The 144,179-nt window shown below is 45.2% G+C and overlaps 2 long non-coding RNA genes across 2 annotated transcripts in view; one reads left to right on the top strand and one right to left on the bottom strand.

Moving 5' to 3' along the window:
• Positions 1-35,495, top strand: part of LOC142814181 (uncharacterized) — a 103,424-nt gene extending 67,929 nt beyond the window's left edge. The window contains exon 2 of the long non-coding RNA XR_012894835.1: positions 32,639-35,495. This is a non-coding gene — a long non-coding RNA (uncharacterized LOC142814181). The remainder of the gene's footprint in view (positions 1-32,638) is intronic.
• A 7,192-nt stretch (positions 35,496-42,687) lies between these two features.
• Positions 42,688-113,526, bottom strand: LOC142813863 (uncharacterized). The gene is made up of 3 exons (XR_012894704.1): positions 113,010-113,526; positions 54,408-54,698; positions 42,688-43,973 (listed from the first exon to the last, which is right to left on the bottom strand). It is a non-coding gene; the product is annotated as an uncharacterized LOC142813863 (long non-coding RNA).
• Positions 113,527-144,179: the final 30,653 nt, after the last annotated feature.

The raw sequence follows: 144,179 nt of genomic DNA, 5'->3' as shown, positions 1-144,179 counted from the left end.
AACGCACATCAGCGTCGCTGGGAAACACAGCCTGCGTCTGAGAAGATGCACGTGCACGGACGAGGGGTATAAAAAGCGCGTCGCGTGTGCGGTGGGAGCTCTCTCTCTGGACTTCGCTGGCCCGCTCGTCTCGAGTGCACTCTGGGCCCTTGTGATGGAAAGGCGCGTCTGTACGCTCTCGTTGCAATGTACTTCTCTTGCAAATATATAAATTAAACGCATCTTCTACTTGTCCGTGAGACGCATCGCAAGAGTCGTCCTTCGCCGGATCCTGGGTGGCAGCCTCAACCCCTCCCCGGGCATATCACCACATATACATGAACTGTTTTTCCGAGGAATGCCTATCTTCTGTAGAGTGGGCCTCGATACTGTTCATGAATGCCAACCGTTTGACTCGCCTAATATAAAGTGACCCTGAACCCGCTAACGGGGAGGCAGTCGCAGGGCAGATTGCAAGGGTTCACGTATAGGTTAATGGAAACGTTACGCGAAAGCACGCTCACTTTAAATGTAGGTCCTTTTAGTGCTCTAACACATTGGTTGGGGTCCAAAGGCCGAGCTCAAGCCAACAGTTTATGACACGAACAAAATATATTATTAGTTAGGGCAGTACAAACATCACGCAAACTTGCACACTAGGCAGGTATCAATTGCTACTCACAAAGTCATTAAAATGGTATTCGAAACAACAGGAACAAACTTACCGTGCTACAAATTCAATATTATATCACAAACTGTAAAATAATACTTAGAGGCCTTGAATATTCACCTCATGTGTGTACTCCACAGTTATTCGAACGGTTATTAAATATTTTTTTCAAGAAATTGCTGAAACCAATTACAGCGCTGAGCGTCGTGTCGGCGACACTATTTTAAACAGTACTCCCATGGCGTCATCACTCTATTCTTCAAGATTGCCTGACCGCACTACTCGACTCCAAGTTCGCAACCCCTTCCTACCCTTTGCCAGGAGAAGGTAACCTGCTGCTGGAAAACTACTTTTAAAGAAATACTGCATGTTTGTTTGGCTACGCAGTTTCTTTATCTTTTACATTTAGTTCCGGGGATGTCAAGCCATTATATGCTCTTTCCTGTTCATGAAAACGCATGTTGCCAGTTTGAAACTTAGTGGATCTTCTAATACTGGCACTGAAATACGCTTAATGAACTTGGTGCTTTGAGAAATTGTTTGAGAGGGTTCGTCATTGGAGACAACGTTTTGAGAAGTTGATTTTTCTCGTCAAGGCATTGCTGCTGCCCGGACGAAGACAAATTACTGAAAAATTGGCTCCAGAGGTATTTCTTGTTGAACGATTTCTCATCTCGTCAAACCTTCCTTTTCCCTTGAAGTTTTGTCTTGTTTGGTACTCAAGTTCTGTAAGAAAATTATGCACGTCGTCATAACAGGATTAATTGTGTCAACTACCCCGTGGCCTGCTGAGGATTGTTAATATTTTTCGCATTGATTTGTATATTCTGGGTGCGATGTTCACTCACAATGGCCTTGTTAATTAAAGTGGTGTACAAATTAGCGCTTCCACGTCACGTGCATAATTCTCTTCCTTAGTACCAAAGGCGCGATTAAGAAAAAAAATATTTTTACTTGTGTTGATTGACTTTTGTCTTATCTAGAAATCGGTCAGCTTTAGTTTGTCCACTTCGCTACACACAATCAAAATGCAACAATTGTTAGCTAAATTTATTTACCGGCCGGATTGCCCGAGCGACCAGCGGACCTGCAAGAAAACACGAACGCATTCCATTTGCACGCTAAGAGGGAAAAGGGGGGGCTTCCATGAAAACCCTTCTGCGTTCGTTTTCATACCATTTTCCACTATTTTCTGACGTCTCCAGTGTCGTCACGAAAGAAATTCTTTGTTGGTTAATAATTATTTCTAGTTGTATACCCGGCAGACGCCACTGGTGGAAGCTGCGCGGCCACAATGTGTCGTCATACCAGAACCCGTTCAGCGGGAGTTTCCGCTCCATCGTTTCGGCAGCTAGCGATGGACCATTGACCGTTGTTTAATGGGAGCTCTATCAATTTAAATAGAGATTTTGTTAAGCCGAAATAAATGAACAAAAGACTGTATGAACAGTCTCAAAGTATTTTTTTGATATTAGGATTAAAACTACAGGTAGCAAACCCATATTTGTCGACTTACCTCTCGCGCAGGCAATCACTTGCGCATTGATAGAACTTCCCCTGCTTAAGAGAGTTCACATGAAGATGACGAAGGTAAGACTTGCGATCGAAATGAAAGGCACCTAACACGCCATGTGGGCTGTGTACTAATAGGATCAAGCCAGAGTGAGGCCGAGTTTTATCGGTCTTTTTTTAGGTCCAACATCAGATATCGATCAAACGTGGCCCGTTCGCCGTGGATTATTCTTCTGCATGAGGAATTTCCGCCAACGTTGCGGACGCGGCATCTGGCTCTTCGGGCTGACTTCTCGTGCACTCGAGGCGGAATCGCGTATGATCGGGCAAATCTGTTCTGACAGGCTAAGCGGCTGTCAGCTCACGTGAAAGCCAAACGTCATTTCCTGGCTATCGACCAATATAACAAATTGCAGCAGAGACACGTCGGCGGTAAAGACGTGAGTGAACACGATGTAGAAAGACGGCCCTTCCAACCAGCCCTACTCATCTCTAACGCAGGTGCCAACCCAACCTCCTTACTTCTTGTGTGTTATTTTTAGGTGCAAGTTCAACTTAGTTTTGTTCTTCGAATTGCTCATGTTTTTTTCCGTGTGGCGTATATGCTCAAATGAAAGCTTGCTTTGGTTTTCTTCATTACTACTTGATCTTATTGTGGTCAGAACTATTAGACAGACAGACGGACGGACGGATGGACGGACGGACGGACGTACATTTATTTGAAAACTCAGGTTCGTGAAAAAGCAATACTGCTCTTTCTGTATTTAGAAATGTCGCACTTGATGCCGGGGAAGCAAAAAAGTATGAGAGTGAAAATCAACCGGAAGATTAACCGGAAGAGGTGCTCCTAATTTACTGTTTGTACGTATTAAAATGGTAAGAGGAGAAAAATATAGAATTCCCCGGGATGATATGAATATGAACGCTGGTTAAATAAATAAGTCAAAAGTAAAAATGGAGGGGGCAGAAGCTAGGGTGTAGTGCCAGTGAGTATGTCCACCAATTATTCGAAAGCAAGCATGATTCCTTTCTCGCGAAAGACGTTGGGTAGTAGAGTCCAGTAAGACCCAATGCTTCTTACGTGCAAACTCGCCGCAGCAACTTCGCAAGCATCAAGGTAAATGCATTTACACGTTATTGCGAAATTGTATGGCGTTGGAGTAGTGTCCTGGTTTGGCTGTATGTATCTGACCGCGAGCACGTTGCCTAAAGTGCACTGTTTAGTTCATCTAACGGGCATACTGGCAAACGCTTTTCAGCAAAGCGCTTTCTTGGGCATGGTTGTTTCTAGCTTAGTAATGGAGCTACAGCCCCTACTCGAGTCTGGCGCTTTGTATGTATTCAGAGGTAGTTCCCAATGCCCCCCCCCCCCCCCCCCCCGCGGTGGTCTGGTGGTTAAGATACTCGGCTGCGGACGCGCAGGTCACTGGATCAAATCCCGGCTGAAAAGGCGGGAACGCTGTAGGCCCATGTGGTCAGACTTGCGTGCACGTTGAAAGACCCCAGATTGTCGAAATTTCCGGAGCCCTCAACTACGGCGTCTCTCATAATCATACGGTGGTTTTGCGACGTTAAATCTTGCATATAAAATTATCGGAGGTAGTTACCAAGATGAAGTACCGCTCGAATAGAAGCCGGAATACTAAGCATAGGTGCTGGAAACCCTTGAAGAAAGCTATTGCCTCAAAACACCATCATTGTTTTTGTCTTTCAAATAATCACTTCTGTGGGTAACGAAAATTGCCAGGCGTTACGCTTTTGTAACATAAGAAGGCTAAAACTGGGCTGCATTTCCGTACAAGTGAGCCGCAATGAAAAACTACATTGCTTTGCAAATAAATCTGCATATTTAACGCCTCGTGAGACCAGTTTTGTCTATATAAATTACTTAAGGTTGCGCAAACTTTATTAAACTATCCACTATGCGTCGGTAATAGACAAATTTATGCAACCCGATGGGGGGGGGGGGGCAGAAATGCTGTAGGCCCGTGTGCTCAGATTTGGGTGCACGTTAAAGAACCCCAGGTGGTCGAAATTTCCGAAGCCCTCCACTACTGCGTCTCTCATAATAATATGGTGGTTTTGGGACGTTAAACCCCACATATAAATCAATCATCGAATTTATGCAACTGTAGACTTATGCAACTGTAGAAATCATGATCACTATGGTGATGCCTGAGCCTTTTATAAGAAAGAGGCAAGCTTTACACCACTCACTTTGTTGATTATTTCATGTGATGGGGAGCTTTACGGAATTCTGCGTGTCCTCGTGACAATATTACGTCTGTTAACGAGACTATTTGCCTGATGTTATTCCTTGACTGGATCTTTTACCAAAGCTAAGTTGAGTGCTTCAGGCAGTTAGTCTTTTTTTTATGGTACAAGAACTCGCTAGCGTACACATGTAAAAGAAAACCTTAATCGTTGGCTTGTCACGGGTGTTTTTCAAAGTTACGCCTAAAGGCAATGTTTCGTCTAAATCAAAACGCACACGCTGAAACACAGTCTCTCTCACTCATGCAGACACGCTCATGAAAGTTACCCTACAATGAAGAATTAAATCAGTTTAGATAGACGAATTTTGCTTCGAACTTCTTAATAAAGTTAACTTTCACCATTGTTGAAGGCATGAACAGCTGGGTTGTCTTGCAGCGATCGGCCATTGTACTGGCTGGTACGAATTTCCTGCGTCTTCTGAATTGTCGTAGCCTCTGTTACAAACACTTGAGTTGGTTTGGGTGGCTTCTGCACCAGCCCAGCCATGAGGTCTTACTTTATTCCTCGCATGAGCACACAGACCTTCTTCTCTTCGGTCATGTCAAATTCAGAGTGTCAAAACAGACGAAGCATCTCTTCTTCAAAGATTGCGACGCTTTCGCTCGGAAGCTGCGCTCGTGTTTCCAGCGAAGCAGCGGCTTTTACTTTATGGACGACGCTTGCAAACGCAGCAAGAAAGATGGTCTGAAAGATGCCCCATGTTGTCATGGTATATTCCCTGTTCTCGAAAGTGGTCCTTGCTGCGTCCTTGAAGTATAAATAGACATGACGCTTCTTGTCTTCGGAGCTCCCGTGGCTAAATGACGAGACCCTTCCGAATATCTCCCGCCAGGTCGAGGGATCTTGACTTGGCGGTCCACATAAGATCGGCGACTCTCTGGGGGGCTGAATCACGATCGCGGGCTATGGTGCAGCGCCTGTCATTGCTGCCGCAGTCGAGATCATGACAGTGGTTTTTTTGCTGTTGTCGTGTAGAAGCCCGTACTTCGGCGATAGACTTTCTGCTGGCGGCTTGCTCACTGCGAAGCGTTAGTGTCGATGTCGCTTTGATGGTATAGGCTCGGCTCACGACTGGTTGGCGAATTTTGGTACATGGTTTGGGAAGCACCTCCACCAGATGTCACGGGTTCGTGACGCTGACGAATGGAGCATACTGTAGGTCGAAGATCGAACCGTTTATTCGGTCGAACCAGTGTCTTGTCAACAAAAAGTCAGGATACAGCGATACACACAGCACTGATAGCAGTGAACAGAGTGTCAGACGTCAATCTACTGACAAGCGGTGAAGCACGTCGACATTTATATACGTGCTGTCTAGTATTCTAGCGTTATCACTAGCAACCAGGTATTTCACAGAATAATCTGTAATGTTCGCGAAGTGCGCGTAATTTTTATAAAATATTCTACTACGGTCCTGAAGCTCCTCGAACACTGCAGGCGTGGTTTGCGCAGACAACTACTGAGTGTGTGAGAGGGCGATAACGAAACTTGAATAACGAATGTGGCATTATATTATTTGATAGAAGAGAAAAATCAATGTCAATGTTTCACTTCGAAAATTTGCGCAGAAATCTGCGCACGTGACGTCACAGATTTCCAAGCGCCCTTTTTCGTATTTTGGTGACATTGGCTCAAGTAAGTTTCTGAAAAGTTGGTATGATAAGTCTCTGGCCCCCTCAGGGGACGACAAATTTCGCTTGTATTCATTATGAATTACAAAATCTCTTATAGACACCACCAAATCTATCACGTCAGGGTGATTAGCCCTGCAACTTCAGGGCGGCGTCGCCACCTTGTTTTCTTTTTTTTTTTGCGGATTTTCGTGTTTACAAAAAAAACTCACTTCAGCAATTGTGATTTTAGTATTGTGAAACAGCAATTTAGCAATACAAAAAAACGCTTTTTGATTTAATAACCCTTGAAAGGCTCTTCAGAAAGTTTTTGACGTAAGCTTTGTGTCGCTATACGTAATGTATCAAGAGGGGAGTTTTGAGTCCGCGTTTCTTTTTTTTTGGCACTACTTTAAATAAAAGCTGAGGATAATGAAGCCAAATACGGTATGTAGGGCTTCAATTGTACTGTTAAGTGTGAAGTATTATTGTGATAGAAGTGAATAAAGATGAGTGTACGTGAAAACAATCAGAACCTGCAATCTTAAAATCACGTGCCCCCCGTTGAGTACAACAGCCACGGCGGCTGTTGCACTCAAAATTATTGTAATGCCAATTTCATCAGTGGTTCATTCGTACTGCATAGAACTTTCATATGCGTAGCATAACACGCTGACATTTGTCTGTAAAAAAAGTTCTTATAACCGGATATATATTTTCTAGGAGCATAAAGAACTGTGCAGGTTCCATCGACATTACTTTTAGGCCGGGGAAGAGAATGCCAAAGACGTTCGTGAGTGGATGATCCACAGAAGTTTTCGCCAGGGCTGTACTCTCACACTCAATATTGCATGCGTGTACGACGCACGTTGCTGTGGAACTCCACCGCCAGAACTGAGTACGCAAAGGCATTCCTGCGGCTCTGTACAGTATAGAGCCAGCCTAGAAGATGCAGGCCTCTGTGAATTCCATACAAGTCAGCGTTTCCGTCTTCCAGCGAAAAAGAAAGTGAATGCTGCTTGGCTGGCTGCGTCTGCGTGAGGATTCCTCGCAAGCGGTGGTAGTGTGTCGAGCGTCTTTCAGCCAGGTTATGTACACGCACAGTTGTTGTTCGGGAAGTTGTAGAGTGGCTGGTATACGAGCAGAAAACACTTTCTTGGCAACTATATTCCGGAATTGTTTCTCTATTCTTTTTCATTCATATAATCGAGAATCACTCAGTCAACAAGAAGTTCTCTTTCTAAGCTTAATTAAGGTCCACAACACCAACACAGGCTGTGGTGACCACCTTCTGACAACGGGAAAATGTTTGCGCACTTAGACGTAGCTTCATATTTAAAAAAAAAAACCTGAAGTGCTACTTTTAATAAGTCAGTGTTGTTAGTTAGCGCTTATGTGTGGTCTCCCTGTCCCGCATTCGTCATTTTGGTGCCGCGCGTTACTTCATAAGCAAGAGCACTGGTTGCGCGAAAAGTTCCTCCAGCTATTTTTAAGGAGCACTTTTGCTTTCATCTTTTGTTTGGTTACTCTATTCGATGAGTGGGGAACTCCAACGCATATCGTGAACTTTTGAAATGTACTCCTTGAGCATAATTTTAATGCCCTTTTATGAATTCATACTTAATTATTGACACAACTGCTGGTCTATCAAAACATACCTTGTTTTCAGACCTAAAATCAGAACAATTAATCATTTGCTGTTTACTCTTCGTAACTTTTCTATAACGCGAAGCAAAAAAAAAAAACATTTACAGCTATGCTTAAAGATTTTGTAATGAAAGATGTCTTATATAGCTGTAAATTCACGCCGTAGTGCCGAAAGATCTTCGCCTTCCATATAGGCTGTCGTGTTGCTACTTTTGACCGCACGATGAACTCCGGTATAGAGGTGGCTAGAACAAAAGTTTCCGTTCAAGCTCATTTCTCTTCTTCCTGTGACATTCTAATTTTTTGATTTCGCATTCATTGCTTCACCTCGAGGCAATACTTTTTTTTTCTAGCTGAACTAAATTGCTTCTCGCCTTTTCCTTTGAGAAATTCCGAACCTAGTGCAAGAAAGATTGCATTAACACGAAAAAGGACGATGTTAGTGCAAAAATAACCCGCTTTTCCACGGCCTTTTTGTTTCATTCTTTAAAATTTTTACTGGGCTCTGCCGTTCTAGTGAGCTTGTTTTTTCGACTGTGTGTGTGTGCGTGCAGGGGAGAGGGGGGCGTGCGTGCGTACGTGTCATATGAGAATTACATCAACTGACGTTTTTTTGACTTTTACATTATACTGAAGGATCAATCAGACGAACAACTTTTATTCCTTGAATACTTCAGTTATGAAAGCGCCCAAGAAAAAAATTCTTGTTTTTTTTTCATTTCTCAGCTTTTTATAGCAACTATTACACAATTTCGCAGTTATATTCTTATAAAGAAACTTATATTTGCTGATATTTACGATGTTACACGTGGCGACAATGGCTGGCACACTGGCGGGCTGGGACGAGTCTCTATTCACTCTGTAGTCTTTTCTTCAAGGGAAAGGCCCTCTACCACTTTATGCCCCAATCGCACTACTGCCTTGTGGCAAAATTATCGAAAATGCAAATTTAAAGTACACTTCGCGGTCTGTCGTCAATTCGTGACATTCTACAGTAAACAGTAAAACGTTTTACGTGCTCCTTGGACATTTACTTGCGAGAACCAGTCTCGCAGTTTAACACTCCGGTATGACTATATGTTCACCTGACTTTCAGACAACACCATTTTTCTATTGGCTAGCGCCACCTTTTCTGTGATTGAGTTGCAGAGATCAGTTGACATCTATAATGTTAGCACATTTGTCATTTTGCAAGAATGCGCTTTTTATTGAGTTGCTGAATACTACGTTCAGTTAGATTACAGATTTCCAACACGATATTAAAACCTTTGTTTCACTGCAAGCGGGGTATGGGCACTTCACGTCGTTACACACAGGGACCCCCTTTCTTTCTATTCTCAAGCTAAGAAAACATTCGATGATTTTCAGTGCCAAGAACATGGTATGACCATGAGGTCTCATAGTTCGTTGCTAGGGCATTGAACTGATTATAACCACCTGAGCTTTGTCACGTGCCCCTATATATCAGTACCTGTGAGTCACGTTTCACCCTGAAGACCTGACCACATGCACCTTTTTGCAGCGCGCCAGCGTGTGTAGTTTGACATGGTGCCATGCCCTCACCCTATTCAGAGAGGGTGCATAGGGTCGCGAATCTATGCCTCTGCTCTCCCCGTAGAGAGAGGGCTTGGCGCCGCGTCAAAATTCCACGCGCTCACGCGCTGCAAAAAGGTATGTTTGGTCAGGCCTTAACAGAAATGCGGCTGCAGAGCCGGGTTATAGAAAGCAAGTTCTGGACGTTAGGTAGAACGCTACGAGAAGGGCATTATCTTGCTCTTTTATTTGTATTACAATTGGAAGCGCCTAAAGACGGTGTACTTGTCATCCATTTTCGTTAGGTGCTCCCTTAAAGGTGCTGGGTTGTCACTGATGGATGAGTTCACGTTCGCAAATCACTGTTCCCCTTTCCTGCCCTCTTTTCTATTTTGGGTCAACGCGCGTCATTCAACTTCTCTTCCTTCGTCGTTACTCACCTGCTGTCCATGCAGTGGTCACCCTCGTCTTTTTTTTTCTTTTTTGCGCCATACTAAAGAGTATACTTGTTCATAACCAGCATTCCTATAACCGGCGTACTTACCGACGCTTCAAAGGAGCGTCAAGGTGGAGATGGATGCGAGTTCATATTGCGGATTTGCAAAGTTCTCCTGCCATGACACCAGCAGGGCCGCTTTTTCTGGTATCTTTTATCTAACACTGAACTGCCTGAACATGCTGAAATATACGGTGACAGGTAAACTATCTGACTAAACTACCGGCTACGTGTTTCCTATATGCTTAGAGTAAGATGGCTATACGCTATTTGAAGTGTTTATTTTCGTTGAATTAATTTCGAGCTTGACATTGTTGGCACAATGAATAAAATTTTTGGCGCAGCTTGAGAACATATTACTGTTTAGTGGAATGCCAGATTTTTTATATTATTTTTTATCTCTTTTGGTACGTTGGAGGCTTAAATGTTATGCTGAATTTGTCAAAGCGCAAGTTGAATGTCAGAGATTGTCTCGTGGCAACATGTAGAAACATAAGCCTAATTATAGCTCAGATATTATAAACGCACCAGCTTTCTATATAAAAGTTTCTGTGAGCCTGTGTCGCTTCTGAGGTTTCGTTATGTATTCAGAAAACATAGCTCCAAAATTGTTCCCCGCAATAACCAATAGCTTCCACCGAATGGCGATAACACTTATAAAGTGTCCTTAATAATAGCTTCTATTATATTAGAAATGCAGGCATGCCACTTATATTAGGTACAAATATCAGGTTGCACTACTTCTTGCACATGCGCAGGGCATGACTTTCAAAGGGGGCAGCTTTAAAACACAGTCTTTGCGCAATTCACATGTTCTGACACCTTGTGCAATTATACGACTTTGCCACTCAATATTACGTGCGCTAAGAAGATTTCTCTCACCACTCGGAATGCTTTTAGCGGTTTTCTCTCTTTTCTTCCGGAACATTTTCAAGCACTAAAGTGGCTCCATGTTGAAAAACCTGCTTTCAATTTAAAAAGCTTGGGTTTGGTTCTCACTTGGCCCATCAATTTTCTTTGGGGCGATGCACCATAGGGTGTCCTAAGACAAGTCTAACACCAGCCCAGTTATAGCTCAGATTCTATGAAGGAACCAGCTTTCTACCTATCACTTCGTATTGGCATGTGTCGCTGTAACATGAAAGCTATCTTTTGCTTGTGTCGTCTGCCCCTGGCGTGATGGTTCATTTGCTTGGCGCAAGAGAAGGCGCCCACGCCTCTGCACTCGCCATGCGGCGAGAGAGCGAACGGCACGCATGAACTATAGAAACGCTCAATCTACGATGAGCACGAAACTACCATACCGTGAGAAATAACACCGTCGCCGCCAGCGTTTGCTAGCGAGTTTCGTGAAACAGGGAAGTTCGTTGCATTAGTAACAGGTGATCAAGTAAGTTCAACAACATCAAATAGCAAAATGACTATAGTGGAACGTAAAAACAAGAGAGCATATCCACAATGTAACTTACAGCACTGTGATACCATGACAAAGTGCAGAAGATTGAAGGAAACAAAGTAAAAATGGAACACAAAATGTCACTAAGATTGAACGGAATTGTACATTATTTGGGAAGAAAGCAATAATTTTTCCCCTGCCACTAACTTTTGAAACAACAGTAGAGGAAATTCAATATTCCCATTTCTCCGCCCAAAAAATCAGGTTTGCCAGCTTCTTTTGCAGGGTTCATCACCTTGCGGGTCTATCTGTTCGGTAAGGGACCGAAACATGATCATTCTAATCTCCTGTAACGCTGGGTTTTTATTTGGGGGGAAATTGAGCGTTTACCCGAGTTTATTGCTTTTCCTAAGTTCCAATACTTCAAAATTCAGCGTTTACCCGAGTTTATTGCTTTTGTGTATTTCCAATACTACAAAATTCGGCATTTTATTTTGCATTGCCCTGCCACGGTGGTTTAGTGAATAAGGTGCTCGGTTGTTGACCCGCAGATCACGGGATCGAATCCCGGTTGCGGCAGCTGCATTTTCGCTGAAGGCAAAAATGCTGTAGACCCGTGTGCTCAAATTTGGGCGCACGTTAAAAACCCTAGGTCGTCGAAATGTTTGGAGCCCACCACTACGTCATCTCTCATAATCATATGGAAGTTTTGGGACGTTAAACACAGCATATAAATCAAGAAATTGTTTTATTTTGCATCGCACGTGGTCGCAATGTGATTTTACTGATAATTACTCCCCATGAAATTGCTTTCTATTACTGTTGATAACCCAGATGTTCAATTCTTTCCTTACTTTTTTTCTGATGAGCTGTTTATTTGCCTTGTTTATAAGGCTGTGCTTTACAATTGTCAAAGTCTACTATCGGGTCGCAAGAAGTAGTGAAGATGCCCCTTAGCTTTTCTCTTAACTTCCGTCAACTCCTTGGTCAATAAAAAAATGCAATGTTATTTTAATAATAATAATAATAATAATAATAATAATAATAATAATAATAATAATTGATGGTTGCCGAAAGTCGCACAAAAGTACCACTTTTGTGCGACTTTCCGCAACCATCAACGGGATATGCCGGGATAATTCGTGCCTTATTGTGTGCAAACCCGTGTCGTCAAGTAAAATTTCATCAGAAATGCCTCAATGCCCATTGCTTTACTCTACGTGACGATCACCACCAGAAGCAGCTGTACGCCGACTGCATGAGGGTAGCTAACCTGCATACGGAATTCCCTCTGAAGTGCAAAACTTCTAGATTGTGTGTACCTTCTCATCTTTCTGCAACCTCTTTTCTCCTCTTTATCCCTTCCCCAGTGCAGGGTAGCAAACCGGATGTGCGTCTGGTTAACCTCCCTGCCTTTCCTTGCATCTTTATCTCTCTCTCTCTCTAGAACTTCAATCATGTAAGAGAAATATTTTTTTCCACTGTTTCTCCGCAAAATAAATTGTTAGTCCTTGGTGGAGCTGTCTTAGATGATAGCCACTGCAAAATGCTAGCCTTAGGCCCAAAATACCGTTTTATACGGAACCTCAAAGCAACAAATGCGTTCACGTACTATTACTAGACTAGATCACGAAGAGCACTCGCAGCGTATTTCAAGCGGCATTGCTAGTATCATGGGAACTAATACGCATTTTAAACTCTGACCCTATCCGGCTTTTATTTTGTGCGCGAGAAACTCAGACCAGTGATTTCACCGCAGAAAGGGAATTTCATAAATATGCCAGACATTATTTTCTTGACAAAAACATCAGCACTCATGATAAAGGACATTAGGGCGTTAACACTCAAGCTACCGGTAGTTAGGCAACGTGCTCCTGACCTTATGTCAAAACATAACCTTAAGAGAATAGCTTGCAATGTCAAGATGGTCAAATCACATACCTTAGAATTATTTTTCTCATCGAAAACACATACGAACGACATCCTTTCTGAGCAATTGTTTAAGAAAGAGGCACCTGGCAAGCCGCTGTTTCTAGATATTTGCAGAACTGCTTATCATGTTTTCAGTTTTTCATACCTCTTTCGTATGCGTGTCACGCATAAGTGAAGTTCGTTTCAAAAAAGAATTGTGGTAGCTTTCAATATTTCAGCATTGATATTGAAGAACTTTATTACTTCTTGCCGCATGGGGGCTTGTTAAGGTTTGTTAATGAGTGTATTAATAAACAAGGGCACAAGACTGCTTTCACCGATAAATGTGGCATTTCGAAGGTGGCTTTTTTAGGAATTCTTTCTATGCATTGAAAGTGAATGCTGGAAGGTTGGAAGGAAGGCGTTCATGGGCAGAAATTAGGAATACGTATTGGTTCTAGGGTAGCTCCTGTTCTTCATGATTTATACCTTAGCAAGATTGTCCAACGTTTCGAAGGAACCTTGGGTAGTTCTATGACATAGGTATTTTGTTATGTGCATGATTATAGTGAGCGAAAAATTTTAATTGGATAAAGCAGGGCTGAACGTTACTAAAGAATTGCCTCGGAATAGGGTAAAACAATTTCTAGACAGTTATTTAACGTTCCAGAAGAACCATGTTTGCTGGAAACATTCTGCGAGATAACCAAAATCACTGTTGAATTTATCGTCGAAGCACTATAAGGTTGTAAAAACGAAATGTCCATGTCTTGCCTCAAGCAGACAATAACGAAATCATGTGCGCACAAAATGACAGAGAACTCTTGTGCGCAGATTCCGCGTTTTCTAAAGGGGCCCTGAAACACTTTTTCAAGTAACCGTGGAAATAATTCATTAAAAGACCGTATTGTCTTGCGAGTCTAATGCTGAAAAATTTTAAGAATCCATCCAATACGAGTGGAGATACAATGGATTGCACACGCTGCAATCGCATTTTCACTTCTCTCACCCTGAGAAAAGTGCTGGAAGCTAAGCAGGGAGGAATGACATGGGCAAATAAAATGTTTCACGTATGCCTCGTGACCTTGAGCACTTTGTCTTTTTTATATGCGAATGCATTTCATAGTCGGGCTATGTCAGGCGTCCGTCGGGATCTGTCTCCCACCCTATCCCATAGCTACAGCTGCGGGCGCGCGCGCTTATCCTCGCATTTGGCAACCGGAGCCCACACCTCCTTCACTTGAACGTGACTTGCCACTGCATCAATGCCGTGCGTGCGGAACGTGTTTGGGCTGCCAGCATTTGTGTAGCACTTGTGTTGATCAGACGCTGATATTATGGTTGTCAGGTACAATGACAGTTGCAGTGCCTCACCGCTCCTGATCGCCCGCCATTCGATCTCTCTCCTCCCTGCGCCCCACTTCCTCGTCCACTCGCGCCTCGCTCTAGACCGTTCCCTCGCTGGGTGCCTCTCAAGAACATCCTGAAGTGTGTGCTCAAGACGCCGCTGTGAAGCACCAACGCCGAGCCGAGAGCGCTGTTTATTGTGTTGACTTCATAGTATTTTGTAACCGTGCCCGCTAGCTATAAAGCTGGAAACAGCTGGAAACGCGTACCACGTTTCTCGCGACAGGAAAATGCGACGAATGGTGAACGGCACCATTGGCTGCACGGTGTAAGAAAAATAACATTATTTTCTAACGCTCGCTTCTCACGCGCGAAACGCCGTTGTGAACGCCAAGCAATGAATTCGCATTTCCTCATGATTTCCGACTCTTCACTCTACCGTGGAACTGAACGGACGTGTTTTTCTATCGCTCCTCCCAGTCCTTGGATGCTTCCATTGGTCTTTGTCCACGACACTCTCGTTGAACAGACCTACTTTGGAATTTCCGGTGAGAACTTTCACAGCCAAGCCTGTTCAAAGTGTTTCGAAACGTGGAAGTGCTCTCCTTAACAATTTTCTGGTGACCAAGCATGGCCGATACATCGGCATCTCCGTCACACCGCACTGACACCGCTGCAACTTTCGGTGCTTGGCCACGTTCGTGCGAATGCCGAGCGCGTTGCAGTGACATTCGGTGTGTGCCTGATCTACACTGCATAGGCATGGCTTCTCTGGTTTCTACCATCGAATAACCAGCAATTGATACTGCAGACTCCAACGAATATCCAGTAGATCCGGACGATGGTTCTTGGTTCACTGCTAGGTGCCGACGCAAGCCAGAGACCACAACGAATTCCGCACCCGAGCTCTTGCCTGCAAAAAATCAAGTGACCCTGTAGCCACCACCCCTACCTGTGCATGACTTGAAGATGGTTTCCCTACCACGAGGAGGCCTTCGCCAGGGTGAATAGGCACTTCACGTGGTGGCACGCGCCACCAGTATGGCTGCTGGGCTGCCAGGAGAAACAGTCAACAAGCTCTTTTTTTGCATCCCAGCGGAATGCACCGTAGCCATAACGAGTACACCAGACGAAACTATTGCTACAAGGTTGCAAGCCGTCACTGCAATAAATCTAGGATCGCAGAGATATGAAATGCAAGCTTATGTAGCCACTTCAGACAATTCTTGCGAGGGAGTCATCATCGGCCCCGAGAAGAATACTTCACCCACCGAACTACTCGACAACATCTACGTACCCGACGACAAAGTCTTGCACACCCGAATGATGGGATCTACAAACACGGCGTTGATAACTTTTGGAGGCCTTCAAGTTCCACGTTATGTCTACCACTACCGCGCGGTACACCGATGCAACATTCACCGACCTCGCAAATAAGTTTGCACAATGTGCCTTGCATTTAGACACCGGGCCGACGTATGTCCAACCCGACAAAAGGCCGATGCCAAGAATGTGGGTTGAGACACCAGCGCTGGAGCACAGCTGTACAACTCAATGCTTCCACTGCAAAGGTGACCACCCAGCTACGCACCCCAAATGACCTGAAAGGGAACAGAAATCTCTAAACAAGCGTTACGTCAAGAAGGCACTGGAGGCGAACGCCTTAGAACCACCACCTACATCACCACCCAAGGAACACCAGCTGAGGTCCCGAACGAGGCGCAGCCAATCCAAGAGCAGAGAGAAGTATCACGACAGGGCCTTAGAATCCTTAAACAACACGCCAGCAACCGCATCTAAAACCAGCACAACCACCCTGGGACTGATCCCCTAAAAGAACAGAGCCGCGGGTGTGGAGAGACTAGAATTACCACCAGCCAACAGCCAGTGCCCGCTGGACAGACGCCTTCGGCAAAGATGAGTTGGGCAGCGGCGCCTCCCAGCCTGAAATCTTTACCTAATTCATCTCATCCACCCTCATCACACAACCACCGCAACGTACCTCTCACTTAAAACGCACATGACTACAATAAGCAAGTGCTGCAAGAAGCCCTCACAACACAGAGGGACTCGCTCAAGGTTGAAGTAACCAGCATGATTACACAGGCAAATAATGATTTCTGTGCAGAACTTAGGGATATGTGAAAGGCCCATACCCAAGCACTTGTAACAGAGCTAAAGCAGCACATACAAGAAATCTCCGCATCATTTAGTACAGGGTCCTAAGACTCATTGCCCCTAGCTACAAACTCCAAAAGTCTGACCAAGTGACACCACCCATCACTTTTAACTCGGGACACAGACCAAAGAGAGCAAGATGGGCTCCCCTAGTCCTGCCTTCACCATGTGGCACTGGAACTGCAGGGGGTTTCGACGAAAGAGGAGCTCCTTGCAACAGTGCACTGCCACTTTCGCGCACTCTCCGGATATCGTGGCTCTGCAGGAGACGCACTGCTCACCTACTCTCTCGGGCTTCCATACATACACAGAGCAACAAACACCATCACTTGTCTCTATACTCGTATCCAAACACTTGGCAACTATAGAATACACACTGACGTCATCGATTCTGCGTGTGCTTGTTGAAAGTATTCCTCAGAAACGCAGTCAGCAAAGCAAGTTTATACTTAAAATCTACAGCTCCCCTAAATCTAAGAGGGATGACTTCGGGTACCTTACACGAGAAACCTGCAAGCTAGCGGAACAACTTGCAGTGGTTGGAGATTTCAACACCCCACACAGGTTATGGGGATACCTATCGGCCACACGTAAAGGTGACAAGTTAGAACGCCTCACCTGTCATCACAGATTTACACTGCTCACCGATCCGCAATAGCCAACCAGAATCGGAACCAGCGTAACCAGAGATACGTGCCTTGACCTATTCTTTGTAAGGGGAGTAAGCAATTATAACTGGTCATATCTACATGAAACGTAAGGTAGTGATCATTGCATCATTTTCACTACACTGCACATCTCCAACCCCCGTGCTCCAGAGCGGAAGGTCCGTCTCACTAATTGGGATACATTTAGAAAACAACGTGCTCAGACTGACAACAATGGAAAACCTTTAAGTGAATGGCTACAGTGCCTGCAAGCTGACCTTGATAAAGCAACCAAGAGTAAAGGCACAACAACCGCAATTCGAGATGTAGACAGGCACCTTCTGCACATTTGGGAAGCACGCTGAAGCCTCATAAAACGCTGGCGTAGGCAAAGACACAATCGCAAGCTTAAACTTCGCATTGCTCAGGTCACGTTGTAAGCCAAACAATACGCCACAGAGCGCACGATGAACAATTGGCACAACTTTTGTAAGTCACTTGATGGAACGCTGAGCACTGCGCGCCCGTGGGCCATACTAAGGGCCCTTGTTGACCCAAAAAGTACCACGTCCTACAGGAGCAGTACCATTCAAACACATCTTCGCAAGCAGGATGGGGACGACAACGGCATCTTTCAAAGCTTCAAGAAAAGTACATCGCTGCAGGCCCTCGGCCAAAATATAAAAACTACCCATATACAGAGTCAACCCCGCTCGATGCTGATATCACTGTGCAGGAAGTTCGAGCTGCCCTTCTGAATATCAAGCGCGACACAGCACCAAGGAAAGACAACGTCCAATACTCTCTCATACGAAACCTCAACGATGAAGCTCTAGAACAGCCAACAAATTTTTACAACACTCACTGGGAATCCGGAACCTTACCCCAGGAATGAAGACACGCAAAAATAACACTAATTCTTAAGCCCAGCAAACCCCTAGAGCTTGGAAACCTGCTACAAATCTCGTTGACGTCTTGCCTCGGTGAAATGATGGAGCACGTCGTCCTCCAAAGACTGCAACCATATCTTGAAGCCCACGGGTTTTTTCCGGACACACTGTTTGGGTACCGGGCCCGTCTTTCCACGCAAGACGTACTTCTCCAACTAAAAGAGAAAGTAATGGACACGCTCAGTTCTACGCAAACTAGAGCTCTGCTTGCCTTGGACATCTGCGATGCGTTTGACAACGTCTTGCATGACCTAATACTGGAGAATCTCGCGTCGACACGTTGTGGACGACAAGTTTACGACTATGTGAAATCATTCCTAACAAACGGGACGGAAACCATAAGACTAGGCTCTCTTCGCATTGACATCATCTAGCTCGTGGGTAAAGACACGCCACAAGGATCGGTGTTATCCCCGACGCTTTTCAACATCGTCATGGCTAAATTACCACCTCTACTCGCCACCAGTCCAAGTCTGCGACATGCTTTATACGTGGGCGACGTCACGAAATGGGTGACCAAAGGCTCAGACGGACAAATACAAGATGCCCTCCAAGAAGCAGTAGAGTTCAAGCATACGCACGAGCAGGTGGTCTAACGTGCTCTGCAAATAAGTCGGAACTTCTACTCATTCGTCGTCCCCAGCGAAAGCCCGACAACAGCCCGCAAATCATAGTCACTTTAGAGGACAGACCTTGTAATTCCTTGCGTACAGAAACACTGCATCCTTGGTCTTCATATACAAGCTGATCTCAAGGCAATGCACACCACGAAAATATTAGAACAGCATGCTTCTCAAATCACGCATATGACCCGCCCTTCACCAACCTAAGGCACGGACTTCAGTAGCAAGACATTTTACGTATAGTTAATTCCTGCATAGTAAGCCGCATCACCTACCAGGTCCCTTATCAAACTCGAACGCTTGCACAAGAGAGAAGACTGGACATTCGCCTCCGTAGAGCGGCCCCGCCGTGGTGGTCTAGTGGCTAAGGTACTCGGCTGCTGACCCACAGGTCGCGGGATCAAATCCCGGCTGCGGCGGCTGCATTTCCGATGGAGGCGGAAATGTTGTAGGCCCGTGTGCTCAGATTTGGGTGCACGTTTCCGGAGCCCTCCACTACGGCGCCTCTATAATCACATGCTGGTTTTGGGACGTTAAACCCCACATATCAATCAATCGCCTCCGTAGAGCCGTCAAGGCGGCGCTTGGACTACCTACGTACGCATCCACCAACCGTCTCCTAGCCATGGGAGTACACAACAACCTGAGAGAACTCACCGAAGCACAACGTAATAGTTAGCTACGAAGACTGCGCAGCACCCAAGAGGGAGAGCAGCTACTCGTCAGGCTAGGGTACCCTCCGAATTGATGTGGATACAGCACTTCAGGAAAACAGCTACCCAGTGACTTCCGAGCAAGAAGTACAGTCAAGACGCAGCTGAGCTGCCGACGAGATCAGACGCGTTTCGACAGCTCCGTGAATATCAGCTGATAGCATCGGCTCGCGTGACCATCGCACCACCAGCGTTCCCGCACTGTTTGCGCCCTGGCTCAACGCAACGACGCCATGCTGTCTGGTCCCACCGGCTAAGGACAGATCTGCTGGACGCCCCTTACGAGGCCTTGGGGTCACACCCCCAGGCTCTCTTCTTCCGGACACTATCGACGACCAGGACTAACCACCCTTGGCGCCGTTCACTTCAACGTTGTGCGCGGGACGCTCGCCAGGACAGTTCCGGCGTCTCGCTGGTCGCATCTGGCGGCGGCAATGCTCCCACGTTTTTCATGGGAACCAATATCAACGGCTGCACCGGAGCTTATGATACAGCCATCACATCCAGCCTCCGCTCCGAAACACAGTGCGAAACGCGTGGCTGAATAAAAAATATAAAAAATCCCAAGCATTTCCCCGAGGGTGAACATGGTTAGGTGCGAATGCACGGGGTGATGCTATGAGGGGTATTTATTAATTCGCACTATTATATTTATTAATCACACTATGGTGCCTTTATGGTGTAATGGTTCCTGGGAATTCCTGGGAACGTGATCACACGGGGGAGTTAACGTTAACTCACTGGCGAATGCCAACGGATTTTAACTTTACTCCCCCTCATAGCATCACCCCGTGCATTCGCACTTAACCATGTTCACCCTCGGGGAAATGCTTGGGAGTTTTATTACTGATGATGATGATTAAAGTGTAATTAATGAATTTAAGTGTTGTTTGTCATGAAGCATTTGTACACAGAAACATTATATACGAAGTATTATTTATTTACACTTCACGACGCGTCTGGACGAGCAAAGTCCAGGGCTCGCACCCTCTCACGCGTGGCACGTTCACTGGCTCGAACGGCTTCGGGAACGCCCACTCGCCGTTGACGATTGCGAGCGGCGTCTTGACGCCGGCCTTCATCGCCCTTCTCCGCCTGACGCTTGCATTGTCGTTCCCCTTCTTGGGCCGCGTTCGCGGCTCGATGCTGAGGCCTCATCTCGGCCTCGCGAGCGCGCAGTTCTCCATCCGCTGCACGCTTCGCCCGCTTGTCCTCGGCCTCGCGAGCGCGAAGTTTGGCATCCTCTGCACGCTTCGCCCGCTTGTCCTCGGCCTCGCGAGCGCGCAGTTTGGCATCCGCTGCACGCTTCGCCCGCTTGCTCTTGGCCTCGCGAGCACGCAGTTCGGCATCCGCTGCACGCTTCGCCCGCTTACTTTCGGTCTCACGAGCCCTTCGCAGCGCCGCCTTGTCTTTTCCAACGTCGGCGAAACCACCGCGGTACCGTCACCTCCAACGACGGGTGCAGTGCTGGTATTCGGTTGTACTGCATTCGTTGTTGATGGTAGTGTTGCCTCCAGGACATTCATCGCACGACCCGCTCTCGACGGGAGACTGAGAGAGTAGGCGGGCGTGCGAGAGAGAGGGGTGCGCGCGCAGCTGCAGCGAGCGAGGAGAGCGGAGGAGTGAGCGAAGGGGGAGGGAGTATAAGGCGCGTTACTGACACCGATATCAGCGTCGCGTCCGTGGCTTATTCGGTAGAGCGTCGCGCTGCGGCCCGCCAAGTCCTTTTTCTTTTAAAGATAGAGAGAAGACTGCGGACGCCGCCGACGGCGGTGGATGGTTTGGGGTCGCTTATAAAGTGTATTAACACTTAAAACAGCTGATTTGTCTGCTTCAGTTACACCAGCAAGCAAGCGGGAATGCCTCTCTCCGGCAGCTGTTGCCTCACCCTCCACCGTGTCTAAGTACAAGGTCGTCACAATAGTACGTGAGTGCTTCGACGTATCAAAATTGTCAAATCGCCTCCTTCAGTCAGCCTTCGACGCCTGCCTCAACACCACCGCGTTTCAAGGTTTCTGTATTCACCATCCCACCAACAGCGTATCCGTATGGGTGTGTTCGCTAGCGGATGTTGACCGCCTCACCCAACTGCGAACTCTGCCAGTCACAGCTGATTGTACCGTGCAAGGGGAAGCGTACTTGAGTTCGGGCTCGGACTTGGGTCGGTATGTGGTTTTGAGGTTGAGCCAGGAAAATTGTGGGAGGGCCTTGCTGCTGCTTTGACCTGCTCGACTCACAAGATCGTCACAGCTCGTTATATGGGCCGTGGACGCACGTGCCCTGTCACTCTCTAAGGTCCTCGAACGCCACCAAGCCGCATTACGTATTATGTGTACATCCTGCAATTTTATGTGTACAAGACCGGTGTGGTACACAGCTATCGGCGTTTTCGTACCGGTCACATGCGAGATTTTTGTCCCCAGCTCGCAGACACTTCCATGCAGTCCGCCGAGACGCACACGTACAACTGCGGGCTCTGCCAAGTGGACTATGATGATATAACGTCCGAAGATTGTCCAGTTAAACAGAAGGCTCTCAAAGCCCATCGCCAACGCAAGTGCCTCCAGCGTTCAGTGACACAAGAAGAAAGGGATGCGGACATTCCGACTAGCAATCGGTTTGAACTGTTGTTTCCCTCCGAAGAGGGCACACAAGCATTGGTAAATCTGACAATGCTTGCTATGAAGCCCCCACGTACAGCGACGCTGTCCAGCGGGCAAAAACACGTTCAGCAGGCAGCGTACATGCCTAAATTGAGTGTTACGACGACAGACAATCTGGCGAAGCTTCACCAACAGATAGCGCAGCTCCAAATGGAAGTCAAGCGCCTCTTTCGACGCAGAGCCCATCTTGCTTGACCCGCTGGACCAATTACAATGTGTGGTACAGACGTGCCGTACGCTGCTTCTGTTCCGAAATCATCCTCTGCAAGCGCGTCAGCACCACTCAAGATGACTCCGGCAAAGCTCCTCCACTTTGTTGCCCGGCAACTCCAAGAGCTTTGAAAGGTGTTGCTCACGAACCTTCCACCGCAATGACCGCTCTTTCAAAAGCAACGCACCATCACTGTGTCCTGCAGTGAAACTGCCGGGGACTTGCAAATAAAGTTGGTGAGCTTCGCTATAGCCGTGCACTGGGGAAGCTCCCCGCTTGATGCCTGCTTCTACAGGAAACGAATTCGCTTCCACGCATCCCAGGATTCACTGCGTATGCTTACCCAACTATCCCTGATCGACGCAGCACTAATGCGTTGAGACCTCCAGGCAAGGCTGCAGTGTATGTTGTGACTACATATCCCTAAACGCAAGTTCCCCTGCTGCCATGGTGTAACCAGTGGCAAGAAGTGGTGGCAGTGCTCCTCAGACTTCCGCGTACTGACGTGATTGTGCTTTCAGTTTACGTGCGTCCGTATGGTAGCAGCACTCCTCGATTGCGTTTCGGGTGGCTGGCTCACCTGCGTCAACCTACCCTGGGTGCCCAGTGCTAGTTGGGGGAGACTTCATTGCACCTCATCAGTCGTGGGGCTACCCTTCTTCCTGTGCTAGAGGCAACTTCGTGATTGACATATTTACAGACGTACACTTTGTCCTTCTGAATGCCCCGGCCACTTCTACACGTCAGTGGTATCATCCCTCTGCTCCACCTTATGCGCCCAATCTCTCTTGGTGGTTGGGCATGTGTGACGTTTCGTGGGACCTAGAACCAGACTGCTGGGGGAGTGATCTCCATTCTTTGATAATCAGTTTGGCCACGTTTAACCAGCGTCGCCTCCGACGTCGGTGCCACAGAACCAACTGGGACTTCTTCCTCAAGGAAATGAACGCCTTGATTGCGGAAACAACGTCTGATCTATTGCAGCTGTTAACCAGAGCTGTACAAGCCGCCACTCAGTCAAGATGGGTAGAGGAGAAGCGACCACATCCAAATTTTGCATCTTCTGCGTCTGTGGGCAGTATGCCGTCGTGCAGAGCTAGCCTTAAACCAAGATCCAGCAGCCACTGAGCTTCGTGATAACTTCAACAGACTCACCACTGCAGCGCGTCGCTGCGAGAAGTGTTTTGCCCGGTAACGGTGGGTGGACAGATGTGCGTCACTCGGTCCATCGTCTTCAACCACCTCAATATGACGAACGTTCCGGAGCATGAAATTAGGCACCCGTACGCCGGACCCAGCGGCCAGTGCGTGTCTGTCTTCTGGATGCACGCCAAGCCAGTTCACTCCAGAAATAGTTAAGGCTTTTTCCCTGCCTACAACCTGTCCCCACCACACTGTGGTGGGCACAGGTTCGTGTACACTGTCCGTGTAACCTACCTCCGGAGGTTGGCGCGACCCCTAGTCAGTCAGACATCGAAGGCATTCAAACGCCGTACACGATGGCGGAGCTCCAGGCAGGAATTGACCAGGCAAAAATACGCAAGGCACAAGGACCAGATGGGATTTCCTATGAAGTGTTCAAAAAATGGCAGCATATCCACGGAGTGAATGATGGGGAGTGGGGCGAAGCATTCGTCCGTCCATTCGTTCTTGCTTCCGTCCGTTCCTGCGTACGTCTGTGTAACCGTCCATGCGTCCATCCACCCACCCGTCCGTGCGTGCGTCTGTTCGTGCGTCCGTCCCTGCGTTCGTTCATGCATCCACGCCTGCGTCCGTTCATGCGTCCATCCATGCATCTGTCTGTGTGTCCGTTCGTCCATCTATTCAGCACTCCAAGTACCACCATCTCGCATCTTTTCATCATATATTCTCCATATAGAAGCACCGCCATCCAGCGGACATTTCAAGGACTAAACGGGAGGTGGCACATGCACACTTTCCTACGGCTTGCGCTTCGGGTTTACTTCCCACCTTTAACCACCTCGAGTTCATGGTATATACTTGTTCACTGTATTCATGGCTATGCGGCCCAACGCTCGCTAAACCTTTCTAAAACCAAGGAGGTTACACCCAGCGAGTACAACGTAGCAACCCTTTGTTGTCAGATCGTGCTAAATGTACATGCCAATAGCTGCTAATGGGGATCGCAGCGTGCGCGTTACCTAAAGGCCGAATGCTCCTGTCTCTCATTCCCCCTTAGCAGCCATTAAAATGTGCATTGAGCACTATCTTTTATTGTTCAACAACGCACAGAAGAAATCTCTCACCAGAACCACCTTGGAGGTCAAAATCGTAAGGACCGCTATTTCGAGTATGTGCCACTGGTGGTTACGTACTACGAGGGACGCACAAGCCACGCCATAAGGAGCTTCGTTCCTAAAACATGGATAGCCCAGCTCTGCAGTGGCTGCTGGACACACTTAACGCATCTGGATAACCGGAGAGCTGCCTGAATCGGGAAAGCATGCCGAAGATGTGCCAATACGAAAGCCGCGAAAGCACCTGAGACCTCCTTAATCTTCGGCCGATTGCTCTAACATGTACGTTGTGCAAGCTTCTTGAACGCATGTTGGCGTAGCGCAGCTCCTGGTGGCTGGAAAAGTACACTAGGTACCATCCGGCCCAGATTGCCTTTCGACTGCCTCTGGGCACGGAAGATGGTCTAGATCGTTTGACGTCCATGGTTCTTGTGGGAAGAAGATCACGCAGCATTCGAACCCTTCTCGCCATGGACGTTCATAAGGCCTACGACAACGTCAGCCACTCTGCGATCATTTGCATAATGCAATGGCTTCAACTTCCGCCTCGCATCTGCGAGTTTGTTGTGTCTTTTCTGTAACACCATACCTTCTACATCTGAGTAGGCAAGGAACGAACCGGGCACTTTGTAATGAAGCGGGGTGTTCCACAGGGCTCGGTGCTGGCCACGATGCTTTTAATGTTGCCCTGTTGCCTCTCGCGTGGCAACTAGCACAGATTCCAGATGCTTTTTTCTCCTGTATGCGGATGCTTTGACTGTGTGGACACCATGTCCAGACCTGCAATGATAACAGGAGGCACTCCAGAGGGCTCTGGACAAGGTGTATAACTGGTGCGCGCATAGGAATGACATTATTTTTCACGAAAATTGCACTCATGAGTTTCACCAACAGACAAGGTTGCCGTCGCCTCCTGCAGACGCCGATTTGTTTGAGCCTAAATGGCCACACCTTCACCCCTGTATCCACAATCCGTGTGCTCGGGGTCAAACTGGACACACCTGGCTCTGCGAATGCGTGGGTTCGCTCTTTTCGTCGGAGTGCCAATACGCTCCGACGAATGAGACGGAGTGTCAATACACTCCGTCTCATTCGTCGCATCTCTCAAAAGACAGGAGGTGCCTGTTCTCGAATGGCCCGTATTTTGGTGCCATCAATCTTATTACAACCACGGCTCGTTTAACAAGCTCAGTTTCAATGACTGACATTGAGAGACTGGGACTTGCTTGAAACCGCCAACCAAGATTCCATGAAGGCGATTACGTGCCTTCCTCGTATAACACCTATTGCGATCCTCCAGGCGGAAGCGCAGCTCAACACCATCGACGAAATTGTACACCAGCGTCGAGTCGCGCGCTACCTAAAGCGTCAAGCCGTTCCTGTGGTGGCAGCTCTAGCTCACTACTATTATTCAACGCTGCCACAGCCGAACGCACCATTGGCAGAAGTTCCACCATGGCTCTAGGCACAGGCCAGCGATAACTGACCCCTGATCCGCCTGCGCCAATCCACCCGACAAGTGGTGCAGGAGGGCGTCGTCACTACCACCGACAACTTACTAGTGGTATACGTAGACGCAGGTATCGATAACTGAGTTCTACACACCAGTCTTGTATGCCCCGTGCTAGCTGAAACTGAACATATCTGTTTTTACGTAACAGAAGCACCGTTCCCATCCATATTAGTGGAGCTCACTGCGATACGGGACGGGTTAACAGTTATGATATCCTAAATAGATTCTTTCTCACACGATAAATTGCTTGTATTTACGTACTCCACGCAGGCTGTTCGATAGCTGCAAAAAGTGACCAGCTCCCTCTATATAGCCTCTGATATACAACGACTAATTCACTCGTGTACCTGTCCTGTCCACGTATTGTGTACCCGCCGGTCAGCACCGTCTCAATTGGAAGGAGATGCCGCTTGCCATCCAGCAGCTGTTCAACACCCACCGCCTCTACTTCGTTTGTCCCCAAAGGACAGCTGACTCGTGCACAAAAAAATCCCCCGGCGCTCCACGCGTGCACTCATTCCTCGGCATGAATTATACCTTCCTGGTGGCTTGACTCGCCGAGAGGAGGTTGCGCTTAGGAGGATTCGTGTGGGCGCCGCCTTGACTCCTGCAATCCAGGCTACATGGAAATCCGGTGCACAGCCTCCCCCAACGACATGCACATTCTGCGTTGCCCCAGTCACAGAGGCAACGCTTGATCTCCTATTGGGAACCTGCCCGGGTCTTCACCAGGCTCGCACTCGCCACCTACGCGGCCTTCACCACCACCCTGCAGCCGACCACCTGACTTGGCACTTCTGGCCTTTATACAGGAAACATAACTTTTCCTTTTTATTTAACTGATGCTGTATAGGCATACTACGGCCCACAAAAATTATTACATTTGCGTCACTTCCACGCAATATGCACGCTGAGCGCAACGCTCAGCGCCGGCGGGGAAAGGTGAAAAATCAATCTCCTCCAAACACTCTCTTATACTGCAACGCCGCTAGACACCACTCCCGCAGTTTTACAGTTGGAGCAGTGGTGAACAATGCTCACGACGTAGTAGGCTAAATCAGCATACCTACAAAGAACATATTCGAGGGCGAAGAGTTTGCCGTCACTCTGGCGATTTCCCAAGCTGTCATAAACCTTCCTCACACAGATGTTATTCTAATCTTTACAGACTCAATGGATGCCTGCCGTGCCTTCACACGGGGTATTGTCTCGCAGCATACACACCGAATTTCAAACACTGCAGTCCGCACACCACACAAGTTCCTGCTTGTCTGGACCCCTGGGCACGCCTTTCTCCCCGGTCATGACTGCGCTCGTGCAGCTACCCAAGCACTGACTAACCGGGATCCGAAGGAAGAGCTCTTCAACCCCGATGAGGAAAACACAAACATTGAACTTCTAGAATATTGAGACACTCTCGATTACTACAGACTAGAACGCATTTGGTACCCTCCACCACACCACACGCTAACATTAGAAAATGCGACTGCGGTGCGTCAACTGCAGGCGAACACATTTCCGAACCTCTATTTTCTCCACATGCTCCATCCCACTTCTTATCCTGACAAATGCCCTGGCTGTGGAGCGGTACCGACGTTATTGCACGTAACGCTGGAATATCAGCGTTCGCCAGCCAGGCGCCCTGCCAACTCCTCTCCTAGAAATACGTTTGGACGCGCAATGAAAAAATTTTTGCCAGGAAAACGGAATCATCAGAGGTGCTGAGAATTGCTGAACGCGATGATTTGGACAAGATGTGCCGCTAGGTATCGAATTGGCACTCTGAATTGGTACAGCCTGCTGCGAAATGGCGTTATTTGACAGTTGTCAATACCATGATGCAGACAGTTTTAACAGAGTGGTCACGCATATTGGAAGACACTTCAGTGCTTTACATTTGAACGTGCGCAGTATTCAAAATAAGGTTTCTGATCTCAGAATGTTCCTTGATTCCTTAGCTATAAAATTCGATGTACTTTTGCTTTCCGAAACATGGCTCGCTCCTAATGACAGTCCTCCACGACTACAGTCTTACAAATAAAATGGTGTTACCAGGACTAATAGTCGTGGCGGAAGTGTTGCTTTGTACGTGAAGGACTGTATTGCTCATGATATTATTAATGAGATAACCTTTGTGACCACTACCATTGAATGTATTACAATCCGGTTACCAAATGTTCTAGTTACTGTAGTGTATCTGCCACCCACAAGCAGCAAGTCCGATTTTCTCGCTACTTTTGAAACCATTATATCTGAGCTTCACTTGTTCCGCGTGCCATTTTCTCTGATGGGTGACGTAAATATCAATATGCTAAGCGAAGACGTTGCCACTATGAAATTCGAAACTATTCTGTCCAGCTATCGTTGTCTGAACCCTATCGGTCTACCAAGCTGAATCACAGACCATAGCGCCAGTCTTCTGAACGTCTGTATCACAAACGTGCGGACGAATAAGACTTTTACAGGCTTACTTTCACTTGACCTTAGTGACCACTTAGCCGTTTTTGCTCTTTTTTCCACTGCAACGAATGAGCCTAGGTACAATGAAAAAACAACGTACCGCGTCATAAACCAGCTCACCCAGGAAAAATTTTACTCAGAAATAGCCCTTACGGACTGGTCTTTTCTGAACGCAGGGCAAGATTCAGATCGCGCATATAGCGCTTTCTCGCGCTATCTCAAAGCATGTTATGATAACAGTTTTCCCATGGTGAAGCACACAGTAAAGAAAAAGAAAATTCATAAGCCATGGATCAACACTAATCTTCACAAAAGAATCAAAACAAAAAACAAAATGTATCACAAGTTTGTTCAAACACGTGACCTAGAGGTGCTGAAAAAATTCAAAACGTATCGCAATAAGCTACATGCCGACATTCGCAAAGCTAAGAAGATTTATTATGAATGCTTTTTCGTGAAGATTTATAATGATCCTCGTAAACTGTGGAACGAAGTGAATAATCTGGGCCAATTTACCGAAAGTAAAATGCGTATTAATGTAAAAGCCTTCTCCAAGATATGAGCGACGATGCAGCTATTACGGCTATGAACGAATATTTTGCCCATTCTGGTGATTATGTGCCTCCTTCAGGACATTGTACGCAAGAAAGGATTACCCGTAGAACGAGAGAGCCTAACACAATCAGTCTAAGTCCAGTAACACCTTCTGAGGTTCACAGCTTGGTAATTAGACTACAAAACAATGTAGCAACAGGCGCTGATGAATTAAGCGCAGCGCCCTTGAAGCACGTTGCGGACCTTATATCGGAGCCCTAGGCTCATATTATTATTTGCATGTTAGTTTCTGGTATTTTCCCCTCTGAACTCAAGCTGGCGCGCGTATGTCCTGTGCACAAAGGCGGTGCTTTGAATGACATTTCAAATTGTAGGCCAATTTCTGTTTTACCAGTGCTATCGAAGGTATTTGAGAGTGCCATAAATTGTTGACTAAGGAACTTTCTTTCAAAGTATCAAATAATAAACACTGCTCAGTATGGTTTCCAGAAAGGAAAGTCCACTGAATTAGCCCTAATAAACGTAAAAGAGGTGATACTAAACAATTTTGAAAAAAGACTATATACAGTTGGACTGTTCCTTGACCTGAGGAAGGCTTTCGATAGCATAAAACACGACATTCTAGAAGGAAAATTATTTGACTACGGATTGCGTGGCGCTGCTCTTAAACTAATTATGAATTACTTATCTGATAGAAAACAATATGTTAAACTCGGTAGCTTAGCGTCAGCAGCAACAGAACTTAAGCAAGGCGTTCCACAAGGTTCTATCCTAGGACCCTTGTTATTTATACTTTATGTAGATGATATATGTAATATTCCTTACACAGAAAAACTACTCATGTACGCAGATGACACGAATGCCTTTTGTCAGTGCTGATACAATGGCCGATCTTCAAGTTACTGTATCTAATTATTTAAGACACCTGGAACTGTGGCTCCATGAAAACAAGCTTGACTTAAACGCAAGTAAAACAAAATATGTTATATTTAGGCCTCCTAATAAGCCATGCATTAATCTGAAGTTCTCCTTTCAGGGCACCGCGCTGGAATGTGTTAAAACGCAAAAATTTCTAGGAGTATGGTTTGAGGAAAACATGTCGTGGAATACGCATGTGTCAAAACTGGTCTCTGAATTAGGCAAAACTGTAGGTTGCATGTATAAGCTATCATACCTTGTACCATTATGGCTTAAAAAGGCTATATACTACGCCCATTTCTATTCTCGGTTATCTTACTGTGCCCTAGTATGGGCAAAAACGTCTGCTCAGAACCTCAACAAACTAGAGATGTTACAGAAAAAAGTTCTTAGAATATTCGAAAATTTTTATGGGCTTTCTAGCGAACTACGAACTCATCAGCTCTTCATAAATCATGATCTTATTAGAGCACGTGACCTTTACGCATATAAACTAATACTTTGTACTCAGAAAAACAAACTTCATCGGCATTCAATTGACAGCACATGCCGATACACTCTCCGAAATCAACTAAGACCAGTTCCCTTTTCTCGCACACGTTACGGAGAATGCCTTCTACACCACCAGATACCAACAGTATTGAACAAACTTTTAACTGGTATTGACTTCGAACTGCCTGAACGTAAATTCAAGAAACATGTGCGAAGTATGTTGCTACAGATATAGAAACTGCTCAAATAGCACTAGCTATCTTATGTTATCATGTTTTTTCACGTGTTCTTCTTTTGTATAAAAATTGTTGTTTTTGCGCATGTGCGTACAAGATTTGTGACCCACGTGAAATGGTGTGTTTATTTTGTTCACTAAAAGGAAAAAGAACTAAGCTTTTATATTGCCTATGCATGTACAGTGAATTACGCAATATTTTTGTAAAATGCCTGCTGCTCTTGAAGGGTTCATGGGCTCTCTCAAGATGTCTCCGACATCTTTTCGCCTAAGGACCTCCGACTTGATGTTGTTGGAAATAAACTTGACTTGACTTGACTATTCCTACCTTACAAGACTTGGAGGCCGTACTGTGTGATGAAAGCCCGAGTGGCCAGCGGGCGCTGGTTCATCGGGCGCGGGACGCAGCAGTGGCCGTTGGAGCTCTGGACTGAGAGCCCCACCCGACATTTCTCTATGATTGAAATAAAAATTTTCTATCTTTCTCTCTCTATCTATCTCTCTCGATTGCCTTCGGGGATGTGGGGGCGTTTTTTTTTTCTTTGAATACGCGGCTTTTTCAGGGTGATCGCGCGCACACGCGTGGACAAGTCACGGCCTCCCGCGGCGATCCCTGTAATGACAGCGCACCGTGTTAAAATCAGCCAATAGCGTATAGATGACTTTCTACGAGTGATTTTTGAGTTTCCTCTGTCATTAGCCGAGAGAAGAGAAACCAATTTTCAGAAGGCTTTGATCATTTATTGGGATTTCCACGCCGCGTGCGGCGCTTTATATGACTCACTTGTTCTCGGGAGCATTGACTGCCGATCTCCAGCGCACAGCACGTAGCCATTTGTGTATAGTGTTGACGTAGATAAAGTGGCACCAAACTCTTCTTTGACATCACGTGATTAAGGAAACATTACACGATAAATACGGCTCAGACGCACCACTGTAGCTTTTTTTATTGGGATAGAAATTACGTGAACATTTCAGGTGCAATTTACCGAATGTGTGACGTCCTGTATGAAGTTCAAAGGTGATGACGTCGCCTTGCGCATCATGTGTTATAGGTACAAGTGAGAGCATGCGAGGACAGTCAACGATGCCACATGAAGGGAACAGCAATTTCAGCGGCGGACTTCAGCCACGCGAAAGACTGTATGGATGTCCTGAAGCGGAGCGCCGTAGGGCTCCGGCAAAAACTGCGTACTCTTTGAGCGCTAGAACAAAGTCGCACACTCGCTGTCTTGATGGCGATCAGTACACGGCTGACACCTGTGTAGATGTTGTGTTCTCACGGCTTAGCTTGCATTTCAAACGATAGAGAACACCAAGGTTCTTTTGATCACTACAAGTGCAGTGTTTTCTCAGGGCAGCGTTTTCTTCAACTACGACATCGTCTGCTAAAGGAGCTAGCTGCTAGCCTTACTTCATAGAACATTCAGTAATGCTGCTATCGCATTCGTTGCTTCCTCTTTCGCGGAAGTTCTTGTTCTTGTTTGCATCTTAAATGCCAGGTGCTGTGTCCAAGGTGCTATACTGTTGCTCTGATAAGCTCGAATAAGCGGATTTCAATTTTGGCCATGCTGGTCGCATACCGACAATCGTACATCTAAAACACCACCACAGATTAATGTGCTCGTTAAGAACTTCAAATCAATGAATCGATGAATGGATGAACTTTATTAGTACCTTCGGAACACGCTCTACCACGTTGTGGGCCGCTCTAGCGCGATATTATAAAAATAATTAAGCCAAATTTGCAATGGTATGCCTCATAAACATTGTGTGCCCTTCGCACGTAAGACAACCGAACCTAATCTTGAATAGTAATATTGTTCTCAAATTTCTCTGTGCAGATGGACTTTCCCCTCTGGAGCGTCAGACGTCACTGAGACCTAGAGGCACTCACTACACTCTTCACCGGAACCCCCTGTGAGCGGATCCAGTCAACATCTACGAAAAAGAGGGGCCACTAGGCCAACCACATTTCGAAGCGGGAGACGTCCGGCACTGTGAAATGGATCGAAAACGCGCCCCGCATCTCAAATCTTGACCAGCTCACACACCTCGTATGGTGTGTGCGTAGCACAGTTAAGAACTGTCCTGAGTAATTCTGTCGGTGGTCATTTTGAATGAATTTCACACGGGGAAACAGCCAGCCAAGATGTGAATGCCCTGCCGTGTCAGCCCCAGCTCGCACGTGTCTTGATGCAACCACCTTGGTTTCTATAACAGCGCTCATGTGCTGTTCATAATGTGTGCAAGAATGGACTGCTTCGCCTCCCGTGGTGTTGTGAGTGAGGGAGATCGGTGTGGAGTGATTCGGTCGCCAGTGACTCAAGTTGACCCAGCCGTGTTGATTTAACTGCCGAACGTGTGGAGAAGACGCATGCCACAGACTATGCCCTACCTAGTGCCCAACTCAGCGTTGTTTCCAGTGCCAACTATGCTGTGTCGCCATAATTTCGCATTGTTCGCTTACCAATTTGAGCAAAGAGACACTATATGGGCTTTGTAATAATGTAATTCAATGTTGCTTTAAAAGGCAGAATTTTCGTAACTTCCACGACTAAGTTCCGCAAATAAGTATAGAAAGTCAATAAGTTTGTTCTGACAAGGTTCCAGTGCTTATTCTTCGGAAACGCAAAAAAAAACCAAATGAATTGAGGTAAGTAGGAAAGATCATTGTATTCTTAGAGATGTTTAACATATCTCAGCAAACGATGTGTAACCTAAGAATACTCTTGTGATGAGATGCAAAGAAAAGTGTGAAAAGCTTACGGCACCATATTGACCTAACTCCATGAACTACTGCTTTGTTGTTGTGTTGGAGCTGCTTCAAACTTATACCACAAGGAACTACAATCATGGATATGTGTTTGTGCTTACGTTCTCGTGATATGGACCTTGTAGTTTTTTTTTAGCCATGATATGAAAGGGGCTTCAGTTGGCTTCTAAAATTTTGCTTGATGGTCTTTTGCAACACAGTAACGTTGTGCGTACTGTGTAATACCAACACCTAGCCGGACGTGTCTTCTTGAAACGCTCACTCATTGTACTGTGATGTCCTAGTACAGTCACGATCACTATGGTAGATAACACACGATCTGCTAATTTATCACTGATAATTTCAGTCCTATGTAACGTTTTACGGTTGTGTTTCACATAACGCGTTTCCACTTGCTGTGCATACTTTGTGTGTTGACTTGGACAGAAGGTCATCAAGATTTTTTTCTTTCTTGAGAGGAACTTCTGAACTTCATGGAACTTCTGAATTAGTATGTCTCGATATATCTTACATCCTCAAGTTGAAGGTGAGAAAGAAGCAGATTGGCGGGCTGGTGCTTGGAGTAGGATAAGTCGCTCATCACAGGCGTCGAGGACCAAAGTTGGCACTTCGTGGCATGCCATGACTCAACGACTATTTGTTCAGTTGACGTCAAGTTGACAGCCACATTCTGAATGAATATTAAGTATACATTTATTTACCGACAAACAAAAGTTCGCTCTACAAAAAAATTTGCAGACATTGTTAAGTAAGGCCGTTTCACTAACAAAAGCTGCTGACGGTGCTTCGTGAATTTACAGAATAACTTGAGCACTCTGTTTCTAGCAGTAGAGGTTTCGCTGCTGTTTGTATGAACATTGTTGTTCGTAATAGATGCAATCAAGCAAGCAACGCACAGCGACTGACACTATCTAGCACGATTCAGGGCCAATTAGTGTCATTGTGCCGGGTAAGACGCATGGACGGGCTGTACCGCGAGCGATGGCTGATATTCTTATGAATTAGCGGGAGACATTCATTTGTCGGCCTGTCAGCTATTCGAACTGTACCCGATGTATAGAGCGTGTAAGAAGGACTGAGCCGAAAACAGATAACACAGACAGAGCGTATACATTGAATACGGCGATAACCACCTAGCCCATCGTGCAACCTTAACCGACCCACACGTCTAAGCGAAATAATGAAGAAAAAAGGGTAGGGATAATCGCTGATAGCATGGGATGCTGGCGGTGTCATAGTAGTTATTAAACAAATTTAACAAGACAGATATCGTAGCGGGAATAGTTACCGTATTTATTCACCGCATACCTGTGCAATGTTTTATCGGGTGTTATCCGCAGATCCTATAACGTATGAGGACTATCTAGAATAGACTTCGGCACGTGTAGAGCAAATGAGGTGAACTCTCAGGCTGCTGTTTCCAAATTTCAAAAGCTGAAGTAATCGGCGCCTTACTTGGGCATAGCACATGGCCCATACTACTTCAATAGAAAGACCTCGCAGGAAAGCTTCGGATTTCCTTCTAAGTTGCGCGCAGTGAACACAAGGGAAACGAAAAAAGATACTAATTCGCGAGACTCTATGTTGTGGATTTCGCATTTTTTGCAGAATCTATTTTTTGTTAGCTTCCATGGTGATCACCGCTGTATAAACCAACAGCTGGTTTCACGTTATTGTATTTAGTATAGCAAGCCGCTGGTGTGCTCAAAGGCAACGTTTGTCCAAGGTGACGAGTCAACGAAATATAGATCATGTGGTTGTAGCTTTCATGTGCTGCTGTCCTGGTAATCAACAGAACCAATACATTTCATACATTTCAGTCCGACTTAATCATTTCGTGTTATGCACACGTCCCGTCCTTAGCGCTGCTGCATACAGGCGGCGAGCGGTAAGCTAAGGTAAATAAATGCAGCGATATTTAGAAATGTCTTTGCATTCACTTATATGTGTTCTAAAGAGGTCGTCTGTGCACCAACCACGACGCACTGGGATAGTGCCAACCAAAGGTCAACGTGAGAGGATAATGCAGGACAGGTGTATGTCTTTTTGAGCACTGCATGGAACTGCCTCAAATTTCATGGGTAGTGATCCCCCGAAAAAAGATTCTCGGGTGGGTCGGTATGACAGGGCACATACAAAAACAGCGTGGAAGATGGAGCACAAGGTAAAGGAGGACTCAAAAACCTCGCTGTTTGTTCGTGTCCTCTTATTTCTTAGACTTTAACCACTTGTTTATATATCTTACTGCGAGTATGTGTGAATGAATGAATCCATAAGCTTCCCACCAACCCTGTTTGAATGCGACGAGACTGAAGAAATAACAAAAATATAGGATTTTGAAAGCCTGTCGGTCATGAGCTCTAGCACTTGAGACACTGGCACCGATGTGCTAAATATCGAATCATGTGGTCTTCATTTCATCCCACGTAGGTAAGTGAATGGCCAGAATCACTGGGAACCACGGAGCTCTCACTGGCGTGCTCAAGTGCTGTTGACATTTGTCACAAGCGATGCGAAAAAAGTGGGACGCGGGGATCGTCCCCCTTCTGCTCCGGCCCTATCATCACAGTATGCGCACCGGATGGGGGACAGAGTGTAGATTAAAAAAACTCATGAGCCTTAATGCCGACAAGATAATATCAAGAGCTCAAAGAACAACACGAAGAAGACTTCTTCTTAAGTGCGCGCGTCCTCATTATGGTACATGTGCAGCGTTACGCCAAATGACGATGACACCATACGATAGACCGGTCCCTGGAGTGATCCTGACAAGTGAAATAAAGTCTATCGACCAGCGGTGTCTTGCAAGTCAAATTGGCGCTACCCTCTCCCTGTCTCTCTCTCTTTTTTCCTCTTTGACAAGCATCTCTTCAGAGTTTCATCCCACGAATGCCGCAGGTCGCGAGATCAAATTCCGGGTGCGGCGGCTGCGTTTTCGATGGAGACGAATATGCTGTAGGCTTGTGTGTCCGGATTTCAGTGCACTTTAAAGGACCCCATGTGGTCTAAATTACTGGAGCCCACCACTACGGCGTTTCTGAGAATGATAGGGTGGTTTTGAGACGTTAAACCCCACACATCAATCAATCAAGTGTTTGACGACGTACGCGACAGCATTCTGACATCATTGATGCCATGACCAGCGCTTCGTATTCGTCAAACCAACTAACCCTCCCATATTATTTTGGTTCTCGCCAAGTTAGGAGGCAATCATGAGCTCACCCAGACAAGTAGATAGATAGATAGATAGATAGATAGATAGATAGATAGATAGATAGATAGATAGATAGATAGATAGATAGATAGATAGATAGATAGATAGATAGATAGATAGATAGATAGATAGATAGATAGATAGATAGATAGATAGATAGATAGATAGATAGATAGATAGACGACCATAGTGCTTGCAGTACACAAAGAAATGCTTCACAATTAAAAGTTGAGGCCCTTGTCACCACTGAGTAGGATCAAGCATTACCTGACGTCGCACTTAAAACACGAATAGCGACTGACTTACAACTCGAATAAGAACTACGGTCACTTTCGCCCCTGAAGACGAGGTTTAATAGCGGGAGCTGATGCGATTGGTGGCCCAACTTGGCGAGATCACGTGAGCTGCAAGTTCACCTAGATTTGAAATTCAGAATGCCTCAGTGCTAATAAGCACCGAGACTCCGGAGTGGCTTTGTGGTGAAATACTGGGTAGCCATGGTGAGGAGCGAGGTTCGATTCACTGTCTACCCTGAGATTTTATCCTTATTTTGTTGGGTTTTTTTTCACTACGGTGCCTAAGACAGCCCCAAACTGGCGGAAAACTATGACGCCGAAACGGCCGTTGTTGCGAACGCGTAACAGCTTTCGCTGTAAAAGCTCTAAGAGCATGCTTGAGCTTTGCTAGAACAAGATGGCGTAATCAGATCTTGTCTTCCCAATGGCAAGCCTTTTCTCGGTACAACAGCTAAACGTTCTGTGAGGAAAGCCATAACGTGGACGCATGCCGGAACATCTGTGAACGCTTGCGGCAGGACAGAACAGATATAGGATAAAGAATAATCTTTATCCCTTAGAAATAAGAGTGGAAAATGGAAATGCGCACCCATTTTCCCCATTTAGGAGCATTTCTGTCAAGTAACTGAAGAACATCCGAGATGAACGCTCTACCAACGGTAAATTGTGTATATAAATGGAGTGCATTTAGCGAGACAGGAACTGTGTGCCGAATGGCCGAGTGGTTAAACGCACCGTGCCGCAGAGTAGGAGGTGAAAGGTTCGAAACGACACTCTAACCTTGAGTTTTTTTATGTCTTTCTAGCGATAAGGTATCATCGCGCGCAATTAAATGTACCAGAAAAATTGTGACACCACGTGATCTCCCTAAAAGGCACGTGACGTGACACTATTTAAAATACGATTGATACATCTGTATAAATCTGGCGCCAAGGTCATGCGTATTGCTCCCACCAATCAGGTCTATTCGCGCGTATTTCAAATCAAGAGTTGATTTGCGACATCACGTGATCTCCTTAGAAGTCAGGTGACGTGATTCGTTGACTAAAATGGCACTAAAGCTCACGTGATATTGCTCTAACTAATCAAAACTTTTGACGCGTAATTTAAATCTAGGAGGGTTTGCAACACTACGTGCTCTCGCCATACAATCGAAGCAACTCGCGCTCTTGCACCTTCCTCATCAGATGGTTTCCAGGGAAGGAACTGGGGTCGCTGCGAGGTATGACGTCAGACAAAAGTTGAGCCTTATCAGCGGTGATAAGGGCCTAACTTTTTGACCACTTTGCCACATACATTGGGGCGAAGCGAACCTCCCAGGGGAAACTGGCGCACGGCATCGCCCTTGTTATGAGCGTAATTGTTGGTCACTGCAAGGTGTGACGTCATACAAACATTGAGCCTTATCAGTGATGATAAGGGCCTAAGCGTTTTTGACCACTTTTCGACCTACTATGAGGTGAAGCGAACCTCCCAGGAGAAGCTGGCACACGGCATCGCCCTTGTTATGAGCGTAGTTGGTCGGTCGCTGCAAGGTATGACGTCGCACAAAAGTTGAGCCTTATCAGCGGTGATAATGACCTAAACTTTTTTTAACAACTTTTCAACCTACGCTGAAGTTAAGCGAACCTCCCAGGGGAAGCTGCAGCTAAGAATCGCCCTCGTTATAAGCATAGTTGGTCGGTCTCTGCGAGGTGTGACGTCAGACAAAAGTTTGGCCTTATCAGCGCTGATAAGGGCCTAAACTTTTTTGACCACTTTTCGACTGACGCTGAGGTGAAGCAAACCTCCCAGGGGAAGATGCAGCTAACAATTGTCCTTGTTATGGGCGTAGTTGGTCGGTCTCTGCGAGGTGTGACGTCAGACAAAAGTTGTTCCTTATCAGCAATGATAAAGGCCTAAACTTTTTTGACCACTTTTTGACCTACAATGAGGTGAAGCCAACCTCCCAGGGGCACCTGCCGGATGGAATTGTTCTTTTTATGAGCGTAGTTGGTCGGTCACTGCAAGGTATGACGTCAGACAAAAGTTGAACCTTATCAGCGGTGATAAGGGCTAAACTTTTTTGACCACTTTTCGACCTAAAATGAGGTTAAGCCAACCTCCCACGGGAAGCTGCGGCTCCGAATCGTCCTTGTTAAGAGCGTAGTTGGTCTGTACTGCAAGGTGCGACGTCAGACAAAAGTTGGGCCTTATCAGTGGTGATAAGGGCCCAAGCTTTTTTGACCACTTTTCAATCTACGCAGAGGTGAAGCGAACCTCCCAGGGGAAGCTGCCGCTAAGAATCGTCCTTGCTATGGGCGTAGCTGGTCAGTACTGCAAGGTGTGACGTCAGACAAAAGTTTGGCCTTATCAGGGGTGATAAGAGCCTCAACTTTTTTGACCACTTTTCAGCCTATGTAGAGGTGAAGCGACCTCCCAGTGGAAGCTGCCGCTCTGAATCGTCCTTGTTATGAAGGAGGTTGGTTGTTGGCTGCAATGTGTGACGTCAGACAATAGTTGAGCTTTATCAGCAGTGATAAGGGCCTCAAACTTTTTTGCCACTTTTTGACACACATTGAGGTGAAGCGAAGCTCTCAAGGAAGCTGCAACACTGCATCGCCCTTGTTAAGAGCGTGGTTAGATGTTCACTGCAAGGTGTGACGTCACACAAAATGTGCAGCCTTATCAGCGCTGATAACAGCCTCAACTTTTTTGACCACTTTTAGACATACAGTGAGGTGAAGAGAACCTCTCGGGGAAAGCTGCCAAACGGCATAATGAGAAGCTGCGACGCAGAGCATTATCACGTGAACTTGGCTTCGTCAATGACATTTTAGTGAACGAATCACGTCTCCTGGCTTCTAGGGAGATCATGTGGTGTCGGAAATCTACATTTGATTTAAAATATGCGCGAATACACTTTATTGATCAGTGTAATAAGCGTGACATTGGCTCCAGGTGTATATAGCTTCACCAATCGTATTTTAGTTAATGTGTCACGTCACATGACTTCTAGGGAGATCACGTGGCGTAGCTAATCCTCCCTTGAGTTGAAATACGCGCAAATAAACGTGATTTGTGAGCGCAATATGCGTGCCCTTGCTGCCAGATTTATACAGATGCATCAATAGTATTTTAAATAGTGTCACGTCACGCGCCTTTTAGGGAGATCACGTGGTGTCACAATTTTTCTGGTACATTTCATTGCGCGCGATGATACCTTATCGCGAGAAAGACATAAAAAAACATAAGGTTAGAGTGGCGTTTCGAACCTTTCACCTCCTACTCCGCGGCGCGGTGCGTTTAACCACTCGGCCATTAGGCACACAGCTTCTGTCTCGCTAACCGCACTCCATTTATATACACAATTTACCGTTGGTAGTGCGTTCATCTCGGATGTTCTTCAGTTACTTGACAGAAATGCTCCTAAATGGGGAAAATGGTGCGCAATCCCCATTTCCACTCTCATTTCTGAAGGACAAAGATTATTCCTCCTCCTATATGTGTTCTGTCGGGCCGCAAGCGTTCACAGAAGTTCTGGCATGCATACACTTTGTGTCTTTTGTCACAGAACGTTTAGCTGTTGACCGAGAAAAGGCTTGTGATTGGGAAGGCGATACCAACAAGGTCTGATTACGCCATTTTGTTCTACGCTTGAAAGCGAAGCTCGAGCGTGCACTTAGAACTTTTACAGCGAAAGCTGTTATGCGTTCACAACAAGGGCCGTTTTGGCGTCGTAGTTTTCCGCCAGCTTGGGGCCGTCTTGGGGGCCATAGTGAAAAACAAAACAAAATAAGGATATTGCCTCAAGGTGGACAGTAAATCAAACCTTAGTTCTCTCCATGGCATCCCAGTATTTTACCACAAAGCCACTCCGAATTCTCGTTTCTTATAAGCACTGAGCCATTCCGAATTTTATATTTTGGTGGCCTTGCGACCCCACGTGATCTCGTCCACCAATCGCATCAACTCCCGCTCTTAAACCTCGTCTTCAAGGCTGAAAGTGGCCGTAGTTCTTATTCGAGTTTTAATCCAGTTGCTGCGAAGTGTGACGTCAGATAATGCTTGATCCTAATCAGTCGTGATAAGGGCCTCAACGTTTAAATACGAAGCATTCATTTGTGCAATGCAAGCACATTGGTATTCTATCTATCTATCTATCTATCTATCTATCTATCTATCTATCTATCTATCTATCCATCTATCCATCTATCTATCTATCTATCTATCTATCTATCTATCTATCTAATCTATCTATCTATCTATATATCTATCTATCTGTCTGACTACTTGTCTGGGTGTGCTCGTGATTGCTTCCTAACTTGCGAGAACCAAAATTTGTATGGGAGGGTTAGATAAGTTTGACGAATACGAGGCGATAGTCATGACATGGATAATGCCAGAATGCTGTCGCGTACGTTGTCAATTGCTTGATTGGTTGATGTGTGGGGTTTAGCGTCTCAAAACCACCCTACGATTATGAGAAACGCCATAGTGGAGGGCTCCGGTAATTTACGCCACAAGGGGTTCTCTAAAGTACACCGAAATCTGGGCACCCAAGCCTACAGCATATTCGTCTCTATCGAAAACGCAGCCACCGCACCCGAAATTTGATCTCGCGACCTGCGGCGTTTGTGGGATGAAACTCTGTAGTGATGTTTGTCAAAGAGAAAAAAAAAAAGAGACGGACAGGGAGAGGGTAGCACCAATATCACTTCCAAGGCACAGCTGGCTTGATAGACTGTTTAATTCACTTATCAGGCCCCGCCGCGGTGGTCTAGTGGCTAAGGTACTCAGCTGCTGACCCACAGGGCGCGGGTTCGAATCCCGGCTGCGGCGGCTGCATTTCCGATAGAGGCGGAAATGTTGTAGGCCCGTGTGCTCAGATTTGGGTGCACGTTAAAGAACCCCAGGTGGTCTAAATTTCCGGAGCCCTCCACTACGGCGTCTCTCATAATCATATAGTGGTTTCGGGACGTTAAACCCCACATATCAATCAATAAATTCACTTATCAGGATCACTTTAGGGACCGGTCTGTCGTATGCTGTCTTCATTTGGCTTAACGCTGCACATGTACCATAACGAGCACGCGCTCACAGTGATTCTGGCCGTTCACTTACCTACGTGGGATGAAAGGGAGACCACATGATCGGATATTTAGAACATCAGTGCCAGTGTCTCCAGTGCTAGAGCACATGACCGACAGGCTTTCGAAATCCTATATTTTTGTTTTTTACAAGTCTCGTCACATTCAAACAGGGTTGGTGGCAAGCTTATGGATTCATTCATTCACACAAACGTGCAGTAAGATATATAAACAAGTGGTGAAAGCCTAAGAAAAAAAGAGGACACGAACAAACAGCGAGGTTTTTGATTCCTCCTTTACCTTGTGATCGATCTTTCACGCTGTTTTTGTACGTGACCTGTCACAACGACCCACCTGAGGATCTTTTTCAGAGGATCACTACCCATGGAATTTGAGGCAGTTTCATGCAGTGCTCAAAAGGACATACACTTGTCCTGCATTATCCTCTCACGTTGACCTTTGGTTGGCACTATCCCAGTGCGTCGTGGTTGGTGCACAGACGACCTCTTTAGAACACATATAAGTGAATGCAAAGACATTTCTAAATATCGCTGCATTTATTTACATTAGCGTATCACTCACCACGTGTATGCAGCACTGCTAAGGACGGGACGTGCGCATAACACGAAATAATTAAGTCGGACTGAAGAGTCTGAAACGTATTGATTTTGTTGATTACCAGGACAGCAGCACATGGAAGCTACAATCACATGATCTATATTTTATTGACTCGCCACCTTGGACAAATGTTGGCTTTGAGCACACCAGTGGCTTGCTATACTAAATGCAATAACGTGAAACCAGCAGCTGTTTCATACAGTGGTGACCACCATGGAAGCTAACCAAAAAAACATTTTCAAAAAACAGAATGTAGTGCCGTGAACTTTTCACACTTTTCTTTGCGTGTCAACACAAGAGAGTTCTTAGGCTACACACAGTTAGCTGAAATATGTTCAACTTCTCTGAGAAAACAGCGAGCTCTTTCCTATTTACCTCGATTCAAAAAGTTTCTTGATTTTTCTGAAGAATCTTTACTGGGATCTAGTTAAACCACACTGATTGACCTTCTATAATAATTTGCACTTCTCAGTCGCGCAACTGAAGCCTAAGTTACTAACAGTCTGCCCTATAAAGTGAGATTCAGTTTTATTATTACGAAGCTTATACAGTGTCTCTTTGCTCAATGTGGTAAGGCAACAATGCGAAATCATGACGACACAGTGTAGCTGGTACTAGAAACAGAGCCGTGTTGGGCACTTGGTGGGACATAGCCCTGTGGCACGCGTCTTCTCTACACGTTCGGACGTTGAAGCAACACGGCCGGGTCAGCTCGAATCACTGGTGAACGAATGAATCACTCCACACCGATGTTCCCCACTCCAAACATCACAGGAGGCGAAGCAGTCCAGTCTTGCGCAAACTATGAGCAACACCTGAACGCTGTTACAGGGACCAGGGTGCTTGCATCAGAACGAGTACGAGCAGGGCCTGACATGGCAGGGTATTCGCATCTTGGCCAGCTGTGTCCCCGTGTGACATTCATTCAAAATGACCACCGACATAAATACACAGAACAGTTCCCACATTTGCTACGCACACACCGTACGAGGTGTGTGTGCTGACCAAGATTTGAGAAGCGGGGTGCGTTTTCGATCCATTTCGCAGTGCCGGACATCTCCAGCTTCGAAATGTGGTTGGCCTAGTGGCCCCTCTTCTTGTTCGTAGATGTTGATTGGATCCGCTCACAGGGGGCCAAGGTAAAGTAGTGTGGTGGAGCTCCCCTGGGTCCGAGTGACGTCTGACGCTCCAGAAGGGAAAGCCCATCTGCGCAGGAAATTTTGAGAACAATATTACTATGAAAATTAGGTAAATTACTTTCAATTGCCAATAGCACACAATATTTATGAGGCATACCATTGCAAAACACGCTAAATATTTTTTGATCATCTCGCGTTTGAGTGGCCCGCATCATGCTAGAGCATGTTCTCAAGAGCCTAATAAAGTTCATCCATTCATTCATTCATCTGAGGCCCTTAACGAGCATCTTGATCTATGGTGATGTTTTAGATGTTCGGTTGTCAGTATGCGACCAGCATGGCCAAGATTTAAATCTGTCTATTCGAGCATAGCAAAGTAATAGCATAGCGCCTTGACCACAGCGGCTGGCACTTCCGATCTAAACAATAACAGTGTCACAATGTCAACACAAAAGGGAAGGAACGAATGCGATAGCAGCAGAACGGACTGTTGTATGAAGTAAGCCTAACAGTCAGATCCTTTAGCAGATGATGTTGCGTAGTTGAAGAGAACACTTGCCTGAAAAATACTGCCCCTGTAGTGATCGAAAGGACCTTGGTGTTTTCTCTCGTTCTGAGTCATGAGAACACATCTACAAAGGTGGGAGCCACCTTCTGATCCCCGTCAAGATAGCGAGCGCGCGACTATGTTCAGGTGCTCAAGGAGTACGCAGTTTTTGCTGGAGCCCCACGGCGCTCCTTTCTATCCCACCAGTCCTTCGCGCGGCTGAAGTCAGCCGCTGAGTTTGCCCTTCACTTCATCTGGCATCTTTGACTGCCCTCGCATTCTATCACTCGTACCTAGAACACATGATGCGCAAGGAGACGTCATCACCCTTAAACTTCATACGGGGCGTCACACATTCGGTAAATTGCACTTGAAGTGTTCACATAATTTCTATCCAAGTAAAAAGAGAAACTACAGAGTAGTGCAGCCAAGCCGTATTGTTTTCCTAATCAAGTGATCTCAAAGAAGATTTATCATGTGGGTGCATGCCTGCATTAGGCTGCGTATAGTTAAGCTAATCTATATATTGGAAGTATATATCTCCCCCGAATGCTTCTTACCCTATGTTTATAGCAGGTTTTCAGAGCCCTAAATGTGAAAAGTTAGAGATACTAGTCAACGGAGAGCACTTTAGTAGCCTGCGCTTTGCAGAGTACAATGCATTGCTATTGTAATTCATGATTTCTAAACTTGACAAGGGGATCACAATGGTAGGTCTCAATAATAATCTGCAGATTCGGGATAGGTAGCAGTGCACTTAAAGTTGTAAAAGTATGTCTACTTAGTACAGGCAGTCACCGTGGAGCCGAACCACGAGATTGAAGTAACTTGAAGAATGCGAATGAGGTTGAGAACATTCGGCAAGCATTCTCAAATCATGAATGGTACGTTGCCACTATCCTTTAGAAAGAAGGTTTATAACAGCTGCATCTTACTGGTACTTACCTACGGAAGAGAAACCTGGAGGATTACAAAAGCTGTTCAACTTAAGTTGAAGACGACGCAGTGAGCAATGGAAAGAAACCATGATAGGTGTAACCCTCAGGGACAAGAAGAGAGCAGAGTGTATAAAGGGGACAAACGAGTACTCATGGAAATCATAGTAGAAATCAAGAGGAAGAAATTATCATGGCCAGGGCACCGAGCGTGAAGGCAAGGTGACCGCTGGTCATGAAGGGTAACTGATTGGATCCTCAGATGATTCAAGCCGGATAGGGGGAGGCAGAAAGCTATTTTCACTGATGAGATCGGGAAGTTTGCGGGTATAAAGTCACAGCAGCATGCACAGGACTGAAGTGACTGGTGGAACATGGGAGAGGCTTTTGCCCTGCAGCAAGCGTAGTCAAGCTGCTCATGCTGATAAAGAAACGTTAAACAAGTATTGTGGGGCCTGGGTGTGAACCGAATATATTTTTGTTACCTCTACCTTAAAAAACACCTTTTCTTCCGAAGTCAAGGGGGCGGCTTCTCACTCACGTGTTATTGCAGTGTGACGTCACAGGAAGGCTGCAAGTGGTGACGTGCAAATCTGTCATCTGCTCATGGCTCACGTGTACAGCAACCAATGAGCTGTGTCCAATGACGCTGCCAGTGGTAGAAGCATTTCGACTGCTTGCAGGACGCAGGAGCTTACGACTGCGGAACTGCCTTGACTCGTCGAGATAACGCCCATTGCAGGAGAGATGGCTTGTAGCGACCATAACTTCATTATCAAAACAAAATAATTTATACGTTTTGTCGTACCCCTACGTGGACAGAGGCTTGACAGTGCATACCAAAGAAACCAAAAATATCCCTTTTGCGATGTCTTCAATTCGTGTCAGAATTCTTTCATATGTCGCGTGAGGGCCCACCCAGACGACCGAAGTCGATCGCTTGCACGACCGAGGAAATAGTGCCGTTCATGCACCTAACAATCTTATCCGAAGTTTCCGAACATCCACCTCATGATGTCAGTCTGGAGTGCCCGCCCATTGGTGCGGCCTTGTGTGTATGCGCGTTTGAGAAGAAAATGCTTAGATTTTCTAAAGATGTACCTGAGAAACCAATACAAGCACGCTTGCAGAGCAACCAACACGTCAAATTATATTTGTCTAAGTAGGAAAGCCTTCACTATGCTACTATTTGTCATTCTGCAGACAATCGTGGGGCCCACTACACATCAATATTGCATTATCGGCACTTTTTTTTGTGACTGATTATGATGAACTATGGCTGAAGCCTTTGTATTGGGTTGAAAGCAATTAACGACGCCGTTGATACACAACTTGCATTGTAATACGCCGTTGTTATTTTACTTTACGGCCACGCGATTCCTTTCAAGTCGTGACGGATGTACAGGGTCTTCTTGCAAATATGTTTTAAGCACCGGCGTGGCTATGCCGCACAGTATTCGGTTGTCGCGTAGTGGGCTGCGTTGGAATTTCATCCAGTCCACGAAATTTCCTTTCTTATTAGCACTTACAAACGCTGATGGCGGCGGCGGCGGATAACTTTGGAAACGATTTCAGCTCTTGGAATCCCTCAAGAGCTTTGACTAAGAAAATAAGATACACTTTCAATGTGGCGTTCGGGTTGACAGGCATTTTAATAATCTATGTAGGTGAGTGTCTCAGTAACTTGGTACCGGAGCCGTGCTTGAGAAGCATTATCACATATAATCTACGTGTATCCGTCATCGTGCTGTTACGATATCGATGCGTCTGTGCAGTTCACAAATGAAAAATCAAAGGCATCCTGAAAAGTATTATTTGCGTAATTTCAAACTCCCGATGCATGACGATCCGTGAATAACAAGAAATCACCGCAAAACATTCCTCTTTGCAAAGATAATGGTTGTGTCCGTTTACTGAAACTGAATGATACCATGGCATAGCTTAATTACGAATTCAGAATCTCCTTGGAGGAGACCACAGACCTAGGTCAATGACGTCAATGAATCCTCGCATGCGCGCATAGCTCCACTCATTGAAGGGGCAGTGGGATTGGGCGTGTTGGTATAACACCATAAAGGTTGCTTACCAGCGCAAACGACAGGGCAGGAGGGGACAGGAGAAGAGACGAGACAGAGCGCTCTGTCTCGTCTCTTCTTCTGTCTCCTCCTGCCCTGTCGTTTGCGCTGGTGAGCAACCTTTATCATTGAAGGGGCCTATATGCCGCAAAATCTGACTTTCATAAGTTCCGTTCATCTTTTACACTATCTGATTCACCTCGGCCTATGCAATATGACGATGTAAGTGATGTGATACGGCAGCCAATTCCAAACACAGGCTTACGCAGGCAAGCTACTGCTCGAATATGCTGGTGTTACATTGAAGAAATAACATCAATATTATTCTGTAAGTTCAGTTGCTATGATAAAACTGTTGCTTCTAGGAGTTGATTCATGTTTAAGATAGATTTACGAGTGCAAAAAACAACAGGACATTCAGAATGGAAACACACACACAGTGCCGAACTCACAACTGATTTATTATTTCGAACACTGAGACTTTTTGTAGGCCCACGTCGTAACAACAGAAAGAAAACAAGAGAAAAAAGAAGCGATGAGCACAACATGACAACTTCTCGCCAAAAGAGCGAAGAAGCCAAGGTAACCACGGCGTCATAATATCTTACGCCACAGTGTACACCTCCGATTTGAAAGAAGTGAAAAATTGTATACTTGGTCCTAAAAGCTGTCTTTAAAGTGTTTTCTCCGGTCGGTTTTATAATCAAGTACATAATTTCTCACTTCTATCATTACGGGGGCGTACATCGTAGCGTAAAGCTTTTTTATATGGCGCGGTTACCTTCGGTTGTTTGTCCTTTTGGCGAGCAGTTATTACAAGGTGTTTATCGCTGCTTTTTCCTCGTGTTTTCTTTTGCTGTTTTGGCACGTACCTTCCAAAATAAATCAGTTGTCAGTTCAACGTTGTTTGTGTGAGCTTTCTTTATGAAATGTTTTTTTGCGCTAGTAAATCTATCTTAATGCTATGCTAACACTAATTTCATGACAATTGTTACGAAGGCTCATTAAGCAAGTGTGCCCGAAAGTGGTGTTCCAGGAAAGGAAGCAAACAAAAGGCGACGAAAGGACCCCGACCACGCCAACAAAGAACTTGGTTCTGTAAGTGTATACGTTAACAGAATAAGGCTGAAGCACGACAAGAAAAAGGAACCGCCATAGTACGACAGCGTTTGTCCTGTCGTGACTGCCCACACGCTACAGACAGGCCAAGCGCCACAGTGCTAAGAAGAATGAATAATCTAGTGGGTGAAACGATTCCGACCAACCAACCTACGAGATGATGACACAGCGAGGCAATACATACGTACTTTATGTTTTACTGCCAATATCAGATGCCGTGTTCTGATGTGCGCGCCGAATCAAAGGTAGGAGCAGACGTGGGGCAGAACTCCTGAGTGATCTAAGGAAAGGATAGAGCGGTACGCCACTTGGCGCCATCTGCTTGCGGCGTGCAGTATGGAAGATTAGTTGCCCGGGCAATAAAGTATCTGAAATGTTTTCGCTGGGTTCAAGGACAGAGCTCTGAAAGTAATAAATTAAGGAGGCTTACTCAATAGATGTGGGTTGATCGAATACTTTTTCAATGGTGATATATATTATTCCGAGATACGTATTTATGCTCACGTTAAGCAGCTTTCATTTTCATGAAACTCCATTGTGGTTCTCCTACATTTTTTCTACCTAGTAGAGCCCGTATTTATATTGCTAAACATGACTAAATTGTTTACTTTCGCTTAGCAGCTGGGCATGTGGTATCTGTGTATTTGCAGATACCGCGTTCGCATCAACACTACCAATACATTAAGCAACGAAGCTTTGAAGACAAAATAAAAGCACTCTTTTTAAACACAAAAGTGAAAATACTGTGTGGAGGGATGCAAATAGAGCACGACCTTCTTGAGAAACATGCAGAAAGTTATCGCACTATACCAAACAACCTTCAGGTTTCTCACGCCCCACAAGCGCTAGTGGCTGGAATGAGAGAGGGACATTTAGGGTAAGAGAGATTGCTCTGACGCAGAATGCACTTCCCTTTACATGCAGCATTCATACAGAATCAAGCAATCTGTATTGTTTCCTCTTGGTTCTTCCTGTTTTTTGCCCTTTGTTCCCAGCTTGTGTTAGCGGTGAACAATGTATCTCAACTAGATAACCAGCTAAACCAGAAAAAGTTAGCCGTCAATTGCATATACATGCAACGGTATTTTTCTGGCATATTCGCAGTTCAGAAGAGCAGCATGAAGTGAACTACGTTCAAATCATGGTAATGCGTGTTATCGACGGTTATGCACCATCGCGACAGACTAAGTAACTGTGAAGAAAAAAATAACGAGACAACTGGGTGCCAGTTTTCAAAGATTGCATGGGCCCACTGTCGATTCAGCAAATAGGCTTCATTCTCAGAATTGTTTCCTTCCGTGTGAACCAGAGTGCAAGTGCGGTTGAATTCATCAAGTGATGCCGCGACGTACTACACAGATCTTATTTAGGCTGAAACGTAATGTAGTCATTTGGAGGAAAGGCCTCTGGCAGAAAGAGGTGTTTTACTTTTCCATTATAATTTTGAGTGATTATCTGCCATGATGTTACCGTTTGGCTTAGTAGCCACCATTGGTTTCTTTCTGGTGTTTCATGGCTGCTGCGAACGATAATAATGATATCCTAGGTTTTACGACTCAAAAATATAGTGTGATAAGGAGGCATGTTGAAGTGGAGGGCTCTGGAAATGAACATCTGGTGCTATTTAACGTGCACTGATAAAAGCATATTGTCTTCATCGACATGCGACCGCTGGTGCCGCCATCAAACGCACGACAAGTGATCAGAAGTCGAGAACTCTACGCCACCATGACGGACGTGCTGCAGTGAATGAGTCTTGCCGCCCCTCTTTACCCTTCACACGTGCACATTTTAGGGCTACGGTGAAGGCCCCGCTTACATCAAATCATGCGTGTAAGCAGTTGTAGCAATGTCGCAGTTGTGAGCAGTTGTTAGCAATGTAACAATGTGCAAGTCGTCGTAGTAATGTAACATTTCTTACATCTTGCCACAGAAACTGTCAGCGCTCAAGTGCTACGTGTATTACTCTCTGCATGCATTGTAGGCGTCATGAACAAACTGAAACGATGACGGATCCGTCCCGACGAGCGAAGCCAGTCGCAGTGCGCGTCCTAGCCCGAAATGCGTGCGAGCTCTGTCTGAGGTTTCAACAATCAGAGAAAAAACAGAGAAGGGACAATAAAAAGAACAAAGACGAGCACTGTCCGTCTCTACACTTGTCTCTGTTTTTTTTTCATGGTCCTTTATTTCTGCGCCGATTGTTGATCGATTTTCTACTAGCCCAATCTCAAACTTTGCATTGGATAGATGGCCTAGCGCGTGTGACGGGCGAGGAAAGTGACATTAGATGACAGTAGTTCGGGATATTGACAGGCTGCGCTTTCGCTATCTTTTCATTCGCATTGGCTCTTTTTCGTCCTCGTTCGCTCCCACTCATCCTCGATCACTCTCTTTCATACTCGTTTGCTCCCTTTCGTGCTCGCTTGTTGTATCGATTAAGCCGACGGCAGCGCCAATGGTTATGCCGTTCGGGGCAGGGACGGGTACTAAAAACTCCACTCAAAAAAGAAGACACTGCAGTGTTCTAAAAAAGTCATGAATGTAATTACGGACGCATTTAACAAAGCTTGGGAGTATAAATGTGGCGTCACATTTTTCACCTGGCAATTTGAATTTAGAGTTGCATCCAGAGAACTTAAATATCTTATTCATTCGAAAAAAGAAAAAAAAACGCGCTGGTTAAGGACCTTTTCAAAAGCGTCACCCTAGGCTTCAAGGGAATCCCCGACCACTGCAGCCAAACAAAAAGCTGATTGACACAACTTTATTGGTTCAAGCTCTGTGACCCCTTCCACCTTTCTGTGAAATTCATCAAATCTCAAACTCAAATGCATGTCGTCGCCGATCTAAAATCTAGTGCACCCCTTTTCACGCAAAAATATTGAATCGCACTTTTTTTTGTCTTCTAAGTGAGTGTTTCATTCGGATTTTCTTCCAGAACTTCTTAGGCATTTATTTTTTTACAGTATTCGTGTTAATCTCAGTCTGTAGCTTTAAAGAATACCCTCATGGTCCTGAAGACAAGAAAGCCTGCGAAGTCTCTCGCACCTTTCTTGTCATGAAATATGCTATACTTCCTTACCGAAAAGAAGAAGAAAACTAGACAACCCACTGTACCATTGCTGAGCACGCCCCTCAGTTCGAGTGAGTCCACCATGCGAACTTCGTGCAATACCAAGGTATTAACCATCCTCTTCATGCCAGTTTTCGTCAGTGACTACATGAGACGGCTCAACCGGAAAATAATGTCTTTACACCCTGAGGCACTGGTGCTGAACGAAGTGAAAGAAGTCGGAGTGAATAGCCACAAGAACATCATAGCGACTGACGTCAATCATATGACTGCGCTCGACAGATCGCGATAAGTTTCGAAACTTAATGTGATGGAAGTACGCTCTCATATACCGCCGGGCAAAGAAGTGAGCACTGGGGTAACATATGATGTTGACGAACCCATCACCAACACAGATCTACAAGTCTTGGTCAAACTGGCTTCAGAAGATACCATAATTGCAAGTATATGTCGTATCGGAACATCACGATGCGTAAGGATTATATTTAAGGGCGAATCATTCCCTTCAAACATGAAAGTAGGTCACTTCCGACACGCAGTTCGTCCTTTTGTACAGAAACCACTTCAGTGCAGAAAGTGCGAGAAGTTGGGTAACGTAAGTGGAGGGTGTACGAACTCTGCCGTCTGTTCCCGATGCACTGGGAATCACAACACGGACACATGCCAGGCCATGATGCTGAAGCTCTCAAATTGCAGTGGTTAACATGATGCCTCTTTGAAGGGTTGTCTTCTTTTTCGAAGGGAGCTAAATTACTGAAGAAAGGGGCTTGAAACGACATCTCACATCGAGAAGAAGCTGCACCAAAGCCTCCGAAACCTTCTCGTCTCGTGAAGCACATCTAAAACCACGTCCACTTCATCCACTCGGGACAAGTGCAGTCGGCTCTAAGAACAAAGCCGCTTCTGCTAGCAGGAAAACTTACGTTTCTCTCCTACTACCCATCCGAACACAGCCCTGTCAAAGGGCAGTGATGTCAACGCAGTTGACGCTTGGCCCGAACTTCTAAAAATACATGCGCTTGGTGAGCGGCATCAGACCTATCAGAGCTGCATCACATACCCCATAACGTAACGGACAAAGACTGATAAGTTATCGTCATGGTCAGCACCCTGGTCAGTGACATACGCGTGTGCTGAGCAAGATGCAGACACCGACAGCTAGAAGTGTGTTGCAACTGTTTGACACAATCACTTCAGTTCTCGCAAGCCTTCCGAATTATGCTGCTTGATAACGCAAACGACACCATTATGGCATCACCATCGGCAAGTATTTGGGTGCATGGGACTCTGCTTACAAGTTACGTAATGCAATGAATGCGCTGATTTGATTAGGACATTTGTGTGACTCCCCGTCGGTGATATTAAGCACAGAGCTGCCGTTACGTCGACAGCATTAGTGACTTTTCTCTTCTTCTCTCTCTATAACTTTTATTGCCCTTAGCCCTTTCCCCAGCACAATGTAGCCTACCGGGCTCATCCAGTTAACCTGCCTGCCTTTCTTTCATCCTTGCTTTTTCTCTCTCTCTTTTTCCTACTCATATACAGGGTGTCCCAGCTATCTTTGGCCAGAGTTTTCAAATCTGCCGACACAAGGAATTACGACGCGACTAAATGCATGTTTCTGACTGTTGCCTGGAGTTAGGCACGCTATTTTTTGTGTTTTAAAATATTGGTTCAATTCATCTGTTTAATTAACTAGCTTTTCAAGGAACGAACGCGGATAAAAAATGTCAGTGTGAAAATTGGACATCGGTTTGCAAAACGTCCGATTAAACAGTTTCGAGCTTTGTATCTGCTGATTGTTAGTGTTTTTCTGGTAACTGCGAATTCCCGCGAAATACAAAGAGATAAGTAAAACGAACTGAAAATTCTCAAATCGGAATGATTTAACCTATATAGCGTAGAATGTTATTTATCTAGAACAGCATATATTTGAAGACTCTTGCACTCACGTCCTGTTACGAAGCATGACGACCACGACAATTTCCGAACATTAATTGCCACATTTGCGTGCTCACGCTCGCGTGCGCTTGCGTGGTTGATATGGTTGATATTGAAGGAAAACCGTTTTCATTGAATATCGACTATTTGTGCCAGTGGCGGATTGGACTGGTTGTTACGCCATGACTGCAGGCGGGAGCTCAAAGCAAAGACGATGTACAATCTTACAAAGAGCTGTGATTTCCAGCTATCATTCATTGAACCGCTCAGACACAAATAGTTAACTACTTCACTATGTCCTTTGTGCATAGACATTGACGCATGCGAGACTACCCTTTCCCCTAATTCAATAAAGTGCGGAGGAGACTGTTCTCCCCACACTTTTTTTTTTCGGTTGAACCTGGCCCAACATTGTTTAAAGTGCAGAGTCGGGGTCATGCTGATTTTCGGCCACAATTGTAGCCGAGGCTGCTGTTGTTGGTTTACAAGAACTGTTTAGTTTCAACTTTCTTCCGCGGAACTTCGAGAACCAGAGGCAGGCCTTTCCTGTCCTAGAGATTACAATTTATGAGTATAAGGACAGATTGCTGTGTGATGCATGTCATTTCTTCGTTTCCATTTTGTACCCGCGTTGCAAAGCTTGTGTTCTTTTGCTGGTGACCGGTTTTGGGAGAGGAGGAGGGGACACTTCTGAAGAATTCTACCCCCTTCAAAATTCTACGCCTGCCTATGTATTCGTGCTCAGTCTAGCGTGGTTACTCTCGAATGAGAAGCATAACAATATTTTCTTTCTATAGATGATCACACTCACAGTGGACCAGGAGCAGGATACGGTAACTCTCCCCTTTTCCTTCGACGTTTGTGGTGACGCACTGGTAGTGGCCGCAATTCCCACGCCGTGATTTCTGTAGCACGAGCGACTGGTAGCTAATGATGATGCCCTGCTCCACATCGCTGTAGAGCAGCTTCCCTTCTAACTTCCAGCCCACCTACCCGACCATAGGGTTCGCCTGGATGTTGCATTACAGGCACACGTCCGAGTTTTCACGGATCGCCTTGTTTCTGATGTTGGCGCCTAGTGAAACGCTCAGCAACGGTCCATCTGCAATCATTGTTCGAAATAAAACACACTCATTCACCTGCGCAGAAGCAGTGAAAAAATAGAAGATGGAAGCAAAACAAGAGGGTGCAAAGGCGTGAGTTCGCATACTGAGCAAAGGACACCGTTTAATTTGACAGAATGCCTTAAATAGCACTCGTATAGAACACGTTCCGAACATATTTCGGAAGGCAGCAGGATACCAGACAGGCACGTACACACTATTTTTTGCAAAAGTCAAGCCGAAATCTAAGCGCACTAAATGAGTTCCAGTAGGTTGCCGGTCAACGCCTAGAAAGTACGCCAGGCATAAGAGGTCATAATAAATGCATGGCCCATAGAGCGGGCGTGAGTGAGGCCGCGCATATGCCGGTTAATGCAACGCCGGAAATGCCTCGGAAATGCACTCCATGTCGTTGCTACTTCAGCCACAACGAGGTGCTTCCCTGCGTACTTTCCCAACTCACCCTCGCCGCTCGCACGCCGGTTGATGGCACTTATACAAAACGTGCACGGGCCAGACATACAACGCAACAAAATTAAGGCTGCGTGCAACGGCTTATGCGGCTTGCCACTCCCTCGTCTGCGTGCGCGTTTTCGCTAATTGCCCCGACAAGCACCCAGACGACTCGGTGAGCCTCCCGCCGCAGATAGGCCGAAAACTAAGAACTCACCACGTGAGCGGTGAAACAGAGTGGAGGCCGCTGACACGGACTAACCAGTACACGTCATAAAGGGACAGCGTATACAAATGTGGCTGGTACAAGACAACGGGGAAGGTGACAAAGAGTTGCGGATATCACGCCAACGTGAGTGGTCTTACTTCCAACGTATACACTGTCGAACGTTTCGTAGGACTGATTCTCTATCATCATCATCATCATCATCATCATCATCATCATCATCATCATCATCATCATCATCATCATCATCATCATTATTATTATTATTATTATTATTATTATTATTATTATTATTATTATTATTATTATTATTATTATTATTATTATTATTATTATTATTACCATCATCATCATCTTTACTACCAGTGATCCCCTCAGGATGATTTTCTCGCTATAGTTTTTAGTCAAGTAATATATTTGTTTCAATTAACCGAAAATATTCCATCAGCGACGCACCTTCCGGCTTATAATTACTTTAATTTCCTCATTTTGAATCATTAGTACGGGTCGTCCAACGAGTGCACATCGTGGAGGAGAAAAACAATGCAATGGCTTTTCTGTCTCGGGCCATAAAAACCGAAGCCTGTTTTCGAAGCTAGTGCAGCTGAGATGTGAAATAAGCTGGTCATTATTATCACCCTCGAAGAAGTGCTTCCCCGCATGCACAAAGTGCACTGTTGAGGATGTGCAGCAGCGGCTACAATTGCAGCGAAAGCGTTTTTCCTAACGGCTTCGAAGCCGAGATAGTTCACGGTGATTTCATGTTTATGGTCCGCAATACAGTTGTCAATGACGAAAAGATATCTCTGTCATCCTCCCCGTCGTCCTGACCAGTGATCCTTTGGGATGTGAGCCAGTCGTTCTTTCATCATGAAGTGCCTTTATGGAAAGCATAGATCTGCGATGGGCACGCCGACCATATGACGCAGTACCGTCACCCAATGCGACAAGCTTTCCTCGTCGTAAAGCATTTACATGGAATGTATGGAGGCTTAGGCCTAGTTATTAGCCGAAGTGCGTGGGGTTATTGTGATCAGTTAAATATATATTGCACAGAAAAGGGCGCGCCGTACTTAGTTTGAAAGATGCCTCCGGGCAAGAAGCGCGACAGTGAAACTGTGAGGGCAGGGTGGCGATTACGAAGCTCAGAGCCACAGGACAGCACACGTAGTCGGGCAAAAAAAAACGTAAAGCATGAGCATAGGTCAAGTGGTGCTGGTTAGGAGTGTGGCTCCAGGGGCTTAGTCGGAAACAATTAGTCATTGTGTCAGTGGAAGGAACACTGCCTTGATTCTGCTGGCAATAGAAACGGACGTCCTTCCTTCATTGAAACAATGAAAACGTTTATGAGTTTAAATGAGTGAGTGAGGGTAAACCGCAGGGAAGCTGGTCTGGCGAAAACATTCTGGCGTAATTGAGGTTATTTGCAGAAATGGAGTGACCTGGAGAAGGAAGGAAATTATGAACGCTCAGAGGTGGAAAAAAGTGAAGAACATAAAGGATATGCGAACGGGCATTGAGTGAATTAATATAAATTGGATGTAAAACCCTAAGATAGTTAGTGGTGAAGGCTCTTGAAGCATTGGCATTTCGGATGTTGGTACTTATTGCCAGTCATTGTTAGTTAAATTATGTTGCTTGTGCTATACATTGTTGTTTTATGTCATAAATTCGCTCTGTTTTCACATGATGTTTATTATCAGGCTTGGTGTTTCATAAAGATGTCATAACGACACAGCCAAAAGCTAGTGGTGCCAACGTTTAGCCTCCTCCAAAGCGCGCGAATTGCGTTTCTGTACTTAAGACACAGGTGTCAACTACGAGGAAAAAAAACGCTATTCTTCTTCTTCTGAAGGCAGCGACTTTTCCCTTGAAAGCCTGAAGCGCCATCATAAAAGATTGGGAAGACGAGGAATAGAAGGAACGGTTAAGGGAGGTTAGCCATTGTAAACACCAGCTGTTATTTTACGCATGGCAAGATTAGTATACGGGAAACAAAAACGTGGTCGATTCATCTTTTTAGAATTCGGTATAAGACGAAAGTTAAAAGTGTTAACGCAAAGGTAGTTGAGCATTCATTGCGCATTGTTTCGCCACAAGGGCGAAGGAATGCATACTGCAGTAACAACTTGCAGTGTCACGCGAAGAGCGGCAAGTAGCTCGAAACTTGCAGCGCACACCTCAACCATAAAGCACGTACTAAATTAGCATACAAAGTATGAACGGCTGCGACCATGGAGTACATAGAAGATAAAGCACTTGGTTTCTTATCACCGCGACCCAAGCTTTTTCTCCGTTATATGGACGATTGCTTTTGCGTCGTGAAGACGTCGGAAGTTGAACTTCAGACAGCACCTGAATTCCGTGCACCCAGCCATATAATTCACGACCGAGTGTGAAAGCGACCACTACCTGCCCTTTCCCGACGTCCAGGTGGCAAGAAAGCGCAGCGGCCTGGAGTTCTCCGTTCACAGGAAGCCAACGCACACTGGCCGCTACCTTCAATTTGATTCTTTTCACACCGCCTGCCACAAGGCTACGGTTGTGACCACGCTACTCCAGAAAGCTAAGACCTTATGCTCCAGTGACATGGAGCGAAAAAAAAAAGAAGACGCCAGCGTAATTGCGGACCTCAGAAAAAACGGATGCCTAAAAAACTTCACTCGAGACGCCACCCACTGCGCAGAGCAACAGAGGATACGAAAACCCCACTCAACTTTAATTGGCAGCCCCCCAAACGCATACCGGTCTCACACGTTCAGGTAACCAGCGACATGTTGGTGCGGATCTGCTAGAAGGAAGGGGTTCGCCTCGTGCACGTGCCTTCGTGTACGAAGGGCCGCCTCCTCTCCCGCCCGAAAGACCGGCCAACAATGGACAGGACCCCCGGTGTCGTTTACAACATTCCGTGCGCCGAGTGCCCTTCTTCGTATATCAGTGAGACGAAAAACCTACCGAAACGACTGAAACAACACGCCAACGATGTGCGAAAGCTCTAGAAAGAGCGCAGCGCAGTCGCCGAACAGGCTGAGAGTTGGATCACCGGATAAATTTCGAAGCAAAGGCCATCCTTGAAAGCGAGCCGAACTGGAGGAGAAGGTTACTACTCGAGCCGTGGCATATACGGAGGGCAGCCCATAACATCAACCGCTCTCTTGGAGCCCTTTCCCCAGTGTATACACATGGACTGCGCTCCATGGCAAAACGAGAGAGAGAGAGAGGGGGTCATTATCCGCCCAGCGAGTGCTTTGAGTACGCCACTGCTACGTAGTCCTGCAGTCACCCCTGAGGAAGGAACAAGTCGGTTTCGAAACGTCGGGTTTCTTCAAAAACTTTTGGTTGGAGTCTAATTAACCTCCCAGTTTCATACCCAACCAGACAGACTTCTGTCGAATGTTTAAATTGAAGATATGAAGTAATCATTAAATTTCCTGTCAATTACAGTAGCATCAAAGGTAGAAGCATTTTCTACAAGGAAGTTATCACAATGAGATATCACGGGCTTTACAATTCTTCAAAAAAAAAAGGCAGCAGGCTTTTTTATCATTTTACTAAGCTTAAAATTACATAAAGTGTGCTTCTCTTCTCACATTTTAATTTTCGATTCTTCAGATACATTTAAGATTATGAATGTTTGTGTTATGGGGGTGGTTTTTCTTAGCTTTGTTCAAACGCTTCACTTTCCTTTTTAAATGTATATTCTCCCGTGTAATCCATAGATTGGATTACACGGAAGGTTATGTTTTTTTATTCTAAGTGATACAAAAGGTTGTAGAAGTCATGGACCATGTTTTTTTAGTTTTCCCCACAAAGCGTTGCATGCGCCAACACTGTGAAAGAAACCGTCATAATATGATTGCAAAATTTCCTAAACAGATAAATTGTCAGCTCTTGTATGGTCATGAAAACTTGTAACCTTAATATCATTTGTCATTTTTAAAGAAGGAGGCTGCACATGCACCGCACGATGGTCGGAGATGCCATCAGCTGAATCGATAACATCGAATGGGTTGATTACACTAGAGATTGGTCGAAGCAACACAGGGAGACGCCATTTTGTTTGTTCCTTCAGCCTTTCCCTGGGTGATGAAGGCACCGAAATCATTCAGTGGTGGGTAGTTAGCACCCTGGTTTACATGGCACTTACGTTCGGCACTAGCATTCCATTGCGAGTGGCTTGGATTTTGCGCTATGGGAGGCTCGTCATCTCCGTGCTTGTTGCAGAACGTGTGGGCGCTTTACTACGCCGATCATGAGTCGGGAATCACAAGAGCTGCCTTTCTTTCTGATTGCTCTTTTGTTGCAGCTCCGTACACACACTGATGGTTCTACGGTTGTTCACTGTTCGCGCGAAGACTGCGTATCAGCGTGTGTGGTTGGTAATTCATGAGCCACAGAAGCGCAGCTGCGAAGTGATGTACATCCAAAAAGCAGGAAGTACGCCCAGATGTACTTCCACTTCGTCTTACCGCGTATGTTTGCTCTGCACTGGGTTTCTGCAATTCAATAAGTAAGCGTACACACAAACAAACAATGAACGTACATGAAACGGTCGTCATGATTTTTTCGTGTTTTCTCGGTAATGCTACGACCGATGTGGCACCCGAGAGACATGCCTGGCGGGAAGATTATCAGCAAGGGTTACAAATGGCTGAATGCACAAGCATTGCCAATAAGCTTTTACGACGGAAACTGCTGGACTTCTCTGGCCGTGTTCTACAATCAACATGTTCTTGTGACGAAATCTACTGTAGATACAAAGCTACCAATGAAAAAATAAAAATCACAACCTTGTCTAGCAGCCCCGCAGAAATGCTGTCCCGGAAGGAAATAGTCGAACATGTCCTACCTCGGTCATGTAACATTCTGCTTGTTGTCTAGAGTGTACAGCAGTTAAGTGCATTTCAGGCGCAGTAATCAGCGCTTACTTTTCATTTTTGTTACTCTCACCTTCAACAGAGAGGGTCGGGGCAACAATAGCGTCACACTTGTAGCATATATCCCATTTAAAATAGTGTTATGAGATGACAATGTGCACACAAAAAAAATGTTGCCTTGAAAAAAATATTAACAAAATATCTCGCTTCTCTAGTGCACGTGTTTTTTTTTTGTCGTCATACATACTCAATACACATGAACTTGCCACCTATTCTTCCTAAAAAATGATAACAGACTGATTATGCATATTGTCACTCAGAGTGCGCTTCGCGATTACTTTGTTTTAGAGAAAACCTCGAGCCGTTCTCTCAGTTGCGCCGTCTTCCACAAGCGTAGATTATGTTCTGAAGTATAAATATACACAAACGCATTTCAATCACTCTTAAAGTAGCGAAGTTGGCTTGGGGGAAAAATTGAAAACAGTTTGTTTAAAGGTTTCTATATATACCCTGCGAGAAAAATGATAATCAGAGGCTGAAAACGTTTCGCCCACAAATGACTGCTAACTCCGCCCCAAGACGTTCATCAATCAGAACCGCACCAATACTCACAGGCGCTTGCGCAAATAGACAGAAATGAAATTTTTATGGAAGCGTGGACCATTTGTTTGCACGGTGCTCACAGAACGCATGATTACCAGCGCTGATAGGACAACTGATTAGTTGAGTGCGAGACTTGTACACCTTCAACTTTTCTTGAAATGTAAAACTCAGATAAATTAAGGTAGTTTATGCATCCCTAGTCTTGGTCAGTGGTGGGAAAGTAGCATAACATGTTGCCTTGTACTTATTAAAAATATCGTTGTTGGCTGATTATTTTTCTAACTATACTTGCCATACAACCATAAAGGCTATGAAAGGCTACGAACACTCATTTCGTTTCATAACCCTCGGAAGTATCAACAAATAGTCCCGTCTAATTTGAGTTGCGTAGGGTCGCATCTTCATCCTGCGCCTACTTGATCCACAAAGACTTTACTGCTGATTTCTGTCAAATAAACTGACGTTATTAAGTGTGAATTATATGGTACAAAAACCATTGTTCAGTCTTATTATTTTTTTTTTGCTCACCCCTAAGTAACGTAAGCCGCCTTCCAGCCAAGTCGTAGGCAGCGCTCAAATGCTTGTAGTTTTTATTAAGTGAATCAATGATCTGGTCTCAAATCTCACTGCACTCTTCCTATGTTTATGTGTGTTTTTGTATGTGGAGTATACGTTCCAGATGGTAATTCAGTGGTCGAATGCTTTTCCGATTTAGCTGCGATATTTTTTTAGGTTGATGTCCACAGCACGCAATATACCAAAGTTTTTATGATTACGTCTGGATATCTAATGCAATCCGTCTCGGAAGAACAGTGTTTATGGTCCTCGGCTGCTGATCTGAAGGTCGCCAGCTTGATCCCGGCCTGGGCAGTCGCATGTCAGTGGAGGGGAAAATATATAGGTCCTTGTATTGTGTAATGTTAGTGGACGTTGAAGAATAACAAATGGTCAAAACTTTCTGAAGCCTTTCACTACAGCGTCTCTTATAATCATACCGCAATTTTATAGACGTAAAACCCCCGTTATTATATTACATGTAACGATGACTCACTGCGAACTTCTTAGCCAATTTAGTACATCACATTTAAAAACAATGAACATTGATCCCGTCTCGTAAATTCGTATTACCTTTATTTTTTTACTACCTATATACTGACAATTTTCCAACTTAACAAGCATTCTTTCTCCTAACTTTCCCATTTACTATGACATCGCAGAGCCTGTGAACACTCTTCTTTTTTTTCATGGTGGGCCGATAAACTTAACAAAATTTCAGACATTTTAATCTTCCGATCTAATGTCTCGCATAGGAAAAAAAAGCACGCCCAGAAATGAAATGCTATGTTGTATTTAGTTTTTATTTTTTTAACTGACGTAACTTTCCAACCTTGTAGCTTGAAGGGAGAAAAGGAAAAAGGCTAACAGAACAGGCATATTGGGTATGTTGCTGTATTGCTGGCCATATTTTTTTTTATATTTCGCTTGGTTGGCTGCATATTTTTTTGAGAAGCTCGCACTATGAGGCAGCATGGTATCACGTTAACTGCGAACGCGCAAGAAAGGGTAACCAAAGTGAAAGAGCAAACCAAAATAAAATAAAGTTTGCCGACAGTGTAGCAGATAAAGACTAGACGAGGGCCTCCATCGTCAGGGCTGATCACTCTGTGCAAAGGCTTGCCCTACTCGTCCCATATAATGACATCTTTCGAGGGAACTGTGCCAACGAAAAGAAATCGGGATAGGAAGAGAAATCAGATTTGGGCCATGAAAAAAATATATATATGGCCTGTTAAGCGCACCATGACAACCGTACTCCGATTAGCAAACTGCGTGTTGTCCCATGGCGGTGCAAATCAACGTTTTTAGCAAGGTTGAACACCCTCAGCTAAAAGAATTCACGTTCAGCCGTGAATGTGTGTGTGTGTGTGTGCAAGAGCCACTTTGCAGAAAGCGAGGTCTTCTCGCGTTACTGGGTACATCTTCTATCGTAGATATTTAATGAATGAAGATGAAGAGGCTTGTAACGTCACTGCGTAGAGACTAATCACCGGTAGGAAGATACTATGATCTGGCTGTACAAAATGCCCAGGTGGTATGGGTATAGGAGGCGTAAACAAGTGCCCTTCGTAGCAACGGCTATGCGATGTCTATTCACCGTCATACGCTGGTACCCATTCTTAAGCGACGTTCAGTGGGACAGCGGAAGTAGTGTTTAACGTAGGCTTGCAAATGTATCCTGCTTCTAACTTCAAATTTACCTACACTGCACATTAGCTTTCACAAGATCTTGTTTCCGACCACGCCAGAGGCCCCGCCATAAATTTTGTTCAAAGGGGGCTAATTAGGCGGAGAGGAGGGGAGAGGGGTAACATTCTTTAATGCTTGACAAGAATGATTAACGGCCCCTATAATATATCTGTGGACGAAGGGGGGGGGGGATTTTAGCTTTTGAAACGGCCCCACCTTACTCCCTTTCTTACGCAAATGAGTCACGTATTATTAAAAACAAAGCTGTGTTGATTCTCAGGTGAATGGTTGCAGTAAATATTCAATCAGCATTTAGCAATGCCTTACAATGGAGTCGACATCTGCAGCGGGTCCAACAGGCCCCCGTATACAAGAGGATATGGCTGGGAAAAAATGCAACGGTAAGAAGTGATCAGACAAGGAAGCAAACCAAGTCACAGTTCAAGAGCAAGAATGTGCCAGCGTTTCTAAGCCTAGTGTTTCTGTCACTTCGTAATTTATTCCAACCATCGATAAATCCTCTAACGGCACCGAGATCTCATGCAAGTCGACAGCCACTTAGCCTGCCACAACCAACACAGGCTGCACCGCACATTTTTCCTTTAAAGGCGAATCGAAGGGCGCATCGGCACAGTTCGTTAAGCAGCGAAGCAACGCGTAGAAAGCCTTTCAATAGAGGACTTCCACTAAGATTCCGTGAACTAAAAGGAAAGAAGAATGTAACGAGTAACTGAGAGGGCTGCTCACGCGCAGTGATGGAAGACCTAGACAACAAAATGGCCGCAGAGTTTGTTTAACTTTTACACCCCTTCTACTCCCCCTTCTTCAGATCTTTTTCTACACCCACTGGCCCTATGCGTGGCGTTTCAGCCATTACAGCGCCGTCTTGACGGAATGATCGCGTCAAGAAAAGAATATGCCTTGGCTGGTTAATATTTCGAATGCCGCGATGACTTGGACTTCCAAGAAGAATGAGAAGCACACTGCTTATATTTTGATTTCCAACTGATTGATATGTGGGATTTAACGCCCTAAAGTCACCATACGATTACGAGAGACGCCGAAGTTGAAGGCTCCGAAAATTTCGAGTGCCTGGGGTTTTTTAACATGCACCCAATACTGAGCACACAAGCCTACAGCATTTTTGCCCCCATCGAAAATGCAGCCGCTGCAGCAGGGATTCAATCCCATCACCTGCGGGTCAGCAGCCGAGTACCTTAGCCACTAAACCACCATGGTGGGAATGTTTTGATTTCAGTTACGCAGTTTTTTTTTTCGAATAGAGCGTGCGTTTGTATGATTGTGAGCCGCACTTGCATTGCTACCAAATGAAGCATCGCGGCCGTCGGTTTGATCGTCAATGGGATCGAAACATTTATTATTTGTTTCATGTGCTTCTTTTTCGATGTTTCGCTCATGGAAGATTTTTCTCTCACAACCAACGGTGCAGACGCCGATGGCGGAATCTCTGCGACACGAGCTCTCTGACGTCATCGCGTTAGAATGACCGGTCTACCTTGCTTCGCACTAGTCCATGAATTTAGACAGTGGGAATTTAGAAACCAAGTCATCTTTCGTAGCTGCTAAAGATGTACCTTCTAGATCCCAATAGATCTTACGCAGGCATAAGCTGCGTCATTTGTTATCGGGCTTTCACAAAGGGGCTCGCGTAACTACTCGTGGTCACCCCAAAGTGACCCAGTCATTGTCACAGACATGCTACTACAACATCCACAATGTACGAAAGTCCGACAAGCTTTAGGGAATATTGCTGTGACTGCACCCAGAGTTTCAATTACTGGGTACCTTGTTTTTAGTACTAGCATAACGTTGAGGCACTTTGTAAAAAAAAACATTATATTCAGGAAATATCTCACTATCCAAAAACATTTAAGGTTAATTTGATGGTTCTCATATGAAGCATTTACGCAGTTAATAATCACACGTATGACCCTTTACTTCACCGCATAGTAATGTCACGCTGATGCTTACGGCATGTGTATCCTCCTTTCGATGCTGGCCCACGCGTACGTGTACATCGTCGACGTGCTGGAAAAATCGAAAGAAAATGTTGCTAGAGGCTGAAGCACCGCTAAAGCAAGCTGCCACGAACGGCTGTTCAGCAACACGTTTTGTTTATGACACGCCATCATTCTTAAGGCTCTAGAACCATTCAAGAGAATCCAAGAGTTCGTACCAGAGCTTCGTTAATCTGCCGCAAGCTTGACGACAGCTACAGTGCAAGCAGGAGCGCGAGAAAGTTGCCTTTCTGCTTGTTGGGCAGCGTTCAGTGTAAAAAATGGAGCATCATTACCAGTGGTAGCCACACATGCCTTCTTTCGCCGAGTCCACAGCCGACCTCCCAAACGCTAGCAGCCCAACTGGAAACAAGAGGCAATCGGTTGGTACACGTACCATAGAGTCGCAAAAAAGTACGCAAACGTGGTATGTATATGCGTTGACTTGCTGGTCGCATAGATGCTCGGGCGCCATTGCAGTTGTCCATTGCAGTTGTCCATTGCAGTTGTCCATTGCAGTTGTCCGAAGACATTCCGTTTCGCTACTGTATCGAGTCAGAATCATGTCGAAAAGTCATTTAGTGGGCCAGATAACATTGAACAGCACATCAGACACTAGATAGACGGCGTAAACTTACGTTGAACAGTAAGTGTGTTGAACAGAAATATGTGGACGTTCCCAAAATGCTGCTTATGGCATACTAACGAGGGCTCCGTGACATGCCAGTCTGATGTTGTTACCGGGCAGATGCTTAGCTTTTTGCTTAACTAAAATCAGCTTATTGCACTCTTTTCTCTCTTTAATTCGCAGTTTAAACGCTTTTAAGGCAAATAGTTACCATCACCTATGGTAGCTATTTTGATATTTATATTTCGGCGAGTCTCAGTACAAGTGAGTCAGGCTGAAAGGAATTTTCGCGAGTTTGAGTGAGTGAGTACGGCACAGAAAACTTTTGGTGAGTCTGAGTCCGAGTGAATCCAAGCGTAAGATGTATTTCTTGAACGAGTCTGATTCAGCTTCACTTTATTTTGCCTACCTCTGATCCTGTCTCCATACTCATCTTCAGCATTACCATCATCCTTAGCTGGACTCGCGTCTATATACTCACACGTGTTCCAAAGCAGTGTCATTCGTACATACACCATTTCAATATTTCTTTATCACAGGCGCAAATCAAATGGCAAGAAGTGCCTTGATATCCTCATCGCAATCTTTTCAGGCTACTTTTTCGATAATTACATCTTATGTTGTCAGCTCTTCCACGAAAAATACCCTTACTGATTTGCCAGCAATCAAACTTCGTATTCGAAAGTACCATATCAAATGACACTAAGAAGAGCACCGATTACGTGAGATATTGGTGTTAGAGGTCATCGACATCATGTTTGAGAAATAGTTCCGGGCTAATGGACTCATGAGTGGACTCACTCGAACTCACTCACACTCAGACCAAGTCGTGAGTTTGAGTCCGAGTGAGTCTGGTCGAAGAACATTTTCGTGAGTGCGATTGCAAGAGAGTCCGTCTCGGGAAACATTTTTGTCAGTCTAAGTCCGAGTGAGTCCTAAGCTCCAATTGAATTCTATGAGTGAGTGTGAGTGAGCTCTACAATTTCTACCAACCTATGCATACTGCTGCCTCGTAAGTTCCGGTGAAATAGACGAGGAGGATGCAGTAGCTATCCCCCTTGTCTGCATGGACCACCGGTGGCGGACGCGACCACGCGTCGCCACAGCTCGTTCACGATTTTACAAAGGTCCTAGCGTTGTCCATGGCAACCGCGCACTCTGCATTCACTTTCGTGTCGGCTGTTAACATGGTATCCCGCCTCACTACCACAGTATGTGGTTGCACTCTCTGCCTTGTTGTTGACCTTTGGTTCCTCCTTGATATCAGCGTTATCATACCCGAAATCTGCGAAGTCTTGCTTGTATCTCCGTCATTGTTCACCTCGCCCTTTTCTTCTTTCTTGTTCTTCCTGTCATCTGGCCCACCCTCGTTTGCAGTTCCCATCGAAGCCTCGTCATGAAAGACTGCCGTTTTCTTTTTCTCTTTGCTCTCGTCTTCCTTAAGGCACTTGGGAACAATTGTCTTGGCACCTCGCGCCAGCTCTAGCCTGCTCACATGCCGTTTGCCCACAGATTTGATTTCGCGCTAGGGACGCAACCTGCCCACTTCAGCATAGGCATTATTGGCTCCTCGCTCATAGCGATCCTCCGTCTTACTGCCCACGTGGCTTTCGGATCAGTTTTTAGGAATGTCTGCGATTGCGCACACAGTCCTCTTTGGTTACCCCACACAAATTACTTCAATTTCCTATAAAATCTCTGCCGGCAGCTTTGCAAGCTTGTCGTCATCTCGTTTTTTTTTATTCTTTCTTTTCTCTGTCTTCACCATTTTCTTCTCTTTCCCCTCAACATCAGCATCTGCATGGTCAGCAGCTCTCTATCACTCAACAATGTCATTGCGTATCGCATATCTTTGTACCCCGGGTCTGCCACCAAGGGCACCAAGCTAAACGCATATATCTCTTCAAGCCTCGGCCGTGACTGACTGTCAGCGGCCCCTGAGCGTGAGCCGTGAGCGTTCTTGGTCGATCGTCCTATTTTACCACCGTTGCGTCCTATAATGCTTACTTCCTGGCACCATTTGCAATCCGATTCTATCTGCTCTATGTATATTTTTTTCAACTCATGGGTCTTGGGAAAAGATCACGTGAGAAGTTTTCTCAAGACGGATTACCAGTGCCTGGTCAACCGCTTGGGCGGGGGAGCCTCCACTCTAGTTTATAATAATTTGTGATGTGAAAGGGCACCAGTCCATCTCTCACTAACCTCAAGAATTGATGGCTCACCTCTTCGAGTGATTAAAGCTCGAGCATTCATGTCAGCCGCCTCGTCCCTGGGTTTTCCAGAATGTGCTCGTATTCTCACAATTTCTAGATCCCGATTCTCTCGCCCCGTGGTTTGATCCAGCAATCGTGCGGCCGTAATTGGGTGGGTGCAAAACTTTGTCGATGTCGGATAATGCACACTTTAGCGCACAGCAGGTGACTCAAACGCCGGGAGTACGCCCTCAGTAAATTTCGTATGGCGCCGTTGTGCAAAACTTCTTAATGTGCTACAGGAATTGGTCAAGACCCGATACCAAGTGCAGCAGGTGACAGCATTAAAAGAAAACTCTGCTTTTTGAAGTGGAGTGCGTGAAAATTGTGAAAGAGGAATAGAAAGATAGAACGAGCGAGAAGGAGAATATCGAGGTAGGAATAAAGCAATGGGACAGTAATAAAATGGTGACGCTCTCCCTACGTCGCTCGAGGCTAGAAACAGAAGATTAACACTTCTGAAGTGTAACAAAACAGCCAATCACGCGGGAACAAATTGACAAAATCTAGCCAATACCCAACAACGACATATATCAACCGAACAAAAATATACCTAAGAGCCTTACAAGCAACGTACCTTCATCCAGCGAAAACCCTTCCAAATACCTAGAAGCAACCTTTCATCACCTACCTACAGCCTTTGAATGACCTGCAAACAATCTATAGGCAACCTAGCATCACCTAGATAAAGCCTAGTAATAACCTAGTATTAACCAGAAAAATATCTCACAGAAAAGAAGCACAGGTACACAGCGCTAACTCATGAATCACCCAGCTTTGCTTTTTCAAGCCTTCCACCACTAAATACAACTTCCGCTTTTTTTGCATTTCATTTTTTATGTAAAAATAAATGTATGAGGCTCTGTGGATGGCCGAGTCCAGAGACTCCAAGCCATCCCCTGAAGCCACCGAGACCAAACTGCCGGTTCATTCTGTAAAACAACATGTTCTCCCTGTCTCTCGCTTTCTCTGTGGACGGCGTCCCCTATCATCTTGTCGAGGGAGATGCTCAAAGACATTCGATTCTCTTTGATGCTCTGGAAAACAAGCAAGCTGCCCCGCTGGATAATCCAAAAAAGACTGCTTTTGGGCAGGTTGGTCTTTATATAGCTCCCGCATGCTTGACTGTGGTACAAAATATATTTCATGAAGAAGCGGGTGAGGGGAATAAAAGAAAGTGAAGCGCCCCCTTTTTCACGAAATGGAGGTTGTGCTACAGTCAAGGATCGCTTTTGAATCTGAACATTTTGCGGTTTACACACACACACAAACTACACACACACACATATATATATATATATATATATATATATATACGCACACACGAAACGCAAAGGGACATTGTTACCGCAACCACAAGGCTGCGTTGCGTTTTCTAGCAAAACCCCTTTTTTTATTCTGTTGTCACACAGGTCCCGTAAATTAGGGAGGCTATCGCCGGGCTCATTCCAAGGGCCGAAGTATCGGCCCCCCGAACCGCACCATGAAAGCGTGGACAATTTAGAAGTGGTCCTTTTTGGCGCGCCAGCGGACACCGGCTGTGGCCCAAAGAACAAGTCAGAGCCGAGAGTTAATAAACCAACAAAATTATATTTTCAATAATGGCAGATCAGAAAAACAACACACAAATATGCTTACTCCACAATAGCTGAGTACAATATGTAACCAATCAAACAACGTACTACACAGTACAATTAGCCACACTCGAACAACGGACACAGACAACAGTACACACTACAATGCAGTCGCATGCATTGAACAACCAAGACACTTAAAGACTAAAGAGATAGAAAACCTATTCAGTCCAAAGTCCTTCGAACAAAAGTCTGAATGATACTCTTCCGAGAATCACTCCCTCAAAGTCCAGCGTTGTTGCCGTTCCGCTGCCCCGAAGTTTCTCTTCCAGGAAACCTCGCGTCTTCAATTGGCCACTCTCCAAGCTTCAAACCTCTTCGCCGGAAACACGTCGGCTTCACACACGCAGCTGATGCCACGCGTCTTCGCTCGATAGCGGTAAACTCACGCTCTTGCCTGTAGCTCGAGCCTTCACCCCTCCGGTGGAAATCCTCTTCTTCTCCTGCTTTGTCGCTACGGACAAAACCTTCGCCGACTACACGGCGGAATCCCTACGCGCTCTGGCGCTAACTTCCGTCTCCTCCTGCTTTCTCATCTCGGCTGCTCGATTAAATACCTTCCGCGCGAGATTCCAGAAGGTTCTCGTCATTTCGTCGGCGCGATACGCCGCGAAGGCTGGGGAGAGGGCGAGACGGTTGGAATGCCCTCCGCGATGGATGACTCAACCCGGCGTGACCACGCCTCTTTCGTTCTAGAAATTTCGCGGGCTTGCTCGGCCGCCGATGTGGGGTGAGGAGGTTCGTCGGCGAAGCCACGCTTTCGAGGGGAGAGCGCGCGCCCGGGGAGCCTTGGATGTTTGTTTTCTCTTTTTTTGTGACCTCCCGGCGTCTCTCCCGCGCGTTATCGCAAGAATTTGGCAGCGCGCCCATTTTTAGCGCTCGTTCTGTGACACTGCCCCCCACTTTCAGAATATTATCTCATAATATTCAAGACCACACAAACGAGCGCGAACAGTCACCACACACTCTGAAAGACTGTAACACAAACCGTCGCTCATGACACTTAACATTCGGAATAGATCTTCAATACAACTGTACATTGTAATTCAATTCCACGACACATGAAATATAGCCACAGGTACATGACTACATCACTTCATCACACATTCCAAACAATCCAAATGTACAAAGTTCTGTCTTTACAACAATTATACAACACTATACATCACATCATCGCACAGAACACTTTGACTCGCTCGACATACACTTGTGACACAGGATAACAAGAACATTAACACAACATATGTCACTCAGCCCTGCCAAACACATTCCGATTCCACCTCAGCACCTATCCTGTGCATTTCGAGCGGCGCTTGCGTCCTTTCTTGCGGTGCTCGCTCGATCTCTTCTTGTTTTTCCTTGTTCTTTTTCGGCGAGCCTTTTCCAATGACGATATCTGAGGCGTCGTCTCAGCCATCATTGTCACTTCCGACACTGCTAACGGGTCATGACGTTCAACGGGTCCTGTCTGTTTATATACCAGCTCGTTCATGTCACGGCATTGGGCTTGGCTGGCCAACTCCGTCACCATTACACTGTCGGTCAGTTGGGGTCGAGCCGACGTACGTCCAGCTGCCCAGCACGTGAACTCATTCAACACGATCGTCTTCTCATTCGCTGTCTCTTGCGCCGCGGCTTCCCCTTGGGCTTTAGTGAGATCCGTCACGGGATGCTCCTCCACTGTATCTCGCGGTCGCTAGGTTGGCGAGGGCTCTATCTTAGGGTCTTCTCCCAAACATTCCGGATCATTCGGTCCTCGCGCCCTGTCGATGTTTCCGGTGACAAGGTCATACAGGGGGGTCGTCATGCATAAAGCAGTAACCTTCCCGCTGAAGTACGGGGTTTCAACCTCAATTTCTGCTTCGGGAAGCATCCGAACCGTACGGTCAATTAGGCAAACCGGTTTCGTTTTGGCTGTCAACTCACTTTCCCGTACCAAATTTCTCCGCACGATAACAGTGGAGCTGCCGGTATCTCTTAACACCGTGATCTTTTTGTCCGCAACTTTTCCAGGCAGCGTTGGCATTCCCTTGGTAACACCGGTCGGCTGTTTTGCCATTACAGCACCCACAATAGGAATTTTCTCCCCATTTTTCAACTCTACGAATCCATCTGTGACGGCATTATTACCGGATTTCGGTGCCGCTTGCACGCAGGATACCTGGTGAGTTTGACTCGCCCCGTTTCGGCATGCGTCTGCTTTGTGCCCTGTCTGACCACACTTGAAACATTTTAATACCGTAGGGCTCGTAAAGTTAGTACGACAGTGGCTCGCGCGATGACCCGCTCGGTTACACAGGAAACATCACGGAACACTCTCCGGTGCACGCTTCTTTGGTTCGGGTGCCAAATTTTTCGAGCCTTCGGGACACTCCTTCTTGACCTTGGCCAAATTAGTTCCACCTTGCGCTTCCAAGAATTGATCAGCCAATTGAAGCATTCCTTCAAGTGACTCAGCCTTCCTCTCTTTCAAGTACAGCGACAGACTTGGGTGGCAACTACTAAGAAATTGTTCTCCAATTAGGAGCTCTCTAAGCTCATCGTACTCCTGCGCTGTCCCTGAAAGTTCAATCCATCTGTCGAAATAATGGCAAAGTCGGGCGGCATACTGCGTAGCCGTCTCGCCACGAGCTGGCCTTCCTGTCCGAAATCTGTCCCGGAAACCTTCTACAGTAAATCTAAATCGCTTCATGAAAGCAGCTTTCACCTTTGCGTAGTTGGCTGCATCTGTCGGCGTCAGCCTGCCGTACACACTGAGCGCTTCACCACTGAAGCAAGTACTCAAAGCAGTTGCCCATTGGTGTTCCGGCCAATTCTGACTCCTCGCAATCGTCTCAAATCGGTGAAGGTACGCATCAAGGTCGTCCTTCCTTTCATCAAACGCTACGAGCAGCTTGCTTAGGTTCAAGCGGAAGCCGTGGCCCTCCCGTTCGCTGCTTTCAACTCTAGCTTGGACGGGAGTTTCACTTCGCTGTTGCAAACGGAGCCGCTAGAGTTCCATCTCGTGCTGTCGCTGCCGTTCCCTTTCCTCTCTTTCTTTTTTCGCCCTCTCAGCTGCCAGTCTTTCTTTCTCCAGCTCCAACTTCAATTGCAGCTCTTTTTCTTCTTTCAGCTGTCGCTCCCTTGCCTCTCTTTCTTCTTTCAGCTGTCGCTCCTTTGCCTCTCTTTCTTCTTTCAGCTGTCGCTCCTTTGCCTCTCTTTCTTCTCTTGCCCTTTCAGCTGCCAACTTTTCTCTCTCCAATTCCAACTTCAATTGTTGCTCTCTTTCTTCCTTCAGCTGTCGCTCCTTTGCCTCTCTTTCTTCCTTCTCTCTCGAAGCTGCCAACCTCTCTCTCTCCAACTCAGCTTCTTTTTCCGCTTTGGCTCTTTCGACCGCCAACCTTCTTTTTTCCAGCTCAGCTGCCTTTTCTTCTTTGGCCCTCTCTTTTTCTTCTTTTTCCTTCTGGGTGACCCACTTCCGTAGTTCGGCGCCAGAAAGACCCATCTTCTCACCAAGAGCTACTAACTTTTCGAGATCCATGGTGTCTCGCAGTTCGCAAATAAAACCTTGCCGCGTGCAAAAAGTACCTGCCTAAATCAGTCTATCGGAACACTCTCCTGCACTCGTTAACGAGAACACTGAACAACACACCAAATCGTTCCGATAGCACTATCAACAACTCGAGGCTCTTTCTTACTACTTTGGACACACTGTGCACCAAAAGGTCCTGTCACGGACGCCAGATTAATTGTCACACCGGTCCCGTTAATTGGGGAGGCTATCGCCGGGCTAATTTTAAGGGCCCAAGTATCGGCCCCCCGAACCGCACCACGAAAGCGGGGACAATTTAGAAGTGGTCCTTTTTGGCGCGCCAGCGGACGCCGGCTGTGGCCCAAAGAACAAGTCAGAGCCGAGAGTTGATAAACCAACAAAATTATATTCTCAATAATGGCAGATCAGAAAAACAACACACAAATATGCTCACTCCACATTAGCTGAGTACAATATGTCACCGATCAAACAACGTACTACACAGTACAATTAACCACACTCGAACAACGGACACAGACAACAGTACACACTACAATGCAGTCGCATGCATTGAACAACCAAGACACTTAACGACTAAAGAGATAGAAAACCTATTCAGTCCAAAGTCCTTGGAACAAAAGTCTGAATGATACTTTTCCGAGAATCACTCACTCGTTGTTGCCAGCGTTGTTGCCGTTCCGCTGCCCCGAAGTTTCTCTTCCGGGAAACCTCGCGTCTTCAATTGGCCACTCTCCAAGCTTCAAACTTCTTCGCCGGAAACACGTCGGCTTCACACACGCAGCTGATGCCACGCGTCTTCGCTCGATAGGGGTAAACTCATGCTCTTGCCTGTAGCTCGAGCCTTCGCGCCTCCGGTGAAAATCCTCTTCTCCTGCTTTGTCGCTACGGACAAAACCTTCGCCGACTACACGGCGGAATCCCTACGCGCTCTGGCGCTAACTTCCGTCTTCTCCTGCTTTCTCGTCTCGGCTGCTCGATTAAATACCTTCCGCGCGAGATTCCAGAAGGTTCTCGTCATTTCGTCGGCGCGATACGCGGCGAAGGCTGGGGAGAGGGCGAGACGGTTGGAATGCCCTCCGCGATGGATGACTCAACCCAGCGTGACCACGCCTCTTTCGTTCTAGAAATTTCGCGGGCTTGCTCGGCCGCCGATGTGGGGTGAGGAGGTTCGTCGGCGAAGCCACGCTTCCGAGGGGAGAGCGCGCGCCCGGGGAGCCTTGGATGTTTGTTTTCTTTTTTTTACTTTTGACCTCCCGGTGTCTCTCCCGCGCGTTATCGCAAGAATTTGGCGGCGTGCCCATTTTTAGCGCTCGTTCTGTGACAGCTGTTATTACGCTGACTCAAGGTGTTTTACTGCTGGGAGAGAAAAAAAAATGTCTGAAAGTATAAGTTCAGAGGATATATTGTTTTAATTGCGAAGCATTTTTTAGCGAACTTATGAGACTTTGAGCGTATCTATCTATCTATCTATCTATCTATCTATCTATCTATCTATCTATCTATCTATCTATCTATCTGGATATATAATCATCTGCAACTCTTCAACATATATCTCTTCGGGCAACATGTGTACATATATTTAGCGTCATTTCATGACGAATTGCCCAATAAAAAAATGCAACATGGTCACCTTCCCTCCGCATGCTTCGCATAACGTCGATTCCCAGGTACGTGGGGTCTGTTGAATTTTTCATTATTCTTTGTTCCTCGTAACCTCGATAAAGAACTTTCGGTAAAGATGAGAGGGCCGTTAGACCTTATCGTTGCTTGCTCATCAATGCTGTAATAAGTATGAGACGCGGCAGGTGTCGCCATAGTCTTCGTTGCCTGGTCTGTCTGTCTTTTTTATTTATTTAATTTGTTTATTTATCTATTTATTTATTCAATTCTACGTGTCTGTATTTCTGTCCGTCTTCCATTCTTTCTGTCTTTTTTCTTCCTTCTGTATGTCTGTCTGTCTGTCTTTTACTTTATTTTTGCCGCACATCTGCCCTTCCCCCTATTTCTTTGTGCACAGTACCCGGGCAAATAAATATTTTATTCTCATCGCATGTAGCACCCAATAGTAGCGTACTCCTTCGAATGAAAAACAGAAAAAAATATGCATGCTTAAGAATACAAAGCCAAGCCACGCGATCAGTTCGCAGGATCACCATTAGTACCTATATATGTGAAAGAAATCTATGAAGGTTTGTCGCCATAAAGAACTGGAGACCATAGGAATGAGACAACAAAACGCTACAAAAGTTTTCCGTATCATCTCGTCATGACGCCTTGAATAAGCAATAAGAAATCCTGCATCTCAGTGCATACAAGTTCACACTTGCAGTTTAGTGTTCAGTACACGAAAGCCTCTCGGCAATCTTGCATTGTACGCCCCCCCCCCCCCTTAACATATCTTGCTTGTCGTATTGCTAAGTATAGCATAAATGATAAATTCAAGAACACAGTAAGTGGCAGGGGATACGCATTGAATGCACTTCAAGGTAAAAATAAGGCGCACGTAAAGCGTGAGAAAAAGCACAATGCATTAAAGCAACGTTATATTACGATATGTTGAGTATTCATATTGGTTTCAGCTGTCTGGCAGATAATCATGCAAGTGTAAGTCATTCTATAGTGTTTGATTACCACAGTAATGAGTTGCTGCACAAGCATATTTTGGATAGATGACGCATGCCGAAAAGAGGACTCTCACTCTTTTACTTCCATAGACAATAGCGCAGTTTGCTTCGCGTTTGCTTCCATGATGTCAGAATTATCTCTCCTCGTAACCGCACGCCACATGGCAACAGCAACGTGGTTTCGCGTTTCGAACTAATACCTCACGTTACGCCCGCTGACAAAAACAGGCAGCAACATAGCAAACACCGCACACAATGCATTAATCACTCTGCTAACATGAATGTTTTTGCCGGAATGAAGTCCGATTGCGGCGTGTTTTCTGTTTCGCTTCTTTATTTGTACTGCACGAGATAAAGCTGTAGTAAGTCGTCAGTCAAACTTACTATTGGGAAAGTTGAGGGGATATGCTTGTATTTCGCTCAGGCTGTCTTGTCACAGCTTATGGGCAGAAACATCCTGTACGCACGAACACACACAGACAACCGCTAGATTTCATGCTTCTACGGAATAAGCCGCAGACATGTAGGCACGCACCAACAAAGAGTGCACAGCAAGCACATCAAAAGAGCTACATTATTAAGCGAGAGCTGTATACGTGCAAATGCTTTGCCAAAGTTTCAGCAAGCTGAGAGTGCGCATATTATGACGCCGCCTCAGCGAAATAAAAACAAAAGAGACAAGAAAAGCCGGACGATGCACTATCTCGTCTCTGAGACATAATTTCACTGGTGCACTAGGAGACGCCTTTACTGTGTTCATTTATCTATCACTTTTCGTGTTAGTCGTTATTTAACATAACAGTGCCGCAGTGGCTATAGAAGTTGGACGATGCAAATGTGTTTTTTTTTTGGTGGTTATTGCATTCAGCCAAATTGTAAGTAGTAATTATTTTGGCAAAACATTTGCAGTGTGTGAATTGGTGTGATCTATCTATCTATCTATCTATCTATCTATCTATCTATCTATCTATCTATCTATCTATCTATCTATCTATCTATCTATCTATCGATCTATCTATCGATCTATCTATCGATCTATCGACAGCTGTGTTTAAATATCGGCAGTGGTAATTGCTATTTATAAGTCTCCAAACAAGATAATTTGCTTTGGCTTTTAAAAAGCGTCTCTGTTTACGTTAAGTACCAGGCTTGATTATTTCGTTATCCTGGAGGGTGCCTTTCATTGTATACATTTCTCGCCGAATAACTTTGTCAAAGCTCGGCCAGGCGGAACATTAAAGTGTGGAAGGTAATTTGGCCACTGTAGTGTGTCTTTTTACAATATAGGCACTGCTCACGCTGTGCTTTATTTGTATGCACATGTAAGTAATATTTTTACTTTAATGAAATGACTTAGAAAGTATGCAACAAAATGTACCGTTGGTTTTCTAATTGCTCGAGTGGCGAAAAGTAGCGCTACCACTTTCACCCCTTTTTCTTGAGGCGTGCTAGTGACAGACCTTGATTTTTTTCTCTCTCAGCAATTAATCTCAAGTTAGATCACGTGCATTAAACCGTTAGCGAAAAATGACAGTTTGATAGGTCATTTATCGTTGCCGAAAAGTTTTTAACACCCGGTAATTACAAAAGTTGACAGAGCTAGTGTGGCCTTAAAACGACAGTAAAGAAGGCTATTTTTTTTTATCTGCAATGTATATTTGAGTGATCGATATCACGCGGACTGCCGCAATGCTATGAGAATATAGGCCTGCTGTCGGTGAGGGTATTATTTGTTTCTTGCTTTGCACTTGTAGCAGGTTAAGGATTTTAGAGATCTTCTTAGGCATAGTGGAATAATCAATAATTAAATAATTATTCAAGCATATTTAACACACGTAGAATAGACAGAGCAGAAATAGTGTGACAGGAAGTTGACAACTGCCAACTATATAGAGATGCTAAGTATTTTCCTAACCCTTTCGGAAGCACCGAACTGTAGTTATGCAGGGAACATCAATGTAATGTAGTAGTAGTGAACAACTTTGTTATCGATGTAATGTAGCAAAAAATTTAGCAGACATCGTCAATTATATCTGTTATTTAGAAATTACAGTATTGTGGCTCAGAAATAATACATGGCGTCATTGAACGAGTTATATGTGTTGGGGTGCTAGCTGGTGAGATATTAAAACCGAAGTAAAACAGCACAGGTGACGTAACACATGTAGAAGAAGCTGCATGGGCGGGCGCAGACTAAGAATTACACAGTTAAATTCAGTTATTTGCCAACGCCCCTCCTGTCAACTTCTTCCCTTTTGTTTCTTTTTTTCCTTTATTTACTTACTTTTTCAAAGCAAAATTGTTACAATTTGCCTCGAGGGACACTACTAAAGGCTGAGTAAACGTTTGACTAGGTCATGCCCCCTGGCAGCAAAACAAACACACCAACAAGCATTTATAGTACAGAATGCATTGGTACCTATTGATCTCCAGTGGTTCCAAGATTAAACAGAATTATGAGTTGTGTGCACAAAAATATGGACATACCAGTCTTTAGAGTGGTATTTATACGACGAACGCATATTTATAATTATAACCTCAAACAAAACATAGCAAAAAGCTTCTCACCACTACACGGCTTTGCCTGTGTTATGTCGCTCACACAGCTTCATTTGTTTCATTGAACAATATTTTATGTGGCGTAAATTAAAAAACACAACTAGATTTTATTTTTAAATTGGCACTCATAAGAGCTAGAGCCAGCATTTACACGGTAAAAAAAGGAAAGTCAGCGTGGTGGCCATTTCAGTGGTGCGGTATATCCATTTGTTATCACAGGAAATATTACAGCTTTCTTGTGTGAAAATAATTGGCAAGAAAATTGAACACACCATTTTGTGCCCAGCTTATACGAGCCAGTTCTGTAACGTTCATTGCATCTCACGTAGAAAAATAATTGTTTTCCCGTACATTTTCTGGCACAGTATAAGAATATGCAGTCAGCACACCTACAAGGCTGAAGCAGTTTATGCCATGCGAGTGAGAATGCGCCACTACAGCGTTACAGCTAAATCATGCAAATAAAAAAGGTGTTAGAAGGGATTAATGACATGTCATACCATGGTGTAAGCATTGTGCTCTCACCTGTAGAAGTGATTGGAGGAAGTTTCTGCTTTTGCTAAACTTAACATCAGCAAAACAGAATTATTATTATCTTTTTTTTGCAATAGCTAATTCCGACTACTTCTGCAACACAGAACACTTTTTTTCTCTCATAGTATACTCATACTCGCAACGCTGCCAGAAAATGCCATTTTTTTATATTGCTAGAAGTCATTTCTATTTAACAAGGAGCCTCTCAGGTTGTAACAACAGAGCCAAAATAAACCAGTCCTCTATTTGATAACTATTGTCACTATAACCTTCTCGTAAAATTAAAAATTTGACACAGCAAAGTAAGCTCCTGCAAGCCACACATTCTCTCCTTTATCGCCATTTCTTTCTTTCTCAAGTAGATAGTGGTTAATTCAGAACGAAAAGACATCCATATTTGCAGAACGAGCTGTCAGCCCAGCATAATTATATTCGACGCATGAACACGTGCGTACACCGATTCAAACCATCACTAATACTATGCTTATTCGAAAATGGCTTACATATTCTGCTCACCCCAGTCATGAACTATTCCTTTCATTGGTCAGCTCCTAAGCATCTGACCAATTTAGAACCACAACTTGTATAACAAATTATTTGTTATTTTGCCGCTGGGTGTCAGCCCGCTCGGAAACGAACTTGCTCATGAAAACGTGTCTGCAAGCGCGTAATCAATTAAACACAGTCGATGAACTTTCATTTGACTGCCAGTTCTCTCTAGTTGCCCTAGCTTAACTGTAGCAGCTGTCTATGATAAATTTACTGCAATTATCGTAAAATAACAAACAAGAAGGCAATGCAAGGAATCATTTGAAAACATTCTTTAACGCGTATTTAGTCCTAAAGTTACGTTAGCTCTCATTTATGACTCGTTCATCATGAGCGCAATGTAGGTACTCGCCTACCATACGAACTTCCTTCATTCATTCGTTCGTGCCAAATATCATATCAGTATGGAGTCCCCTACTCGCCTTTAACGCCACTACAAAGGATTACAAAAAATCAACACACAAAAAGTATAACGTAATTGTACCACTGCTCTTTATGATGACACTATAGCTATGAGACAATTTCAAATAAATAAGTAAATAAACCGCATTCATAAGATATGACACATCTTCCCAAAATAAACGAGAATAGAAAGCGAAGTACGGACACACCCGTGTAAGCATGTGGTATATTAAACTACTAACCCGACAAATATTAACCTTATTATTAAGCAAAAGGGAAACGCATTACACTTCTAGGCCTGCACTCATACGTTCAAAACTATGTTTCTGACAACTAAAATAAACATGATGAACAATTTAAAAAGAAAAAAAACACTTATGACACTGTACACGGCTAAGGACATAAACACAGAGGCACACCGACAAATTACCAGCCCGCATTTTTTATTCTACCAATAAAATCACGGTCTTCGCATTTTTATAGATACCCTTCAACGTCTTCTAATCAGCCGTCCTGCAATTTAGTGTCAGTTTCATTTTTTTTTTGACGTTTGGCTGCCTGAAGTTGTGCAGATTCATCCCATTTTACTATCCCGTGTACTACTATATCTGTGGCAAGCTCTACGGGGCTCCCCCATGCTTCAAAGAGAAAAATTTGACCTTGTTGCTAAGACCAACATGACCAACCAGTAGAAGCCACCAATATCGTAAGGTTGGCTAACGATTGTGTAACCACGCTATTCCTGCCTCTGGCGCACATGGCGTAGCCAGGAGGTGGCACGCCGTGCCCGTGCTTCCTCCCCCCCCCCCCCCGCCCCCGCTGAAAATGTATTGTTGCCATAGCAACGACTCTCCAGAATTTTCGATGATATCTACGTGCTGCAAAAGCTCCCCTGCTTGTTTATGTGGGGCACCCATTATTTCTCATTTGCGAGGATAAGTGCGCAAGGACTCCCACGTGACTGCACTCAAGAGAGCTTGTCTCGGTGGAAACACGAGCGCCTCCCAAAAAAGCAACACCTAGCTTTGGTGCTGCACCCCCTGACATCAATGAATGAAGCGTACGTTTTAAAGCGGTAAGCTATGCAGACTTTGGAAGCTCGGTGAGCTTTCTTTTTTTTTTGTGCTTTAGCATTATAAGCTTGGCATCTGCTAAACAAGGACAGCAGCACGTATTGTTTATTAACCCGATACCTCTGCACGTTGCTGTAGATACGTACACTCGCAATAAATACACGAGACGTGACTAACAACACCGAACCATTTGCGAAGGCTGTGCTGCGTCAGGCGTACACCTGTTTTACTCGTGTTACTGCAGGCGTACTGGTTACACACACAAATCTTCGCCCAAACTTCTCAAGCCTTTACTTGTGGAGATGTTTAGGCTAGAAGTTATTCTCTGTGTTAAAATAATTAGGGTGGGTGTGCGCCACAGCAATTTGGAGAGCCCCACTATCGAGTTCGGCAGGTGCGAGAGAAAGCGAAGATAGTGAAGAGAGAAGATGAAGCTAAGGAGAGAGAGTGGAAGAGCGGTGGGGAAGAGAGGCTATAGGCTGAAGTGGGAGGGAGCCAAAATAATGAAACAAAGAGAGCTGAGGCAGGGAGCTGAGGAAGAGGCGAACATTCAGTGAAAAAGTGTGCTCGGCTGAGTGAAGAGGAGCAAGGAAACGAGGGGAGAGGTGGAGGCCAAAATAATAAAACGAAAGGAGTAAGCAGGTGGCATTCGAAACCAGATAACTACGGTCTGAAGGTGAGCGCCGTAGTGACACCGCTATGCAGGCAGGGTGTAAGAACAAGCTTTTATGAAAACCATATAATTGCGTTGATTTGAGCGCGAAAGCGGGAGCAACACGCAGAGAGAGCGAAAAATTGATAAACTGAATGAGACATATAAAAAAAAAGAGTAAGAAAGAAATAGAGAGAAAGAGGGCATATTCTAGCCATGTAAAGCAAATTATAAGAATGGGTTAGGAAACAAAAGTGAAAGCCAGGAGGACAGAATATGGTAAAACATAGCATAACCATGCATATCACATAATAGCGAGGCGGTGTGTAAAGGAAGTAAAGGTGACAATGAGGAAGAGGCCAGCAGCGTTTCTCTTCCCAGTCTTGACCCCACATGTACGCAGCTGCCGCCAACTGCCTTTTTTTGCTTTTTCTTTTTTTCTTTTTTGACACATCGTTGTGGCCTGAAAAAAACAAACGCCAGGCCTGCTCGGAACGTGCAGCATAGTCACAGAAAAAGATAAAAGAGCGACCTTTCAGAGCATTTTCTAAACACGTTTTGTGTAACTGCCATACAAGCACGCTTGCTGGGTACCCACTACGTCATAAATAATCATTATTTTTTTGTAGTAGGCCAGCATTCACTATGCTGTCCTTCGTGATTCTTCGGAGAAGCGTAGTATCCACCACACATTTTCTACGAATTTTGTGCAATTTTTAAGCAGTGGCTGACGACGACGAAGAATCATCCCTCAAGCGGGTATGCGCCAGAGTTTATAGGTGATCAAAAACAAGTTTTCTAATGGGTTGGAGCATTGAATGGCTCACTCGTTAAAACAATTCGCGTTGTGTGACACCTGGTTGTTTCTTCGATCTTCTAAAACGCTTTATTACGCACAATAACAAGATTCCTTTCCCGACATCAAGCGTGCCTAAGGCCAATTTAGAGACAATTTCCACGCACCAGCATTGCTCAGTGGTAGATTAATGGGCTGGTACGCAGCTGACCCAGGTTCGAATGCCATTGTGTCCATAGTTTTTTTATTTATTCAGTTCTTTTTTCCTATTTTATTCCGATACTGGTTAGGGACGCCGGCAGCAGTGGACAACTACGGCGCCGCGCGTGACCCGTGTTCTGATCGCACAACAGCTTTCGCTAAAAACATCAGCAGCCAAGCCAGTAAAGGTACTACACTTCGCTACATGCCACGATGGAGTAAAGATTGTGGGATGCGACTGCTGACCCGAGGTCCACGGAATCCAATCCCAGCGTGGCAGCCACATTTCAATGGAAAACCGATGTCAGAGACCCATGTACTTACAATTGGGTGTACGGCGACAAGCCCAAGTGGTGGAAATGTCTGGAGCCATCCACTACTGCGTTCCTCCCGACGGTATCGTGGTCTTTACATCATACTCATAGCATGCGTGTCATGTCGAACATGACTACATGCTCCGCTCATAGCGTGCTCGCGACCGTATTCCTAGCTAGTAGCTAAATGACACGTCCAAACATGGAAATCATGATATGCGTATCATGCAAAACATGACCACTTGCTACGCTTAAAGCGCACTCGCGGCCGTCTCGCTAGCTCAGCATATGCCAAATTTGGTATAACGTCACGTGAATACGCGACAAAAAAGCAGGTAAATGACACGTCCAAACATGATAATCATGACATGGAAGTCATTTACCGCATAATTTACGTCCACCTCGTAAGATTGTGCCGATTTTAAAATGACGTATCAACGTTCTTCACTCGTGCTTCGCAAAGCATCGAATCCCACTGTACGTGGGATCTGCCGGTTTTGTGTTTTTTTTTTTCACAGTAAAACTTTACAAGTTCTGAAACATTCGTGAGCATGGTGTCTCACTGGCGTTTCAACAAGCGGGCATGTCTTATTGAAGGCTGCAACTATTGTGGAACCCTTGGCTCAATGTGCAATACTGCCCTGGACGAAGTTGCGCGCGGACAATTGAAACACTCAAAGTATCACGGTAGTAGCATTCACGGTTGCCAAAATCTGATACACGGTGAAGCACGTTGGTTTCTGTACATGAGTCATCGTAGCATTCAGTGCAGTCACACGTGTCCGCTTCACTTCTAGAGTGCGAACGAATATTTTCTAAGCGCATGCAGTCTGATCAGACGCTTCGATAGTATTATTACGGCGTGTATGTGCCGGACTCAAACGAGAGATTAGAAATGTTAACAGAACAGACAATGTTGCTATGTCTGATTGCTCAAAGAGTGGCTTTGCTGTTTGCGCCAAGAACGTCAACTGAATATTGTGTGTCGAGGAAGTACGACAATCTGATAGGCTTCTCTCGCAGCCTTTTTGTATGTGGTGTGGTGAATTGAGTTTAATGCTCACGTATGACTTTTTTTTTTTCATTGGTTATCACACCCCGCTCCCTTAAATAAACACACAGAGATTGTTTGTTGAGTTTAGCAGTGAATCTGTTTCTCTCACGATCTTTTTTAGTGCCAGAAGGATGTCTCGTTTCAATAACTCAACCTGGTATGTTGCCTGCTATTGCTTCTCCTTCCTAAGTCAAGCTATGACTCTTTTACCACACACTGCTTGCAATCGGCTAGATGCCCATTCTTGCTGCCCATTTTTCTTTTGCCATTGCCTGTAGCGTTAGTCGCTAAAGAGCTGCGTGCTTCAGCTGCGTGCTCTAGCGAAGGCGAAGACGGAGAAAGAAGCGTTATCCCTGTGGACTCCGTCATAATTCGGTTACTTCCGGGGCAAGGGAAAATAAAACTAGAAAGCTCACCATGCAACCCCACTTCCATCTTCTTGGCCTCTGGTGCTTCTTGCGGAAACAAAGACCCCGCAGGTGTCGTTTAATGAGGTCCCCGTCTCCTCCGTATGGTGCGTGCCTCTTTAAGCACACGACACGTGACTCAACCCGCCATTTCCCTTTATGAGGCGACGAACAGTGCCAGGCTTTCACTTCATACTGATGATCATTTCACAGACGATGCCCTCGAGAGATTCGGGTGCCTCTCAGGCTTTTTTTCGATTCGTTTCGCTCCGCATTAACATCCAGATGTTTTTCGCATACGCACTTGCACCTTATCGCAAACAATCTGGTAAAAACGATACGGGTGCACGTTCTTGTTCAGAATGCTTTTCAAAATGTAAGCATTGTGGGAGCTTGTACATACAGGAAGAACACAAGTTCAGATTCCAATTCTGGGTGTTTACGTCGCGTATGATTATTAGGCATCCCATGACAGGGGTATCCGGAAAAATTTTAATTGGCTCGAGAGTTTTTTACTGGCAATCGAAACATAGGTACGACAATATTCTGACATTTGCAAATGATGAAAGAATCAAAAGCTAATAACAGTGAATACAATGTTTACTGGTACTAAAGGTGAAACAAATATTGTAATCGCTCTATGACTAAGCCATGGCATAACAGTAATGCGAGTTATCGCATTTAAACTGAAACACACGTTGTGATTCGATTCCAGACTGCCAAGCCAGTGGACGTGAAATGAACAAAATGTGCAGAAACGAAATTCACGCTTATAAAACGGCTTTACGCATAGTGCTGGCAACGCGTCTGTATACAACCAGTTGAAATATATTGCATGGGTCACTCGCAAATTAGATCTTGCCTCTTGGGCCCCTCGTGGGAACGATCCTTCCCATGACCCTCGCTGATGAACGTGAGCACGAGGCGGAAAGAACCGCGAGAAAGGACTTGTTATCGACCCGTTATGTTGGCCCGGCATATTTCGCGTGTCTGGCGAGGATGGGACACCCGGAGAAATAATTGTTTCTTGGGATTTAACGTGCCAAAACAACCATGTGATTATGAGGGACGCCGTTGTGAAGGTCTCCGGAAACTCCGACTACCTGGCGTTCTTTAACCTGCACCCGAACTTCTGTACATGGGCTTCAAGCATTTTAGCCTCCATTGAGATTGCGGCCGCAGCCGGAGAAGCCAGAGTGAGCGTGTCGGTTTACGGAAGTGACGAACAAGCGGAGCATAATTAAGCCTTTTGTACCACAAAACAGTGCGCATGGCGGCTGTTTTCATGCCCTTGTGGCTTGGATTCATCTCAACATGAAATTGTCTTGTGTTTTTTATTTTTTTTGCAAGCAAGCGTGAGCTGGCATTTTTAGTCGTCATAACAAACAAAGAAGACAGCACCCATCTGCCCGGTGTATTAGACATTTGGCGGTACAAGATGAAGGTGTTTAATAATAATAATAATAATAATAATAATAATAATAATAATAATAATAATAATAATAATAATAATAATAGGTTGGTGGTGCGAAATAACCAATAAAAGCATAGCCCTTATTCATTACCAGCTGGTTAGAGTTGTATTTAGTGCGTTATTTTCTTTTTATTTAGGTGAATATAAAGTAGGTTTGCAGTTTCAAAAAAAAAGGGCATTGTTTATTTTTGTAATTTAGGCGCTGAAGGCTTGCGGGCCCTGTTTAAATGACTAAGGCAGCGCCGCTGAGAAAGCGAGAAGGTATTGTTCTCGTTCTCATAGTCACTGTGAATGACGAAGTGAAGAGCTGCGTAAATTGACCTGTCTTTTTTTCGTTTCTTCTGCAGTGTCTTTCATGGGGCAAACTGACAGCGTGGTCTATATCGTACTGAACACTGTGTAAAAAGTCATCTTTATTCATATTTCTTGGGAATATCACGAGCGTTGGCAAGAGGATAGTGAAGGAGTGGGGTGATTACGCCATCATCTAGACGAATCATGGTCTCGAAACACGTCATTGAAATCGCAGAGCTGTTGCACATATTTTTTATGTACTACGCGCAGCTGTCAAGTCATAAATTTCTGTATGCACGAATTCCGAGATTCACATAGTGGTATGAAGGCGTGTATAGTCGAAATAACCATGTTCATGCACAGTGATCAATTCTGGCTAGTTCCTTCTAATGTGCATACATTCATGCGTGTTCCGTGTGGACCAAGGCAGTCGAAACGAAAAAGTTTACGTCGGCTTCTGTGAAGAGACACTAATGGTATACCGCAATAACGTGCTCGGCCCGACCCAGCTGTGGCCTCGTTATGCAGTATGAGTATGATCGTTTTCTCACCTTTCGACGAGTCAAAGATGCTGTTGATAACACACGCCTGCATTCACTCACTTCAGAAAGAACAGTGACCTCGTAATGTGAACAGAGCGAAAGGAGATAGTGCAGAAGGCAGAACAATAATGAATGAATAAAGAGTCGAGGTGTAGAACTATACTACCTCCAAGACGAGAGCTTTGATATGAGTGAGTCTATTCACTACACAACCTGCAGTAGGGCGCTCTGTATCACCGGCATGAGCCGTCGATTTGTTCGCTGCATTCACTGAGTTCTTTCGCGTAAGTGCATGGACGCGTGACAATAGGCCGAAGAGTTGTCAGCAAAAGCGCTGCTGGAGTTCTAGTTCTGCTGCGCATTACTAGAAATGCCCGTGTGTGGAGTTGCCCTCCTGAATATTTCTATTGTAGCGACGCCCAATATTTTGCCATACAACTGTGTTCTGCTGCGTACTCCTAGCAAATACGTATCCACCAGCACTGACTGGATGTAGCTATCGCCAACAGTTATGGGCTTCGCATAGACTGTGCCGCCCGTTCCTTGCCTAACAGGGAACACAAACTTGAGTGCCACCCCTACGATATTTTGCGCATTCGTTCAATTAATTTTCTATTTCTCCTAGTGCACTGACTGTGACCGCTTAGAGAGAGAGAGAGAGAAACATAAGTGCCGTGAATACCCCACGCACGTATCTCGAGTGTTTAATAATTCATTGCATACTACCAACCTTATAAGGCATCATGGGTCCCGTAGGTAATTATATCTTTTTCAAGTTTACCGCATCTCTCAAAACAAAGAATAATGACAGCCGTCACACGTTAGCTGAAGAAAAAGCCCGTCAGTAAATTTTTTTCGGGCGGGACACTAGAAAAACATTTAAAAAATGCGATCGATTGGTATGTAATTCAGAAGCAATAAAAATAATATGAAAAGGCTTTCAGAGTGCTTATATCCCAATCACATAAGCATTTTTGTGTTTATTCATAACAGTCATTGTAATAAGATAGTTACATCACATGGTTTTCTACAGAACAAGTCTCACCTTCATTTGGTCGCTATTGTGGGCGTTAGTGTGTGGATGCACTGAAAAGAGAACAGTTGCACGCAGCTTACAAACAGTAAACTAGAAAGTATTCTAAAATGTTTTTTTTCTAACTCGTATTTATAACCACTTCACCGTTTGTCTGTTGCATTACCTACTCATCACGTATCTAAGTGCACTTTTTGAGAAATACATATCCGTATGCACTTTTACCGGCCACAAATGAAAGCCATGTTTCTTAGGATTATGGGAGTTCCTCGCAAATGTCTTGTTATTTTTCCTTTGCAGCCCCGTAAATTTTGTCGCCCGACCAGATACCCTCGAGACTGGTTTGGATATTGACGGCGCAGTAGCCGTAAGTCATCCATGGTAGTACACTGGCAAAACGTGGCTCGAGCAATGTGGTGTCTGGGCTCGTATGCATCAAGTAATAGATAATAAATTCCTGACCAGGCTAGTGTTTTAGCCCGTAAGTCACTTGCGACCCCCCCCCCCCCCCAAAAAAAAAAAGCAAAAGAGCACTAAAATGCGGAGAAGGCAACCTCAGCGACGTTTGTACGGGTACTTGTTCATACGAAAAATGCAAGCACGCTCTTTTGGGGCTGCCGGCTGGTGTGAAGATAACAGCGTACTTCCTGTGTTTTCGCGAGAGTGAATATGAGAAGTTGCGACCAGCGAAAAGCGCGTCAGGCAGTTGCGTTTATCGAGCTTACGAGAGGTCCGCGTGGTGTCGCCCGGCTTAACTCCGGTAATGTCAAACTTATCCTTTGTTCTACTCAATCTTAATAAGCCAGGAGTTCTGGGGAACCTGTAAGCTTGAACAGCTGAAAAACACTTGAACACAGGGTGTACCTGGGGCCAAAGTTTTGGCAATCAGTCTTGTTTTCGTCAAGCCAGCCGCTGCTGCCTTCATTAAAACATTCTCTAGTGAAAAATGGCACACCTTTGTAAATTGAGAGAGAAATGGGGAGGAAAGGTTCGGAGGTTAACCAAACTTTGGCTTGGTTGGCTACCCTACTTTTAGCGTGGAGGAAAGGGGGAATGATAGCAAGGAAAGATATAGAGAAAAAAGAAGAGCAAAAAAAATGGCAGCATATCCACGGAGTGAATGATGGAGAGTGGGGCGAAGCATTCGTCCGTCCATGCGTCCGTCTGTGTGACCGTCCATGCGTCTGTTTGTGCGCCCATCCCTGCGTTCTTTCATGCATCCGCCCCTGCGTCCGTTCATGCGTCCATCCATGCATCTGTTTGTGTGTCCGTTCTTTCATCTATTCAACACTCCAAGTCCAACCATCTCGCATCTTTTTATCATATATTCCCCATACAGAAGCACCGCCATCCAGCGGACATTCCAAGGACTAAACGAGAGGTGGCACACGCACACTTCCTTACGGCCTGCGCTTTGGGTCCACTTCCCACCTTTAACCACCTCGAGTTCATGGTATATTCTAGTTCACTGTATTCATGGCACTGCGACCAAACGCTCGCTAAACCTTTCGAAAACCAAGGAGGTTACGCCCAGCGAGTATAACGTAGCAACTTTTCTCTGTCGGATAGGGCTCAATTTACATGCCAATGGCTGCTAATGAGAAATGAGAGACAGGAGAATTCGGCTTTTACTTTCTTACGGCTTGCGCTTCGTATCTACTTCTCATTTTTAACCACCTTGAGTTCATTCATGGTATATACAAGTTCATTGTATTCATGGCACTGCGGCTCAACGCTCGCTAAACCTTTCTAAAGCTAAGGAGGTTACACCCAGCGAGTATAATGTAGCATCCATTTTTTGTCCGATAGTGCTCAATGTACATGCCAATGGCTGCTAATGGGGATCGCAGCGTGCGCGTTGACTAAATGCCGAATGCTCATGTCTCTTATTCCCCATTAGCAGCCATTGGCATGTACATTGAGCACTATTTTTTATTGTTAAACAACGCACAGAAGAAATCTCTCACTGGCACCACCTTGGAGGTCAAGTGTTATACCTATTTCGGGTATGTGCCACTGGTGGTTATATACGAGGGACGCCCAAGCCACGCCATAAGGAGCTTCGCCCCTAAAAATGATTGATATGTGGGGTTTAACGTCCCAGAATCACCATATGATTATGAGAGACGCCGTAGTGGAGGGCTCCAGAAATTTCGACCACCTGGAGTTCTTTAACGTGCACACAAATCTGAGCACACGGGCCTACAACATTTCCGCCTCCATCGGAAATGCAGCTGACGCAGCCGGGATACGAACCCGTGACCTGCGGGTTAGCAGCCGAGTACCTTAGCCACTAGACCACCGCCGCGGGGCGAAGAGCAAAAAAAGGGGGATGAATAAATAGTCGGCTCAAGAATACACAACATGGTCTCACGATAATGTTTCACAAGTGCCCGTGAAGTCCGATGGCCCTTGATAGACACAAGAAAGTTTTCGTAACTTTGTAAAGGAAAGAAATGTAAACTTATGGGCTCGTTTTTTTTTTGTTAAACACAATAATATTGAAAACGAACAGGCAATAATGTCAAGAAAATTATAAGGAATGTAATTGGAACTAAAGGTAATGTAAATGTGAAGAAAGAAAAGTGGACGAAGAGGTAACTTGCCACTCACAGGGACCAAACATGGGGCCTTCGAATAACGTGTTCGATGCTCTACCATGGAGCAACGGCACTAGTCACCCCCCCCCTCCCCGTCCACTTTATAGGCTATATATGTGCGTTTAAACGGGAGAGTGTCAGTGAGAGCAGCATGTAGTCATTGCGGAGAGTGTAAAACACTTCTTTTTTTTTTGTTTTTGCCTGTTGGCATCACGAAGCATGTGACTTTATTACGAGCTGGCAGTTACCTAATAATTTCTCGCATACTCCTTGAAGCATCAATTCTGCCAAAACGAGAACTTCGCTATGAGGGAAGGAAAGTAGTGTAAATTTAAGAGCTTAATTGTTTGTCATGTGACTTTACCTATCGCGCGAAACATGGTACCGTATACTTGTAGCTGCCCTTGCATTCGATTTAAAGGTTTGCATGAGGAGATGCTGCATGGACCGAGAAGAAACAGCGCCAGAGGAAGGGGGGGTGGGTGTGGGGGGTCTGGTGAACTGACCACAAGATGGAGTGAAAAGAGTGGGTCTGTGGATTTTTGGCAGTGGGCCCGATTGCATTCATGCATTCGCAAAATTCAACATCATGGTTACCTAAGTAAGCCAATCATTGGCTCGCCACATCTCGACGTCAGGTGCTAACACAGAACTACGTAAACGCACAATCTGCTTCCTCTTTAGTGATTTTCAATCGTGAAACAGTGTGGTGAAAACAAAGAGGAGGCAAGGAACGAGCAACCCACCTCAAGCACAGTACTTTATACGTAGTATGTTGCTCTTTCTTTCCTTGTCTTCACTTTTGCCTCGTTGTTTCCTTGTTGAAGATGTTCGAACAACCAGCTGACAAGTTCCCCATATCAGCTGTCTTTAGGATCACTATTCATTTCTTTATTCTGACATCACAGAGAGCTCTGTCCGAATTATAGTTACGTTTGCTGTTCATTCAGTTCCTCCTCATTTTCAAGTCTTAACATTTGCCTCATCATCGCTTGATTGAGGACATACCTCTTGTACCAGTGGTGTAGTATACTGAACTCGGAATAAGCCACTGCCTTTGAGCTACAAGCCATGTTCCTTTACTCTTCCAGGTTTTCTGGCATAAGTGCGTGTGTGTCTTCAATGTTTATGAAACGTTATTTGTTGTATGAATCTGGGTCGTTCGCGAACCATGTCTTTGCGCTGCTGTTTTCTGTCAGTGAATACAACGGTATTATGCATCTACGAATGTCCTGGAGGTCAACAACACTGATTAGTCTATCAGACTGGCAAACTTGCTGTCATATTACACGTGAGATAGGGTAACCAAGTTGGTTATGTTTTCGGCAGGTTAATTGTCAATACCTAACTAGAACTCATTGCCTAAGTTATCCACGAAAATGTTTGATCTCCCGTTATTTAATGATTAGCATTTTTAAATTTTCCTTCACGACTACAAACGAAGACAATTCTGTTTAGAAAAGCACTTCTTAATGTTCTTGAAAAGAGACACGCTATACAATACTTTATTAGTTCCCGCTAGGCAATACTGCCTACGAATTGGTGTCAAGAAATACACCTTCAAATGTAAAAGTACCATAACTCAGAGCTCCTTCCCAAGTTTAGACGATGAAGCTGTCTAAACAATCGGTGACTTGTGCTACATCCAGGTAGCTACACTAATCGACAACTTGTGTGACCAGGTGCACGTTCCCTTTGCTCAGAGGTGGGTTACTTCTTTATCCCGCATAGTCACCACTTGTAGAGGATTTCCGAGTCCTGTCTACGAGCTGAAGCTGGTCTGCAGGATTTAGTGACGTCCGCAAAGCCTCCAACTGGTCTTCCGGATTTGCTTGGATGCGCTGTTAGTCTATGGGTGGGATACTTGGGCTTTTTTAACAACCTCATGGCATGTGGCACAAGGTGCTTGTGGAGTTAGGTCAGTATTTACAATTCCTACTAGACTTGCTGGGGTACATTTCGTGTAGGAGCATACTACGCGGATAGGTGCCTATAGTGGCGTCGTTGATTTTGGTTGCGCGAGAGTATTTCGGAGTATGTTCTTGGTATTGGCTGCTCTACGCTTGTGAAGTCGAAGTTTCACTGTGGAGTAGCCGTTTGTGTATTCACTCGGGCTGCGGCATACATTGCTTCGTTCCCCACTGATGATTCATGCTCCAGTGTCTAGAAATTACTTGCGTGATTAAATTCAAACTTTAGGAGAGCTTGAAGCGCTAACCTGCAAATCAGTCCTCTTGGGAATCCTGGAAATGCTTCTTGTGAATACGTCACGATAGTTGCTATAGACGAAGTCTTGATTGCTAGCGCAACGCTCAACATCTCTGCGGTGGTTGCATCATTTGCATGTATCGAAGCAGCAATAAGTTACCTGCCTGCTTCATCCTCCACGTCAGCTACATATTTGTTTACCCTTCGGTATTTAGCAGCATCCCTGCATCGTACGCATTCATCGTTGCCATGGGTCACTAGCCTCTGTTGTAACAATTATTCTCGTGTTTCTCTTCTTACCTTGTAATGTTCCGGGTGTATGTATATTCCTATATTCCTTGGATTTTACACATGTATTTTATCCTAGACTTCGTAGAAATAAACTGGCACAGGTGTGCTTTGTTTTCGGCTTTAAAGCCAAGGTTATAAACGTGCTAGTACCATTTTCGTAAGCGTTAATCTTTGCACCTTCTTCAAAGTATAAAAAGAAAAAAAAAGAGTGAAATAAAGAGAAATAGATATCAGAAAAAATCAGAAAAATAGTGGCGTTTGGAAGAAATTCATTATGCCGTAATAATTACTGTTGGCAATTTTTTTAATGAACACGCTGCGATGCATTCTTTGCACAAATAACGTCAATTCTACCATTTCACTTATCCGCCTAATGTTGATTTGTGGTGTTTAACGTCCCAAAACCACCATATGATTATGAGAGACGCCGTAGTGAAGGGCTCCGGAAATTTCGACCACCTAGGGTTCTTTAACGTGCACCCGAATTTGAGCACACGGGCCTACAACAGTTCCGCCTCCATCGGAAATTCAGCCGCCGCCGCCGGGATTCGATCCCGCGACCTGCGGGTCAGCAGCCGAGTACCTTAGCCACTAGACCACCACAGCGGGGCTATCCGCCTAATTTAATTAGGAGTATAGCGCGTGCAGGTACCTCAGCAGAGTACGCAGTGTTTAATTTTGAATATTATTATTCTCATTACTCCACCATTGTAAAACGAAACGAGCAGTTTCTGACAACAGCTGCATGTTGAGTTTCACCTCATCTCTAGAATAAAGTGAAAGTTGAAGAAATAAAATAATTACCTGCCTTCAGACTGCGATGAGCTCATTTTAGAAAGCTCTTATTCTAACAAAGCCCGCAAATATCTGGGGCATATAGATACAACGCCCAGACACAATGTAGTCTAGTGTCTTGCTCTACATGAGCAGATTTATATTATTGAAAAATAGACGCATCAGATGTCACCTTAACGGTACTTTGAATCGATAAAGTATACTGAAAATCAAATACATCAAATATGCAACCGAATACATCAATCATGCACATATATGATAAACCACATGTTTGAAAGACAACACCCCTATAGCAACCGCTTATCTGTAAGAAGAAAAAAATATTTCAAGTGGGGCAAGGACGAAGCTGTTCAAGAAAAAAAAAGATCCCCTTAGCTCGGAGAAAAAACTAAGTGCCTCAAGCGAGAACCATGGCAGAAAGTGGGTTTTATCGCACTTCTTCCCCGCTCCCTTCACTGCTCCCATTCGACGAACAGGAATAGCCAGTGCCGGGTTTCTGCTTAAGAATCTGCCTAGCGTTAGCGGCCTGCTACATTCTTCAGGCCAAACAGGCCGGCAATTTCGTTAAGTCGCATTCAGCCGTAATACAGTTAAGTCGGCCTGGTGCACCTTGGATTTCTTTCCTGGCTTGCGAAGAAGGGCACTGGTCACTTAGCAATAACTTAGCGGCAGAACACACATAGTATTTGCTGCGAGCTTTTTTTTTTTGTTTTTTCAGCTTCCGCAAAAGAGCTGAAGGTGTAGCGTTAGAAGAGAAGGGAGAAAAATAGGCAATGCTCAAAATAATCACGATGCTTATTCCTAAGCTTTAGATTGTCTTAAATAAATTCATCATTTGAGGGACTAGAAAAGGGATGTTTATTATAATAGCAAATTACTGTTTTCACAATTCCGAAATCACGCTGGTTGCTGCCAAAAGAGGTTACAGGTAAGCGTAAAGCACGCGAAAAAAAAAAAGGTGGTGACGACACTACCTTGAAAATACTGCACAAAACGAAATGGTTCCACACATTTGACGGCATCCAATGTAACGCCTAATTACTAATTGTGAATTGCAGGGTCCTCTAAGGTGGTCATAGGCTCAAGGTATCACAAGAAGTTTTGTTAATCCAGTTTCACCAAGACACGAAAAGTGTATTCATTGATATGTGTTATGTCACGCGCGTAGATTTTGGCGCCAAATTCAATGATGATACTTTGACCTCAAATTTATTCTTTATTATTAACCTATGATCGTAAAAGTAGCAACATTAGTTTTCTCATGGTGCAATTCATCAATTTAAACAAATTTATTCTTTCACTTCAGTGTCTTTAAAGCCCTTTTGTTCCGTAAATTGCTCAATAAAGATATGAAAAATGACAACGTAAGCACAAACGACTAGCACGTGTCTATTTCCTGAAGTTCTAGTAGAGATTTCTGCACTAAAGAACCCGGAATTTATTATTACACGACGCCCGAGCTTTGCAGAGATAAGCCTACGAGATGTGAGAAATAACTGGCTTTTACGCAGTGCTTTATCGAGTGAAATGCAAGCGCAGCAGACAGGTTACTCTTAGCTTAACTGTCTTTTACCATTTTGTTTTAACCCCTATAAGAGCATCCTCCTGTACTGTTTTACCAGGTACGTAAAAATTGCAAAGATTTCTCATTATTGTTGTTAACAGTAGTGCTCTGATTAAGCTTTACGTTACGCCTGGTAGTGCAAACAGGAATCATCATAAACTGATGCGTGCTCGCTTCGTTTTCTTCAACTTCTGCCTCGCTATTTCAACATAGTTGTGTTCCACGCAAGTTCGTATCATGACAACTTGATAGTACTAGACGCAAGATCTTTCGCGTACCGCGTTTCATTAGAAATATCCATTGTTCGCACAGCGTACGCAAAGCTTCGCGTTCGCGTTGCGCATGCGCCATACGCTCACCTCTTGCTGGGCCCGATAGAGTGACGAACATTAACGCTACACCGTCAACGCCCGCAAGCTTTACGTATGCTAGTCAAAAACTCCATAATGTGACACATGTTTGGCTTCGTTAGGGAGTTTTCCAATAGGATCCCCAATAGCGCCGAGACCACTGCGCATGCGCGAGACCCAAACAGCGTTTGGTTTTTGCGTTGAAGACGCCGTTCCTCGAATTTATCGGGAGCCCTAAAGCCTGCCCAAAAGGCTCTGTGTCAGAAAAACATGACGGCGCCCACTGAAGTGACGGCTCTCGGCCAAGGCTAGGGTGAACCAAAGGCTAGGGTGGCCAAGGCTAGGGTGATCCAAAGCGTCACAGACTATTCCAAGACTCTTCTCTTCTGGTTGACCCAAAGCGGGCATACGTAAAGGGCTTTGGGGCCCCGAATTTTTGGAGCGCCTATTAGAAACTTCTCATTACCTATTAACTATAGTCCATGCGCAGAAGGCTTGCAAGCACTGAACATGGAACTGTTGAGAAACGGCGGACCGATCCCGCCGAAGCCACCACTGTTGCGTAAGACGGCGACGCCAACACGGCCCCGGAGGCGCCACTGCTTTCGACCCCGCCGGGAAGGTCACCAGCCGTTTGGTAGCGTATGTTTCTCAGCTCGCGACTGCTTCTGCGCAGAGCTGAGGAGACGAGCGGACGAGACGACGGTGAGTTAAACAAGGTTTATGTACAGCATATATACAGAGGCGTTACAATTTCGGCACTGGGGCCGGCAGAGACTCGAAGAGCCGAGCTCCTCTCTCTAATACATAGGTCAGCCTTTCGCCTAAAACCGCTGATCGCGACACGCCGCAGGGCTTCTTTTATTTACACCGGGCCCAACTAAAATGTCCAATCAGAAGCGCCGCTGGTCTTCAGAGCAGGCTCCTCCAATGGGGTTCGCCGCGCGATGCGTCAGGCCACCAGACATGAGGACGCCGGCTCGCCGTCACGTGCGACGCTGACTCAATGCACGTGGGCCACAGATGCGCCGCGCGTGTTCACGCCGTGGAGTTGTTCGCGCCCGGCGGGCTGCGGGCTGGCCTTGACCCAGATTGCCTGTTTCAGAGGCACGGACGTTTGACGAGGACTCGCTGGCATAACAGCACCCCCGCCGCCAGACAATGCACCGGAAAGACGAGCTGCTTCCACGGGGCTCGGATGTCAGGTGCGCTCGTTCGCCAGGTCCCTCCAGGTTCGCCTCCAGGGCCATGGGGAGAATACAGCTCCAGACTGTTCCGGGAACACATCCCATCATTGACGACGGATCCCCGCTCCACTGGCTTGTCGCCACAACTTGCTGGCCAACTTCGCTCGTCTCTTCTGACCATTTTCGGTTTCAGCACTTGTCGATGGTTCTGCAACTTGCTAAGAACGGTTCGACAACAGACAACACACGACACAAGCAAGTGCCCTCGGTCACCCGACAGAACACCAGACAAAGTATAGTACAACATATACCTATCTACGTGTTTATCGGAATTTTGTTCCCTCTACATCAAGAGGCACATGTGGGACAAAAGACCCCTAAAATGACAACTCAATTTTTTTTTTTCACGTACAACAACGTAACGGATTAGAATACCACATAAAGTTGGCCCCTTGAGATCACTCTGAACGAGAGCGCTCAGCCCAGGTCGTGATGAGGTCAAAATTTTGCCCCGAATCGCCAGCCAGAAACCGAAAGGTTGAGAAGGTACTAACTAAACGCACTGCTCAATGCACCTGCATTAACGTTTACCTTTCCTTTTTTTTTTCTTTAGCGAACGTCAAAGTTGCGCTGTGGAGCAACATGCTCCACCTCAGTAACCGGCCACTTTTAGGCGACGATACCTATGCGGCACCAAGAGCGGCTCACACTTGCGACGTTGCACAGGGGAACAACGATACGGCTTGCTACTGATTGACTCCTCACCGCTTAGCTCGATATCGTGTTCGATCACCCTCATGTTTCCGGGGCGGTCCGAAAACACGTCTTCAAACTCGGAACCCATCTTTCTCAGGTCCTCTTTCTCAGGTCCTCCTTCACCTAAGCTAGGCTCTAGGTTTATCTGCTCCCAAATTACTTTCGATCTCCCTTCGATCACCTCACTAGAACTCAAATTTTCTGCTTCCTCTTCCACTGAAGCCTTCAACAGCTGATTTACGACCACTTGATGTTGAACATTGGGTTTCATCAAGTTGTAAATTTTGTGCTGCCGCCTTCCTACTTGCACCTCATAATTTGTATCGCAAGGCTTCGATAATACTTTGGCGGGCCCTTCCCAATCAACCTCAAGCTTGTTCCTTTTGGATGGCTGCAGCCGCATTACCTGATTATCAACTTCAAAAGCGCGCTTCTTCCCCGATTTCTCGTAGTGCTCCTTCGACAGCACTTTTGCCGCGTTTTTCTGGCTTTCCACTCGCGCTTCAATTTGGCTTTCCACTAGCGCTTCAATCGAGAGATCCTCACGCTGCCCTCGAATGAGCGTCTCTCGATCAACTCTCGGCAGCTCGCTCCAACTTTCCGCTACAGGCGAGAGCGTTGCAACCCTCTCGCTCTGACTCAATGGCGCCACGTCGTCTCCCCCAGCGCATACCGCGCCGGCCGCTCCCGCGACGGGCCGCTCGCGTGACTGCTCACATGACTCATGCGGAAAATTTCCTTTCTGGGGTGCCGTCGACCCGCCGACAAGGTCACTTGAGAGTTCACCGCATGGAACCAAGTCAAGCTTCCGCGAAAGCTTTCGCGCTTGCGATCGCGTGGGAGCCATGCACGCTAAGTTGGGGAAGAACGATTTGCCCTGCTCTTTGAGAAGCTGCTCCGAGTTGTTGGAGAAAAGATAAGAAAAACGACCATTCAGCGCGGCAGACACAGCCGCTTCGGTGCAAAGCTTACCGAACGGGCCTTCAATGACAACGGTGGCGATTGGTAAGCGAACACTCTGCACCTCGGCGACTTGCCTGATCCACGCGCATTCTCCTGTGAAGTCATCCGGAGACACCAATGAAGGATGGACAACGTCCATGGTTGCCGCTGAGTCTCTAAGTGCTCGGCACGTTTTCTCATTGACCCTAATTTCTTGGAGATACGGCTCCAACAACCGCATGTTTTTTTCTGATTCTCGGATCGTTGCGAAGGCAAACTTTTCCTGACAGTTTCTCGCGATGTGCCCTTCCTTTTTACAGTTGTAGCAGATTAGCGGCTTCCGTTTGTTTTCCGGTTCTAATGCCTGTGTGGTAGAAACCTCACTCGATTTCTCCGCTTCTGTTTGCCCTTCCCCTACACTGTCCTTCGTAAGAGACGGGTCCTTCTTGAAATTACGGTGCGGAGCGGGTTTCCGTTGATCAGGTTTCTTTGAAAAGCCCTCTTTTCTTTCATCCTTTTCAACGCGCACTGCCCTGCTATGCAACTTTCGGCGAGTATAATACTCCTCAGCTAACTCTGCTGCCTTGTTTAGCTGTACTTCACCAAGTTTGTCCTGCAGCCAAAGTTTGACATCCTCCTCGATGCAGCGGTAGAATTGCTCCAATGCAACGCATTCCACCACTTTATCGCGGTCGTCATAAACACCTTCGCCCTTGAGCCATTCAATTAAATCGGCTTTAAGACGAAACGCGAAGTCAACGTGTGACTCATTCCCCTTTTCAGCATACCGGAACCTTTGCCTGAAAGCCTCGGGTGACAACTTATAACGTCTCAAGAGCACTTCCTTAACCTCGTCATAGCTCTCAAACGCTTCCCTAGACAAGCAAGTTATCGCGTCGGACACTTCGCCGGGAAGAAGAGCTAGCAGGTTCCGCGCCCAAAGAGACTGCTCCAAAGCATTTCGCTCACAGACGTGTTCAAACTTGACGAGATACTTCGCCATGTCCTCGCCTACTACGAACGGTGGCAGTTGATCCCGAATTCTAATACCGCTGACCTGCATCGTCGGAGAAGCTGCGCTAGGCGCCTGCGAACACTGTAGGATTGCCAATTCTAGTCGTTTCAACTCTAGGCGCTCTTGTCTCTCGGCCTCCTCGCGCTCGCGACGTTCGCGCCTTTCAGCCTCTTCACGTTCGCGAGCTTCTCGCCTTTCTTCACGTTCGCGAGCTTCGCGCCTTTCTTCACGTTCGCGAGCTTCGCGCCTTTCAGCCTCTTCACGAGCTTCTCGCCTTTCAGCCTCCTCACGTTCGCGAGCTTCTACTTCTCGCCTTTCAGCCTCCTCACGGCGTGCTTTAATATCCACCCAGGCCTCATCGACTTCCTCAGCCGACACACCCTCATCCTTCATGATCTCAAGGATCGCTTGCTTTCGTTTCGCACGGCCCAAAGTAATGCCGAGTTCCTCACAAATTTCGATGAGTTCCTTCACTTTAAGGTTCTCCATCGTTCACACTAGCCTCTTGCTGTTTGCCCCTGTTAACAATTTACTTGCCGTACCCACTATAAGTCAACTAGCAAGACGCGCAAGCAACTTTTCACTCTCCCGTGTTTACCCCCTCCGCATTAACTTTGGTTTCAAAGCACTTCGACTTTGCTTGAAACGATCAAAGCTCACTCTAATGCTTCACACAGCCCTTCTCTAAACTACTACAACCTGAGCTAGAGTAGTCTGGTGAACTGAGGGGAAAACATCAGGCACTCACCGCATCGATGTCGCTGACGCCGGCCGATCCCACCGCTGCCACCACTGTTGAGAAACGGCGGACCGATCCCGCCGAAGCCACCACTGTTGCGTAAGACGGCGACGCCAACACGGCCCCGGAGGCGCCACTGCTTTCGACCCCGCCGGGAAGGTCACCAGCCGTTTGGTAGCGTATGTTTCTCAGCTCGCGACTGCTTCTGCGCAGAGCTGAGGAGACGAGCGGACGAGACGACGGTGAGTTAAACAAGGTTTATGTACAGCATATATACAGAGGCGTTACAATTTCGGCACTGGGGCCGGCAGAGACTCGAAGAGCCGAGCTCCTCTCTCTAATACATAGGTCAGCCTTTCGCCTAAAACCGCTGATCGCGACACGCCGCAGGGCTTCTTTTATTTACACCGGGCCCAACTAAAATGTCCAATCAGAAGCGCCGCTGGTCTTCAGAGCAGGCTCCTCCAATGGGGTTCGCCGCGCGATGCGTCAGGCCACCAGACATGAGGACGCCGGCTCGCCGTCACGTGCGACGCTGACTCAATGCACGTGGGCCACAGATGCGCCGCGCGTGTTCACGCCGTGGAGTTGTTCGCGCCCGGCGGGCTGCGGGCTGGCCTTGACCCAGATTGCCTGTTTCAGAGGCACGGACGTTTGACGAGGACTCGCTGGCATAACAGCACATCCAGTGTCTTTCGCACGGGCTTAAGGCGAACACGTGATGGATAGATTTATTTATTTATTTATTTATTTATTGACTTACGACTGATTGACGAATCACTGACCTATGACTGGCGTATGACTGGCGTCTGACTGTGCCAGAGCGGGCTGTGCCAGAGGTATCACCGAAGCACGAAAGTGTCCAGCCATTTAGAGAAGCCCGAGGGCCCATCGTCATTCTGCTTCCATTCCGCCCGCCCCCTTCAACTGATTCTTTCATGAATCCATAAGTTGTTAAGCTATCTACTTATGTTGCAACTCCATCCTTGAGAAACGCCGTACCGGACTGCTCCGGATGAGTTCAAGCAGTTGAGATTTGTTAACGTGCGCTGACAAACTACATACACACACGGACCGCTAAAATGTCATCTCTTTCAAAATATGACAGCTGCGCCCAGTATGAAACCCGTGTCTTCCGGGTCAGCTGCTAAGCATTGTGACTGCGGCCACTGATTCCCCGCGGTGGCAGTTTGGTAGCCGTGATTCCAGAACCTCTTGCCGAGTATCTGAGCTGCACTATTTCGTTAGTCGCACAGGCGATGGGCTGCCAGGCTTCGGTAAAAAAAAAACGATCACCATATTTTTTAGGTATGGCAGTCCCATGTCAATTTCCCACGGGTTGGCAGCCCTCTCAAGCGACTATGCTGTTCGTTCTGTTGATTACCGGGCAGGAAGTGCGCTTGGACCTATTCAATGAGTAGATGCCTGGTGGCAGCACTTCTGTGCTTACCACAGCAGCATTGGATAATCAACTGTTTCATCAATGTGGGGATGAATTAAGGTACGCCCAAGGGTTTCGCAGGGCATTGTGGGGCTAGATTTTGAGGTGAGTATACCCACTAACAGCCAAACACCAAGTCGGTGTACTACACGATCCATTGGAAAAACAACCTTCAGGCTTACGCGAAAACGCAGCACAGTCACAGCGAAAGCTAGAAGAGTGGCCTTTCGGAGCCTTTTCTAAGCACTCTATGAATGATTGCTACAGACACACTTGCTGGGTACCCTTTTTTCTCACTAAAATTCTTTCCTTTAGCTTTTGAAAAAAAATTCTATAGTAGAAGCCTAAAAAAAAAAACACTAACTGGAGACTGGTAATTAGGGCGACAGTTCTTTTATACTACCGCTAAAAAAAATCAGAACACATTATTGAATAAGTTTTCCCCAAAACTCCAAAACTTCGTTCGCAAAAAAAAAAAAAACGCAAGACATGCAGTGCATATTTCATGCATAGTGGTGGTGGCCCACAGCCTCTCTTGCGTGACGAGGAAGAAAATATTGCTGTTATAACATTGCGCACGGGGAAATGGGAGTAGTCAGTTGAATGAAAGCACCTTTTTTTTTCATGTAGTAATGGAAGAAGCTTCGGAACGACAGGCATGGGGGGGGGGGGGGGGGGCGTGACAGCTTATGCGAAGGAATAAATGCAGTCCGAGCAGAATGAACCTGGCAGCGTAGACGTAGCACCACAAAAGCTACGGCAATAAAACTCGATGCTTGGAAAGGCAAATGTAGGAGGGTGTTTGTTCTCGCCTGTATAGCAAAAGGCGCCTTTCCGTTCTGCTCGATTGCCTTTCAACAATGACGCGAAGACACAATGCACGTAGATGCGCTGCGACTTTTGCGGACTTGTCTAAGACGAAAAAAAAATGCGATACAATTGTATACTTTACGCGTTTTTTTTTTTGTACGAGTCCTTGTTTTTTTTTCTCTATTTACAAATACACTCCTGGACGTTCTGAATATTTGTTAATGCTATCGCTTACGCACGTCCGCTCACAGGTAAAAAACTGACGCGGCTATAAGTAGACCATGTTAGCCGTATAGGTGTGCGCGCGAGAACGTAGGAGGGAAGGGTGGAGGTGGAGAAGGGGTGGCACAACCAACACGTGCCGCTCCCCTTCCCTCACCCCCGAAAGTTTTTTTCGCCATGGCGTAGAAAGCGAAAAGTGCTCCTCCCGAAATCAAATGGTGCCCCCCCCCCCCCCCCCCAAAAAAAAAAGATTCTGGCTACGTGCCTGGAGGTGGCCGCTTTTGCAATTGTCAAAGGGGTGCGCGAAGTCCACCCAGGCTAGTGACTCGGTCCCTTTCTTTTACGCCACCGCCTAAAGCGCAAGCTTACGGCGATGCGTGTTTTTCATGAACATCACAGCCGATGGATTCCACTATTTACGCCTTCCTCTGAAAGTCGGGGATTCAAGGCAGGTAGTGATCCGTAAGATGCTTCGCCTTCATTTTTGCGTGCATTGCGGAGTTAGCTTCCGTACGTACTCGGCCACTGGGGGTGGTTGTAACACGCGGTATAGTCGAGTTACATGCATGCAATGGTCAGGTACACAGGACGACAGTAGGGTAATCATATTTGTGGCCATTATGCTAATCGACCTCTTTTTTTCATTGGCTTCTTGCTTGTAATTTCGTAAGTACATCTTTCTCTTCTTACGATTATAAAGCTAAATTCCCGTGTGTTTTCTCCTAGCATTTCTGAAGTACTACAGCAAAATTTCGAGCGTTGTTAAGCGCTGGTATAATACTCTTATATGTGAGTACTTCCACGGCAATGATTTTGAATTGTGATGTTGCGTGCACGTTTCCAAAATGCTTGTGAATATGTTTACCGCGGAGAACATAAGTCGTGTGTCTCAAAAACAGACTTATCAAGTTTCTCTGTTTATATTACTGCTGCACAAAAAGTGTCTCCTATGCAACGCGTAAAAGTTGCTGATGAGTCGTTTTCGTTCACTGTCACATTGAGTAAATTTTCTTTAAAAATAGTCATCTGGCAACGCTGAAAAACAAAAGGTGACCTACGTTTTCGTGGAGAAATGGAGAGTTATACTCATACCCGTGTGGTCGGGATGAAACATGATGAAGTAAATCAAGAACACCGACCACACAAAAGCTTAACAGAAAACAACATTTTTATTGTTTTCGTTTTCTGTTTTGTTACGAGTTTTTGCTGGGCTACCGAGGCTGAAAAACGTATGGGTATTCAAGATAAACAGAACAACCATAAAATGAAGTCAGAGGATGCATTTAAAGTTTTTTCAAAGTACCTTAGCGCGCTTCCCTTCTTTTGACCTGATGCCAACAGGCAAAAAGCGGCAGCGACAATATTGCATTTGGCGTTCACAGCTAGTGTGCTCACGTGTGAAAACCAAAGAGCCAGGAAAAGTTTTGCGCAGTTGTTGGGGATAAATCACCAGGTTCAGGACAGCGCGACTGTCTTCACCATAGTCCGGCGAAGTAGGGCGAGACACAGGGGACGATTATGCCCGCCGTTGCTTGTATGGTTGTGCACTTGTACGTGTGTGCCCTGACTGTAGCGCAAGCGTGCACAAGGTCATATGGACTGGCAATGTAGTAAAAGCCAAATGCGTCCCTGGGCACCGAAGTACAGCCGCGAGCTCTAAGCGCAAGCAGTCTCGTTTTTCTGTCCACTCTACTTGGCGCCTCTCAACACCCATTGGAGCCAGAAGAGTTTAGGGAAGTGTATAGCCTATGAGTTATGCATGGGCTATAACGGGGTTGTTGCGCCACGAAATGAAGTGGTGTGGAGTATGGACACGATATTACGGTTTGACAGAGAACGAACAATGTTATGACGAGAAGAAGATGGTAGCAGACAGACAGCAAGGTTCACCAGAGAAAATCTCCGGTTGTCTACCGTGTAGTGAAGTCGTAAAAAGTGGGTGATCAAGAATGAGAGAATATGTAACAGCACTACAATAATACAATACATATGATTGAATCCTGAGCCCTGCTTTCTCCACATTTGTTTCTTAACAACTGCAAACATGCTTGTTGCGAGCACCGTCCTTTCTTCACCTTTTATTAGGAAGAACACGCTCCATCATGACAGTGTGTCGACTGCGCACACACATACGGTATGCGTGCAATGTCATCGTGAAGCGACTATTTGCCTCATTCGACTGTTGTTAACGTCATAGGGTTAAAAACCTCGTTTTGCTGAAATTCCGGCGGTAGTGGCCTTGGTTGTGAGGGAAAAAGTATCATCGTGTCCTGGTCTGAAAATTCACAAAGTTGCAAATGGAATAAATATTCAAGGTTTTTGGGCCTGAGTGAGGATTGAATACTGCGGGTTGTCGGCGTGGCAAGCAGGTCTTCGATCACACAGCCACAATAATTGTTCATTCAGCCACAGAGTCACAATAGTTGTTACAACTTGTTTAAACGCTCTATGAATGTTATTCCTGTCTTAGTATATGATACTGCTACTACTACAAACAATAATATTGTCCGTTTTTTAAGACCCAAAGTTATGGTATGGGCCACACCTTACTGAATAACTCCGAAAATTTTGAGCATCTGGTGTTCCTTAACCTGCTCTTGTTATAAGAATCAGTATTTAATAATATTAAAGTAGTGTTTGAAGAAAACATTGTAGAATAAGTTATATATATATATATATATATATATATATATATATATATATATATATATATATATATATATTGAATTCGGTGGTATCCGCAGCACCTGAAGTATGAATTTATAAAAAAAAATGTCTTAATTTATATACTTATATGTGAATTTTGTTACACGGTCTACCCTTGCTATTCAAATATTGAAATATACGGCGTTACCACTATGTGTGTTTTTGAAATATTTCTTTTTGGGCAGGGACCCTTTATTGATGGAATCTTCCGTTGCCTACTCAATATGCAGCTCCATGCAGCAACACTATGCATGCTCCGAGGCTTTCACAATCACCTTTTTAGGCGAGATGCGAAGCCTGTAATATTTCGAATAAATAAACGATCCTCAAGCGGTTACTTTGTTGAAAGCTGTACAGTCAATAGTTTCATGTTTCAATAAAGTATATACTCCGTCTAAGGGCCATCGGCGTTGAAATTCGCTTATATTATCTCCTATTGGCCACACCTGCGGTATCAATTATTAGTCTGCAATTTTCCCCTCGCTAAATATAAAATTAATGGGTATAGGTCTACTTCAATAAATATAATAATTTCTTATAACACCAGATTAGTCAATACTTATTAGTAAAACTGGTTTCATCTATTAAGCGAGCCAGGATACCTGCGCACCAAGTGCTAAATGTAGAAATAAAATATCTTAATGCACGATTTCCCCAGGGCCTCTTGCGGATGAGCCTCGTTTTGTGCGAAACTATTCTATATTTTATCGTTGAATACTACGGCACCAACCGAAGCGCCAGATAAAAAAAAAGAAGCTTTTTCGTGTTCTTTGCCACGCGGATTTTTTAAACAACGCATCCATCCCAAATTGCCAGCATGTCCACCCTACCTCATTTAAAATGCCAATATAAAGCACTTCAGTCAAATTGCGCGAATAATATGGATCATTGTGTACACAATTTAAGGCAAATCTTTATTTTTCCTGGGACTGTGAGGAAGAAGATGGACACATGCGGAAGCGCATTGCCATCACCTGGCTCGCTCGGCTGTTTGCTCCCTGGCTACGCTTTGCCTGCTGCTCCTGCTATCTTTCCGGTCACTGCGTACCTCAATAAACCCCCGTAACAAGTGGTGAAGGTGCTGGGTAGTTTTATTATATTTTTTTCAACGACAACTAGGCACGGCAATTATACAAACAATTCTAATGGAGCTGTGGCACTGCTACACGTACAGAAGTAAAATATATGTTGAGAGCTCAAGGTATATATCAAAATAAGAAAATGTATGATTTAACGATGTATTTTCCACTAGAACAGAATTCCGCCATGCTTTTAACTCCTGAGTTAGGAGGTTGCCTAAGACCGTGAAACACAACACCTATAGTTATGCTATGAAATATTTTGCCGAGTGCGGTAAACGGACGTCTTCCTTTTCTAACAGCGCCTTCCAGTCATTACTCACGTATCCTTCACTGAAACCCGGCTTGCATTGTTTGCTTTAAAGCTCATAAACACACTATGTTGGAATAATCTGCACTTTTTAGCTCTAGTGTGGAAAATTTGACGTGAATGCAAAGAAATATATAAAAATCAATTTGCCCCGTATAACCTCTAGAACAATGCATCCGACACTTTCCGAAAGTTAACCAACCGAAGACTGCAAGTTCGACCTTTAAAGTGGCAAGTGTGTTTTTCATTCAACTATATTTCTTTCCATATATGCCACATTTACAAATCTACAACAAAATTTAAAGGACAATATGTAAATTTTCGGGGAACGCCTGTGCAAATTCGAGTGATTATGGCGTGTCTTAATGGCTTCCTTGACCTTCTACCGCTTGGTATCGGGGGAATGGTATCTAGGTGCACTTCCCCGAATCAATCCATATCGGCGGGTTTGGTATCTTGGGAGCTTCACCGAACCGTTTGCAGTAGACTCATCACCAGGCTGCTTGCGAGCCAACTAACTCGACTGCTGCAACGAGACGTCTGACGAAGGAGCGTTGCCACGCGTATACCCGCATGCGCCACTGTGCCATCACGTGATTGATGAGAGTGAGAGTGTAAGACGAATAGGCCACTGCTGTGGTGGCGCCGTTGCTGCCATGCACCTTTACACTACCACGTGATTGCAGAGAAAGTGTGCGGGGGAGATGCCAAAGCTGACACCGTTCCAGGGCATGGACGGACGGATGGGTCGGACGCTGCGAGTGATTGCAATTAAAGGCTTTCGCCTTAACAAACTGCAAATAACGTCCCTTTTGCCACCTTTGACATCACTGACTGTTGGTTTAATTAGCTTGTGTCATAAAGAGAAACGAGCCCTTGCTTCATACGTTGCTTCGATTGCTGCTAGTCGCATACTTATTTCTCCTGTATAATTTGTCCAAAACATGGGGGGAAGAAATAACACCATCGGATATGTTTCTACCGGTCATGGCGTGTAAAAAAAGGAGCATATCTCTTTTCTCCCAAGAAGCCCTGCGTAACGGGGTCACCAGGACAAAAACACGTCTTCGAGGAAGCTCAGCATCCGTGACGTCAACAGCGGCTGCTGAAACCTACGTCAGCCAACAGATGGACGGCTCCTAAATCGTGTTCGGGGCAGGCGTCATGTCTGAGCTCGTGCTCCGCGTAACATTCCCGTCACGCTCCTAGTTCGCCATAAACACGATCCGTTCGCGCTTCCCTCGAGCGAATAGAGGAATGAAGAAGGAAAGCTCCCACCAAGTTTTCCTGAAGGGATCACGCTACGATGGCGTTCTTGTTTCCTATTTATTCGCTGCTGTGTTGTAGTCGGCAAAACATGTCCTTTCCAAGGTACACTTTTCGGCTTCTTACGTCTGACCGAGAAACTTATTGCCCTATTCCCACCACCATTATGTATATATTGCATCACCGAGGTAATTTTGATAAAGAAACTCAATCAATAAAAACTATAGAGATGTAAAATTATTTATAGGTGGCGCGTTGCCCTATTCCTCGTGTAATGAGAGGATGTGTGGTTAAAATTGTCCACGTCCTCTCAACTAGCACACAACATTGCTGCAACATATCATAGGCTGAAATTGTTTTTCGCGCATAGCCCCTCTAATGTATCGACAAATGCATTTGTGCGAAAGGGCTTTTGATCAAATTAGGCGACTTGGTGGTTTCTTAGCAGTCACGTTGCCCTAATGTCGTTAGCCGAACAATCTAGAAGGCTATGTAGGCAAACGTTGTCTATTTATTTATTTATTTATTTATTTATTTACGCAACGATATAAAAACTGTAATGAAAGTACTCCTAAAGATGACGTGAGCCTGAGAACCAAAGCACAGGAAAATGAACAGGACTTTTAGAAAAGGTATGAAAGGTACCTTTTAAGATATAGCATTACAAACGAACGCGCTCTTTTCCCCCGTTTTGTGTCTCTTAATTTATTTGACTTAAATCAATCGACAGAAACGTAGGACGCGTGTAGCCGATATGCGCAGCCCACATTGAGGGAATCACATTGCTGCTGAAATTGCACGTAATCGCTCCAGTGGCTGGTTTCCGTTACCTTAACTAACCCACCCTAGATTGACAGGCGAGCTTGCGTCTGGAAGGCTTCGCACGATTGCCCCAAAGGAAAAGAGTTTCAGAATGGCAGTGTAAAAGTAGCTCTATCAAAAAATGAATGCCCACTGCTACTTTCAGTCCTGGAAGTGCATCATTACTCTGCCTTCAGAGCTTACGAACAAAGCAAAAAAAAAATTATTCTCTTGTCGACTTTCACCACTTCTTCCTTCATTACGAACTGGAAGCGGCACACTGCGCGCTTTGTTTCGTTAAGTTCCTCTCCCGCGGCGGCTATATTTCTGCCACACCCCCGCGAGCTTCAACCACACTGTTTGATCTCTCGTTCATTTGTTTGAACTATGCTTCGCAGCTGTTTCGCCGTCACTCGTGCAGCTCGATTTCACATTGGCTTTTGATCAGAGTCTCCACCGGCTGTTATTCGCCCCCCCCCCCCCCCCCGTTGGCTTGAAGGCGAGATCCTTTCCTTCTACCGAGTGAGCCTCGGCGCTCACGAGTAGCCATCGAGAATGTGAACACGAACAAAATCGACATCCAATGTCCAACATTTTGTCTTCACTTTGACCTTGCCAACGTCATATCTTTTTATTTTGCCCTAAGCTATACGACGGAAATACGGTGGGAACGAAAGGTGGTATCACATTTCGGCTTAGCTCTCAAGAGCCATAGACGAACGAAAGATTGTGTAACTGACGATGCTGCCTGAACGATTGCTCCTCGCCATGTCTTCCACATTCTGGATCTCTACACAGCATTGGTTTTTCCCAGCACAAACCATTTTACATCAATAAATCACAATTTTGTCCTGAAATCTTTTACGTTTGCTTTAACAAGATTCAAATTACCGGAGGTCATGTCGAAGAGCATCGAATCTGCGTTAACGCTCCGTTGACAGGCATCAACTTTCGGAATGTGCACATGAGACGTTATTCCTCGAATAAAAGTTACTCGCGAATGCCAGGTATGCAATTGTCTTACCCTACAGGTGTTTTGCAAGCTAAAGTGACGAGCATATAATCATCTGACATCCGCTACGCAGCGCCAGACTAATTATGCCTACCTGAAGTTCTCTCATGCTTGCCTAAAATCAAATGCCCGGGCGTTTTTCTCTATTTACCTTTTGCGTAAGAGCCGCCGTCGGGTTCAGGAATTCAACCAGACTCGATCGAGCTTAGCAGCCTCATATCTTCTCACCAAAAGTTCGCGATTGTGTCTTGAATGGAATCAAGAAGATGGGCTCATATATATATTTCTAATTGTGCAGCTGGACTAGTTGTCGATTTCTCTATTCTTGTTAGCCTTTTTCTTCCATACTTTTTCATTTGCTGGCATTTCTGTAGAGTTATTTGTAGTGTATGAATTTTCATGAACCAATTTTACTTTTTGATTATTTCCTAGATAAGTTAAAATATTTATTTAGATGAACGTATAAAAGCTCTTGCAGTTTATTATGCATTCGCCCATGACACCTCGATGGCGAATTCCTTTTTTTTTTCTTCGTAGAGTTTATCGATCCCCTCCTCTTCTTTTGATGTTTTCTGCACCTTTCATGACATAGCACTGCCTTCGAGATATGTCCGGATATATTCAAGTGACAATTCTCAGCAACCCGTAACATCACAGTAACGCCACGTCTTGACATTATGATATCACTCATCTTACAATGTTCTATGACGTCTTGCACGACTATGTCTTTTGTCCATTAACGTCGTCGTGCCTGACCCTTCGAAATCGGCTCAAGCAACACGTCCAGTCGGTCATTGTTAGTTGTATGACACCATACAACTTTTTTACCATTAATGTTGAAACCGATACCGCCAACTACTGTCATTTTCGCATTTCATGAGGTGTCTTAAGTATACGTAATTATTTTATTGTTACCGTCAGCTACCTTTTATTACTCATCTCTACTTCCTCAATTTGTAGAGCTTTTACAGACGTTACGTGTCTTTTATGACGTTATCGACTTTTTGTAGTATTCGTACTTACGTCGACGCCGGTCACATTGTGAATTTCATTGAAAACTTATGACTTTCGAATTAACAAACATTCTGCAGTCTTATATGGTATGTAACAAAGTAGTGGTTGCTTAGATGCAGGTTGGCACAGCGCAATATATTTAAAACGCAAATAAAACGACGTAGAGCCATTGACTCATTGGTTTTCGTTACTGGCTAAATGAATTTTTGAAAACATTTTTTAGAGTTGTCCAAGTGTGACAAATAAATGCCACGCACACCAGTGCGGCCGCTACCCTCTCTATTGTGTGTCAGCGGGTGGTGTCATTCTGACAACATACACCCTTTCAATCGCTGCACAAATGAACACGAGAAAGGTTTTATGGGCGCCTACTTTCACTAGGCATCGAAAACTAAAGTGATCGTTTGTACGTGGCAGACAATCTCACCTAAACACAAGCGTCACACTATCTCGTCCAAGCAGTGAATACGCTGCCTGGTGGCTGAACACTGAGGTGTGAATAGATTGCGATGCCCTCTTACACATGTGTTACACGTTGCTTTGCTAATCGGTATGAATCCTGATCGGAATAAGAAGTGACACGATTATTATACTCACAGCACATTGCTTTTTAGAACGCCTCACTTCCTGCCTAACCTCCCCCACCCCCTACGAAAGACCCTAATTCACTGCTACTTTTACATCATCCAAGCTAGTTGTGCCATTCAGTAGTGCTTCCCGAGCCTAAATTGGTCTTGTCCTTAATTTGATCAAACTGGCGAGACAGAATTCGGAACCGGGCCGACGTGGTCGGCACGCTCTGGTTTTTAGCATAAAAGCAAAGTCCATAGCATCACCCATAAAAAGGTGGTAAAAACACGGCGTCATCTGTAAAGGAAGCTTTGGCTATCATTGAACTGATATAGCGCCGTGACCCCTGCATGTGCCGTATGACAGCTCCGAATACGTGGGCAAGCTCCAACATAAACGAGGTACCAACAATAAGACGCTATGTAAGTCCATCCATGCGGGTTGTGCTACGCGAGACACTTTCTACGGGACTGGTGGATCAACTCTGTATTGCAATTTTTAACCTTATAAACAGATCAGCACAAAGTGACACTATCTATCACGAGTAAATACCGCGAAAGCGTCACCGTCGACCACCCAGCACGGAGGCATGAAAAACATGGTTGGTCCATACGTCGGAGGGGCGTAGGCAGAATTTTTTTTTTCGGGGACAAAATGGGGCATTTGTTTCGAAATGGTAGTTTTTCTAGATATGTGTGCGTTGCCAAATCAGTTCATCAACGCTTTCTGTTTTGTATTATGCGGCTTTCTTCCAGGTACGTTGCGTAATATCATGTAACATGCCTACGCGGTGATGCAGGTGATGATAGGCGATGTGCTGTGTAACAAGCCTACGCAGTAGCCCAGCAAAGCCACAGCCAAAGCACTAAGCAGCCTTTGTAGACCGGTTGTGGGCGGGGAGGGGGTATGGGCTTGGCGTGTCCCACTGTGTCTGCGCCGCTGCTCCGCAAAACTAAAACGCCTCCTTTTCGAAGTAGTTGAACGCTTACTGTCACTTATGTAAGAGAGCTTATGCAATGTCTCTTTGTGCTTGACAGTTAACACGCCGCTTAATATAAATGTATCCTCGTTGGCCCGTCCCGGGGAATAAGGTCCATCAATAATGACTGATTAATGATTGATTGATATGTGAAGTTTGACGTCCCAAAACCACCATATGATTATGAGAGACGCCGTAGTGGAGGGCTCCGGAAATTTCGACCACCTGGGGTTCTTTGACGTGCACCCAAATCTGAGCACACGGGCCTACAACATTTCCGCTTCTATCAGAAATGCAGCCGCCGCAGCCAGGATTCGATCCCGCGACCTGCGGGTCAACAGCCGAGTACCTTAGCCACTAGACCACCGCGGTGGGGCGACTGATTAATCACTAAACACGCCCTTGTGGCCAAGGATGCCTGTAGTAGCCATGGTAGATAACGGCTATAGCGGAACCAAGAGAATCGGTGGGACAGCCAGTGAAGCTATCTGAATGTACGCCAAACTTGGCGCCCTACACCCACCTTCGAGCGTAACCTTCTGGGCTAAAGCGGCCACTCATTGCGAGGTGCACCTGAGCAACGCGCACTGACGCACTCCTGCCTGCGTTTAGATACGGACGTGTGTTTCGGCCGTAATGTCTAGAGTATAAACATGAGTCTTTGTTTCTTACCTGAATGTCGAAAATGCACTGGAAGAACTGCAGGGTCGTTGCATGGTGCTGTACGGTGAACGAAGAGTGTATGCAATGGCGCGGCCAAGCAATACGAGCTGTACAGCACCCTGCAAACAACAGCGCCCGTGAGGGGCTTCTTCTTGTCCCACAAGAACTGTCCACGTATATTATGTGTGCCTTGCACCTGAAAACTTAAGACCACGAACAGTTCGGGCTATAAACTTAACGTACCGTTGCATTCACTCCGAGCACAACGACAGTAAAATTGTATTTTCCTGGCCTCGCTACACTTCCTACAGGCGCTACATTCTCCTCGCCACTTATTCTTTCATAAAACACGGGAACAGCGCAGCACTAAGCGTACGGCATATCAAGATTTTGCGCTTTTCGGCTACACGCATCTCTACTTGCGCACCCCAAAGTGCTCAAAACGAAAAGAAATCAGTTGACAACGCCCGACAGTCATGCGATCTAAGGGCACAATGTGCGTACGATTGCATGGCAAAGCAGGGCAGTCAACAACTCTCAACTTATATTTGTCTTAGTCAGGCGATCGTCTTTCTCTCCTTCCGTACGTGTGACGTCAATCCTTCTTTTCTACAATCAACACCCTCTAGTGTCGTACCATTTGCATTTTTCAGCGTATAGTAAAAGTGCCGCCCTCTATTTCAAGAATTAACGACGGGCGGTTACGTCAGGCTTATGATGATGATGATGGTGATGATGATAATGGTGGTGGTGGTGGTGGTGGTGGTGGTGGTGGTGGAAGTTTCTTATGGAATGGCACAAGCCATTCCATAAGAAACTTCGCCCCTTAAAAAAAACTTGGTGCTACAACGTCTACCGCAATGAAACGTTGATTGACAACTGCTGTTCTGGAAGAGCTGGCTTGCTGTTTCGGCAGCAACGCTCCTTCCAAGCTCTATTGATGACGATGTTAGCGCCGCAGCCCGGGCGAAGAAACACAAATTACCGACGTTTGCGGAACCACCCCACCGCACCACATAGCCTCCACCGGAGGGTAAGCCCACTGCCCTCTTCTAGTACACTGTAACGATGGTGCCAAAAACGGCCGTTTTTGTGATCTTATAACTGTTTTTATTGCTTATGAGCACTGCTACGACAGTGGTTGCCATATTATTACGGCTGCTACGACCAAATTAGGCTTCTGTCGCTGCCAGGGCCAGAAATGAGACACGGTTGCTCGAAACACCGCCTTTGGATAAAGCTTCACTCTAGAGTAGCGCTTATCAAGGGGCGGTGCACGGACCTCAGGAAGCTCATGAAGCCATTTTTAGGTGTCCGTGCAGGCTATCCTCAAATAATAATAATAAACCACCGATGATTACGATAGCGCCTTATGCGAATTCTGAGAGCAGCGTCGTGTTGCGGCAAAGCCAACTGTTTTTTGAAGGTTTGGGTTTCTGCTAGGCATCGACTGTGCCATAAATAATAAATTAGTGAATTATGACAGCGCCCACTACGCCATTGTTCGTCCTCCTGCGGATAAGAGAGGTACCCGCTACAAATCTGTAAGGCATTATGTGCACTTTGCTGACGACTATAAATAATTATGGCCCATAGCTCTTTGTAGTTTGTGGGAAGCATACAACAACACACTAGTTTCGCAGTTAGCTTTGTGTGATGGCTGGTTGTTATTTTTTTCTGCCGCGTTATATCCCAAATGTGAACGCGATTCTTCGCCCGACATGACGCCTGTACAGGGTATTTCGCTGATGAGCTTCAAGCGCCAGCGTTACTGTGGTAGAATACTCAATTGCCCGGCAGAGTGCCCTGCAGTGTTTAAATCGCATTCAACACTGTTTTTTTTTTCTCTCTCGTTTAACTTTTCAAGAATCTTGGTTACGCCTCCTATGGTGGTGGCATCGGCGACACCGCTTAACGCTGGAGTGGGCGCCTAGGAACTGCGCTCTGAAAACTTATTTTCGGAGGCACACGATGTTCCTTGACTACCCCCCGAATTAAGTCGAAAGGCCATAACACCAGCCCATGCGTCGTGTGTTCTATTTTCGAGGTAAAGCTTGCTGCGACAGCCTATCATTGTAGTTCAAATAGAGCTCAAACACGCCGGCTTTTTCCAGTCGTGTGAAAGACCCATGTGGTTGAGCGGGGGACAACAGGCGGGGCGCATAGCTCAAGCCTCAGCTGCGTGCCATTTCCAGGCAGGTGTGGTTGCGCGCGCCCTTTCTTGACAGATGCCAGCATATGGCTGATAACGATTGTATATGCTGAAGCGATAGGCAAAAGTCACTGCGCTTGCTGCAGTGGCCGCTTTACCTTATGCCGTCATTTGGTTGAGTTACTCCAGGTAGTTGGCTAATGTAGTAAGCTACCAGTCTAACTTTGTGTAACATTCAATCTGGAGACTGTCAGATTTAATGGTTCGCCGTTGCGCTGACACTGCTACATTTTTTTTTTCAATGCGCGCTGTATGAATTTCCGTCCTTCTGTTTCGGGGGGTGTAAAAAACTTCGTATTCTTTTTGATTGATTGATATGTGGCGTTTAACGTCCCAAAACCACCATATGATTATGAGAGACGGCGTAGTGGGGGGCTCCGGAAATTTTGACCACCTGGGGTTTTTTAACGTGCACCCAAACCTGAGCACACGGGCCTACAACATTTCCGCCTTCATCGGAAATGCAGCCGCCGCAGCCGGAATTCGATCCCGCGACCTGCGGGTCAGCAGCCGAGTACCTTAGCCACTAGACCACCACGGCTTCGTATTCTTCTTACACAGAAACGTTTCCCTTCCGAGTTATGAGCAATTTCTACAAACGGAAACCAGCCGTAATCATTTAGTAAGGAAGGCACGTACGCCTCACCAAATACACGAGTTAGGTATGGCGAAAATGTATTCGATAGTCCCACTGTGTCTTTATTACCACTATGTCCTCCATAGCAAGCTTCGCCTGTTTACCTTCGACGCTGCCGGCACCGGCACACCTAGGAGGCGTGAAGAATGGTATGGGCAGCAAAGGCAGAGAAGAAAACAGCACCGGCCAAATCAGAATGTTGAATGAAGACCTTTTAGTACGCAATACGCAGTACAATTCCCCCACCCCAACCGTGAAAAAGAAAGAAACAAAGAGTATGAGTGGAAAGCGAGAGATGCAGAACAACGGTGAAGTGAAACGGAACTATAGAGTAAAAGGTAGAGCGCGGACTTCGAAGTGCTCCCGCAATAGAAAAAAAAAAGGCCCTAAACGTGATAGTAGCGCACAATTAATTTCGAAACGTGGCAGCCGCAGCTCTTTGGGAGCAGGTTTCAAATACAGACAGACAGGGCGGATACGGCGGTAAGTGTGGAATGAAACGGAATAAGTTAAAGGTTGGTAAAAGGCCTCCGTAAGTGCGAAGGGGAAACGGTTATTGTCGGAAGGCAGTATTTGAAATCCCTCTTAGAAGAAAAAATTTATTTATTTTTCTTTCGTGAACCCGAGGTAACTCGCGAGTTGTACATAGCCGAAAAAAAAAAGAATTAAGCAAAAAGAATAGACAGCAGACGTAAGAGTGCGAACCCGAAGTAATGGAGAATTCGGAATGAAACACCCCCGGAAAGGAGGGGAGAATTCCCGGGCATATTGGGTCTTCTTGTGCGCACATCGGTTTTCACTAAATGTATCTTTCCACCGTGCACCCACACAGTTTGACACCTCGTTCTTCTGGCTCATGTTTCAAGCAATTCAAAAGAAAAAAAAACACATGAGGGTGGTATTGGCGGAACAACCTTTCCGGCCCAAATCAATTAATCTTTCTGTAATAATGGTGTTCGCCGAGCAAAATGCATAAAGCGTTTTTGTATGTATTTTCTTACTATATAGCGGCCGCATGTCTCAGACTACAATCAGGCAGTCGAGGCTAGTTTCGCCTCCACCTAACTTCTATAGTTACTTCCTGGAAGCTGTCTGATGCGCAAATAGTCTTGCTACCACAGGACTGTACTCGGCCACTTTTCGTGATTGACTTCATAGATGCTCAACTGCATTGCATCATGGTGAACTTAGAAACGTGATGTTTTACCAAGCTAATGCAGATTCTAGTAAGAGTACTGATACTGTGACATGTACATGGGTGGCAGTGTCAACAAGGAGAAGCGGATGGCTGATGCGTTGTTTCGGATTATCTAGTGAACGTAGCTCTTTCTTCTGTCTATCTATATATTTGTGTGTGATTGCGTCATCATAGCGGACGAAGCGCAAGGTAACATGAAGACTGGCGTTAGAGTAGCTTGCTTCTTCTCGTTACGTCGTGCTAAGTACTCCATTCCCCATGCCTTGCAAAACACGCTGATATGTAGAAGAATTCGGGGCTGCTAAGGCAACATCCTTTAATAATGCATGCTAAGCTCGTTCGTTAATCCGTCCCTCCGTCTTTACCGGCATAACTCTGCCCCCGTCATGATACAGACCCACAATAGTGTCACTGATTTCATTCCGTAAACTGAAAAGAACTAATAACTTTTATTTGGCAATTTGACACTGCTGTTAAGCCACGCATAATAACACTAACGATGAGCCTTTTATTAATAATACACACAGTGCTTATATTCGCCGACAAACACTACCACAGCTTTGAGTGAAAACCTGCTAGCAGAACTGCCAGTCACAGGAGAAGGGAAGGCGTGGCGGCAATCGATTCCACGGCAAACAGTTCGGAGAAACGCCCCAAGAATTTGTACTTTCTTCAGACCAAACGCTGCATCGAATGCTACACATGCACAGAGAAAAAACCACGCACACAAAAGAAGACGTGGCACAGTCAATCGAATGGCCATAGGCTTTCGCCTAAGACACTTTGGAATCAACAATAGTTTGTTTTATTTTTTTGCTGAAACAATCGCATTTTCGTTGTCACCGGCATGCTGACTTCAACAAGTGGATTCAAGATAATGAATGGTCTTTATACGTCAGCACTGAATTTGTTACACTATTACATAATCACTGTGTTATTTCTTCGTGAGAAACTTTAGGACGGCCCTCCGAGAAACGACAAAAAGAAAGTGCAGCTTAGGCGCCACAATTCTAAAACCTAGGTGACCAAAGTGGTTTCCGAGTCAGGTGCAAGTTTCGAACGCTGTAAGGGATAAAAACTAATGTTACGTCATGTTGATGTTGTCACCTTAGTGCTGCTGAAACATCACAAGCGATTGCCCAATCCGTGGATTAAAAATAAACTGCATTTCTTTTACTGAGGGGTTTCCATGCGGCTTAAGGTCTCGGTGAAATTGAATACACCATAATCGGCACACATCTGGTTAAAGAAAGTTTCACGTGTGGTGTTAATTTGAATAGCGTTTACCTACCCACTTCGTTGCTGATTCACTCGACATATGGTGCATATCTTACGTTTAATTGAGCCCTTTCTTTTTTGTATCATGCAAGCTTGTTTGCTTAACTATAATGAAACTCATTATTTATTACAAACAAGGCAAAAGCTTCCATTCGACGGGCTCCGGTTATTCGTAAAGTTAGCTGAGGGACACATCGCAAGCTCCTTTTCCTTATTGTAAACCAAAAGCATAACCCAAAGAGTAGCTGAGAGTACAAAGTGAAGTAAGAAGAAAAAGGAAATCAAGAGGGGGGAGGGCTTGGAAGAAACGAAGAGTGGGGAGTGTAATTTCCCTCGGGTAGCTTTCATCGTTCGCAGAATATAAGGACGGCCACATTCACTCTCCTGACTTCATACCAAAGTTGTTCTCTTTCTTTTTTTTTTTCACAAGCCCTCGAAAAAAACAAACAAATAGTGCGCAATGACAACGTATAGAATTCGGTGAGAGTCCCCTGGGTGATTAAGGAGACACTCCAGAGAAAGTCATCCAGAAAAAAGCAGTGCAAATAGACTTTGCTGACATCAATACAGTATATCTAGAGCTTTCAAGTTACATAAAACAGATTTAAGAAAAACGACCGCAAAACGAGCTTCCCTTTTTGCTTCAAAGAAGATACATTATAAAAAACGAAAGCAGCCCGTCCTAATGAAAAGCAGCCGGAGAACTACAGATGCAGATTCATGTGGAAGAAGATTTGGACGGCCGAAATATACGTGAGACCAGAGAATTCTACTCACTTACACACAGCAGAAGCAAGTCATCCAAGAAAGAGCAGAGGAAGCATTCAGGACATTTTCAACGGAAACGCAATAAGCAGGTCTTCAAAGTGCACGCAGAAGTCTTAGGTAAAAAAAAGAGTCTAGCCACTACTCTGCATGCACCAGGTATGCGTGTTTGTCAAAGAAACTAGGTACTTCCTTGTTACTCTTACATGTATCAACCAACCTAGTATAATGTAGTGTTTCTCAAGGCGTTCAAAGCATCATATCATGAAGAGCCTCGATTCAATGCCAGCAGAACACCGTAAAAGTACAAGCGCACTTTCTGCACGCTGTTATGCACACTTGATGTACTCTGGTAAACATTTTCGAAGACGACAAAAAAAAAGAGAGAAAAAGTTGAGTGATATTTCAAACAGAGCGTTATTCCGTTGAGAGCGAGATTTCTTTTCGGAGAAGGCAAAGCGTGTCTGCAGAACAGCAGTTGTTTGTACACAGTCCATGCCGCGGGGTACGGCCGCTCGAGAAACTGATTAGTGCTTGTTTAGCAGATGCTCTTTTACAAATCAACTTCTACTTTACAAACAAAATAAAATAAAATAAGTGAACAGAAGGAAAGTATAGCAATAGCTGGTGATCAAACAAGTAAAATCGCTCATGCAAAAGTGCCCACGTGATATGTATAAAGAAAACACACACACGAATGACGGGGCGCAGCAGCAGCGTCAAACAATGCTTTGACTGCCAATGCCAATAGACGCTGTACAAACTCCCGTAATCACAACAGAATAACCACTACTTATGTGAAGATTGTCTTAACTTTCGTGTCATACCGATTCGTGTGACAAAGGTATCAGTAATGTTTGTTCATTTTTTTCACAGATTTCCTCGTTCACTATTTCCGACTACACAGTGTTCTGCGCGACATCAATAAAAAACCGGCTGATACCACGCATTGCTGGAATACATGTAATGCGAAGCAGACAGCCACGATCTAATAATGCCGTGCAAATTATGCACGTCATGATTGACTCATCAGGACCTGTCATTTATGTTCGTCATGCACTCACGTCAAGTACCTATTTACGTGTATATATCAAGATATTGAACCGGCTGCATGCACACCATGAGCGTGGCATGTAAACCAAGATGTACAGTCGACCACAAAAGTTTCGGACTATGCTAGCGCCTTGCCAGAAGTCTCTTCGCGACACTTTCACTATGTCAGCGGTGGTCGACAAACATAAACCCAGCGAAACCAGTTTTTTTTCCACTGCAGTATATTTTGTACATATTCATCAGTTCTTTACTGTTGCCGCATCTTGATATGGTACTTCAGCTCGCTATGTGCTTCTCACTACATTTTCGAAAATACTTTTGCTGGAGAGTGTACTCGTAAACGTTGCACTTCACACGGAGGTTCAACTGAAGTGGTATAAGAGCGTTGCAGCCATACTAGCCATTGTAGCGTTGCCACTTTTTTTTCGATTCTTACGAACTTCGTGTACTCTAACATGGCAAGTGTTGTTGGGCGTGTCCTGTATCAGATAGAAATTCCTTACTGGACGGTCCAGAACAAATCCTGGACATATAGCTGTCCCGACAGGAATGGTGCAGGACTCGGGACGCTGCTTGAGAAGTTGGGACGATCCCACGAAATCCAGCGAGGTTAATTACCCTGCTATGAAAGCACCATGAGCGTGGCGGCTAAATCATGTTGTACATGACATGGATGTCTTGATTTTAATATTGATTGATATGTTGGATTCAACGTCCAAAACCACCATATAATTATGAGGGACGCCGTAGTGGAGGGCTCCGGAAATTTCAACCACCTGTGGTTCTTTAACGTGCACCCAAATCTGAGCCCACGGGCGTACAGTATTTTCGGTTCCATCGAAAATGCAGCCGCCACAGCCGGGATTGGATTCCGCGACCTGCGAGTCAGCATTAGAGTATCTTAGCCACTAGACCACCGCTGCGGGATATGATTTTCATGTTACCATCTGTCATTTGTTTGCAATACAGTCACACCTCGTCATAGCTTTTTAATTGTATATCAAGCTAGCAAACCAGATGTGAGTGCCCCATGAGTGTGGCATGTAAATCATGTTGTCCATAAAATTCATGTCATGATGGCCAGGTTACTATACTTGTAATTATTTCGCGTTATCTATAGTCACGGCACCCAATAATAAAATTGGTACACGTCAAGCTAGCTAATAGCCACGAACGCACTATGAGCATAACATAAATGTCACGGTATGCACGCATGCCGATCATAGTGCTCACATTAGCACCCAGCATTTGTACTGGTTATTCTGAAATACCTTGTCGTGCCAATTTTTAAACCAAGCGATACCAAGCTAACCAAGTGAACAAAATGATTTACCAAGTTAACAAAATAGCCGCTAAGGCAGTGAAGCCGCGGAATTTAAACCATGACGCTTGGAACAAGTCATGTTTTTTGTTATATGACCCGGCATTTATATTCGTAATACAGTCATGCAATGTCATGCCAATTTTTGTCACACAAAGTTTCAGCCGCCTCGGTAGATACGGTCAAAGGCACCGAAGTTCGCTAAGAAATTCTTCCCATTTAACAACGAAGAAGTGATTGGCTGTGACATACCAACTACTAACCAACTGCGGCGGTTCTGTCTGGTGCTTGCGCACTGGAATTCTCCACTTAACTCCAATCATCGCCCTAAGAATCTTAAGTCATTACGTCAGAAACAACCGCCATCCAAGATTTCTCGATGTGATGCTACAATGCTGTGCCGGCTGTGGCCTGGGGTAGCGTTTACTAAGTCATTCAGCCATCGCATTGGCATGGCGTATTCATCCATGCGTGAAAGCTGCAACTGTATAGAGACTATTGAACATCTCTTGTGCCACTGTGCCCAATTTGATGAAGATCGCCGGACTCTCCAGTGTGCCTTGAATAGACTCGATGACCGGCCATTTAATGAAGCAAAGATCTCAGGAGCCTGGTCGCGCAGCACATCAGCACAGAAAGCCACACGAGCCCTCCTGAGATACTTGACAGCAACTTCATTGAGGGACCGCCTGTGAAACTCGGCATTGTGTGTGTGATGTGACATGTGTCTATCCTTCTCTCTCTCTTTTACTCCCCCCTCCCCCTCCCCATGTGTAGGGTAGCAAACTGGACGCATAGTCTAGTTAACCTCCCTACCTTTCCTACATACCTTCTCTCTCTCTCTCTCTGTCTGGTGCTCCGCGAAGTCGTAGTAGTGTGTGCATTTTCTGGGAATTTTCGCTGGATAAATCAAGCGAAAAAGGTACACCGCAAGTGCATTCGGACATCTCGGCTTTCACAGCACGTAGTGTACACATTGCGTGCGCAGAGCCGCGCAGAGCATACATTTGCCGTGTGTCTTCCCGTAGCTCGTCCCCGCGATCACTATGCTCGCCACAAGCAGCGACTGCTCTCAACCCGTCAGACATGTGACGCACGGAAGCGAAGTTAGGGGGCCGCCTTTATTTTCCCCCATAGTGTGCCAAGATCTATGTGGGCGTTGCAGGCTTGTTTGGACTTTCCGGAGTGGACGTAGCGTACTTCAAAGAAGTGGCCGCAGTTGCTTATTGTCTGGCATGCAGCTCATCTTGTACCCTTCCCTCCCTACCTACCTACTTCCATTCGCTATTTCCCGACTAAGCTAGTGTTCTCCGCAGCTCGACTACAATTCCGAGAAGACAAGATGGTACCAGATCAAAGTGCTTTACAGAATACAAGCGTGGAACTCGCACGGGCATCGTTCGCTGATTTGTGGAAGTTTGCTCTTCACAAACGCGACAGAGAAAACGAGGCTTTCGCCCCCAACCTCTACTAACGCGATAGCGTTAAATAGCTCGTTCCACAGAAAACTCGGAGTTGGTGTGCTGGTAAGTACACCAACGCCAACACCTTCCTAGTACAACATATTACACGATGTACTGGAAAGCCTGAATACTGGGAGCGTGTGTTTTGTGCAGCATGACAGTTATTTTAACTGCGTTTTCAAGCAGAGGAAATTATTTTCACCGCATGTCCATGCAAGTGCGGGGCTGTGTAAAACATACGCGACACAAACTTTGCGATACACAGCCACGAGTCTGCTAGTAAATGCGGTGAAAATAATTTCCCCTGCTTGAAAACGCAGTTAAAATAACAGTCGTGCTTCACAAAACACACGCTTCCAGTATTCAGGCTTCCCGGTACTACATGTATTATCGCAGTAATATTGGGTCGTACAAGCGTACATTGCATTCCATCAGGTGTCAGAACATGCAATTTTCAAAACAACCTCATGTTTTAAAGCCAGCCGCCCATTACAAAAGGCACACACGTTCATGCACCATCTTAGCAAGTTCGACAACATTCCGTGCACATCATTTCTCATGGTGTAAAGCATGCTACCCATAACACAGAACGCAGCCGTACGCGGAAGCTTCAATGACACAAGTCATTTTCAACTTTATCAATAACATTACAGTAATCCACAATTTAAACTCTGGAGTAATATACAATAAAAGTATGCAGAAAGTGGTTGAAGTGCACAGAAGGGACAGAATATTGCTATCGCGTTCAACTCTTGAAGGGGAAGCTTTTTGTTTCTCTTTCGTGAAGTTGCGCACGCCCGGGCTCCTAATGATGCCTGCAATGATGCCCGGATAATGGGTCTAGATTTTGGCTCAAGGTAACGTCAAGGTCTCCGACAACGAGAGCTAAAAAGATTTTATGCACGACATTTCAAACAGCCCATGCTCGGTGCTTCTTCACCTTAGTGATTCAATGTTTGTGTCATAACTGGAGACAAAGCTAGGCGACGTTGTACCCTGTGACTTAGTTTCTTATAATTCTACAAGCAGCCCAAATTAAATAACATTGATTCGGCTGGGACTAAAAGCCGCTCATTAAATTAGGCAACTGCGTCAGCAGTCTAAGGTCAACCCTTCAGGAAAGGAGACGGCGTTAAATCATACGCCTCAGCTACAAAATGTCTCTGTTCTTTTCTGTTCTTTGCTGTTCTGTTCTGTTCTGTTCTGTTCTGTTCTGTTCTGTTCTGTTCTGTTAATCTGTTTTACTGTGGAGAGGTTGAGGTCCATATTACCTCGGCTACACTGTATCAATAAGTTCTGGAGCGAAAAATTAATAGTGAGTGGTACTGTTACGAAGGCGCGACGCCAACACTGGCCCGAAGGCACCACTGCTCCGAACTGTACCGACAGGGTCACCAGCCGTTTGGTAGCCTGTGTTACTCAGTTCGCGACTGCTTCTGCGCAGAGCTGATAGACGAGCGGACGAGACAACGGTGAGTTAAGGCAAGGTTTATGTACAGCATAGAAATAGAGGCGTTACATATTCGGCACTGGGGCCGACAGCTTAGGGACTCGAAGAGCCGAGATGTCTTCTCTCGCACGCATACGTCGGCTTCTCTCTGACGCCATAGGTCAACTGCTGGCGACGCGCCGCTGGACCTTTTTTGTAGGCACTGGGTGGATCTTTGCGTCACCAACGTCCAACCAGAAGCGCCGCTGGCCATGATGTCAGAATCCTCCAACGGGGACCCGCCGCTGCACGTGGTTGCACCCAAGGACGAGGGATGTTCCCACACATTGCGTAAGACTCGCCAGACTGGAAGGCGCCGATTGCTTCATCGGGCTCGTGGGCTGAGGGAGCTCGCTGGGCGTTGCATGATAGACCGGCGCCGCCGCTGGATGACGTCGTTGAGTTGATCGCGTCAGGTGGGCTCGATCGCTGGCCTTGACACAGATTGCCTTTGCAGAGGCAATGACGTTCGGTGTTGACTCCCAGGCCTAACAGTACTCAAAATGAGCAATCAGAAAAAGAAACATAATAGCACACTGAGGCTACTTGAAATAACACGCCAATGTACAGTTTGCTTGCAGCAGTTTCCACTTTCATAAAGCGTTCACACGCACACGTATCTATTTCTCCTCACAGTATATGTACTAACACGTCCATATATCTCAACCGCTAGCTGTAAATCGCAAGCGCTTATCCAGTCTGGTCTGCACTAAGGAGTCTGTCAGGAAGGTATTCGCCTTTTTTGGAAGATGCATCTCAGGCCACAGTCTAATTAACTTCTTCAATGTGAGGGGTCATCTGTCCAAACTTGCTGGTTTTCTCCCTAATGTTTCTCTTGCATTCGTGTACTTCACGCACTTCAAAAATATAAGGGGAACATTTTCATCTGCGTGACCACAGTGGCATCCCGGTGAGTTGTATTGATGTATTTTGTGCTACTTCTAGTCTGTTTGTGTATGCTACTTCCAGTCAAAGTCTAAGGATTATCGTCTCTAAGCGTCATGGGAGATCTGTCGCTATTTAAAATTTTCTGTGTGAATCAACTTCATATAGTAATGATTTTTGACTTAAGGCTATCAAACCACTTCTCCATTGAACGGTGGTTAGCACCTTGCGTTATAAAATTTCGAATATCCGCCCCAGAGACACAGATAATGCTTTCTTGGTGAGGCTATCTGCCTCGTCATTCCTTTTTATATTCCAATGTGCCTCGGTATTCTTTAGAATACGACGTTGTGACCGTGCGCTGAGGTATATTCCACAGTTTTTTGTAGTCAAAGGAAACAGTGAAGTGAAAAGAGGATGTTGGCCACGTTAAACAAGATGGCTCTTGCCAGCGGAAATAAGGACGCGATGCAGGGATCAAGAGAAAATGAGAAGCGGATTTGCAATGTTTACATATGTTGTTCCGTGCAAAATAGTTACGGTAAATGCTTCATTTACGGTAAATGTTTTACGGTAAATTACGGTAAATTAGTTACGGTAAATTAGTTACGGTAAATGCTTCATTTTTTTAGAAAAAGGCAGTTGATGAGTGTACGGAAGCTAGACACAAACATTTCCGCACGCCTCTGTTCGCGAAGCCAAATCCCGCAGCAGCTGCTTGCTCATGCGTACGTGCCCCGCTGCGCTTTCATAACTCCCACGAAGCGCACGAGAGGGCTAACCAAACGTTGCTCTCGCCTGCTCTGTTCGTTCATTATACACAATATTTATCCATTCCGGACAAATGGTTGCCCAAAAAAATAGAATTGGTCGATAATGCATTAACTTGGATCATGGTGATGGGTAAGAGGCAGAGCTACGTACGGTATGCTCAGATTACTGACTCAGTCAGGCTTTGAACGAGTAGACACGTCGCAATGTACGTACACAGGAACGTTGCTGCTGACAAGGGCACCTACGTTTTAATTGAAAACGGCGTTACAAGTAGGAGAGTTTGCAACGTTGGCGTATTGCCCAAGTGATTAGATGTATTAGTTAATTACTATAATAATACATCACAGAATTTTATTGCCCCTTACGATATTAAGACGACAGCCTTAGGTGCTTCATGAACCGGTAAAATTCACTGTATTTATTTATTTATTTATTTATTTATTTAAATGAATAAATAAATAAATAAATAAATACACCGACACACACCGACACTGTAGGTGTCGGCGGTGTCGTCAACTCGAGAGGGGAGAACAATTATTGTCTCATGATGCATCACCGTATTGTCACGGACTCGTGACGCGGATGAAGTAAGCAGTGACTGTAATTACGAGATGAAAGTGTTTATTCGGCCGATCTTGTAGCCCCTATGCTGGAGGTCAGAATACAGCGATGCCCCGTGGCACGGATAGCGGCGAACAGAGCGTCGGCTGTCGATCAAGTGGCAAGTGGGGAGGCGCGTCGGCACTTACACACGTGCTATAGAATATTCTATAGCGTTATCATTGGCGGTGACGTAGGTTCCAGAGTAATCAGCAATGTTCGCGAAATGGGCGTAATCTAAACAAAGTGATCTACTGCAGTCCTGAAGCTTCTCGAACACTGCAGGTGCGATTTGTGCTGAAAATCGCTGGCAGTATAACGGGGCGATAACAAAACCTGAGGAGGGAATGCGGCAATATGAAGTCGCACATCGCCGAATTTCTGCCAGCACCATGCCGTCACTATGACATCAGATAACGAGACGACACTTGATGACGTCGTCGTATGACAATGTCGATTTCTAAAAAATGGGCTAATTCCGGAAGCATTGCCAAAACAGGTGAAGTGCAGGAAGCATTTGGTGGGGGAGGAATCTGTACATGAACAGAGAAGGAGGAGGAGGACGAGGAGAAGAAGACGAAAACTTTCCCTTCGAGTTGTCTTAGGTGAATGCATAAGCAACCCTGTGAGGTTTTAATTTTTATTTTTTTTACAACACGGCCACACAGTCACCACACTGTTCAAGAGAGTGCTCATAATAACTTTTGTATTTTTTGTGCATAACCACAATATTGTAACTATGACTCCGGAAGTTTTGATGAAATGGTGTTATTTAACGTACGCTTAAATCTAAGTGCATGGGCCCACGGCATTTTCACCTTCATCGAGAATGCGACATCAGCAGCAGGAATTTAATCTCGCGACAGTGGGGTCATGAGCTGGCCGACGTAATCCCTGTACACGGGGCGGTAGCACCCGCTAATAGTAACTACTCTAAGCATATTCGTAGAAAAGGCCCCACGTTGAAGCCATCGCTAGAGAGAAGCTAATATGTTTTATAAGCTAGGTGTTGTTTATTTGTGTGCTCTTCTTAGTCTCACACCTAAATTAGTGCCATTTCTGTGTCGTATTTAACTGATCACATTATAAAGAAGGTTAGCCACGTACATCTTGGTAGAAAAATTTTAGTAGGTGTTCGGCATTTTTTGTTTTTTTAGAGTAAACACCACAGTATTGGCAGTGGCATCACTAGGTGAATCACTATGCTAGGCATAATGAAGGAGAAGACGTCAGATTATGTATTTGAAGTGATGCAGTGATGTAGTGATGGATTCATGCAGTAGTTTCAGGGCTGATGCCAGCAAAGCTTCTTTTTTCTTCTTCACGCCATGCTTCTTTTTGTATTACGGCACAACACTTTAAACGAATGACGCTTTGTTTCCTTTACAGCCTGTCAAAGCGAAGAACACATTTGGAGAGGGGACTCCACGCCTCTCTTCCTCTATTTAATTAATCACTCTTCTCGGGACGCCCCTTTCTAGTTTGCAGAAAGATGTCCACTGCACAGAAGTGGTGTCATTAGTCGTTAATAGGAGAAGCCTACAGGAGACTAGAAGTGACGAGAGATAACATCAAAGCCCAACGATTCGTTAATCGCAAAAATGATGGTGGACATAAATGGAGGATGTGCTACACAAAAAGCGCTCCTTTTATGCTCAGTCATTATTGTCTTGATGGCTATACGACGACGAAGATAAAATGTTCGCTAGCATAACACGATCAATCATTTTCGTATCCAAGATTCTCTTTAGATGTGTGTTTGTTTTTGTTTTTACGGAACTGCTCCTAGAACTGTGAAATTCACTGGGATCTTTGGGAAACACGTTAACCACTTTTATTATTTTAAGATTACGATTACTCTCAGTTTAAGCAAGAGCCTTTTATTATTTACAGGCCCCACCTATTCCTTAGCTCTTGAGTGGATGTAGCGCACACACAACAAATAAAACATACAATCAGTAACAGATGAAAAAATTAACATAAGTGTCCAAATATGCAAAAAATGCACTTATCAACCAACACCATCATAACGTAAAAATAAATGCCCAATATGAGATCAATAATGTCTGTAAAAATGATTATGGTGACAATGTGAAGGAGAGTGAGAGAGCCGAGCACACGGGCAACAGTAAACGCGTCATGTGCATCAGAACACGTATATAGTGACGCGGCCTTCAAGAAAAGTATTTTTAAAGCGTGCGTTCGTAAGATGGCCTTCCAGAAAGTTATATTCAAATTTATTTAATCTGCAAGAAAATTAATTGTGATTATACATACTGGAGTAGAAAACCTGCAAAACAGAAACCCTCTGGCTTTCACAGCAAGGGTGTTTTGCTGTGCTGAGAAATTCCCTCCTAATTTGGGGAAAGGACTGAGGAGCAACGCGTTGCAGGGAACGCCAGGATACTACGTGAGTAGACGAAACCGGGGGACTAAGAAATGTAAGAGCAAGACTAGATTTATCAATTATTCTCAGTGCAGGAATACGAAAAAGGGGATGCACAGAGTGGTAAAAGTTCCAGGCCACTTCTTCGTGTATTTCTTTGGAACGTGGTTTGCGAACTTTGGCCAACGCTGTACTTTATACAACAATATGTATCGGGCATTCCGGTGTTTTACGTCATGAAGAAGTGAATTCCGCAGCTACTGGAAAAAGTATGCAATACTAAAATTTTCACAGCGCCTTGTCATAAGGACTTACTATTCAGGTAGCCTTTAACGTGTTTGAAAATTCAAGCGGTACATGAGGTTAATGAAGTATTAAATGAACGCTCTAATCAATAGTATAATAATATGTGCAACTTTGTCAATTACTGTTCTTGAAAAAAAAAGCTTTTGGTGATACGACTAATAGGATACGTGCAGCACATGGAGATGTGGAATTCTTGTGCTTTTAATTTTACCTTCGTTTTTTTCATAAGGCGTTTGTAACATGACTCAATGAATTTGTATCATTTACATTTCTTTCTAAATGTTCTCCCGCGCCTTCAGTATTATCATGTGCATTATTTTTATTTACGGACAAAGAAACCCAGAAAGAGAGAGAAAAAATAGGAAGAGATATTGACTATAACACTGATGTCGCTTGAACATATTGAAGTTCACATGCTACTTCCCCTATAATCAAGAGCGTGATCAAATTGGGTACAGAAAAAAATTGGCACGTCATAAATGAAAATTTTGTAAAAGAAGTAATGAAACTAAGAAAAATGAAGTACCTAGTAGCCTTGCATCCTTCGAATTCTCACTGTACCACATAAATGCGATTTCCAGGAGTATAAAACTGGTGCTGTAGACTTTTATTTGCAATAAAACTGGTGGCTGACATAGGTGGCAGAATATAAGGCCAAAGGCTGAAAGGAAGTTTCCCGCCTTGAAGTGTTTCCGATGTAAACGATGCACTTTTACAAATATGATAAACACAAAAAGTGCTGCGTGCGCAAGAAATAAACACACCAAAGAAGCACAAGTGTCGACTGAAATTACCTGGCAGTAAACGCCACCTCTACTGATGCTAGAGGCGTCAGAGACCCGAACATGGTCACCTAAATGCCCCATTGGTAATGTGCAGCTTCCTGTGAAATCGTTTTTCCTCGTTCCTTTCTTTTTCGGAAATCATTGATGCGTACATCGCCATATAGATATTTTTTCGACGATCACCTTAACCATACCGTTTTATCTTTCATCACATAGTAGCTGCAAAAGCTCGGTAAAAGTTGTTTCAAGTAGATCGAAGGTTTTAGGTAGCCACAGTGAGCAAAGCAAAGCAGGCTCTAAATAGCAGATATATTTTTTGCTCAGCTTTTGTTGCCGTGCATTTTATGCAGAAGTTCGCTACAGGTCAGGGGCATTGTTTGTTTGTTTCTTCATCTGAAATAAATGCACTGTAGAGTGTGTGTGTGTGTGTGTGTGTGTGTGTGTGTGTGTGTGTGTGTGTGTGTGCCTCTTTCTTCGAAATAGTAATTATCCAGCATTCACGGAGACCTAATTAGTTCGCTGACGTGTGGCATGTATTAGTTCACTCTAGCAAGGACAGTTAATTATACGAGTAGTTGGTTTGGGAAAATGATTATGCTCCACAGAAGTTACAGGATCCTCGAAGTTAAAGAGTTTGGCTTGCCTTAATATAGTTAGCTTAATATAGCCGGAGGAAAGCAAGCAAGAAAGATGTTCTCTGGTAGTTCCGTACCACGGCCATAGAAGTCACCACAACCCTCGCTGCTAACCACGCTTCAGAAGCCATGGTTGTACAAAGGTACCATACCGGCACCCTGGGTAGCTGATCGCCACCTGACCGATGAGTGCCAGGTTCCCTGTACGTACAAACCGCCTCGTGGTGATTTCTAGGACATTCAGGTATTATGCTGCAAGTCAGAGCTATAGCTCTTTGTCGGTTGTAGCAGAATCACATGCTAGGCGGTTGGAAGGGCCGATACTGGCTTTTTCCTGCGGCGAATAGCTATCCTTCGCCACGTTGCAACTGGTAAATCTGGATGAATAAGTCACTTCTTCGATAAGTGTGTCCTCAGTTGCCACGGTCGTCTTGAACGCAGCACTTGCACATTCAGCCAATGACAACAGTGAAGTTGGTATATGCGCCTCCAGCTGCTCGCTGAGGTTGCTAGCGCTGCTGGACACATGTGTGGCTGTGGTCCTCTCCAAGGGATAGCTTGAGGCCGCGAAAACACTCGGAATCAAAGAGCGGAGCTTTATCCTGCTGCCGCCAATGATGAGCTGAACTTCACCAGACAGGAGATAGTCAGCTCCCATTATCATGTCTGGTTCTAAGAGCTGGCTCCAAGAGAGATCGTGCTAGCGCTGTTAACAGAAGGTTCCCTTTCCAATCGTTCGCTCGGATGACGAAAATCGGAAATTGAAGGAACGACTACACATACCAAATCGCGAACGTGTGTGAAACGACTTGAAGCTTCCGATGCAGAGCGTGCCGGCGCAGCCACTGGCTTCCGTCTCCACCGTGATGAAAGGCCTTCACATTTTCAGTGCACGTATAGGAGGAATAGAGTAGCTGGCACGTGTTCGAGGCGCCTACATCAACCTACACGGTTTTAATACAAGAAACCACAATGCTATAAGCTTGCCTGGAGTTCACTTATGGCTGCTGCCACAATGAAAACAAAAACCAAGTTTCCACTTTGTTTAATGTACTCACCTGTCTGATACCCATCGCCTGCGTCTGAATTGAGAGCACTTTAGTACAAACGCCTAATAACTGTTGGCATTCTTCGTCATCTTATTTACCATCTGGACATTCAATCACCTTTAATTACTGTCTTTCCATATATTATTCACCCTTAACATGTGGCTTGCATACCATGCACTCACATAAGAGTTGGCAGTACACAGATAAGCACTTTCGTAAATTATGCGCTCGACTCTAATTTTGCGCATGCTCCTGCATAGAGCACATTGTTTTTCTATGGAAGCACCTGGATTGTCGCTCCTAGTAGTTTGTTTTCTCGTTTACCGTTATTATTCAAGCTCATCGCGGTGATGGGGGTCACCACCTTTCGTTATTCCAACGTTCTGAATGCTTGTCTTTATGCATGCTGAAAAATAGCATAGACGCCGAGCACTAAACGTACAACGCTAGAAGATAAAGGGAGTCGCGTTGTACGATATGGCGTGCTTTTGGGATAACAGCCCACGTGATCACGTTTGCTTCATTTTTTGTAACGCTTGTATACATTCAAGCGTGCTTTCACGCTTGTGTTTCTTTGTCCTCCAACTTTTGTTAATTTTTCTTCTTTTTTTTCTTGATTACGCGTGGCTGGTCACGTATTTCGTTGTTTTGCGCTACTCAGCACGTTCTCCATACGAGGGCTATGCCATGGTTCACTTCCTATCTCGCCGCTTTTCTCACGTAATGAGCTGCTGGGCGACACAATGCGCCCTGGTATTTGCTCTTTAACAGTCACTCATAATATGAAAATTGAGCTGTAGCAACGCATTCAGCTAATGGCCTCTTCAATGGCTTAATTATGTTCCGTAATAAACAACGCATGCAGTGATGCATGCATAAATAATTGCTGAAAGAAGGCTTTTTCGAAAAGCAGAGGGAACATTGATAGAGGTGAAGGTAGTGTGGAGTGATCACGTTAAAATTCATCAAATCACTCTTGCCCACAGAAGACACAACCAAAGCATATGGAGTAAGAGAATACTGAAGTACCCGTGTTGAAATGTTTGCGCAGGCACACGGAAACACAGAATAAAACACAAACGGGCACACACTTGTGTCCGTTTCTATCCTCTCTGTCCCCGTGTGTCTGCGCAAACATTTAGAGATATGTTCCATTTAGGCTGAATCAGAGTTTCACTAAAGTACGCCACATATCTGCTCACCTGGGGCACTGAGTCATTGCAATTCTACTGCTATCACAACCCTCATATACTTTGTTGTTTTAATAACTCCGTACTGAAGACTTCCTTTTAGCGCGTGCGCCTGCGTATGTGTGTGTGTGTGTGTGTGTGTGTGTGTGTGTGTGTGTGTGTGTGTGTGTGTGTGTGTGTGTGTGTGTGTGTGTGTGTGTGTGTGTGTGTTTGTGTGTGTGTGTGTTTGTGTGTGTGTGAAAACACGGGGTATTATAACACCTCGGTGATACCTTTTTGATGGAGGAGGAATGCGAAGCGCCCGCGTGTACTGTGTTATGAGTTCGGTGCACGTTAAAGAAACACAGGTGACCTGAATTATTCGGTGGCTCCGCCGTGGTGGTCCAGTAGCTAAGGTACTCGGCTGCTGAACCACGGGTCGCGGGATCAAGTCCCGGCTGTGGCGGCTGCATTTTCGATGGTCGATGGAGACGAAAATGCTGTAGGCCCGTGTGCTTAGATTGGGGTGCACGTTAACGAACCCCAGGTGGTCGAAACTTTTAAAACCCTCCACTGCAGCATCTCTCATCATCATATAGTGATTTTGGGACGTTAAACCCCAAATGTGAATCAAATCGACGTTAAACGCCAATAAACAAGTAACCTAAAGATACGGAGTAGCCGGCGCCTACTTTTTGCGACAACATGTTCTTACATCACGTCAACAGAAAAAAACATCGTTCATTAAGCCGTGAATACTAGAAAAAAAGCTCTGCTTTGTTTCGACACATGCCATGCAGTTTTTTTATCTGCTATTTTTACTTAGTTTGTCTATGGTAATTGTAAACTTTGCAAGCAAATTGCGAGCTGTAGGTGTCCATATTGCAAATGAAGCAAAGCTCCAAGGCTGGTCGAAACAGAATCATGCATGGCAGCTATTCATATGGCACATGACGAAATGAGAGGATCCACTCATGTTCTGCGGATGTACCAGATAACTTGTGCCGTTAGACTTTACAAGAGTGGCTACTTAGCCCGGGAGAACTTCCGCCAAGATTTCCCAGTCTTCACAGAAGTCATATATCTTCAGGCCACTGACAGATGAAATCAATTAGGAGCACGTCACTGGCAAGAAATATGATGACAGACATTTCTAAATGGAACGCTCTGAATACTTGCACTCACCGTAGTCATTTCCATACCTTGTGCCGCATTCTTTATTTAACCCGGTAGATTTGAAAGGTTGGGGAGGTAGGCTAGAATTTCACTCTAAGCACTTTGGCATTTGCTTTGCTTTATTTACTTCAGCGCTTTTCTTCTTTTTTGAAGCCGGCCCGACAGATGTGGCAGGATGTGTTTTCAACACACATTGGTCGTTCGCATACATAATATAAGTTCATCACAGTACATAAATATTTTTGTAACGTGTAAGTATTCTGCGGTTAGGTCTTAAAGAATAAAAATTGGGAACCCTTAAATTTCCCTTTAAGAGTTGAACGCAATAGCGAAATCCGGCACCTAGTGCGCCCTTTAAATGCTAAGTGGATATTTATTATTACTTTTGTTACACAAACACATACGCAAACACACACACAAACACAAGCACAAACGAACACACGCACGTGCGCGCAAGAGCGATGTATCTATAGTAATTCAGTGACTGTGCACTGTGGCGACTTCCCTCTGCATGAACGGTGCTCTGCTGTAGTCGAGACATGTTTTTCACAATGTCTGACAGATGACGCACAGACACACACAAACACGCGCGCGCGCGCGCGCGAATGGTACATACAGGTTTTTTATCTAAAGCAAGAGTCGCATGGCCTCCAAGATACACGCCATGCGCTTGCAACCTGAGAGTCTTACAATGCCTCACTGATATCAGCAGAATATCTTTCGTTTGCTGTTTGCTTGATCCACGCCTCTGGAAAGGCGTGATATGCTTTCCGCTTCATGGACATAGTTGTTTATTTTTAAAGCTGTTTGAACGTTTCTGTGTGTTTTTAGCAGAGATTGATGCATATCTGGCCTTTTTCAACGTAGTATGATGGCCTCCCAAATCACCGAATGGGCTCGTTTTCATCGTGACACCTGTCCAACAAAATGCGTTCAGGAAACTCCTTCCTCTACATGGCATTTATGTAGTGTTTTTTTCCCAAAGCAGATGTAAATAATATGGTAGCTTTGTGGTAAGATACTTGCTTGCCACGCAAACGGCCTGGCTTCAATCCTCAATAGGACTGAAAATTTTATTCTTTACTTAAGTTTCTTCTTTCTCGGTTTCTCGCTCACAGATGGTTTTTCGCTCAAAACCAACGGTGCCGACGCCTACGGCGGAATTTTCGTGACGTGAGCGCTGTAACAGTATTGCTTTAAAAGACAAAAAGCGTGAGCGTAGATAGGCGTGGGTGCGTATGAAAGCATTTAGATAAGTTGGTGCGCAACATCCTGACGATGCAACAAAGAACGTAGGCCTGAACAGAAACAGGGCTCGTATGCAATTACCACGACACTGTACCGTGACTTGTACTGTCAGCGTAGATAGGAAACAGGAGTAAGAAAACACACTTCTTTTTCACTGTAGCCGTACTTTTAATCTTGCCTCGCAGTTTTACAGCAAACCTTGAGGCAATGCGATAATTTTTTGAGGCTGCATCTTTTGAATTTCCTTTCCCTGCCAATATTTATGTTTAATATCAACAGTAACTCTCAGGTTGCACGTCCCTAAACCACGCTACAATTATGACAGACGCCGTACTAGAAGTTTTTAGAAATTTATACTTTCTGGGGCTATTTAATGGGCATTCGAATGTAAAACATTGGTCTCGAGCCATTTGCCTACACCTAATGCGGTTGCCATGGCTGAGATTCTATCAGAAATCTTTCTGGTCAGTAGTTACTCTTCATATTTATAAACGCATGTGGATACCAATACCGCACGCAGTATTTCGGCAAGCTTTATTAATTTGTGCTGAAACATGAAAAGTTCCATGCAGTACGCATGCATTTTTCCGCACGGTAAAGCCTCTTTTGCGCCTCAACACTTTCTAATCGACCCTTCCACAATTCGCTAAGTCACTCCCGTTCGTTTTTATTCTCAGTCTGTCTCATCGGTGCTACTACCGAGGGTGCGGTGATATCGAGAACGGTCCCTTCAAGTTAAGTGTTGGCTCGCTGTACGAACGCAAAATACGCAGTAACGATGTCGCACCCCCGCTAACGAACCTGACGATAATGCTATGACGCTAAGCCTATGCCAAAGTTTGCGTACGAGAGGCCGTGCGTAACGAGCTGTCAAACAGCTCGTTACCGTACTGGGCCTTGGCACTCTATTTCGACCACCTAATTTTCAGACAAAAAAAAAAATGGCTGACTCTTCTAGCTCATCCCTCCGGTTAGTTTTCGTCGGCGTATAGTATTTCTTACTTGAAATCGCAAAAAATCGGGGTTCATACATAAAATTATATTGACTGACCCTTACCACCGAACGGCTGCAGAACTGCTTATACCGCATAGTGGCACATTTGATGGCACCGCTTCAGTCATGGACGCCTGGATAGACTAAGAGGCACTGAAGTGAGTGATGGAGAGCAGCCATATAAACCGTGAGAGTGAGCGTTGTTTCATTATTTCTAACCAACAAGCACTTGAAAGCTTTTTTTTTGGCAAGTAGGGCACGTTTTATGCCGGGGCCCACAAAAACTTCGTTAACGTATTTTTGTCACGGATATGATGTTGTAAAATAACCATTAACAAATGACAAAGAAAAAGTGTGTGTTTTGGGTGCTTCTTTTGTGCTGGAGCATCACGCTTCAAGTTTTGATCAGCTTGCCGCAGTCCGAGTGACATCCCAGTTTTTAGCTATCGCATTCATTGCTTCGTCCTTGAGGCGAAACTGACTTTTTGTGCGTTTGTTTACACCCCCAATGCGTGGGGTTCACGATGTGTTGTATTCAGGTCATGTACGCTTTCCATCGGGATGGAGATGTACGATTATACAGGAGTCGACATGTGTGCATCCGCGTCAAAGGGGCCATATACTTATAGACATTGTACAACATCTCCTATATCAAGGCACCATAAACGCTCAATCACGTAACTGCAGACAGATTTCACTTTCGTATTATGCCGAGTCCTATGATGACGGAATCAGCCGCGTTTTTTTTTTTTTTAAGATGTATGCTAACGACCATTACGTTGATTTGCTTATTGATGAAACTTTTTTCCTGCTCAACTGTCTTAAAATATTAAGACTTAGAAGCGTCATGAAATGCGAAAAGTAGGCGTCGATGTATACACGAGTGATGCGAAAAATTATGTGAGGACGTCCACCTATGACGTTATCTTTTCTTGACAGCACGGATCACCAATACTTGAGACGTCATTGTGTGGTCGCAGCAACGTCACCTAACGTGGCGTAACATTATAACGTCATGGCTTTGTCGCTTTTTAATACGTGGTCTGGTCGGGGATGATAGGAAGTGTGGGAAACTAGCAACACCTTCTATCCCAGAAGTAGTGAAAGACCACGCTAGGCGCAGGAAGATTACCACCGCGGGAGATTAATGTATGCTACTTATCATAAATAGACAAAACATGTGGCTTTTGCGTAAAGTACTTTGATAGTTTGTTTGTTTGTTTGTTTGTTTATCGCTCTGTCGATTCGTCTATCGTTACCTTCTTAGCTGCCTCGCCATAGTTCAATGCAAGCGCTTCAAACTTCCAATGACACCAGTTTTCATATTTTTGAGGGGACCTTTGATGGGAAAATTTTGGTCTGTCTGTCTGTCTGTCTGTCTGTCTGTCTGTCTGTCTGTCTGTCTGTCTGTCTGTCTGTCTGTCTGTCTCTACACTTGTCTGCTTGTCCACCCATAACAATACTCTAAACGGCACCAAACAATACCCCAAACCGCCGACCCCCTCCACAGCACCCACCAATATTGTTCAAGATTCAGCGTTCGTACTTGTGCGATTGTCAATTAAAAAGCAATTACTGCGCATATCTGAGGCTCCATCAAAACTCGTCAATAGCCTCTTTGTCTGCCTTTTTACTATGAAAGACACACATACCAGAAATTCTAAGGACCGTAGCGTTTATCACGCTGCGCTGGCAATGCAACGCTTGCGCGAAAAGGCAAGTGTTTGCAATGCTTTCCTAAGACGGCACGGTGGTGGCACATACCCGTCGCTTTGCGTTATACACCTTATCACCTCAGAGACGGGCGCGCACGCCGCGCGCTTTGTTTTCCAAGATAACTGCCACATAGCACTCATGTCTCACTTGTGACATGACTTAATGCGCTCTTTCGCCTCCGCTGCACGCTCGAGGCACTCTAACGCAGTGCAGAATCCCATTCAACGATTTTCTTGCGCAGAACATCAAAGAAACGTTTTGTTCACTCTCTCCAAACGCAAAAGTATCGTCTTTCGACATTTACAACGTAACATGCAGATATGGGGCCAATTCGTTTCTGTGTAGTTCTTCATCTTGATCTAGGTTCGTGTGCAGTCACTGACGTGCTTCTACGGGTGCTGTTTTCGCCCTCTGACATGTCCCTGTCCTCTGACGCACTCATTGGCGCCCCTCGCTCGCAAACACACTGGCTCCTGAGCAAAGACCAGGCCTCCAGTGGTTCCTCGTAGTTTCGTTACTTTTGAGATGGACGGGATAAGAGTGGCGGACCTGCACGACCATCCTTAAAGCGGAGACAAAGGCCCGCTGGTAGCGTTTCATAAGCCCCTCTCGAATCGAGTACCGAGCCGTGTGGGTTGGGCCCACTCATTGCATCGGGCCACTAGACACTGCGCCGCCTCTTCATCCGGGTTCCTCTCTACTCGTTTCCTCGCCTTGCATTGCACGTCGAGGACCATGTCCTGTAGGTGAATTGGGGACCTTTGCACGACACTTTCTTTTTCGGCGAACACCCCTGTACGCTTGCGCTTTTGTTTCTTTGCTTAGTGACTGCGCATATCAGAAGGAACATCAAAGTATGGAGCCCTTGCGTCCCACTCACGTTTTAAACACTACGAAAAATTATTGGCTCATGGCTAAGGTAAAACCACTGCTACAGAGAAGCACTTTTCGCTTGAAAAGGAAAATTGCATAAACTATCAGGCATTTAAGGTGAATACTAAAATTTAGAAACATTTAAAGGGACTGTCTACCACCCAGAAAAGTTTTTCTGATTGCGGCGCAAATGAAAAGATCGTTCATCACATTGTAAGCAGTGAGCATGCTTTCGTGCCAGAAAAAAAGAAATTATCATGTTACCTTGCTGTTGAAGATCAATAAAAAGTGACCACCAGCGTCAGCCAACCGCGAATGTGGTCAATATTGACAATCTATTGGTAGGACAAGGAATCCTCACAGGCAAACTTATTTTGCTTTAAAAAATTGGCAGATCTCACGTACATCAGGAATCGATCATATGCGAAGCACGCATGAGGAATCTTGATATATCACTTTAAAATCAGCACAACGTTACAAGGCGGAGGTAAATGAGGCCGTACATGACTTCCGTGTCATGAATAGTATGTGTGAATGTGTTGTTTACCTCCGTCATCTATTCGCGTCGTGTGATACCAAGTTTAGTATATGTGGAGCTAGCGAAACACCCGCTAGCACGCTATGAGCGTGGTATGTTGTCATGTTCTTGCATGACACGCGTGTCAGGATTATCATGTTTGCACCAGTCATAAATTTTGTCATCTATTTACGTCACGTAACACGAAATATGGTATATGTGGAGCTAGCAAAATGACCATGAGCGCATCATGAAGGGCCCAATATACTCCAATGTAGCATTGACACGCGCGCTGGGCACAGTGACGCTACGTTAACGAAACGCGAGTACCCTATAGTTTGACGCCAGGCCTGACCGGTGCGACCAGCATCCGTCGGCGCGACCCGACGGCAACCTGCGCGAAATGCGACATGCTGCATTTCGTGCCGAAGCGTTACCCAGAACACACTGCATCTCCCTCTTTTCGTGACGGAGCAACGCCGGACGCGCTGAAACGCGCATGCGTCAAAGCAACGCAGCGCGGCGCGTGCCTGCGAGTATATGGCAGGACCGGCGCCTGGCATGGCAACGCTGGCGTGACGCAACGAAACGAACGCGGGCAAGCACGTGCAACGCGTCACGTCGAAGTTTATTGGCGCCTTGACTGTGGCATGTAGTCATGTTCTCACACGACACGCATCTCATGATTATCATGTTTGCCCCAGTCACATACCTTCGTCATTTATTGACGTCACCTAATACCAAATTTGGCATATGTGAAGCTTGAGAAACAGCTTCGAGTGCATCATGAGTTTGGCATGTAGTCATGTGTTTACATGACACGCATGCCATGATTAATACGTTTGGATGTGTCATTTATCTATGCCGTTCGTTTACGTCGCGTAGTACCGAGTTTCGTACATGTGAAGCTAGCGAAACAGCCGTGAGCGCATCATGAGCGTAGCATGTAGTCATGTTGTTCCATGACACGCATCTCATGTTTATCACGTTTGCACACCAGTCACATACCTTCGTCATTCATTCAAGTGGCGTAATACCGAATTTGGTATATGTGATGCTATAGCGAAACGGCCGCGGGCACATCATGAGCCTGGCATGTAGTCATATTGTTACATGACACGCATGTCATGATTTTCATGTGAGGGTCTGCCGCTTGTGTTCGCCATGCAATCATGTCATACCATATCAGTTTTGAAACATACCATGTGAGCGAAACCACCGCAAGAGCTGCAGGGTTATGAAATGTAAATCATGACATTCATGACATGCATGTCATGATTTTTATGTTAAGACTACTCAAATACGTTCATCATACAGTCTTGTTATGTTATAGCTAATTTGGTATCAATACCATTATCTAAACGCCCAGGAGCTAAAAGTCGCAGACAGACAGACAGACAGACAGACAGACAGACAGACAGACAGACAGACAGACAGACAGACAGACAGACAGACAGACAGACAGATAGATAGATAGATAGATAGATAGATAGATAGATAGATAGATAGATAGATAGATAGATAGATAGATAGATAGATAGATAGATAGATAGATAGATAGATAGATAGATAGATAAGCTAAATGTCGCCGAAGTTCGCTAAGAATTGCTTTGCATTTAAAACGAACGCGTTTAACTTGCAATTGTATTTTATGCACTTGATCCAGCTTTAAGTTGCGCCAGAGACCAATTTTCGCTTCTTTTTTTTTTTCTGATGCGTTCAAATTAGCGCCTGGGGGTGCTGCCGGCGGTGTGTTCGCTTGCTTGCATGCCTGTCTGCAAACGGCGGAGAAACGATACCACGGCGTCCGCCGCCGCTCATGAAAACAACAAAAAAAGTATGCGCGGGCCTATAATGGCCACTAAGGTATTTATTTTATTATTGACCAAACTTGATGAAGCCTGCTAAAATCGCACGCGGTTTCAGTTTTCGACTTTCACCGGCCCTAAGTAGTGTTGCGAGAATTCATCCCACCAATGAAAGGAGACATAATGCGGACATTTCCACGCCCTTTCCAGAGAAACCACCGCAAGGTTAGACACTTCACATGGTATGCTTTTTATTGCGACACAAAACAGGAGAGCAATGAAGGACGGTAGACAGTCTCTTAAAAGCTGCTGTTTGCTCTGAACCTGTGCTATATGAAACTGGGCCCATATGTTACGCTAAAAAAAGGACATAGTGACAAAGTTGTGACAAATTTTGAAACTTAATTTTGTGCGACTCGCATTGACAAGACTCGCAATGTCAGTGAAAAATAAGATACATGAATTTGTACTACTACTCAAGCGTTCTTGTTTACGCTTCTCGTAAGTTTCAATTAAGCTTCCTTATTTAATGCGGGCTATTCACAATATGCAGGGACAGCACAGCGCTTGTCAGAGTGATTGTCACTGTTTAATGTGTGTCGTGTTCTTTTACGCTTTAATAACTGTTTGGGTCTAACGCCCCAAAACGAGCATATCTTTGTAAGGGATGCCGTATAGTGGAGGGCTTCGTAAATGTCGACCAGCTGGCGTTCTTTAACGTACGTTCACTTAATTCTTAGCACGCGGACCTCAAGCATGTTGTCCACCATCCAAAACGTGGCCGCCACTGCAGATATCCGATCTTCTTTTATGCTTTTATTCTCTGAAACCGAGCCCTGACTTCTCCGGTTCTGGAAACACAGGAATTAAGCACGGGAAGCGAACAACACCTCGTACAGTTGCGCGTCGAAGTGATGTAGGTAAATCGCTAAACAATGGAGGTGCAGTACAAATAAGCATACAAATAAAATTAGCTAAACCTTTTCAGCAAATCACAAAACGGCTTCACATCTGAGCTACACCTATCGTGATCGGTACTCTTCGTACGTACTTTACGTTTCCCCGGAATTCACCAAGAAAGAGCTGAACAAGAAGTACCAACAGCAGATGTTATAGCGACAGAATGGGCATGGTTGGCTGGGATCTCTCCCCCTTACTGTAAACCTCTGCAGTCGAGAAGTGGAAAAATTAATGCTGCTTTTTGTCAGTTTATATTGTTTTAGTTCATCTCAAGAGTGAAGCAGAACCTATTGCAGCTCTCCGTTAATACTGCTCCCTAAATTGCAAAAAAAAAAAGGTTCTGCTGATTCTGTGTAAGTGTTGGTTGAACGGTACGTTTACATGAACCGTTTTGAAGCCGCAGGGTGTACTTACCTGCCACTTTCTAACGATTGAATTGCCAACTTAGGTTATCTAAAATGAGAGAAGTAATATGCGGTAAAACAATCGGCGCTCAAGAAACTTACATGCTTCAAAAAACTTACATGCTTACAAGCAAATGCACTTTTATACCAACCGGAGATTGAAAGGAACGGGTGATGTGGTCTGAAAAGAGATTAACGACAAAGTAATAGTAAATATTAAAAAGTAAGCAATCCTTACAGCCACAAAAATAAATTTTTGTGCCTTTAGCTGCCCACCTATGTTTCTCTTAACAGCCCCCCCCCCCCCCCCACATATTCCTGTCCCTCTATTTTATCTCAATTTCTGCAAACGTATTTACTTCTGTCATGAGGTCCAGCTGTCTTAACGTTGGTGTCGGATCTGTTTTGTCAATAGGCCACACTACCATAGACAAATGCAGTGCCTGTTGTTCTTAGAAAAAGCCGATCAGCTTCAAGCCACACTATTTTTCACCGAACAGTATTTTTTTAGAAAATAACTTTTAGAAAGAACTAGAACACCAAGACATGCACTGCAGATATCGAAAGCGCAGTCAGCAGAAGGTAGAGAGCCTGGATGAGTTCCTACATCCCTTGAAGTTTCTGCCCTGGTATAATGATTTCTAAAGCACAGCCCCCTTCTCGCTCTCACACCGTCCTCCAAATAGCGTAAGCATTCAAAGGTGAAGAACGTTAATACAAAAAGTCTTTCTTTTCAATCGAATAAAAATATTTTTCTTGTTTTGCCATGCTTATAGTACACCGTCTACTATGGCAATGTTGCGATCTTAACACATTGTCGTCTCTATAACAATCTAGTACTAAAAGAAAAGACTAAACTTTAAAAACCTGATTACCTTCATTATCTTTGCGTTTCGTTCTTCAGATATTTTGTCCGAATCGTTTGCTAAAACCTGCTATTGAACATTTTTTCACCGTATTTCTGAAATACAAACTTCCAGCTCTTATATACTCACGAATGTTTCGTTTCGTTGCTAGAGCTAACACATTTCAAAGCCGGCCCATTCCAACCCAAACGAAAGAAAGAATGAAGAAGTGATGACCGTTAAGCAGGGATTTTTACGGTTGCCTACCCTGTACTTAAAAACGGGTCTGAGGATAAAAGCGGGAGTGCCGAAAGATGGTAGTGGGAGATGAACAAAAATATAAGTTTAAATACTTTATTTTTTCTTATTGCTATCAAACAGTTTTAGTTCAGCATCCGCAGCAACTGTGCGGACGCAAGCTGACATTGGAAATACCTGCCAGCCTGCGCCCGCACACCTGCGAATAACCAACGAAATCTCTACATTTTCTTTTGACATGCCTGCTACTGCTAAAAAACAGGGACAAAGAAAGAAAACACAAATGGCTGTGAAAGTGTCACGCAGCAAGAGCAATGTAACCGCGTCCACAGAATAGTGGTAGCTCTTCAATGAACATGGTTACTTTGTGTTCTC

The sequence above is a fragment of the Rhipicephalus microplus genome, chromosome 4 (assembly GCF_043290135.1).
Source record: "Rhipicephalus microplus isolate Deutch F79 chromosome 4, USDA_Rmic, whole genome shotgun sequence".
Lineage (NCBI taxonomy): Eukaryota > Metazoa > Arthropoda > Arachnida > Ixodida > Ixodidae > Rhipicephalus > Rhipicephalus microplus.
Note: the sequence above shows the minus strand (reverse complement) of the source record. Positions and strands in the feature narration are given on the sequence as shown.